Genomic DNA, 139,501 nt, shown 5'->3' on the forward strand with positions numbered 1-139,501 from the left:
TCTCTTTGCAACTAGAAGATATATATATCAGTTCTCTCTTTTATTTGTTTTTTTATTAATTTTGATAAAATTATGGTTTTGAATATGTCATGAATGTATTTCCATTAAATTAATTTACTTAATAACTATGACAATCGACATTATAATTTGTCAAAAAAAAAATATTTAGATTATGTTTTTGTCGCGTAAATTTACTATTAATTGATCAAGTTTGGTGCAAATTAAAAAATAATATTGAACTGCATATAAAAAAGAAAAGAAAAACTAAATTGCTAACTTTGAATTACTTGCTGATGAGAAGTCGGTCCCTAAACGCATATAATTTGGCAGTTAGAATATAGATTAACTCAATTGTGCTGCAGAAGAAGCTAAACTTGAATACTGCATGAAGCCATTATATTATATTGGTACAATTGAAGGCCCAAACGAAACAGGCTGGCCAGGCCATCTGTGTAAGAGACCGCCACTGAATGCATGTATCCATTATATTGTGGAGGCATCATGTATTCAAGTATAATGGATTGACTATACATTAGTACTACATTACAAAAAGATAATCAGAACTGAGACACACTTAAGTTTCTTCCCCTGATGGGCTGATCTTTGCTACCACAAAGAAATCTCAATGTAGCAGTTAGAAAAGAATCCATCTTTGCTACCACCCAGAATAAGAATTCCCACAAAAGGTAACAAAAAAAAAAAGATAACAACAAAAGTTGTGACATTAAAGAAATGAAAATATAATTTATCTTCTCAAATTATTAAAATAAACTAAAAAAAATAACAATCAAACAATTACTAATTGTAAAGAATCAATCCTTGGTCTTGTGACTAAGGCCGTGTGTGATATATAAAGTTAGGAAACTTTTCCGTCACTGGATGTCACAGCATCGAAATCCAGTCTAAAAATTCTTGTCGATATATAAAGTTAGGAAACTTTTCTGTCATTCAGAATTGTATGATATCATTATGCCTGACTTGAGCAATGATATCTACCTGGTGAATGACGAAGTTAAGTAACAATAATTGTATCATACATTTCTTTTTTTCTTTTTTTTAGGTCCAGGAATCAGTTTGAGAAGGAGAGGATTGAGATGCAGTAAAACAGAGGAGTGGCAGAGGTATCTTTACAAATGGATGCTCAAACAGCTGTACTGCCGATGGGCGCTCATCAGGATTCACTCTGACGCATTGTGTGATGAAATCCTGTGCTTCTATTGACAGATGATTAGGTATCGGTGGTTGCTCGCCCCTTCCTATCTTGAAGAAAGCTTGTGTCTACACATAAAAAAAATGACTAGCATGATGTCTGTACAGAAACAGTGTGAATTACTTTTAGAAAAAAAGAACACAAAACAAAAAACAGAGAGTGTATGAGACAGAGTGTGCGAAAAGATTGTTCTTACCCATTTAATATTACGATAAGGTATCTGGCGGGTTAACATTTCTAGTACAGTGCAACCCAAGCTCCAGATGTCTGATTTTAGCCCGTAAGCTTTCGTAGGTTTTACAACCTGAAAATAAAAACAAAGAAGGAGAACTCAATTACACAAAAGATTTCTGCATCAGCTCTGGCATTTGTTTTTATTAATTCAAGAAAACAAAAAGATTTAAAGAACAGACACTTCCAATATTTCCCAACTTTTTGACTCAAAAGGAAAAAATTACCTCTGGAGCCATCCAATATACAATTCCTTTGGTTGACTTCAGGATGTTAATCTCGGTCATCTGAGTTTGAATAATTAAATAAAATAATAACGTACTTGATCAACATCATATATATTTTGCCATCAATAGTTCAATACAGAAAATTTGTAACATGATGTATATAGAGTGTCCACAAACTTTTTTTGCTAACCCAAAATCGGCGAGCGTCACCGATTGATTTTCATGAACCAATATATTAGCACATTTTATATTCCTAAAACCAAACAAGAAAGATTGTTCATAACATTCTATACAGATCAAAGAGAAATAATGTTCTATTGGGACTTGCTGGTCTTATATATAGAGTAATTATTTAGTATGGTGAGTGACCACTACCCAAATTAAAAGCCCCTACCCAAGAGGGGATCAATCTAAAGATATAGAATATAAATCAATTTTTTTAAATTGTAAGAAAAATTTTAATTTTGTTACCCGTGAATTATGTTCCTTTCATGAAGATACACAAACCAGCATAGTATCTGCCTTGTGTACACCGATACGTGCGTATCTTGTACATGGTACTTTTGGTACAATGATGCTAGAGAGCCTTCCGTCACCAGTTCTAGAAAATGTGCAATTTTGTTTCCTCCTGGTATAACAACACCAGTCAATTTAAAAATTTCCTCGAACATTGCACAATTGCAGAACATACAAAATAGAAACAATCTAAAATTTACCTCGTCGGTTCCATCGTATTGAACTATATTTTCATGCTCAAACTGACTCAAAAAAAACGATCTCCTGAAATTAGAAAAGCAGAGCACATCTGAGGGTTGCAAATTGAGAATATATAAAACGTCAATTACATATATCTCCATTTTAAAATTCAAATTTTTATACCGATCTGCTTCAATTGTGTGATACTTTAATGAGTGTCGGTCCCTTGACCAATCAACACCTCTTTAACCACAAGGAAAAGTCCTTCACTATATAGAGTGATAAAATAAAATGTAAAAAAACACAATTAGTGATTGAGTCTGTAGTCCACACTTAAATGTTTATTTGCTACCAAGCCTAATATTGTCAGGAAAGTAATTTTCACATTTTGTTCAGCATTAATTGGTGTGGAGTTGGTAATGACCCGTATCATGTGCTAGGACAAACTTTCCCATACCTAACTAGGATGATATAAATATAGAAATAGATGCAACTTCATTTATATTATCTAAAGAAGAAATGTTAAAATACAGACATACTTGGTAATCACCTCAGAGTAGTGGGCAGCCCCTCATCCAAGACTTCATCCTTCTCTTAAACTTTCATTAGGTGAAACCCTGAACATGGTCTCAGTGGTAGGGCTCAACATGTCATCATCATTTTGAGATGGAGAGGATTGAGAGGGAGGAGGAGAACAGCAGAGTGGCTGAGGTATCTTTACAAATGGATGCTCTAACAGCTGTACTGCCGATGGGCGGTCATCAGGGTTCACTCTGACACATTGCATGATGAAATCTTGTGCTTCTCTTGACAGATAATTCGGTATCAGTGGTTGCTCTCCACTTCCTATCTTGATGATAGCATGTGTCTGCGAACATAAAAATGACTAGCAAATTACATGATGTCTGTCTGGCAGCTCTGTGAATTACTTTTAGAAAAAAAGAACACAAAACATAAAACAGATAGGGAATGAGATTTGGTGTGAGAAAAGATTGTTCTTACCCATTCAATATTAGGATAAGGAATCTGGCAGGTTAACATTTCAAGTACAGTGCAACCCAAGCTCCAGATGTCTGCCGATAGCCCATAAGCTTTTTTAGGGTTTACAACCTTAAAATAAAAACAAAGAAAGAGAACTCAATTACAAAAAAGATTATCTGCATCAGCTCTGGCATTTGTTTTTAATAATTAGAGAAAAGGCTAAGAGCTACAGGGGAATATCTGGTATGAATGAAACAAAAATATTTTCCAATATTTCCAACTTTTCAAACTCAAAAGGCAAAAATCACCTCCGGAGCCATCCAATATACATTTGTTTCGGACAACTTCAGCATGTTCATCTTGATCATCTGAGTTTTAATAATTAAACAAAATAATCACGTTCTTAACGTCATTTATATTTTGCAATCAATAGTTCAATATAGATAATTGATCGGAAACATGATAGTTATAAAGTGTCCACAAACCTTTTCTGCTAACCCAAAATCGGCGAGCTTCACCGATTGATTTTCATGAACCAATATATTAGCACATTTTATATTCCTAAAACCAAACAAGAAAGATTGTTCATAACATTCTATACAGATCAAAGAGAAATAATGTTCTATTGGGACTTGCTGGTCTTATATATAGAGTAATTATTTAGTATATATAGAGAGCGGCCACTAGCCAAGAGGAGATCAAAATAAAGATATAGAATATAAATAATTTTTTAAAATTTTGACACTAATTTTAATTTTGTTACCCGTGAATTATGTTCCTTTCATGAAGATACACCAACCCGCATAGTATCTGCCTTGTGTACACCGATACGTGTGTATCTTGTAGATGGTACTTCTTGTATAATGATGCAACATTACCTTGTGTCATCAGTTCTAGAAAGATGTACAATATTGTTTCCTCCTGGTATAACAACACCAGTTAATTTAAAAATTTCCTCGAACATTGCACCATTGTAGAACATACAAAATAGAAACAATCTGTATTTTACCTTGTCGGATCTGTAGTATTGAACTATATTCTCATGCTCAAACTGACTCAAAAGAGCAAGTTCCTGAAATTAGAAAAAGCACAGCACATCTCAGGCTTGCAAGTTGAGAATATATAAAAGGTCAATTACATATTGTATTTCCATTTGAAATTTAAAATCTTATACCGACCTGTTCCAATTGTGCGATACTTTCCCGATTGGTCCCTTGATCAATCAACATCTCTTTAACCGCAAAGAAAAATCCTCTACTGTATATAGGGATAAAATAAAGTGTAAAAATACAATTAGTGATTAAGTCTCTAGTCGACACTTAGAAGTTCCTTTGCTACCAAGCCTAATATATTCAGCGAAGTAATTTTCACATTTTGTTCCCGTGTTGGTACTGCGCTAGGACAGAGTTTCCCAAGCCTGACCATGTTTATATAAATATAGAAATAGAAGCAACTTCATTTGTATTATCTAAAGAAGAAAAGTTAATATACAGACTTACTGGTCAATCGCCTCATACACTCTGCCCAAGGACCCACATCCGAGTAGCTCCCCCTTCAACCAGGATGAGATCAATCTCTCAAACTCTTCATTAGGTGAAACCCTGAACATGGTCTCAGTGGTAGGGCTCAAGGAGTCGTCATCATTTACCTTTAGGAAACATCAAACAATATAAAAAATAAGACTTTAGGTATGTGGAAAGACATGCATAGCCTATCTGAAGAGATGGAAACATCTCATAGCTAACATTAGACTCCCATAAGTGCCCGTAGGTGACACTGACTTCAAAATCTTTCAAATAGACTGCAAACAATAAATCCAATCCGTTCAAACCAATCTATCGTACGACCGATCCATTTACAAGCAAAATTATAAATAGTCAAAATCATTTATTGTGATGTCAAGCGATCAAAAAATAATGAAAATTGAATGCATTAAAATTAACTTAAAAATCTTCTTTAATTTTTGACCGCTTGACTTCGTAAGAAATATGAAATGAATTAGAAAATTTTATAAACTTTGCATGCAAATTTCACTCATAAGGTAGATCGGTTTGTACGGATTCGTTATTTGAAGCCTATTTGATAGAGTTTGAATATATATTGTCACAACAGCTGAAATAACACTGATGTCATATTAGCCGGATATTTATATATATTTAGCGAGGCGGTGCATACATGAGTAAAATACCACGTCGATTTTTTTTATTTAATTTCTTATTAAATAGAAAATAAATGCATCCAGAGAGAGAGAGAGAGCACTAATAGGTAATCTAATTTTTAATTTTAACAAATATTACAAAGAGGAGGTGTTCGATTTTTTTTTTTTTATTTAATTTCCAAGATGCGGTGAACAGCTACATAGTAAAAGAATTATTAAAGAATTATAATTAATTATTGGTAAACCAATTCACAATTAATAAAAAGAAGATTAAAATTTCTCGTTATTTTTATGCCCCAATATATCATACCTCAATCCCTTTCCATTTTCCAGCATGATTCCGGAGACTATCCCTTTCTCAATTTCACATTCATCACCCCTCTCATCCCCCCGCCCGCCATGACACTGCCCCCTCTTGCCCCTCTGCTGCACCCCCTTCGGCCTCCGGCTCCTGTTGCCATCGCAAGCCCATCCCTCTTTTCTCTCCCACTAGTGGAGAATGCACTTTTAGTAACGGCACATCAGGGTCGGACAACCAAAAACGCGTTACTGATATCTTTCAGGAACGGGCAAAGTTAAAGGGCGATCTTAAAAATAGGTATCAGGAACGGTCGTTTATAAACAAGCGTTCCTGATAGTTCAGGAACGGTCATTTATAAACAACCGTTCCTGATTGTCAACTATCAGGAACGCTTGTTTATAAACGACCGTTCATGATTGTTTGTAATTTGGCTAAAACCCCAAGTCCCGCGTGTAGACAGAAAATAATTTTGAAAACAATTTTAGGGCTAAAACTCCAAGGCCGCTCACCTCCGCGCACCTCTCCATCTCGACGCCTCCTCTGCGCCTCTCCATCTCTCTTCTTTAGTCCTTCGCCTCTCAAACCCTACCCGTTCTCTCTTTCCTTCGTGTATGACTAACTCCTCTTCCAGAAGGCCCCCTCTCCTCTTATGGTTTGATTGATCAGATCTGAAAAGAATAAGTAGCGTGTCTTGATCTGGCAAAGGGACACTAGGCGCATCGCACCTCGACCCCTCCCTCTCGCAACACTAGGCGCATCACACGACCCTTAGCACCAGAGGGAGAAATCACTTTGCCCCTTTATTCAGGTCGTCTCTCACTTCACCCCTTTAACTTAGTCGATGTCGTGATTGATTTTGAAATTAAACCGTAATTAATATGATATGATTTTGAAATTAAACCGTTATTGTAAATTTGGTGAACTTGAGCTTGTTTAATTTGAAGTATGTGTTGATCTTTTTTCTCAGATTGTTTAATATGATTGTTACATATTCTAATTTCTGTTTTATAGGCCTGCAAAAATGGCCAAATAATAAATTTATTTTTTTAAATTAAATTTTAATTTAGGAACGGCTATTTATTAAACGACTGTTCCTGTTTGTACAAATAGGAACGGCTTTTTATTAAACGACCGTTCCTGTTTGTACAAATAGGAACGGTTTTTTATTAAACGACCGTTCCTGTTTGTACAAATAGGAACGGCTATACAACCGATCCTAATTAGAGGTACTATCAGTGTCCCCTGGGTCAGGAACGAACGTAGGTCCGTTCCTGTTAAAGGTTTTTGACCGTTCCTGTTTCATGATTCTCCACTAGTGTCCTCTCCAGCTATGGCTGCTGTGAGAGCACATAGAGGAGAGAGAGCAGCAACGTGCAGCGCTTTCATGGGAGGGGCAGGAGGTGGTGCAGCGGAGGGGCCACGCCACAGAAAGGGGCAAGAGGGGTAGAGAGAGCGAAACAGATAAAGGGATGGGTTTGGGGTTGGACTATCTAACAACAATATTATCGAAATAAAGCTATGAAAGTTGGTGATTGCATTCTCATCAATTATCTAACAACAATATTATAGAAAAGTAGGAAGTATGAATTACCTGGTAGTTTATTCCATGTTGCATGCACCACTGCCTTAACTCAGGGCATTTAGAAACCTCAACTTTGCATGGTTGTACTGGAAGCAACTCATCATCCAATACTTGCAATTTCAAACAGTTAGAGATCTTCAAACTTGTGAGTGAAGTAAGGTTTGCCAACCCCAACCTTGAGCTCCCAGAATGTGCCATAACAATCCAGTCTGGAAATTTAATGTCACTGTAATTCCTTATTTCTAGCTTTTTAAGATTAGGATGAGGCTGGAGACAAACCATTACCGAAACACTACTTTGACGTTCAAGAAATATGTTCTGACCACTTGTGATGATCAACTCTAATACACTGCCATCTATATGCCTTGTGTCCCAACAACTCCGATCCCAGGATAGCCTTAGTTGCTCCAAGTTATGCATACCCACAAGGTTAGCACATTGGACATCCCTTAAATTGGAAATCTCATTCAAATTACTTAGACAAAGAGAACCTCCCAGATCGGGAAAATCCTTCAACCATCCTATTGTCTCACATATGAGATTTACCTTTAGTAATTTAATTCCTACAAATTTGCTCAAGCTAGGTGGTAAACAACTGACCCCGGTATTAATGATTTCCAGGGTTTGCAAATTATAAAGGCTCCCCATGTCAATAGGAAGCTCTTTCAGTAGGGTGCAATCAATAAGACATAGTTTCTTCAAGGCCTTGAGTTGACAAATGGACTCAGGCAACAATGCGAGGTAAAAACAACCATGAACTAACATATATTCCAAGCTAATTAGATTTCCTATTTTTGTTGGCAACTCTTTGAAACGACTATACTTAAGAGTTAGATTTTGCAAGCTGTAAAGGGAGCATATGCATTCAGGCAGCATTTCGAGGAACAGATGACTAAGTGAAAGATAACGAAGATGTTTCAAATTACCAACAGAGGAGAGAGATTCTAATTTCCAATTATGGTCTCCGGTTATTTCAAGAGATCTTAACTTTGGTGCCATTGAAATGTCAAAACTACTTAAAACATTTTTGACAGAAAATCCTATAATGAGTGTCCGCAGAGCAGTGAACTGCTCAGATGGAATAGGATATATTACGTTCACATAATTAGCTATATACAAGTTGTATAGTACATTAGGAAAAATTGGGATCTTACTAGCCTCAATTGAATAGCAAGCATTCTCCGAATTATGTCGTGCTAAATCATGAAATATATCATGCAACTTGAACATTTTGAAATCATCCCCCTCATATATGTCTTCTCTTTCAAACAAGGTCCTTTGGCATAACTGTTGTGCATATTCAAAACCAATCTTTTCTGCAGTCTTGTTTCCTTTACACTCAATAAAACCCTGGTACATCCATAATTTCACCAAATATTCTACATGGTAGCAGTAATTTTTGGGAAAACTGGAACAATAGAGAAAACAGGACTTCAAGTGTGTGGGAAGGTGTGCATAGCTTATTTGAAGAGGTGAAAATATCTCACTCTTAACATCAGACTCCCATATCTCACTTTCTAATATATCTCTCCAATTCTCTTCCTCACCCTCATGCCTCAAAAGGCTAGCAATTGACTTCACAGCCAGGGGCAACATTCCACACTTGTTCATGATTTGCTTTCCAATTTCTACCAACTTTGGGTTCTTATTATGTTCTACTCCACCAAAAGCATAATGTTTGAACAATTGCCAACACTGTTGAACTGGCAAAGAACTAAGGTTGAATGTTGGCTCTGTTTGAATGATTTGTGCGACAGGTTCGTTCCTTGTAGTAACTAGGATTTTTACAAATGTTGCTGACATAAAAGGAGCCCTAAATGAATCCCAAAGACTCTTCTTCTCATTCCATACATCATCAAGAACCAAAAGTACCCTTTTCCTACTTATCTCCTTGTGAATTTTCTCTTGCAAAGCACTCAAATTTGTAAGACTACACCCATTTCCTGTAATAGACTCCAGGGTTTCCTTGGTGAGCCTTTCAACATTAAAATCCTCTGATACACATATCCATCCAAATTTATCAAATCTTTGGCGTATTCTTTGATCATTATAGGCAAGTTGTGCAAGGGTTGTTTTACCAATGCCCCCCATGCCAACAATAGTCACCACCGAAACAACATCACATTCATAGGACAACAAATCAATCAGCTTCTCCTTTTCCTTCTCTCGACCAAAGATATTCGACTCAACTACAAAGTGGCTCATTGGAGCTATTTGCAATTCGTTGTTGCAATGCCTGGGCCCATCTCCCTCTGAAAATTGAAGTGCTATCCGATCATTCGTAATCTCATCAAATCTGCTCCTTATTTGCTGAATTTGATCTAGCATGCCGTACGGTACCTGGAAAGTTATCATTACCTTGAGAGTGTATTACCTAGTATAATGTGCATTTGCACAGATAATACTAGTTATATGTTACACGTTTGCAATTTGGTTTATATGAATTTGCAATATTTCCTATAGCACGCCATATGTCTAGCTAGTACCTCGTACTTAATTAGCAATGAGACTATTATGTAAAAACCATGGAAGGAAAAATCAACGGAATCGGATGACGGCAATCAGATTTTGGACCGATTTCCTCGACGGATTCTCGACGTTTGGAGCCAATTCTTCAAACTCTAGGTGAGATTTGAGGGAAAAACACAAAGAATTTTAAAAAAAAATGAAAAAGAGAATGATCGGCCGACCCCAATCCGATCCTGAGCTGATCCTCATGTAACAAATCATAAAGAAAAAAAAAACCTCTAATCCTGAACCGATACCCCGATCCCGTATCGGTATTGGCCGGGACCGATCCCAATCCCAATACCGATAATTCCTACTATGGTCCCAGCTGTCTCATTTTAGATTTTGTAAATCAGTCCCAATCATAATTAAAATAAGATTTTACCTATTATCAAATATAAATTTTCTACGGTACCTATTTCATACGAAATAAAGACCAAATATATTATCATTTAATCTATGTTTATCTTATTAATTTTAAATTAACTAAATTTTGTTGTTTATCGGTCTAAAAAATATATTATTTGCTCATTAGATGTTACCTATTTTATTGAAACAAATATATTCTAACTTTTCCTACAAATACGATTTGCTAGTGTAATATGGTATTAGTGGATTATTTGAATGTAATTATTTGTCTAAACATAAATTGTTAATAAATTATTTTTTATCATTTTTTTAATTTTTTAGTAAAAATAAGTTTCTGATAAAAAAAACCGAGTTTCCATTTTTTTTATTGTAAAACAAACTTCTGGCAAAAAAAGTTTGATTTTCTAAGCCGAATTAGCCGATTCCAAATCAGAATCGGCTAGGACTGATCCCGATTCCGATTCCATTTTTTCCTTCTATGGTAAAAGCTACATGTCATATTTCTAACAAATCGACTTGACTAGGTTGACAGACACTGACACAGGCTTGGCATTTCACATCAACAAGGGAATTAGAAATTACATTCATTTTGTCTTGAACTTCATTAGCAATTCCATATACTATAACACTAATTAAGACGTTTATACATCTACATATATCTTAGGGAAATTAAATAAGTTACCTGAATTAGCTTCCTTTTACGAGAATCTGATGGAGAAGCATCTCTTGCCTCAACTTGCGCCCGTAAGACTTCATAGTGGTACTAACCCAGTACGTCTTCTGCATCATAAGCAACTCCCTTGAGCTCCTTCAACCAGAGCTTGACTGATAAGTCTGTGATCTCCCTCTGCTCTGCATCGTACAACATGACCTTGATCCGCTCCAGCATCCTCACAAATTTCTTCAATTCAGCTTCAATTTGGTGGTTTTGATCTACTGGAGGAGAGGAGGAAGAAGACGGAGCTTGTGCAGATGCGATGACAGCAGGCAGCAATTTGGCGCCCAAAGAAAGAAGGTTGGAAATCGCTCCACCCAAACCCATCGATCTAAAACTGCAAAAGTCTCCTCTTGTGTTGATTTGAAATTATCCAAAGAGAGAAGGTAGATAAACTAATTGAATTATTGGGGTGAGTCGGAGACAGGGAGAAGAAGACTGGGAGTCGAGTCAAAACTCCAAAAATATATGCATTTTTACATTTCTTTTATAAGACAGGTGTTGGATAAAATCAATTATGAATTTTGTCCTTTCTATTTTTCGACATATAACTGTTATTTTATTAGGTATTTCAATCTGAATTAATTTTACTTCATAAAAAAGTTCAATATAAGTAACAGTATTAGCATATTGTAAAATTGCAAATCATTGTAAAAGACATGGGAAAGAGCCAACTACCCTCATAAAGTGTGTCGGCAAAATTCGATTGATTGTGCGCAATACTCTGAAATTTCTGCTTTTTCGAATTCAGCCGTCGAATTGTTTCAAGATGCATGAATAGAAAAATCAGCTGTTCTGAATCGCACAAGAAAATTTGGACGGTTGGATTCAGAAAAAGCAAGAATTTCAGAGTTATTGTTCCTGAACTTTCTTATCCATGTGTGGTGCCAAGGAAATTTCTTATCCTCATATTGGAGGAGTAGGTTGAAAATAAATATATATATCCAGCGGTAGTTGGCTCCATTTTGCAAAAGACATGGGCAACATATCATAATGTGTCAATTGTGTTTTATGGAAGAAACATTAATCCACCACCTCTTTTATTAATGACTATTTTTTTTTCAGAGTCTATGTATCAATTTTGCACTGCTTTTAGCGGTTTGAGTTTTCATGTGTTGAGATTTTGAAATTAGAGGCTACCCTCCGTGCCGATATGAGTTATGACATTGCAATCTGAGAGGTACAAATTCAATTTCATCTCTGATTGAATCTGTAACAAAAAAAGATCAAGTAAGAAAAACAAATTATTTTAAGTGTATTTGTTGTATGCACGGTAGAAATAAGTATTTTAAAATACGACTGTATATGCATTTATATTTGGTGACTAATTCGTACAAAAAATAATATACAGTGATGTTATGCGGATTTTGTTTCTAGGCTGCATATGGAAACCACATGTATGAGTACACCGATGTATTTAAGCAACGGGCATAGAAGATCCACAATTAGTATTTGTTTTGCAAAATTCCTAAAATTACATGTGTGCTTACAGATACCACTTGGTTTTCATAAATATATACTTTGGTTTCTTAGAAAATATCAAGGACCTTTTCGCACGTAATAGGATCTATAAAGGCTGAGTTGATCACATCCTTTGTTGGAAGTTGGAACAACCTTCTACTTTCTCTGATATCTGCATGATACCGCAAAATTCAAGAATAAAAAAGGGGTAGTGTAATTAATTCCAGATAAAACAAATCGAGATCGATCTGTTGCACCTAACCTCTTTGACTTTGGCCCTCTTTCCAGAAAGCTCAATTTCTTTTAATGCTGACATATATGATATATCAACTGAAATTCAAGCTAATACAGGATTAGCATGCTAGCTAGGTTAAAATTTGTGTTTCTGTCAGGTTCTCATGTGCAGTGCAACAACATGTGGAGGACTGACAACTGTTGATAGCCACAATTTAAATTAAGATTGCAAGTGTTCAGATGAGATATTATACTGGTGCTTCTTATGTTTAATAAAGTTTCATGCCGTGCCGCACAGTACCGGCAACGAGGAGGAACACGGGTATTGGCACGGAACATTTTGGTAAGACATGTTTACAAGTGTTGTGTTGGTGTTTAGGTGTGCCGTGTCGGTATTTTACCTTTTCTGAAATTTTGCTAAAAAATAGTTAAAAATAATTTAATAATGTATAAAAAAGAATGGAAAATTTTCTAGAAGATAAGTAAAAAAAAAAATTACCTTTGTTGTAATTTAAAAAAAAAAATTAATTTTTTATAACCGACCTGATTTTTTTTTTCATTTTTTTTTCAGTACAATTGAGGTGAGAATTGGATGAATTAATAAAAAACTAGGCGAGTGTCAAGGCCTGCCGTATTTATACATGTTGATTTCACAAAATTTGAACACAACATGTCTATGGACATGGCACGTACATGTTAGAACACAGCTCGTCTAACAGACCATGCCGTGTTGTGTCGAGTTCTGAGGCATGTGTGTCGTCACGTGTGCCGAACACGCCGTATGTTTTCAAGACACTAAGCAACAGCACCATCGAACCCATGATTTCGAAACTACTGTAGCACATCATTAAATAAATGGTTCCTAAACTTTTGTTAGAAATTAATAAACTTAATTTTAGTCAAATGTATTAGTTAATGGTTGGAACTCTCTAGAATTGTCATAAACGAATTGAAATTCTAGATGCATGCTGTGGTCTTCTAGGTTGTCTTGAAATATGAAAAATGTGTATAAGAAATAGAGAGGGTTAATGAGTGCTTTAAATGTTATTTAGTGTTAGTGGAGTGTGTAAAAAGTTCCTACTAGTCTTTTGGATGTAAAAGAGTAAAATAAAATATTAATTTTTTTTTTTATGAAAGGCCTCAAGAGTCCGTTTCATATATGAAACATAAGAGTTTAATTACATGAATGCAAACTAAAGTCCCTGTCACTAAGCACAATCACAGTCACAAAATAAGCCTTGATGAAACAAAAACAAAAGGTTCAACGTTTAATTGTCCACCAAAAGATAGTAATCGAAAATAATCCTACTACTAAGCCACCTATATTGGGGCTAAGGTCTAATGATCCTATAACTAGATCGATACAAAAAGATAAGTGGTGTGCTTATATTGATAATAAAAGTTATTTTCTGTTATAGAGTGTTCTCTCTTTCACTACTAAAATATATTACGTTTGCCTCAAATCTTAAATCGATCCTATCAACTTTGTAGCAAATTCCATTTTGTTATTTTTGTTGACAATTATGATGTGTGGAATTTTTTCAATTTTTAACTTCTAATAAACAAATTGATTTGTCGGGATAATTAATGAGCGTTTTCTTTAAGTCATAAAGAGACATATAATGTTCCAAATGTGTTTAATGTTAGAAACGGCACCACCTCTTTGATTAATTGACTATTTCTCATTTCAAAGACCCTGTATTAATTTTGCACTGCGTTTAGCGCTTTGGGTTTTCATGGGTTAATATTCTGGAAATACTTGAGACTATATATTCAATTGAAATCCCATGGGCTTCATAATAATCAATTGCACGCTGGCATGGCAACTTTGTGTTCCTTTTTTCTTTTTTTATTTCTAACTGCTCTTATTCAAGGTACAAGATTGTCACCATCACTAAAATGATCGATCTGCAAAAGAACTCAATTTTACCATTAACTATCATGGGTTTTACCAGCGTGCATCTTTCCAGCATAACCTGTTCACTATTTTCAAGTCAGGTAGGATTGCTTATGTACAATTCTTGGATCTAAGGAGCACTATTTTTAAGAACATCCAGATATTAAATATAGACTGAAAATTGGTTTTGAATCTCCTGAAAGGAACACAAGTGTAGAGGGAAAAAAATATATGTATCTATGAAAAAATCAGTTTATTATTTGAACCAAAGCCTTAACATAGCCGCATTCATCACTGTCATCAGATCCCAATTTCAGTACCATTTTTACATTCTGAGAAGGAGAAAAAAGAATGAGGTACAGAGAATTAGAGAATTAGAGATAGGGATTGACACCAAAAACAAAGGAATTGAGCAACAGAAAATATTTCTAATACACTGGCATAAGAAAAAGGAGAAATCAGGTTCAGGAACAGAAACATGGTATTAGTTTCTCATGACCACTAATTCTGATTTCTGAAAGCTCAATCTCTTTAATTCCAACTGTAAAAATTAAAAGCTTATTCCATTATTTAAATTTACCTCTAACACCAATCAGCATTGTTATAATTTAAACTTTGAGCCTCCATTTTGTGAATTTTTGATTCTATGTTTTAAAGCAATAAATATACCCTAGTATCTAGTTTGAGAACACCTGATGTACTGAACCAACCTGTTGAGGACTGTCAACAAGCTGGCCCTCAAGTATTTGCGGTAAGGTCCTTCTGACAAGCTCTAATTTTCAACTCATAAGAATTGTACCTCCAATGCAATATTTTCTTACCAGTGTGACCAGAGTACCAGAACCCTCCTCAAATCAACCGCATCAAGGACAAGCACTGGTACCGAGCAGTACCAGTGTAAAGTATTAAAAATAAGGATAAATCCAATTACATGCACTCAATTACATAGTAGAAAACTAGAAAGCTCAATCGACTCAAGACTGAACATTTCAAGATGGGACATGCAAAAATTCAATTTTATTTTTCCCTCATATTCAATCAAATCAAGGCAAGCTTAATGAAATAACAAATTATCAAACAATTGAATCCCAACCATGGAGTAAGGGTTGGTTAAGTGTATTTAGTGTAAAACCCAATGAGAAATAGGAGGACACAGTTTTGAGTGGTAGTGAAATGCGAAGGCACAGTCACAAATTGACAATCACAGAAAGGGCTTAACATCACACATTTACAGTACAATTCAAAGAGTTCACAGCCCATATGCCATAAAAAGGCATCACACAGAGAGAACAAAGAAAAAATAGATTTTTGTTTTGAGTATCTGGAAATTGTTCCAATTGCAACAAGAAAGGAGTCTCTGGCAAGTTGTCTTTCTGTAGCAGCTCTACTAGTAGCACATCACTTGCCTACATTTACCAGCATACCACTAATTACTAAAAGGCAGTATGATGAATTCTATTAAGAAAATGAAAATTGCTTACCATTTCCTTCTAGGTAAACATTGAGCCTTCAGTTTTGTATGTTCACACAGTCTAGACCAAACTTCAACTGTGCCTAACAGAGCAACATGAATCTAATCAACCTTTGTAACTGGCACATCCAGCTCAAACAAATAACATGAATTAAAGTATGCAAAGAAACAAACACTCAAGAAGCCAATTCTGGTAACAACGTCGACCAAATTGCTCCTTGCTCCTCATTTTAATTCTCAGTTCCCCATGAAATGTGAGGAATGAACCTCACTTTTACAGTTATCTAAGTGACCCTGACTCTAGACCACAAAACCTCACTTTTACAGTTATCTTAGTTACCTGAATTAGCTTCCTTTTACAAGAATCTGGTGAAGCATTTCCTTCCTCAACTTGTGCCCGAAAGACTTGATAGTGGTACTCATCCAATACATCCTCGGTATTGCACGCAACTGTCTTGAGTCCTTAAACCAGTGCTTATCCTTCAACATAGATAAATAGTCAGTGAAGCACTGGTTCAAGGAGCTCAAGAGAGTTGCGTGAAATGTAATACGGTCAGTGATCTCCCTCTGCTCAAGAGAGTTGCGTGGCCTTATCCCCTCGAGAATTCTCATCAATTTCTTCAATTCAGCCCAACGAGTGAAGATTGGAAATCACTCCGCCTAGACCCATTGATCTAAAATTGTTGGTGGAATATAATAGGAGACTCGCAGAAGACTTTGGATCTCATTTTTATAAATTTTTTTATAAGACAGGTGTCCGTCTTCAGCTTTTTGTTTTTAAAGAAATTAGTAAGTATAGTAGGAGGGTAAATTTGTCATTTGTCTTATTTAACTATCCTTAGTCCTAATTTATTTCAAGATATTTTTTTTTCAGCGGCGACACACACAAATAAAATTTTGATCAGATCAGAATTTTTTTTACTTATACAAATTATTATAAATAAAGAGTCCGGATAGTATGACCTTCGTGTCATCTGACACTAACTTCAAAATTGATTAAATAAACTTCAAACGACTAATTTAGTTCAAAATAATTTACTTTATGAGTGATGTGTTTACATGCAAAAAAAAAATTTTCAAATTATTTTAGTATCAAATAACGTGGTAAAAGATGTTGAAAATTGAATGTATTAAAATTAACTTAAAAATCCACACATTTAACAGTTTGATTTGATACTAAAAAAATTTGAAATATTATAAATTTTGCATGTAAATGCATAACTAATGAAGTAGAACGGTTTGGATTCACCATTTGAAGTCGATTCGATAGGTTTCGAAGTTGGTGTTATATAAGCTGAAATGACAATGATGTTATACTAACCAAAACATTTTTTATTTTTTTCTGCACCAACACACTAAGCAACAATTTGAGGAAAATGTTGGGTATGAAAAATCCAACCTGAAAAATATTTAAATACGGACTATTAATCCCGATCCAAACTTCGAATCGGTTTCACTTCTCCCAGTCCTTATAGTACATCAAAATTTCAATACACTATATCTATTTTTCTATTTGTTAATAAGTAATTTATAAAAGAAAAAAATTCTGACCCGATCCAAATTTTGGTTGGTGTTAAATCGCATGGATTGGTGGAAATTTTACGAATCCTAAGTTTTGGATTAAATCACAAAAAAATTGTAGTAAAATGACCATATAGAGAGAGTCACATGTACTCTTAATATATAATCAGAATTAGAATTATTGAATACTTACTTTTAAAGCATAATCTTCTAAAACTTGTAAAACCTTAGAATATTGGTGTTGAAAGTTAAACGCTTTCGTCTGATTTTCTGTGGCGGTTGTAATACAACAAAATGTAAGTCACAGCACTGACAAAAGAAGCTCCACTAATATGCATGCTTTTTCTAAGAGACATAGACAAACCTGCCGGTCCCAGCAAGCACCAAGTTGTAGCCCTCAGAGTCGGCTCCGATCTCTCAGTTTTCTACCGATGCAGCTTTGTCGATCGGGTACCAAGAAATTCACTCCCTCCGGCAATTTTATCTGGAATGTGATATTTATGGGACAATCGACTTTATCTTTAGCAATGCAGCAGTCGTCTTCCTAACCAACAGTTGTAAAAAATAGAGCTCGTAGCAGGCCCATAGCTATGGGTTTAAATGTCGGAATATACAATTAGCAAAGAAAAATAACACATTAGTTTTTAGATAAATTGCAACAACTGCAGCATGGTTCATTTTCTCTGTCATATATGGGCCCATATGGGTGTATTGGGCCAGAAATAAGTAGATTGTTGTAAGTTGAGGCCCATATGAGCCGCATTAGATCGCATTGTTGGGCCCAATACAGACTCATTGAGCTGGATAAAGGGGTACACTGATTTCCTGAGTAAATGAGATCCGAAGTGAAATGATTAATTTGATCAGAACTACGAATCACATGAGAATACATTTTTTGCCCGATGAATTGCATTATCTGTCTCTCAAGTTCTGAAATAATGAAAATGGAAAATGATTTTAACAGCTTCACATTTGGAATTTAACAATAATTCCACTGCCCAGGGGCTTTAGACAGTGAAAAAGATAAAAAAAAAAAAAATGTACAATTTGAGCAGGGGTAAATCAAGGGTTTTTAATTTTTAATTTTTTTAATATAGAAAGGTGGAGATCTATAACCTATCAATTTTTATTTAATGTTCATAAAAGATCTCTTATCCAGATTACGAGCTCACATCCTCTTACACATAAAATGTTGTCTCTTGCTACTAGATGAAAGATTGTTTTAACTCAAGGGTATTTCTACAATTGTACAGTTGTTATCAGACATGATTTGAACAAGTTATTTAAGACATATATGGCCCAACAGCCTAAGTTCCTAATATGAGCTCATCAACATATTATCAGTGATATCACAACAACTTGTATATATTAAATGAAAAAAATATTCTATCTATTGGTTAAAAATTGTTGGTCCCAGGCTAGTACGCTCAAAGAAATATAGAAGAAAATAAAAAAATATATTGGGGTCTGCTGAATAAAATAAAACTAGTAAAATCCAACAAAAACATACAAAAGCATAAGTAAAACAGTAAAACAAAGAAAAATAACTCATAACCCATAAGCTTTTTTTAGGGTTTACAAACTTAAAATAAAAACAAAGAAAAATAACTCAATTACAAAAAAGATTATCTGCATCAGCTCTGATATTTGTTTTTATTTTTTACTAATTCAAAAAAAGTTGAAGAGCTACAGGAGAATATCTGATATGAATGAAACAAAAATATTTTCCAATATTTCCAACTTTACAAACTCAAAAGGCAAAAATTACCTCCGGAGCCATCCAATATAAACTTCCTTTGGTTGACTTCAGGATGTTAATCTCAGTCATCTGAGTTTGAATAATTAAATAAAATAATCACGTACTTAATCAACATCATTTATATTTAGCAATCAATAGCTTAATACATATAGTCGATCGGCAACATGTAGTTATAAAGTGCCCAAAACCTTTTTTGCTAACCCAAAAGCAGCGAGCTTCACCGATCCATTTGCATGAACTAATATGTTAGCACATTTTATATCCCTAAAAACCAAACAAGAAAGATTGTTCATCATAACATTCTATTCAGATTGGAGAGAAATAATGTTCTATTGGGCCTTGCAGGTCTTTTATAGAATAATGATCATACCAGTCAAAAGCTGGTCCAGACAGACTCCTAGAAAAATGTCGACAGAGGAATGCTGGGTTCCTTGCCGAATCTCCACATTGAATCATGTAGTGGTTGATATGTTGTTTAGGGTTAAGGTCATTGACACCATCACCCGAGAATTTGGTGAAAAGAGGGACAGAATACGTCGGTGGATATCTGGGTATATCAAAAGCAGGGGGATATGGTTTCCCTACTTGGTATTGGGGTGTGTCATTGGCTATCCCCATCATCCGCATTTGTTGGCTTATCATTTCCTGAATTTCTTCCATGGTGATTCTAGGAGGAGACGGTTGTCTCTGATCTTCCCAGTGAACCTTAGGCCCGTTTTGATTTATTATCAGGTCATCAAGCCCTGGCTCAGACGGGCCCCTCCCACGAAGGATAATTGCCATTTTCCTTTCCCTTTCGCGGGATTGATGTAGTTCAGCTCTCATGCTTTGGAGCTCAGCTTGCATTTGGTTAAACATGGTCATTTGCTCTAATGCTTGAGCTGTCATGGTGTCTCGTTGACTTCCATGCGGTGAAGTAACCACAGCGTTATTGAAACCTTGGACAGAGCCATCAAGGCGTCCTTCGGTTGACAGGATAACAGGATCTCTGCCTCTACTTTGAACAGGAGGGTCATTTGAATCTTCCCTCTCAGTACTTGGCCCGTCACCGACTGCATATGTGACAGGGTTAGGGTTTTGATCAAGAGATCCTTCTTCTCCTGCAGGATCTTCTTGTATGGTTATCATATAGACGGATGCTTCATTGTCTGAGTTAGAGGGTGTTGCCATAACCCTACGCTTCTTATGGGCAGCGTTTGGTGCAATAATTGTCAGACTTCTTTGAGTTGGACACGGGTTAATCCGTGCCCCCAGCCGATCATGTACACGGGTTGATTTCATTTTCTGAGGGGTTTGATATGATCCCTCATTATAGGCATGTTGAGAGGTGTCGGCCCGCATTTCTCTGCGGAGCCTTGGTTTTAAAGAGGCACCATCGGGTGCCTCCAGCTTTGAGGTTGATATGGAAGATGACGAGGCGCCTTCAAATGCCCCCAGCCCTTTGGCTGGGAAGGAAAGCCTCGTAAACACAGATGGTTGGGCACTTTTGGGTGCCCCCGGCTCACGGATTGGAGCATTGGGTTTAGGTCTCCCCAGTATTTGTACTGGGTAGGTCAGCTTAGCCTTGGCATCAACTGGTGTAGAAGTTTTGGGAGCAGGAGAAGTATAGTATCGACTTCTGCGCTGCTTCAGAGTGCGGAATTGCTTATGAGCCTTGTGTATGGCTGTTATGGTAGTATCTTCAACCGTTTTAGGGTTGGGGTTTGAGGTCATTCTCCCTAGTCTATGTATGTAGGAGACTGTTTGAGGGATCTCCCCCGCTACACGTATGTGTGCAGTGGAAGAGTTCTTTTTCACAATTCTCAGAGGAGAAGGAATTATGGGTAGGGAGAGTCGGTTCAGCTACCAGTTCATTTTTGTAGGATTGAAGGGATCTCTTCTTGTTGACCGGGGTCGTGGCATGGTTGACCCGGGTCAGTTTCTTTTGAACGCGCCTTCTTGCGCGTCTGGTCTTGGAGGGAAGGGCAAAGGTCTGACCATCCATTCCTTTGGGGGTGAGGTAGTAGCACACCTTGTCTTCCACTTCAGCTTCCTCCTCGGTTATAGACCCGAGAGTTTCTTACTCAGTCTGCTCAATCATGGGAACAGGTGTGGCAAACTTGAGTATTTCAGAGGTGGGGACTGCAAAAGCCCTGAAAAACATCATCTCTCCATTGTCAGGAAAGGCAGTCAGCTGGTTGGTTGTTGCCGCGAGGTAGTTCATTGTCATCGACATCCTGCAAGCAAACAAACTTGAAACTTCATTAGTCAATTTTGTATTCCATGAGAACCAGTTTGGTATACATGAGTTTAGCCCGATTATTCAATTCATAGGCAGCGATAACAAATATAAAAGGATGAGACTTCACCCAAGCGATCCAACGACTTGTTGCTTTGGGAATTTGAAAGTCATTGGTTGCTTGGGTATAGTTCCTTTTATATTTGTATCGGATCCCGAACATGTGAGGAGAAGTATGTCCCACCGGGCGTGCCAAAACCTGTAGTGCGCAGAAAGTTGCACGGCGTCAGGTTAGCTAACGGTGCGGTTTTTACTTGTGTGGGTGAGTGGAAATGCTCCCAGCTGGGTTCAGTGCTTTGGTCCATGAGCAGGTCACCGAACTCAGGGGAGACATCCACTGGGTATTTCTTTCTGCATTCCTTCTGGTTCACCCCTTGTGACAACCTACGTTCATGATCAGTTGTCGGAGGTTTTATTATTTTCGATTGTGAGGACGTTTAACTCCCGACGGGCGCAAGCCCCCGCCGTTAATTACATCAGAAAGACCTTTCGAGTCAGACTGAACACCTCATGCATTCCGGGATTTGTGCCTATGGGCTGTGAACTGAATAATGGGGCTAAAAGGGGCTCATGTATTGTTTATTTTGGTCACGGGTTGGTTCTCATTTGACTTTGGATTTATTTATGGGTCAGTTACCATGATGTGTGCACGAAAACACGAATTTTATATTTAAGACATGAGAATATGCATGAGAAATATCATTTATGTGTTTTTAATTTGAAAGGAGAATTTAAATATCATTTTTTATATTTTTATTCATAAAATATGTCAAGAGAGGGGCATTTTGGTCATTTAAAATTATGGCTAAGACATGTATATGTTCAAATATTGTTTGGAATTATAGAGGATTGAATTTGGGTTCATTCGGGACTGATTTGAGTTGATTTGGACTTAGTATGAAAAAGTTATGGTCAAAAAGGACTTGAAATGACTTATTTGTAAAGATTTTATGTTTCTAGGGACTTATTTGTAATTTCTGGAGGACCTGAGACTGTAATTTGGGCTTTTAATAGGGTCTGGATTGTAAAATGGGGCTTTAAGGGCTTGTTTGAGAAGGTTTTATAATGACAAGGGCCTCTTTGTAAATTTATAGGGGGTTCTCTGCATATTTTAAATAAACAGAGGGGTTTATATGCAAAAGGGGATCTTCTGGTCACATGTGGACTTTAAGATTTGTGCTGAGCATCAAGATTTGGGTTTCTGGGCTTTGAGATGTGTGCAAGCCATTGGATTTGGATCATTGGGCTTTGAGATATGTGCAGAGATTATTTAATTAAATAGGCTTTGAGATTTGGGTTTTTGGGCCTTTGAGATGTGTATTGGATCATTAATGATTGCGCAGGATTATTGATGCCATTTATCTGAGCTTTAAGATTGGTGCCATGTTATTTAAATTCATTTGAATCACTGACAGGAAGGTCCCATGTTATCAGGAGCCGTTGGATGTTTGAATTTGGTTCATTGATCACAGGGATTGCTTTAAGATCTGTGCTCTAGCTTTAATATTTGTGCAAAAGGGTTTTCTCGATAGGTTTCTTCTCTGACAAACTCAGTCCGGCCGATCTAGGCCACGGCAGCGTCGGCCAAGGGCATGGTTGTGATCGTGAGGCTGTCAGGAGTTGATTGGTACCATTGTCGGCCGTCAGCGGCCATCAGAGGCGGCGGAATAGACATCTACAGTACTTATCAGTACCGATTGAGTCTCAGATCAGGTTTTGGTTGATTCTTTCATGATTTCTTTCAATTAATTGGTCATTCGAGATTGTGTGAGGTTACAAAAGACATTATAAGCATCAATTTCACATTTAAAGAAGTTTTGAGCATGATTTGAGTTTTGTGGTTTCAGTTTCAGTACCAAATTGGTACCAGAGGTTGGTGCAGAGGGTTCAAAGCTCAATTGGTCATTTAGAGAGATCATTTAGACCATTTCAAAGTTATTTGAGTATAGCAAGGCATTGGTTTGGACTGAAATAGATTATGTCTATAAAGAGCACATTTGAGCTTATTATTTCAGTTCCTTTTGATTTATTTTCTCAAAATTTATGTGTATGATGTGCATATTTTATTTCACAAACTCAAAGATGTATATGTTAAAGATTTTTGTTCCAAATTTCAGAATTTTCTGAGTCCATTTGCTCAGTCAAAAGGATTGAACTAGAGCCAGGGGCATCCATGGTAATTTTGTTAATTTAATTACAAAATTTCCATTTTTAAAGGTTGAACTTTGAAACCTCATAACTTTTTATGGAAATGTCCAAATGAGATGAAGTTTATATCAATTTTGTGTGTTTTAATGTGCTTTATTTAACTGTGAAGTCCATTTTTCAATTTGGTCCTTCTACTGATCTCAATTGGCTGATCTGTCAACAGAGGTCAAACAGTGCTTTTCAATGAATTCCTTTATACCAGTGACACTTCTAAACCAATTGAGTGCTGAGGACATGCTTAGTATGGTACCAGGGACTGGTACAAGTCACTTTAGGGTCTGGTTTGACTTTACCACAGATTTCAAGGGCTCTCAAGCCACTGCTTTGGTACAAGTATCAGATAAAAGGAAGATCAAAGCTCAAAAGTTCATCAAATCATCATTTTAGGATATTTGAAACATGTCAGGACTTTTAGATTATGCAGGGAGGCTCCTGAATGTTTGAAAATCATGTTTTGGCACCTTTACACTTGATTTCAAGGCATTATCATCAAAACTTCATGGATTCAAAGATGTAAATGACATGTAGCAAGGATGCCATCTGGCTCACTACACTCATCTTAGCCTATAATAAATTTATAGAAATGATCAAGGGAGGCAGAGAAGAAGAAAAGATCAGAAAATAAGGAAAATAGGTTAAAAATGTGATTTTTATAAAAAATTTTGTATTAAAACAGTGAAGCTTTGGATTTTAAATGTTTATATACACTTTTAAAGGTATTTACATGATTTCAAAGTAAAGGATTAGACCAGAACCAAAGAGAAACAAGAAAATGCAAAAAGATCAAAAGAACAAGATTCAAGGAGAAACAAGCTTTATTTATCAAATCAAGGTACATGAACTGGCCTCTGAGGCCTTACATTGTATCTATACCCTTCTGATTACCTAATTTCAGTAGAGAGGAAGAAGGATTTTAGCTTTCAAGCTTGCTGGTATGTATGCGTACCAGTATGTGTGTATGTGTATACAAGTGTGTATATGGTGGCTATAGCTTGTATTTGGCTCCTCAGGTGTATCAATTCTACTCTCCTCAGGCTATAGCTTGTATTTGGCTATAGCTTGCATTTGATCATGTATATATAGCCTTGAAGGCATGAGAGGTCTAGGGTTAGCTGAGCCTATGCTGGCATGCATCAACACCCTTAATTTGCCTCAATTTAATTTCAATGCTTGGGATTGGAGCTCCAGCCTTTATGATGTCATTTGCAGAGCTATAATCCAATCAATTCATGCCATGCTGGCTATCCATGGGATGCAGCAATCAGTACCCTTGATTTCGTATTTTTAAAGGGCTGAGATTGGGTGATTTGGAGTCATGCCTCTCCTCAGGTGTGGGAAGGAAGATTCCTCTATCTTGTCTTGTTATACAGGTGTATTAACAGCTACATATGAAGTTAATTCGGGTGTCAGACCCTCCTAACGTTCAATTTCCGTTTTCGGATACACTATACACTGCTTTCATGTATACAAGTGTGCTAGTGGCCAATCCGGACATATATCTTTTAAATTGAGCATTGAAAGGTTTCATTTAACCCCCAACGATCATCTCTAAACAATCAGAGAGCTCTGATTGACTTCCATTGCTCCCCATTTCATGAGTCCTTTAACTCGGGTGCCTTGAGTTCAGGCCATTTGAGACTGCTCCTTGTCAAGTTGATCGTTTAGAAAGTGTCGCATAGAGGTAAGGAACTCTATTATGCTCCCAATTTTGCATTCCGAGCTTTGCTCCACTTGAATCGGAGTTCTCCATTGCTGGAGGAAGGAAGAAAGGGGAAGAGAGAAGGAAGAGAGACTGGCTGGTGGAGCCCGCACGCCAGTTCCTTCTCTTCAATCTTTTCTTTCTTTTGTTTGGGCTCGGCATAGTGTGAGCCATGTATGAGGGTATGCATGGTGCATGCAGCACCGAGTGTATGTGCCCAAAGGGGTCAGGAAGCGCCGATGCGCTGAGGTTTTAATGAGCTCAAGCCTAGCTGGGCATGGTGCATGGTGAACCGAACCACTGACAGCTTGGTTTACATGTTATCTTTTGGTAAACCGAGTATGCTCATCTCTGGATCTCAGCGAAAATAATCATGAGAGGCTAACTGGTGGGTCCGAGGTGTCAGGTTTAGGTTTGGTACCCCAATTTGCACCCAGCATTGTTAGGGTTAAAGCTATGGGTACCCAGAGACACGTGGCACCAATCAGGGGCTGCCATGTCAGCATTTCCTTTGAAAATTCACAACTCTTCAACCATTTGGAGTTAGAATTTGCATAAAATATCAAAGTTCATGGTTTTGCATATAGAATTTTGTCATGAATTCTAATATGTCATTTCTTTTCATCTTGGGAAGATTTCATGCACATTTAGCATCTTTCAAGTGTTTAAAATAGTTGCCAATTCTCCATTTATTTAATTGGCAACTTTTTAAGGTACAACAAAATAGAAAGCTATTCTTCACCTCTCGGTACTTAGTACAATTTTCTAACCTATTGGGTAAAGCCCGTATAAGACAAGCGTCGCCTCTCGGTACTTAGCCTATCAAATACCCTATTCTTTATGGTTGGGACTTAATATTCAATCTCTCAATTGCAAATACCAAATCCTAGGGTTTCATGCGATTTCGATTAAGTCTTCACAATCAATTAAAATAAAGAATAGATCATAACAAAGAACAAGAACATATAAAATAAAACCAACTAAATCATAACAAAAAGTTTCAAGTACAGCCCTAATCAACCCTAGAAAGGCCTTTAGCCAGTCATGACTAATGCACAAATGAAATCAAAAGAAAAAGAGTTCCAAAGGAAAGAAAATAATAAAACCGGTTGATCGATGATGTTCTTTTCTCCCTTCTTCTCTCTTCCTTGTTTTTCCTTGTTCAAAACCAGAAATTCTCTCAAAAAACACCTCCTTAATCTGTTCTACAGGTCCCCTTTTATACCCCTCTCTAAAACCTAGAAATAACTAACTAAAAACAGCAAATTCGGGCTCTGAACCGACTTATTGCGGGCCGCAATAGATGGAGGCAGTTAACTGGTTGCGCAGAAGAAACTGGAGAGGTCATTGCAAACACTTTCGCCACTTAACACTTTTGCCACTTGCGCCAGTGAACCTGAATATTTTGACTTTTCAATTGCTGCAACTACATGATCAAACTTGGGTGTTAGGCTCCTTAACACTTTCGCCACCACCGTCTTCTGTTTCATGGTGCCTCGAAATGCTCGAATTTGGTTGACCACCTCTTGTACTCTTGAGATATAAATCTGCACGGATTCCTCATTGTTCATCTGCAATGTTTCGAAGTCCCTGCGTAGGCCTTGAAGCTTGATTGCCATGACTTGAGTACTCCCTTGAAATGTTGTTTTCAGGGTTGTCCATGCCTCCTTTGCGTTGGTGGCTGCTGCAATTTTCGAGGAGATGGTGTCATCCACTGCTTGTTGGATGAAGAATAGCGCCTTCGCATCTCGCTTCGCTGTTTCTGTTGGTGTGGGATCTGTGTCCGGTGCTCCCTTCTCCACCAATTCCCATAGACCTTGCGACTTGAGCAAAGTTTGTATCTTGATACTCCATAACTTGTAGTTGTCTCCCTTCAACAGCGGAATCGACGGATTCGAAACGCTCATGTTCTCTGCCATTGTTGGATCTGCCCTGATCTCTAACCTGGCTCTGGTACCAATTTGTTGGAAATTTTGGAAGGATGCAGCTACAGAGAGAAAAAAAATTTGCTGCTGAAATTAACTTTTATTGCTTCCTTAATTCGGATACAAAGTACATCTGAATTTATAGCATAACAAAAAGACTAAATTTGGAACATCTAAATTTAGTACCCCACTACCTATCCTCCTATTACAAACATTCTCAAAATAGAATTATTCCCCATGTATCCTGCTATTACAAACTTGACCTACATGACTAATTATAGAACCCACTACTGCTATATTTAGAAATCCACTAATCCCACTACACACGTTCATGTTTATAAAAACAACTACAACAGAATTCTAAATAGAGAAAGCTAATTTTGGATCAACTTTCAACGTGTAGCATAGAGGGTCTCTGTGCAACGGCTCAATATTTCAGTTATCAAAATTCTAACAGTCGATCCGAACCGTTCAACATTATCTCCATATGAATATGTACTTGCAAACCAAATTTTACATTTTTTAGAATTTTTTTACTATTTTTTTAGATAGGTAGAAAATCACTTGATTTGAATGGTACCAAATTTTCAGATCAAGCGATTTTCCACCTATCTAAAAAAATAGTAAAAAAATTCTAAAAAAATGTAAAATTTGGTTTGCAAGTGCATATTTATATGGAGATCAAGTTGAACGGTTCGGATCAACTGTTAGGATTTTGAAAACTCAAATATTGAGCCATTGTACAGAGGCCCTCTATGCTATGTGTAGCATATCAGCATTTTCATATATATATATATATATATATATATATACTAGTAATTGTGCCCGTGCACAGCAACGGGAGCAAATTATGTAGTAGAAATCATTAAGCTCCTTAATAAGGAGGAGAGATAATTTACCGAAGGTACGGATGGTGGGAGAGACAATGTACAAGTATACCACTGTCAAGGAACTAAAGATAAACCACTCATGAATAGTAAAGGAAATAAAGATAAACCACTCTCATGTTGATAAACTTAAGACAGATTAAAATTATCCGTGGTAGAAATTAAAAGTTCAAGTACCTCTATTATGGTTACTGGTAAAAAAAAGTAAGAAGTGAGAATGAGAATATGAAACCTACCTGACAAAATAAAGGTCAATTTGCAACAGGAGAGCCTGCCTGATTTCTCAAATCCAACTGGGTCAAATTGTATTTTCTAGTAAAGACAGATCCACCGATGCCATAGTCAACATTCTTGTCAACCACCACAAAATGATCGTTGCAACTATAATATGTTGTTGAATCCCTTGCTCTAACCTTCATTTCAAATTGAAACAAGCCATTAATAAATCCTATAACATGGTTCTGATACTGCCTACTGCTAAATTTTTAAAATAAAACAAGCCATAAATAAGAAAATGTACGACTTGATGTAGGATTTCTTGCTCTTTACCTTAACTATAAGATAAAACAATTTATAAATAATTAATCAATTTACATGGAAGCCCTTTTGGAAGGAATATTTACATGTAAGCCCTTTGCAGTTGTATCATGGACCCTTTGTACCAGAAAACCTGATACACTCACTCCCAAATTTACAATTTACATAGAAGCCCTTAGGAAGGAATAATTAATCTGGACTGATTTCTGATTTTAACGTGGTGTATAAATCATAGAAAATTATAAAAATGGGAATTTTTGTTCTGAGATGCTCATGGGAGTGTTGTCTATATATCTGTGAAATGAATGGCTTGGCTTAATTCACTATAAACCAGTATTTCTATCTGCTTTGGTCTTGAAGGCTGTTGTAGGCATATGTTGTACCAGTATATGTTTCTTTTTGTTTTGTTTGTGTGGAACATTGGTATAGGTATTCTGATATGTTGGTATGGTGGCCTATGAGTTAATCTCCAATATCATGTGCATACCAGATTCTTACAGGACAGGTCCAATTCTTTCAGAACATTAGTTTAATTTTTAGTTTGGAACTAAGATTAATGTTAAATTGCTTTAGCAAGGCTTGATATCATTATACATGTTCCAACCAGCAAGGAATTACATGTATTAGGTAATAAGTGTTCCTTTGTCATATAACATACATACTGGTAGCACTCTTGGATCATAGTCATCACATAGATAGTGAAAGAAAACATACCTTTCTACCAGCAGCCACCGCATCCTGAGGTTCTGGTGCTATGGCAACAAGTGCACCTACAAGAGAAAGCCCTTATTCCAGTAACCAAAAACTAAACAGAAATGAATTCTAATTGGAAAATAAGCTAAATCAGGAACGGAGACCTGTACTCCATATTTTATAGTTCCCTTAGCTAACAACTAAACATTAAAATTAAGCATTAACCTCCATTGATCATTAACCTCCAAACCGATACTGCCCAGCAAGGCCACCTGCCCCATGACATACTGGCATTGCACCGAACCAGTCAATTAGGTTCATTAACCCAACACTAACCGATACTGATGTGGTGGAGAGTTCAGTGCTTTCCGGAAATAAATCTGATGAGAGTTTACAAACTGCTAAAACTGAATTCAGTACTGAAAGAGGGATTTGCAGTACAGCACCTTGTAAGAAACCGATCTTCCAATCGTCCCAGGAAATAGACGTTATTGTAACTTTTGACGGTCCAAATTTGAGATTTTATAGAATTGAAAGGTCCCGAATGAAACAAATCCCCATACCAAGTAAAAAAACTATCAATACAGAAGGGATCTGAGAAACGGGTTTACACGAACGGGTCCTGGTGCGATCCAAATCCCCATTTTCATTCCTCTCTTGATCATCACCCGACCCGGTACTGATTACGAGAAATAACAAAGCAACAAGCGCAAGAATTATGCCGTCCAAACCGATCCACGATCGAGGAGATGAGGTTGAGGAAGAAGTAGAAGAAGTGAAATCTTGGTTGTACATTACGTATTTAATGGCCGATAAAGCAAAAGCGAGGCCTTGGGAGAGTTGATTGTCACGCACAACTGGTAAGGGGAGGAGGCGATAGAGAGTTGACATGAGATCGGTGATTTCGAGGATAAAGAGAACAGCAGCAGTGGAGAGACCAGCAGCCATGATTTGTGGAATAGTGAAGTGAGGGGAAGCAGAGAGAGCAACTGCTGCTATGGATTTCATGGGTTGTACTGGCATGGGGATGCCAAAGAGGATGCCGGTTATGGCATTGTAGACTGCAGTGAAGATCAGAGTTGTGCCTGTAAAATTGGTGCTAGTTTAATTGTTAGCAAAAAATCAACATAAAAATAATTCAGCTGGATTCATATAATTGGATTACAATACTCGACCCCAGAAAATTGTATATCAGGATTTCAATTGTTAGGATGTAGGAAATTGAAACCTCTTTTTCCAAAGTGTGCTAAAAATGTAATTCAGTACATTGAAAAAATTTAAATTACAAGTGGCCTAGATTCAATATAAATTACTTTTGTTGACTACTCAAATTCTACTTTCATCATTCTTTTTCTTTCTTTTCATGTAGCATGCAACAAATCTGTTATCAAATTCATCTATATGACTATGAGGTGGTCAAAATCATCAATTCAACTAAAACCTCAACTTGAACCAACTGAGAAATTCTATCATGTTCTTTTCTCACTTAATTTGTACAGTTCAACATAGCAAATAATATTGCGTTTTGAAGTAAATAATAGTTCGGATCAATACCTCAGGGACACGCATGGGCTGGTTGAGTTCGCCGGGGTGGATCTCCTCGGCCAGCGCGTCCTGATCCTTGACCTAGGGTTTGCTTGAGGAACAGAGGCGGGACGACCTCTAAGACTGGCCCATCGCTACCAGATTTGAACTCGCTCGACCGAGTGCGGCAGGGAGAGGAAGGTGCAGGATGTTGGCGTAGGGACTTATTCCGACCACGATTTAGGGTAGAGGCGAGACATGGGCTGATCGCAGGTTTTTTTTTTCTCATTGGGAAGAAGGGTCGGGGAAGGGATGGGCAGCAATTTCGCTGGGAGAAAAAAATTACGGATCAGCGAAATTTTTTGCAGATCTATGTGACAATACGTGTGGCGGGTCAAGTTTTAACTAAATTTGAACTTCTACACAGAAAAATGATGTATTTAATCAAAATAAGGCAGATTAATTATTTAGATGGTTCAGATTCACTCCACACAAAAAAACAGTAAATCAGAACCCTTGCAGGATCTAGACATTAAGCTCCTTAATAAGGTAGGAAAGATATATATATATATATATATATATATATAGAGTTAGGCTGGGGTGCTATGGATAGCATAGTGGCCTCCCGTGCTACGGCTCAATATTCAAGTTTTCAAAATCCAAACGGTCGATCCGAACCGTTCATTGTTTAATCCATATTGAAATGTGCTTGGAGACCAAATTTTACATTTTTTTGAATTTTTTTACTATTTATTAAGCATTTTTGAAACCGCTGTTTTTCAGTGGTGCAGAATTTTAATAAAAACAGCGATTTTGAAACCATCTTAATAAATAGCAAAAAAATTCCAAAAAATGTAAAATTTGGTCTCCAAGCACATTTCAATATGGATTAAACAATGAACGGTTCGGATCGACCGTTTGGATTTTGAAAACTTGAATATTGAGCCGTAGCACGGGAGGCCACTATGCTATCCATAGCACCCCAGCCTAACTCTATATATATATATATATATATATATACCTTGCATGCTTTTTTCCAAATTCAAACATATGAAAACGTAAAAAATATGGTCGTATCAACTAATTTTAATTTGTTTTGGGTGCAATTGAGTTGCTGACATGAGGATCCCGGGAAATTATTTATTCAAGAGCGATTTGTGTGATGCATTATCTGTTAGCAGACTCAACGACATATATACTGTGTCAAATGTGTTTAAAGGAAGAAACGATATATACTGTGCACCCACTCTTTAATCAATGACTATTTCTTCTTTCAGAGTCCATGCATAAAGTTGTACTGCTTTTAGCGCTTTATGCCTTTCATGTGTTAAGAGATTCTAAAATCAAAGGCTACTCTCATGTTAATAACCCGAGTTGATTTTCAAGTACTTGAAACAATATTTTCAAATCAAAGCCCATGGGCTTCATAATTTTCATTTTTATAGGCTGAGATTGTCACCCCTACCCCGATGAGAATGTTTTTTTTTAAATAAAAAAATATTTTGTAATAACAGAAATTAATATTTTTTTTTCTTTAAAAAATATTTAAGTACCGGGTCAAATTTTTAGTGAACTTATTTTGATACAATACACAACTGCTGCCACAACACTACATGACAGGCCACACCAAATGGAGTGTACTGAATCAAATTTTCGATACACCCTACACCGAAAGTTATTGACATTACTAACACAAAAACAGAAACAGAAACAGAGCGATTAAACAGAGCGAGTAAAATTGAACTATATATTTAAATATGCATTTTGAAAAACTGATAACGAGAGATGCAATCAGTATTTTTAGTTGTTTCTAAAAGTGTTAAAAATTTAAATAAAGAAATCTTAGTGAATGAAAATCCTTACAATATATACGCTGCTTGAAAACTCCTGAGTGCCATAAAGGTTCAATCAACCCCTGTCAAGAATTTAAAAAAAGAAAAAAAAAACTTTACTGAGATTGAAGAATCTTGGCCATTTTAAATTCTTAATTGAAATGTTTTATTTTCACTATTTTAACAGATTTGGATAATTGTTATAGAATAATAGGAATTAGGAGTCTAGGACATACCTCGCATTCGATTCCATGTAGCAAGCACCACAGCTCTAACTCGGGACAATTAGAAACCTCAACTTTGCAAGGTTCTACAGGATGCCACTCATCCGCAAGTTTTGTCAACCAAAACAATGAGCTCCCATCTGAACCCTCCTGTGCACTCATTGACATTTCAAAAGGAGGTCCCAAAATTGAGCACAGCTTCTGACAATTACCAATGCAAAATTCGACCAAGGATTTCAGCTTTTCCATTCCCGATATAGATAATAGCTGATTGCATCCATAAATTGCCAAGTTTTCAAGTGCTAATGGCAGCGACTCTGCTTTCAAGAATTGCAAACTATTACAACTAATATTCAAATACTTTAGTTTGCATAGGCTGCCAATCCATTCTGGAAATGTATTGCCATGGTAACCCTCTATTTTTAGCTTCCTCAGATTAGGGTGAGGCTGGAGACTAGCCATCACCGGAAAACAACTTTGATCTTCAACAACTAATTTCTCGTGACCTTTAATAAGCAATTCTAATGCACTACCTTCTTGGTCATAATAATTAACCCATGGTCGTCGCCAACTCCAGCTTAGTATCAAGTCTTCCAAGTTACGCATACTCACAAGGTTAGCACATTGGATATCCATTAAATTCGAAATACAATTCAAATTATATAGACGAAGAGGACCTCCCAAATCAGGAAGATCCTTTAACCATCCTATTGTCTCACATATGAGCTCTACCTTTAGTAATTGAATTCCTACAAATTTGCTCCCGCTAGGTGGTAAGTAACTCAAACGAGTATTAATAATTTTCAGAGTTTGAAGATTTGTAAGGCTCCAAATGTCACTAGGAAGCACTTCAAGTTTTCCATTAAGAATATCGAGTTTCCTCAAGGCTTTGAGTTGACAAAGGGACTCAGGCAACACAGCGAAATCCCGACAACCATGAATTATTAGCTCTTCTAGGCTCATTAGATTTCCTATTTTTGTTGGCAACTCTTTGAGATTACAATTACTAAGAGTTAAATTTTGCAAGCTGTAAAGGGAGCATATGCACTCAGGAAGTGTTTTGAAGGACAGAGAATCAAGTGAAAGATAACGAAGATGTTTCAAATTACCAACGGAAGAAAGAGATACTAATTCACTATCAACAGCACTGGAATATCCAAATATATTTAGAGCTCTTAATTTTGGTGCCATTGAAAGATCAACAGTACTGTTTATGATTTTCAAATTAAGTTCTGTAATAAGAATGAGTGTTCGCAGATCATTGAACTTGCCAGGGGGAATATGATTTATTAGATTCACAAAATCATCTATATACAAATGGTATACATTAGGAAAAATTGGGACCTTACCAAATTCAATCGAATAGCAACTATTTTCCGAATTAACTCGTGCTAAATCATGAACTATATCATGCAACTTAAATGTTACCATTTTCCCCTCATCACTGTCTGCTCTTTCAAAAAGGGACCTCTGACACAGCTGTAGTGCATATTCAAAGCCAATCTTTTCTGCTGTCTTGTTTCCTTTTGATTCAATGAAACCCTGATACATCCATAATTTCACCAACTCTTCTACAAAGTATTCGTAATCTTTAGGAAACATGGAACAATAGAGAAAACAGGACTTCAAGTGTGTGGGAAGGCGAGCATAGCTTATTTGAAGAGGTGAAATTATCTCTCTCTTAACATCTGACTCCCATAGTTCACTTTCTAATATATCTCTCCAATTCTCTTCTTCATCCTCATGTCTCAAAAGGCTAGCAATTGACTTCACAGCTAGAGGTAGCAATCCACACTTGTTCATGATTTGCTTTCCAATTTCTACCAACTTTGGGCTCTTTTTCTGCTCTACTCCACCGAAAGCATAATGTTCAAACAATCGCCAACATTGATTAGCTGACAAACAGCCAAGTTTGAATGTTGGCTCTGTTTGCATGATTTGTGCAACAGGATTGTTCCTTGTAGTTGCTAGGATTTTTGCAACTGCTGCTGACATAAAAGGAGCCTGAAATGATTCCCAAAGACTCTTCTTCTCATTCCATACATCATCAAGGACCAAAAGTACCCTTTTCCCACTTATCTCCCTTTGAATTTCCCCTTGCATACAACTCAAATTTGTAAGGTCGCACTTATTTCCTATAATAGACTCGAATGATTCCTTGGTGAGCCTTTGAACATTAAAATCCTCTGATACGCATATCCACCCAAATTTATCAAACCTTTGTTGAATTCTTTGATCATTATAAGCAAGTTGTGCAAGGGTTGTTTTTCCAATGCCTCCCATGCCAACAATTGTCACCACCGAAACACCATCACATTCAGAGGACAACAAATCAATCAATTTCTCCTTTTCACTCTCTCGACCAAAGATATCCGACTGAACTACAAGGTGGCTAGTTTCAGCTATTTGCAATTCGTTGTTGCAACGCCTGGGCCCATCTCCCTCTAACAATTGAAGTGCTATTCGATCCTTCGAAATATCATCAAAGCTGCTTGTTATTTGCTGAATTTGATCGAGCATGCCAGATGGAACCTGAAAAGTCATAATTACCTTTAGAGTGTATGATTGCCCATTTACACAGATAAAAATAGTTTCTACATATTTACAGTTTCTAATGTGGTTTTTATGGACAAATGACATATCCTATAGCACGCCACATTTCCAGCTGGTACCTTGTTCTATATGGGTCTACCTAAACCTGATAGTAAGACTATTGGGTAAAATGCATTTATATAAGTTACCTGAATTAGCTTCCTTTTACGAGAACATGGTGCACAGGCATCTCTTGCCTCAACTTGAGCTCGTAAGACTTCATAGTGGTACTCACCCAGGACATCCTCTGCATCATACGCAACTCTCTTGAGCTCCTTCAACCAAAGCTTGACTGACAAGTCTCTGATCTCCCTCTGCTCTGCATCGTACAGCATAGCATTGATCCGCTTGAGCATCCTCATCAATTTCTTCATTTCAGCCTGAATTTGGTGGTTTTGATCTACTGAGAGAGAGGAGGAAGAAGACGGAGCTTGCGCTGATGCGACGGCATCAGGGAGTAATTTGGCGCCCAAAGAAAGAAGGTTGGAAATCACTCCGCCTAGTCCCATCAATCTAAAATTGCAAAAATCTCTTCTCTTCTCTTCTCTTGTGTTGATATGAAACGATACAAATCCTAGCTAGAAAAACTAATTATTTGGGTGCCAGAGAAAATTGGGAATCAAGTCCTGAAATTAATTATTGCGAAGTCTCTCGTTTGGTGTGCATGTAATTAATGGTTTGGTGGGGTGTCGGTGCATGGAGATTGGAGTATATTGACCATAGTAGGAATTATCGGTATCGGGATTGGGATCGGTCCTGGCCGATACCGATACGGGATCGGGGTATCGGATCGGTATCAACTCAGGATCGGTTTTTTTTTTTTCTTTTTCTTTATGATTTGCTACATGAGAATCGGCTCAGGATCAGATCGGAGTAGGCCGATACCGATACGTATCGGCCGATCCGTATCGGTATCGGCCGATATTTCCTACTATGATATTGACCCTTTGTGTTGGTTTCAATGTTATGGAGCTGTTATCTTTTGTCTCTAGCTAGTATATATTATTATCCAATGCATCAAGTTGCTTATCATATAATATTATGTCTTTTGAGAAGTCAGAGGTATGCATGTGACTTTGCAAGGAAACACAGATCCGCTTTTTACTGTACCTCTCCATATTGAAATTATATTTATTTTACTGACAAAAGTAATTCATAGTGATAAAATAAAATTGCCAGATTTTTAAAAATTAACCAAAGTTTTTACTTTCAATTTAAAAATATTACTAATTATCATATAATTACAGTATAGAAAAGGGAATTCGCATTCTGAGATATCTCATATTTGCGTGCCTTTTTGTAAAATCTCAACCGTTCAAAGACGTTATGCACGAATCTCAAAGCTCAAATAATACTGGTCCCTGTGCTATTCCCGAATAGGCACTGGACACGTAGGTCATCCAAAATATCTCAGAGGATACACACTCAGGAAAGGGTCAATTGTGTTTTGAATGGAAGAAACAATCCTCCTACCTTTTTAATGACAATTTTTTATTTTTTTATTTCAAAGCCTATGTATCAATTTAGGACTGCTTTTAGTGGTTTGGATTTCCATGTGTTAAGATCCTGAAATTGGAGGTTACCCTTTGGATCTTCCGTATTTTAAAATACTAATAGCGATAGATACAATCGTATTTTAATAGTTTTGACATGTGTTTGAAAAATTTATTGAAGAAACCTTAGCCAATTTAAATCTTTAATTTAATCGAAGACGAACTTCGCTGGTTTTATACTGGTACAAGAAAATTTTCTTTAATTTAAGATTATTTTTGGCCACTATATATTCTTAAATCTAACTTTTCATTCACTTTTTTTAAAATTTTCTTGTGGGATAAATAAAATCAAAATTGTAGATAATTTTCTTGTTGGATATATAAAGTATTGATCATGTTTCAAAAGTCATGTGCCTTATTTGGAAAATAAGTTACTGCATATCAGTACAATCTTGGTCTCAGATGTTTCAGTTTATCTGCTTGCTAGCCTAGGTGATATCATGGTACATAATCAATTATCTTGAAAGTATAAATTATTTCAAAGCATTTATATTGGTACGCTTGAAGGCCCAAAATAACCAGATTTGGAGCCCAGTAGCCAGGTTCAAACTCTTTAACTGGGCCTTAGCTATATTTATGGGCCAGCAAAAGTTAATTAGACCGAATTTGGTCCAATGCCCAGTCTAAACCGATCCACGTCGAGAACGGCACATCTATTTAGATTTAGATTTTTTTTAATTTTGATATTGTAATTTATTAAATACAAATACATTATAATGCTCTTCATTAAATTAAAATTATATTATTATTTAGACTGCTCTAATTTTATTTTATTTCGTGATTTCTTTGTTGAAATAGCAAATCGAATGAAAAAGAACTCACTTTTCTATGCAATACAATTAAGTATCGTTCCAACATATGTTGTTCACTCATACAGTCAGGTGATTGTTCATGTGCAAAATCAAATAATAAAGTCTGTTTCTATACAATTCGGTTAAGATAAATTCAAACTATTCTTCGATCTATGATGCATTATTTAAAAGAACATCCATATATTAAATGAGGAGGGATCAAATTACACTATTTTATGGTGACACATCTTGATATCATATTTTTATTAGTTATTTTTACGATTTTAAAATTCTAACAACTGATCCGAACTGTTCAACATATCATCTCCTTATTAAAATATGCTTGAAGACCAAATTTACATTTCTTGGATTTTTTTTAGTATTTATTAAGTTATGTACAAAATTGTTGTTTTCAAACAATTTTGGAGCATTGAAAAACAACAATTTTAAAAAATTCTAAATAGTAGTGAAAACTTCCAAAAATATAAAATTTGGTCTCCAAGCACATTTATTATAGAGATTATATTGAACGGTTCAGGTTGACTGTTTGGATTTCAAAATTGTAATAAGATGTGTCACAATAAAATAATATAATTGGATCCCTGTATTAAATATAATTTTGAAATTGGTTGTGAATCAGCCGAAAGCAACACAAGAGTAGTAAGAATAAAAATATATGTATCCGGTCACCAGGACCCTGTTGGATTCTTCCTTGTCATCAGGACCACTTGATGTACAGGTTGTCAATAGTTGCTAACCTGAAATTGATTGAGATTTGCCAAAAATCAGATAAGATGTACAAAATGCACTTTGATGTACAAAAAAAAATAAAAAAAATAAAAAATCTGAATTATCACAATCAACCAGTGGAATTGAAGGAATTCTTCATTACACAATCAATGACCTATTTCAGCATCATTTTTTATTCCAAATTAAAAGGAAAAATTTAGAGGAAGATAGAGAAAAAGAGAAGGGAGAAATGCAGAAAACTAATTTATGTGTGCAGGAGGACTTCAATTCAATTTACACAGAACTAGCCAGGAGAGACGCAGGCAAAGAGTTCTCATAAAAAAAAGATCAAGAAAGAGAGACCTAGGGATTGACACCAAAAACAAATGAATTAAGCATCAGGAATGATTTCAATATACTGGTACAAGAAAATGGAGATATCTGTTTCAGTAACAGAAACATTGTATTAATTTCTCATTACCCCTAATTCTTATTCCAAAAAGCTCAATCCCTTTATTTCCAACTGCAAGTCATCATTCTATAGTAGCACATAACTTGCCTACATTTACTAGCATACAACCAACCATGTATTAAAGACAATATGACAAAGTTTATTATATCAAGGAAAAATGGAATTCTCAATTATTACTTGCATTTTATTACGGTATAACCCTTGCTTCCAAGAGAAAATGGTGAATCAGTTCTCTTGTAGGTAAACATTGAGTGGGCCTTCAGTTTTGTAAGTTCACACTAGCCTAGAAAAACCTTCAACTGTGCCTTACAGAACAACATGAATCTAATCAATCTTTTACAGTTATTGTACATCAAGCTCAAACGAGTACCATGAACGTCACTTTTACAGTTATCTTAGTTACCCTGACTGATTAACACAAAACCAATCACATATACTCTTTGCACAGGGAGATAAAACTAGTTACCTGCATTAGCTTCCTTTTATGAGAATCTGGAGGAGAAGCATTTCCATGGTTCTGAAAATCGAAATCGGAATTGGAATTGGAATCGGGTAGTTGATTATTGACTCGGAATCGTAAGAATCAGTTGGAATCGGCCGAGTTAACTCGGCAACTCGGATTTAGTTCAAAAATTAAGTAAAAGAATGTAATAAAATAATTAGTTCAAAAATGATGTTAAGATCACTTTTTACATTAATATAATCCACTAATAAAATGAAATCTGAACATTCAAAGCTAATCAGATAATATATAAATAGTCGCACATAGTATACAAATATAAGAAAAATAAAAATAAAAATAAAAATTTATTCAAATATGCTAAAATAATTCCCCTTATATAATCCACTAGTATAATAAATTAAAATAGAAGCATACATAAATAGTCAAAATAGTCATGCAGAATTAATTACACATTACATAGATAATAAAATACTAGTATCATACCCGTGCGTTGCAACGGGACATATTATAAGAAACAAATATATCAATGAAAATAATAATTATTTAAAAATTAAAACACATGTTAATAAAATTTTTTATGATTCTGTATTTTTAATTAACTTTAATCATGATCTCTGATAACAATTTGATGATATGATGATTCTTTATTGGTAAGTACCAATGATATCAAATAATAGCTCGGTTCGAATCTAATATCAAATATCACAACAATTCAGTATCAACATATAATATGATATCAAAAAACATAAACAAAAAGTGTTATTGTATGTATGTATATGATATATATACACACACACACATTGATATATTCTATATTGAAAATATATATATTCTAAATTGGCCACACCAATATGTATAGAAACAAAGAAAGAAAAATAAGGAAATAAAAAAAAAATTGATTTCCATTGTGATCCGTATAAAAACAAAGAAGAAGTAAGGAAACAAAAAAATAAAAAAATGGAATGTGGAGTCTTCTCAAGAGGTGAAATATGAAAACAGATAAATAAGGAAACAGATAAATATATCGCTAAATTTTAGAATTTTTTCAATTTTAATTGTAACGTATCGTGTGGCAGCACATATGGTGGGTATGTTTTTAACTAAATTTAGATTTCTATAAATAAAACATAAAGAAGACAAATTACGTAATTGAAGGGCCGAGATCAAATTCGAAGTTTCATCTTTCAATCGTAGCCGTTGGCGGATCGGACACCCAACGTGCTTAATAATAGAATAGAGATTACAATAATTAACAACATACATAATATATATATACATGCATTTAAATTAGGAAATCTGAATTTTAGAAGAAAAAAGACGAAACAGAATGGACAGATGTATAAGAATTCACTAGTTTATATTATTTTGTAGGTGCTTTTTTTTTCTGTGACCAGTAATGTGGCAATTAGAAAAAGTATATAAAGTTGACCCGCTACATTGAGAGCATTTTAAAACAGCAGTTTTAAATGGACATACGTAAAAGATTAAAATTAAATGTGTTCAGTTTCAAATGGACATTTAAAATTGTTAGGCAATAACATAGTGAAACGAGTTTACGCAGATGAACCATCTGCTTTCACAAGCAATATTTCTTTCTTCTCCAAAATTCCTGCGACTTTTTGTCTAGATAATCGAAAATCTAGATAATCTTCTAACAAAATTCCTTCTTCAATCTTCCGATTACTAAACAGACTTGGCCTGACTGGGCTTGACTCGAACCAAAAATCGGATAACCTGGCCAATTTCCAATCCAGTAGCATTTCCTTCCTCAACTTATGCCCAAAAGTCTTGATAGTGGTACTCATCCAATACATCCTGTGTATTGCACGCAACTGTCTTGACTCCTTAAACCAGTGCTTCTCCTTCAACATAGATAAATAGTCAGTGAAGCACTGGTTCAAGGAGCTCAAGAGAGTTGCGTGAATGTAATCGCCCTCTAGCATTCTCCTTAATTTCTTCAATTCAGCCCAAAGATAGAAGATTGGAAATCACTCCGCCTTTCTCTTGTGTTGCTGTTGGGTTGATATGAAATTATGCAAAGAAAGAAGGTAGAAAAACTAATTATTGGGGGAATGGGAGACTCGCAGAAGACTTTGGGCCTCATTTTTATATATATATTTTTTTATCAGACAAGTACTGTCCGTCTTCAGCTTTTTGTTTTTAAAATTAATGGTGTCTTCAAACCGATTATTTGGAGCTAAATTATTAGTAAGAAACTAAGAATACTTGGATGGTAGTTTGTCATTTATCTTATTAAATTATCATTAGTCCTAATTTATTTAAAGATTTTTTTTCACGGCCACCCTTAAACACCAATGAAGTTTTGACCGGATCAGAAATTTTTTATTTTTACAAATTATTATTACTAAATATAGAAAAATATATGGAGTATCTTGAAATTCCAATGTACTAGAAGGACAGGGACCACTAACCTTTATTCAAAGTTTGAACCAAGATCAATTATCCGGATTCAAACATTTTTCATTTTTTTCAGCACCAAAAATCCGACGTGAAATATGTTTGGATGTAGGCCATTAATCCCGATCCAATCTTCAAATCTGTTTCACTGGTCCTGGTCCTTCTAGTACATCAAAATTTCAATAAACTACATCTATTTTTCTATATTTATTAATAATAATTTCTCAAAATAAAAAAAATTCTGACTCGATCCAATTTTAGGTTGGTGTTAAAGCGTGGCCGCCGAAAAAAAAAATGGATCGATGGAAATTTTACGAATTCAAACTTTTGAATTGGATCACAAAATTTTTGATGTAGTAGAATGACCATATATAGAGAGAGTCACATGCGGGATTATATATAGTCAGAATTATTGAATACTTACTTTTAAGAATTGAGCATAATCTTCTAAAACTTGTAAAACCTTAGAATATTGGTGTTGAAAGTTAAAGCGCTTTCGTCTGATTTTCTGTGGCGGTTGTAATACAACAAAATGTAAGTCATAGCACTGGCAAAAGAAACTCCACTAATATGCACGCTTTTTCTTATTTTTTGCATTATAACAGTTGTAGTTGGCAATGGGTTTATCCTAAGAGACTAAACGATCGACAATTCTGCCAGTCTGAGCAAGCACCAAGCTGTGGCCCACAGATTTAGCTTCAATCTCTCAATTTCTACCAATGCAGTTTTGTCGGGTACCAAGACATTCACTCCCTCCAGCAATTTTACCGGGAATGTTATATTTATGGGACAAACGACTTTGAATGTTATATTTACCGGGAATGTTATATTTACCGGGAATGTTATATTTGCATGTCGGGTACCAAGACATTCACTCTCTCAATTAGCACTGCAGCAGTTTTCCAAAACTGTAATATGTATGCACGAAAACCTAACCAACAGTTATAAAAAAAATAGTGCTCGTAGCAGGCCCACAGCTATGGGTTTAAATGTCAGAATATACAATTAGAAAAGAAAAATAACACATTAATTTTTAGATAAATTGCAACAACTGCAGCATGGTTCATTTTCTCTGTCATGTATGGGCCCATATAGGTGTGGATCTTATTGGGCCAGAAATAAGTAGATTGTTGTGAGTCGAGGACCATATGAGCCGCATTAGATCGCATTGTTGGGCCCAATACAGATCCATTTATACATGGATAATTGAGCCTTATAAATGGGTACAAGTTGGGCCTCTTCTTGACAATAGTTTCGCAAATAAATGAGATCCGAAGTGAAATGATTAATTTGATCAGAAGTGTAAACCATATGAGAATACATTTAGCGCCCTATGAATTGCAATATCTGTCTCTAGTTCTGAAATTAAAATGGCAAATGACTCTAACAGCTTCACATTTGGAATTTAAGAAAAAGCCAGAGAAAAATGGTAGAGCAGGGGAAAATAAAAGTTTTTTTTTTTCCTTTTTTTTCTAATAGAAGTATGGCCTATCAAGTTGCATTTAATGTTCAGAAAAGACCTCTCATCCAGATGTCGAACCTCTTACATGGAAGATATTGCCCTTTGCCACTAAACAAAAGATTGATTCTTAACTCAAGGGTAATTGTAAAATACTAGTGTCAGTTGTTATCTGATATGATCTGAACCAAGTTATTTAAGACATGGTCCAAGAGCCTATCTAAGTTCCTAATATGAGCTCATCAATATATCACAACAATTCATATATATTACATGAAAAGAAATACTCTTTCTATTGGTAAAAAAAGTGTTGGTCCCAGGCTAGTTCGCTCATAGAAATATAGAAGAAAATAAAAAAAAATATATTGGGGTCTGCTGAATAAAAAAAAAAAAAAAACATATAAAGGCATAAGTAAAACAAAACATAAAATCTAGAGAGGATTCTTTTCCCGTAATTAGGCACGGACTAGTAAGTTATCGTAAATGGGTGCTCTAACAGCTCTACTGCCGATGGGCGGTCATCAGGGTTCAACTCTGACACATTTTGTGATAAAATCCTGTGCTTCTCTTGACAGATAATTAGGTACCGGTGGTTGCTCTCTGTTTCATATATTCCAGTAAGCTTGTTTCTACACAAATAAAAAAAATAAAAAATTGACTAGTAAGTTACATGATGTCTGTACCGCAGTAGTACTGTGAATTAATTTCTGAAACAAAAAGGAACAAAACAAAAAACAGAGAGTGAATGAGAGAGTGTGTTAAAGGATTGTGCTTACCCATTCAATATTAGGATATATAAAGAATCTCGCGGGTTAACATTTCAAGTACAGTGCAACCCAAGCTCCAGATGTCTGCTTCTAGCCCGTAAGTTTTTTTAGGGTTTACAACCTGAAAATAAAAAAGAAGAACAAAGAGAACTCAATTACACAAACGAACATCTACATCAACTCTGGCATTTGATTATAATAATTCAAGAGAAGTTAAAAGATCTACAGGAGAATATCTGATATGCATATGAAACAAAAAGATTTTGCAAAAAAGATCCCTCCAATATTTCTCAACTTTTTCAACTCACAACTCACAAGGTAAAACATACCTCCAGAGCCATCCAATATACACTTCCTTTTGGTTGAGTTCAGGATGTTAATCTTGGTCATCTGAGTCTAAATAATTAAACAAAATAATTAATCACGTACTTAACATCATTTATATTTTGTAATCAATAGTTCAATACAGATAACCAATCGGCAATATGATGTAGTTATAAAGTGTCCACAAACCTTTTTTGCTAACCCAAAATTGGCGAGCTTAACCGATCCATTTGCATGAACCAATATATTAGCACATTTTATATCCCTAAAAACCAAACAAGAAAGATTGTCCATAACATTCAATACAGATCGGAGAGATATATCGTTCTATTGGGACTTGCATGTCTTATAGAGTAATATGACTTGGTATGGTGAGCGACCACTACCCAAGAGGAGATGAAAATTAAGATATAGAATATAAATCATTTTTTTTAATATTCTAACAATAATTTTAATGTTGTTACCAATGAATTATGTTCCTTCCATGAAGATACACCAACCCGTATAGTATGATGCAAGAGAGCCTTGTTCACTAGTTCTAGAAAAATTGTACAATTTTGTTTCCTCCTGGTATAATGTTATACCAGTTAATTTAAAAAGTTCCTGGAACTTTGCACCATTGTCTAGCATACAAAATAGTAACAATCTAAAATTTACCTGGTTGGTTCCATAGTATTGAACTATGTTCTTATGCTCAAACAGACTCAAAAGAGCAATCTCCTGAAATTTTAAAAGCACAGCACATCCCACGCATGCAAATTGAGAATATATTAAAGCCTTAAAGGTCAATTACATATTGTATTTCCATTTGAAATTCAAAATTTCACACCGACCTGTTTCAATTGGGAGATGCTTTCCTGATCATTGATCCCTTGATCAATCAATACCTCTTTAACCGCAAAAAAAAATCCATCACTGTAGAGAGTGATAAAATATAGTGTAAAAAACACAATTAGTTGTCTCTAGTCCACAAATAAAAATTCCTTTGTTACCAAGCCTAATATTGTCAGCAAAGTAATTTTAACATTTTGTTCAGCATTAATTGGTGTGGAGTTGGTAATGACCCGTATCAGTACTTAATAGAGTTACAATGGCGTCTCCATTCCAAGTCCAAGTGATTCAAGACTGAATACTGTTATTACACAAGACATGTAACTGAGTTGGTTAGATAGTTTGTTAGTAACTGATTACCGTTAGATAGTTGTGGTTAGCTAGATGTAATCAGAGGATTAGAATGTCTGTATAAGACAGTGTACATGTAAACAGAAAGTGCAATACAATGAAATCATTCTCTCTCTCTTGTTATATGGTATCAGAGCGTCGGTAAAGCTGGAATTAGGCTCGCGCCTATTCCAGAAATTATGCCTCAAATCTAATCCCTTATTCCAGCTTATACATTTTTTTTTTCCAGAAATAAACCCTTTCTATTCCTCTCTATTCCTCTATTCCTCTATTCCCTCTATTCTCCACTTCTCTTCTCTTCCCAGAATCAATCAGAACAAGAAAAACGAGAAAAAAAAGAAACAGATCGGTGTATACCAGATCAGTTCTCAACTGAGCATCAGTCGAGATCGAGAGAATCCGACCAGATCGCCGCCTATCCTCCGTCTTCACCTCGTTTTGGCTCAGAGCATCAGACCAGTTCAAGAATCAGACAAGATCAAGAACACCAGAAGAGATCGCCAAGCACTGATCCAGATCGAGGCAAAGAGGATTGACGCCAAAACCGTGCACTCTCCGTCGTTGCCTTCTCTGACGCGCCGCACTGCTGACTTTGAGATCGAGCCAGATCCAGGCTAGTAGAGGTACGCACCTCGTCGCCTGACACGGAGCTCTGTGAGCTGACACGACACTGATCTCCGACCTCTCCTTACCTCACCAGACCGTCGCCGTCTCCTCGTCAGATCATCAGCCATCTGACCTTCGCCACGGTCACATCCTCTCTCTGATTGCCGATCGACTCAGCTCGCCGGATTCACAGTTGAGCACACCTCTCATTACTTCCTCGAGGAGATCCCCGCCTCCGCTCGCACTGGAATTCATGGTGAGTTGATTTCACCTCTCGAATGGGGTTCATAATTCAGACGAGTCGGTTCTGAGAGAACGGATTCAAGGACGCCTCACGAAACCTCATTTCTTCATCTCCAAGTGGGTTAATGGAAAGCCCAAGAAGCCCACTACTCTTGTTCATTCTGCTGGGCTGTTGAAACAGAGATTATAATTTTCTAGCACTTGACTTTTTAATTCCAGTAACGCTGAATTTTGTTCTAGCCCCTTCAATAAAACAAACAGCTACTGTTTCATCTCTACCTCCTGCATCTATTACAGATCACACACAAAAAAATATCCTCCAAATTCCTCAACTCAAATCCTCAAGCCGAACAAGCCGAACCAATGCCGGGCTCCTTCTTCTCTTCTCTTCTTCTCTCTCTACAAAATGCTTCTCGAAAATGAGACAAGAGAGCTAAAAAGCCTCTTAAAACCATGTACTTGTCACAAATTAAGCCATGAGCTATTCAATTTTTTTTTTTGTTTTATTTTTCAAAGAGGACTCAAACGAGCCTCTCGAGTACATGGAAGCATTCTTGAGCCGAAAGAGCTCCTTCTTCTACCTTCAAGGAGACCCAAACTTGACGATTCACATCGCAAGAACAATGGCATTGAGATATTGGCATCGACCTTCTTTCTGTGACATTCCAAGCACACCGTGTGTATCACCCGATGTGCTTGAGGGGGGCTAATAGAGTTACAATGGCGTCTCCATTCCAAGTCCAAGTGATTCAAGACTGAATACTGTTATTACACAAGACATGTAACTGAGTTGGTTAGATAGTTTGTTAGTAACTGATTACCGTTAGATAGTTGTGGTTAGCTAGATGTAATCAGAGGATTAGAATGATATAAGACAGTGTACATGTAAACAGAAAGTGCAATACAATGAAATCATTCTCTCTCTTGTTATAGTACTGCACTAGGGCATACATTCCCAAGCCTGACCAGGATGATGTAAATATAGAAATAGAAACAACATCATTTATATTATCTAATCGCCTCATAAACTGTGCCAAAGTACCCACCTCCGAACTGTGGGCCCCTAACCCAAGACTTGATCCTTCTCTTAAACTTTTCATTAGGTGCGGAGGAAGAAGACCGAGCATCTTGCGCAGATGCAACAACATCAGGCTACAATTTGGCACCCGAAGAGTGTAGATTGGAAATCACTTTGAAACAATCTAAAATTGCAAAGTCTCTTCTCTTCTGCTGGGTTAATTTGAAACGATGTAAACTGCAAAGATTTAGAAGGTAGAAAAACTAATTATTGAGGGAGTGGAGACTCGGAGCAGGCTGGTAGTCAACTCCATTAAATAAATGCATTGTTTTATATTTTTAAAAGACAGGTGTCTGTGTTCATCTTCAGCTTTTTGTTTTTAAAAAATAACCTTGCCTTCACATAGATTATATGGAGGAGCTGTACAGATCCTAAAGAAATTAGTAAATATACTTGGAGGCAAAAATTTTCATTTATCATATTTAACTACATGACATATATTGAGTTAATTATAGTAAAGATTGATTTATAAAAATGCATTAATAGAAAAGAGGGATAAAACTCTAATTTTACCCCCAATTGAACTACATGATATCAGAGTTAGAGGCGGCTCTGGTGATTATGGCGACTCCTTAAGGGAGCTAGCAATTCCGATGAGTCCTCGCTAGCATAGTTCGTAAAATCGACCGATTCCGATTCAAATCGGCCGATTCAACTCGGAATCGGACTGGACCGACCCGATTTTTGCCCGATTCTCAAGTTGGTGCGATTCTTTTCAAAAAAAGCGGATGAACAGTGAAAAAAACGGCCGATTTTCCGATTTTTTGTCCGATTTACACCTATTTGAACCGATTCAAACGATTTAAAGCAAAAAAATTTCAATTTGACTAACCTCTGTGCCGATTCAGAGAAAATCGCGCCATTTGAATCCACCTCTGTGTCGATTCAGAGAAGAAGAAGGCAGCCCGAAAGGGGGAGAAGGCGCGCAGGAGGAGAAGGTAGCCCGAAAGGGGGAGAAGGCACTGAAGACGCGCCATTTGAGCTTGATTTTTCGAACCATGGAGAACTGAGAAGGCGCTGATTTTTGCCACCGTGGTGAGAAGGGGGAGAACCGGAGAAGAACACCGAAGTCGTGCAGGAGGAGAAGAACACCGTGCACCGAAGACTTGATTTTTCGAAAGGCGTTGAAAATTAGCCACCGTGGTGAGAAGAGGGAGAAGAAGTGAAGAACACCAAGTCAGGAGAAGATGAACACCGTGCTAATATTTGGCACTTTTTTAAATAGGCCCTTGATGTTTTTCTTATTCAGAACTTAATATGTATATATTTTTTTTTAGTGAAAGGCCCTCATTCTTTTTTTTTTTAATGAAAGGCCCTCAGTAGTAGCATGACTAGTGTTCAATTTTTTCCTATTTTTTGGCTAGTGAAAGGCCCTCAGCAGTAGCATGACTAGTGAAAGGCCCTCATTCAATTTTTTTTTTATAAATTTTTTTTATCAATTTTTTCCTATTTTTTGGCTACAAAACAAGGCTTCTGCCAAAAAAACCCGATTTACCGATCTGATTTTCCGATTCCGGCCGATTTATCCGATTTTAACTAGGCGGTCAAAAATCCGATTCCGATTCCGATTCCGATTTTCTGAACCATGTTCGCTAGTGATTCTTCCTCCGCTGAAGACTTCTTTCTCTTCTGGCGAGCTAGTGATCTGAGTCACTATCTTCAGTGATCTGGTCCCTTCTCTCTGGCGATATACTCCAGCAACTAGCGACCAGGTCTCTTTTTTTCTCTCTTATGCACATGAACTAGCAATACTCATCTGCTGCTGACTTTAATTTTTAGAAACTTTTTGTTTCTGTTTTTTTTGTACTGTGTAGAGAGTCATGCTACAACTCTGACATTCCGTTATGCACATGAACTTGGAGATGTAAGTAATAGATGGAGAAAACCGTAGTTGAGTTGTGTTTGATCTCGTTTCTGTGTTGTGTTTGAGATAAGAGCAGTCAAAGAATTGAAGGAGATCCTGGAGGGGTGGCCAGGGTGTTTCAGACCAAACTAGAGGAGACTTCTAGTAAGACAGTTGTGGCCATACCAGAGTCGGCGCAGGTAATCCAGAGGACAGAGTTACTGCCTAATGACATCAAGCTTGAGGGGACTAGAAACTATCTGAGTTGGTCTAGGAGGGCATTGCTGAAGATAGCGATTCATTTGAGATATCAATTGAGATTGATTTTGACTACCAGTGGAATTAAAATTAATGGCCTATTTCAGTACCATTTTTCAATCTCAGATGGAGAAAATTAGAGGAGGAAGAGAAAGAAAAAGAGAAGGGAAAAGCAGAAAATTAATTTATGTGTGCAGGACTTCAATTCAATGCACATAGATAAAGAGTTTTTTAAAAAATATATAGAGAGAGAGTTTTCGAGGGTATTGACACAAAAAACAAAGGAATTAAGCAACAGGAAAGATTTTGATATATTGGTCCAAGAAAAATTAGAAATCTGGTTCATGAACAGCAACAGAGTATTATTTTCTCATGACCTGACTCTGATTTCGGAAAGCTCAATTCATTCAATTTCAACTGAAAAAATTACTTATTCCTTTATTTGAATTTACCTCTAACACCAATCAGTGTTGTTATAATTTAAACTTTGTGCCTCAATTTTTGTGAATTCCAGTTTTGTATGTTTTGATTTATGAAGCAATCAATATTCCTTAGTATATAGTATGAACTACACATGATGTATTGAACCAACCTGTAAGGACTATCAACACAATGAAAGCTACTTTTGGAAATAAAATAAAAGAAAAAGAAATTTATTAGTCTTACAGTGCACCAGAGCAGGGCCTGCGAAGCTCTTCAGATACGGCGAGTCGTCTTTCTGTAGAAGCTCTACCAGCAGCACATCAGTTACCTACATTTACCAGCATACAACTTATCATTAAGAACAATATGACAAATTTTATTACAAGAAGCAAATGGAAATCACAATTATTACATACATTTTATTACCCTTCCTTCCTAGAGGAAATGGTGAATCAGATCTCCTGAATGTAAATGTTGAGCCTAAAATCTGTGATCCGCATTAATTTTCAGATTCAAGTCAAAAATCCAAGAGAGAAACACAAGCCCCTCTTTGCAAATAATAGTTAAGGTAATTGTATCAAATATCTAATGGCAATATAGCAAATTAAATAATAGAAAGTACCTTGTAGGTGATGCAGTAATGCTTTATTGCAAGAGCACCATTCCCTTAAACTATATACCATTGCCGATGGGACCGTCTTCACAGGACTGCAACCAATGAGACAGTAATCACTATATTCTTTGTTAAAGTTACAAACATACAAAATAAAAACAGTAAAATTGAACTATATATTTAAATATGCATTTTGAAACACTGATAGCGAGAGATACAATCAGTACTTTTAGGAGTTTCTAAAAGTGTTGAAAATTTAAATAAAGAAATCTTATTACAATATATACATGAAAAGTCAATAGTGTATAAAGGTTCAATCAGCCCCTGTGAAGAATTCATAAAAAATAAAAAATAAAAAAACTTTACTGAGATTGAGGAATCTTTGCCATTTTAAATTCTTAATTGATTTTTTTTTATTTTCAATATTTTAACAGATTTGGGTAATTGTTATAGAATAATAGGAACTAGGACATACCTTGCATTCTATTCCATGTTGCAAGCACCACTGCTCTAACCCTCCACATTTGTAAACCTCAACTTTGCAAGGTTCTACAGGATGCCACTCATCCGCAAGGTTTCTCAACCCCAACAATGAGCTCCCATGTGAACCATCCTGTGCACTCATTGACATTTCAAGAGGAGGTCCAAAAATTGAGCACAGCTTCTTACAAGAATCAATGCAAAATTTGACCAAGGATTTCAGCTTTTCCATTCCCGATATAGATACTAGCTGATGGCATCCAAAAATTGCCAAGTTTTCAAGTGCTAATGGAAGCGACTCTGCTTTCAAGAATTGCAAACTATTACAACAACTAATATTCAAATACTTTAGTTTGCATAGGCTGCCAATCCATTCTGGAAATGTATTGCCACTGTAATGATCTATTTTTAGCTTTCTTAGATTAGGGTGAGGCTGGAGACTAGCCATCACCGGAAAACAACTTTGATCTTCAACAACTAATTTCTCATCGTGTTTAATGGTCAACCCTAATACACTACCTTCTTCGCCATAATAACCACCCCATCTCCAGCATAGTATCAAATCCTTCAAGTTACGCATACTCACAAGGTTAGCACATTGGACATCCATTAAATTGGAATTATAGTCCAAATTATATAGACAAAGAGCACCTCCCAAACTGGGAAAATCCTTTAACCATCCTATTGTATCACATATGAGCTCTACCTTTAGTGATTGAATTCCTACAAATTTGCTCCTGCCATGTGGTAAATAACTCAAACGAGTATTACAGATTTTCAGAGTTTGAAGATTTGTAAGGCTCCAAATGCCACTAGGAAGCACTTCAAGTTTTCCATTAAGAAGAACGAGATTCCTCAAGGCCTTGAGTTGACAAAGGGACTCAGGCAACACAGCGAAATCAGCACAACCATGAATTATTAGCTCTTCTAGGCTCATTAGATTTCCTATTTTTGTTGGCAACTCTTTGAGATTAGGATTACCCCTAAGAGTTAAATTTTGCAAGCTGTAAAGGGAGCATATGCACTCAGGAAGCGTTTCAAAGGACAGAGAATCAAGTGCAAGATAACGAAGATGTTTCAAATTACCAATGGAAGAAAGAGATTCTAATTCAACAATACTGGAAGAGATTTTGAAGCCATGGAAAGATCCAAATATATTTAGAGCTCTTAATTTTGGTGCCATTGAAAGATCAACAGTTTTGTTTAAGATTTTAAAATAAGAGCCTGTAATGAGTGTGTGCAGATCAGTGAACTTGTCAGGGGGTATAGAATCTATTAGATTCACAGAATCAGCTCTAAACAACTGGTATGGTACATCAGGAAAAATCGGGACCTTAACATATTCAGTCGGATAGCAACTATTTTCCAAATTAACTCGTGCTAAATCATGAACAATATCATGCAACTTAAACGTTACCATTTCCCCCTGATATATGTCTGCTCTTTCAAAAAGGGACCTCTGACACAGCTGTAGTGCATATTCAAAGCCAATCCTTTCTGCTGTCTTGTTACCTTTAGGCACAATAAAACCTTGGGATATCCATAATTCCACCACCTCTTCTACATAGTATTCGTAGTCTTTAGGAAACATGGAACAATAGAGAAAACAGGACTTTAAATATGTGGGAAGGCGTGCATAGCTTATTTGAAGAGATGGAAATATCTCATTGCTAACTTCTGTAGACTCTCATAGCTCACTTTCTAATATATCTCTCCAATTCTCTTCTTCACCCTCATGCCTCAAAAGGCTAGCAATTGACTTCACAGCCAGGGGCAACATTCCACACTTGTTCATGATTTGCTTCCCAATTTCTACCAACTTTGAACTCTTTTCCTGCTCTACTCCACCGAAAGCATAATGTTCGAACAATTGCCAACATTGTTCAGCTGACAAAGACCCAAGGTTGAATGTTGGCTCTGTTTGTATCAATTGCGCGACGTGATCGTTCCTTGTAGTAACTAGGATTTTTGCAACTTCTGCTGACATAAAAGGAGCATGAAATAAATCCCAAAGAATTTTCTTCTCAATCCAGACATCATCAAGGACCAAAAGCACCCTTTTTCCACTTATCTCCCTCTGAATTTTCTCTTGCATATAACTGAAATTTGTAAGGTCACACTTATTTCCTACAATAGAGTCGAATGATTCCTTGGTGAGCCTTTCAATATTAAAATTCTCTGATACGCATATCCACCCAAATTTATCAAACCTTTGTCGGATTCTTTGATCATTATAGGCAAGTTGTGCAAGGGTTGTTTTTCCAATGCCCCCCATGCCAACAATTGTCACCACCGAAACACCACCACATTGAGAGGACAACAAATCAATCAATTTCTCTTTTTCACTCTCTCGACCAAAGATATCCGACTGAACTACAAGGTGGCTAGTTTGAGCTATTTGCAATTCGTTGTTGCAACGCATGGGCCCATCTCCCTCTGATAGTTGAAGTGCTATTCGATCCTTCGAAATCTCATCAAAGCTGCTTCTTATTTGCTGAAGTTGATCAAGCATGCCAGATGGAACCTGGAAGGTCCATAATTAGCATGAGAGTGTATGACTGCCCATTTACACAGATAAAAATAGTTATATTGTACAGGTCTGTGCTACATATTTGTTGTTTCGAATGTGGTTTTTATGGACTAATGACATATCCTATGGCACGCCACATTTCCAGCTGGTACATTGTTCTATATGGGTCTACCTGAACCTGATATTAAGACAAATGTTTAAAAAGTATTTAAATAAGTTACCTGAATTAGCTTCCTTTTTTGAGAATCTGGTGGACAAGCATCTCTTGCTTCAAGTTGTGCCCGTAAGACTTCATAGTGGTACTCACCCAGTACGTCCTCTGCACGATACGCAACACCCTTGAGTTCATTCAACCAGAGCTTGACTGACGAGTCTCTGATCTCCCTCTGCTCTGCATCATAAAGCGTGGCCATGATACGCTCCAACATCCTCATCAATTTCTTCAATTCAGCTTCAATTTGGTGGTTTTGATCTACTGGAGGAGAGGAGGAAGAAGGCGGAGCTTGGGCAGTTGCGGCTACAGCTGGCAGCAATTTTTTGGCCAAAGAGAGAAGGTTGGAAATCACACCACCGAGATCCATGGATCTAAAATTGATAAGTCTGTTCTCTTTTCTTTTGTTGGGTTCATATGAAACGATGCAAAGAGAGAAGGTAGAAAAGCTAATTATTGGGTAAGTGAGTGGGAGTCAAGTCATTAAATAAATGCATTTTTCTAACACAGGTCTCTGTCTTCAGTTTTTTTTCTTTTTGGTTACCTTTTTCAACATATAATAATATTTTTCTGGAGATTTAATCCTCAATTTAATTTTAATTGAGTAAAAATTTTTTATACAAATAATAATATTTTGTAAATCATTCCAAAAGACATGTGACATGGGCAACGGAAATATCTTCTGACGCTCCACAGAAATTTCGTACCATCCTAAGAGTTTCTGTGGGCCTAATAATATTAATAAAAACTCCTTTCCTGCTTATTACTTGGGAAGGAAGGAATATATAATCCTGTACTTAAGTTTTCTGAAGTTGAACAGATTTGATCATGCTTCTGTAAAACTTTGTAATTTCTGTGGGTGTTGGTAATGGAAGTGGTAATCATAGAGATCACATTAATTATTTACAAAAAAAAAAAAATTATATTATGCTTCGTTCACAGGTCAATTATCATTTTTATATTATCAAAACAAAACGAGAAATTGGAAAATTATGTCAGACATCTCAGATTGGCTGAATTATTTAGAATTGATGAATAATAAAAAGAGTAGAACTAGGGTGCTCTTAAGCTCACCAAAGTTTTGGTGAACTTAACTATAAAACTCATCAAATTGATTTCAAATGATGAATCCGAACTGTTGAAACCCGCCTACCTTATGTGTGATGCATCTACATGTGAAATTTTTAAATATTCGAATTAATTTAGTATAAAGTCAAGCGGTCAAAATTAGAAGGTTAATAAATTAATTTTAGTGCATTCATTTTTGAACATTTTTTGACCGCTTGACTTTATACTAAATTAATTCGAATGTTTAAAAAATTCACATGTAGATGCATCACACGTAAGGTAGGCGGGTTTCAACGGTTCGGATTCGTCATTTGAAATCGATTTGATGAGTTTTATAGTTAAGTTCACCAAAACTTTGGTGAGCTTAAGAGTACCCTAGTTCTACTCTAATAAAAATATAATATTTTTGAAATACAATATTAAAAAAAATCTTAATAGACACATATAAATATCTTTATAATCAAAAGAGTTCATAATTTTAACTTTATTATATATGTTTTAGGCACAATAAACACATTTTTTTTAAATAAGAAGAGAAGCAAATTAGCACACAGATGACGCTTGGTGAGATATATCATTGAGCGGAGTTCAAAACATTTAATGCATGGGGATTCCTTTATAATGGATATATTGACAACATATTTTTAGATTAAGTTAGAAAAAAATATAAAAAGCTTCATAAAATAATACACATTACGTTAAAAGCGATATATATATATATAGAGAGAGAGAGAGTAAGGCTACGCTACTTCGCGAATTAAACTGACTGTTTTAATTCGCGCTCATATCTCTAGTTTTGAAGTCCAAATAGCCGATCCAAACCGTTAGATGTTTAATCTATATTAAAATGTGCTTGGAGACCAAATTTTACATTTTTTAAATTTTTTTTACTATTTATTAAGATGGTTTGAAAATTGCTGTTTTTATTAAAATTCTGCACCATTAAAAAACAGCGATTTTCAAACCATCTTAATAAATAGTAAAAAAAATTCCAAAAAATGTAAAATTTGGTCTCCAAGCACATTTTAATATAAATTAAACATCTAACGGTTTGGATTGGCTATTTGGACTTCAAAACTAAAGATATGAGAGCGAATTAAAACAACTAGTTTAATTCGTGAAGTAGCGTAGCCTTACTCTATATATCTATATATATATAGAGTATGGCTTGGGTGCTATGGATGGCATAGGGGACTACGGTGCTACGGCTCAATATTCGAGTTTTTAAAATCCTAACGGACGATCCGAACCGTTCATCTTGTTCTCTATATTAATATGTCTTTGGAGACCAAATTTTACATTTTTTGAAATTTTTTTACTATTTTTTTAGATAGGTAGAAAATCAAATATCTTAATGGTGCATAATTTTTTAGATCAAGTGATTTTCTACCTAGCTAAAAAAATAGTAAAATTTAAAAAAAAAATGTAAAATTTGGTCTCCAAACACATATTAATATGGAAAACAAGATGAACGGTTCGGATCGACCGTTAGGATTTTGAAAAGTCGAATATTGAGCCGTAGCACGATAGCCCTCTATGCTATCCATAGCACCCAAGCCTTACTCTATATATATATATATATATATATATATATATAGAGATAGGCTAATATGCTTTCGGTAGCATATGGGCCGAAATACACACAGTCCAAATTTGAAATTTCAAAATCAAAACGGTCAATCCGAACCGTTCATCTTCTTCTCCATATTAATATCTGCTTGGAGACCAAATTTTACATTTTTCTGAATTTTTTTACTATTTATTAAGTATTTTACAAAATTGTTGATCCAACGGTGGCTGCACAAAACAGTAAAACCGTTGGATTAGTGATTTTCAAAGTGGCTTAATAAATAGTAAAAAAATTCAGAAAATTGTAAAATTTGGTCTCCAATCAGATATTAATATGGGCAAGAAGATGAACGGTTCGGATTGACCGTTTGGATTTTGAAATTTCAAATTTGGACCGTGTGTATTTCGGCCCATATGCTACCGAAAGCACATTAGCCTATCTCATATATATATATATATATATATATATATATATATATATATATATATATAGAGATAGGCTAATGTGCTTCCATAAGCACTTGGCCCGAAGTGCTGCCACCCCATTTTCGATTTTTCAAAATCCAAAATGTCGATCCGAACCGTTCATCTTGTTCTCCATATTAATATCTGATTGGAGACCAAATTTTACATTTTTTGGAATTTTTTTTCTATTTATTAAGCCACTTTGAAAATCGCTGATCCAACGGTGGCTTGCCAAACAGTAAAATCAGGGGTTCACCGTTGGATCAGCGATTTTCAAAGTGGCTTAATAAATAGCAAAAAAATTCCAAAAAGTGTAAAATTTGGTCTCCAAGCAGATATTAATATGGAGAACAAGATGAACGGTTCGGATCGACTGTTTGGATTTTGAAAAATCGAAAATGGGTGGCAGCACTTCGGGCCAAGTGCTTATGGAAGCACATTAGCCTATCTCTATATATATATATATCTATAGAGTCTGGCTAATTTGCTACTGGCAACATTTTAGCAAACTGCTGCCAGATCTGTGAACCGTCTGATTTGGTTTTAGATTTACGGTTGATTATTACTTCAGTTTGCGGAAATAAGAACTTAACGGAGTCCGTCAATACAACTCTGTAATCAAAGTTCTGTTTAGCTTTTTATTAATTTTTTTGGTTCAGCATGAAAGAAATTGAAGGAAAATTTAAAACAGAACTTTGATTACAGAGTTGCATTGACGGACTCCGTTAAGTTCTTATTTCCGCAAACTGAAGTAATCATCAAGCATAAATCTAAAACCAAATCAGACGGTTCACAGTTCTGGCAGCAGTTTAGCAAACTGCTGCTAGCAGCAAATTTGTTACATTCCGAAATTTTAAAACTTGATTAAAATTGATAAATCGATCATTTGACTTAAATAAAAAGTTTAATTAATTTAACGATCGTTCAGAAATTTTCTGAACCCTTAGATTTATTTCAACACGGATCTTAAATGTTGTAAATTAAATGTTAGAATTTTATTAACCACCCATCCCACCCAGCACGAATCTTAAAGCAGTCATTTAATACCCCACCCTCTTCCTTCTCTCTTTCTCTCCTCTCCCCCTACCCGTGACAGAAACAGAACCCCCCCCCAAGCCCGTCCCCTTCCCCTGTCTACGCCAAACCAGGGAGGGCTCCGCCCCTCCCCTCTCCCGTCGCCGGCGAACCCACCGAAACCGCTCCCCTTGCTCTCCTCTCTTCTCTGGCAGTGAGAGCTGCAGCCCCCGCCCCCTCTCCTCCCTTCTCTGCCAAAAACAGGGCTCCGCCCCTCCCTTTCCGCCGCTGCCACGGCCAACCGCCGCCGCCGCCCCACTCTCTCTTCTCTTTCCTTCTCGGTCCGACCCACCAGACCCGGCCGAAACCCCTGCCCCTCCTCTTTTCCCGCCTCCCCTCCCCTCTCGTGAAACCCTAGAAACTAGGGTTTAGGCTTGGTGCTGCCTTGGTGCTGCCTTGGTGCTTGCTTGGTGCTGTTCTGATGCTTGATAGTGCTCGAGTGAGATGGCCGCAAGGCGAGGCGAAACCCTCGGAACCGATCACTTTCTTTCGGCATTTTCTCTTTCGGTTAATTTCTAAAATTCTTGATTTGTGTCTTGATGAATTGATTAATGTCGTAGGATGTGAATTAGTTAGTTTCGAGTACGGGTTGTTGATTTTCCCGACTCGATCGAATTGCTCGAATAAATTAAGTATAAGGGGTTATATTGCAAAATGATTTTATTAATGGTCGGAATTGTAAAATATAGAACCATGGTGATTTGTATTAATTAAAGGGAATTGTAGTTAATTTCACCTTTGCTCGGGTTGTTGATTTTCCCGACAAATGGTGCTGACTTGAGGCTTGAGCCGTGTTGTTGATTTCTGGTGTGTCTATTCTGATCTGACCTGTGACTTGTTCTGGTTTGCTGGTTCTGTGTTGATGTTGTACTGGTAAATTTCGACTAGTACATCCATGTTGTTGTTGTGTATGTGCTGCTGGTACCAGTCGGTACTGGCCCAGTGATACCACTGGTATTGTGCTGAATTTTTTGTGTGTATACCAGCCTTTGAACTGGCAGGGACCATATTGCAAACTAATTATATTTAGGGGTCTGAATTGTAAAATATAAGGCCTTATGTAGAGTAATATAAATTAATAGCCTAAATGTGAAAATGTGAGGTTCTGAATAAATGGCCGGCCTATGCATTAGAAATGTTATAAATGGACTTGGAATAAATTGTGAATTGTTAATTAGAGGCGTAAACCTTTGCTAAATTATGGGCCTTTAATTAAATTGAATTGGAATAAAATAATTGATACGTAAATGGGCCAAAGTGAAATAATTGAGTAAATTGGGCCTTTGAATGTTTAATTGGATAAATAAGGTGAATTGGACTTGTAATTTCATAAGCCTTGTAATATTGAAATGAATATGACATGATGTGTATATGTAAATTTGGAATTGGACTTGAATTAAATGATTATAAATGAGCCGAAAGGTATAAAAGAATTGACGAATTAAAAGACGGCTTTTGGAATTTAAGTTTTGATAATGTAACCGAACTAAACCAAGTAAACGTATAATATAGGTGTAGGCTCAGTCGAGCAAGATTTCGCGAGGCAATTCGAGACGCCTGATCTTTAAATTAAGCGGTACGCTCGTCATACTAAGGTGCGGGATTCTTGGACTTGTTTGATACTTTATTTTCAGGAATTAAACTGTTTATTCGTTTGTCATGTTGAATGATTAATTGTTGCATATTTTGGAATTCATGCTGCATATTGATTCTTGCATAAATGAGAATGATTGAATTGTTCGATTAAGGTTAATTGGCATGTTGGTATGGTTATTATTTGATTAGTTCTATTAATTGTTCTTGATGTGAATGAATCTGCCAGGCCGACCTGTTTAGGTGGCTGGATAAGGTAACGGTGACCTATCCGTTGACCTGTGTTTATGAATTTGCCAGGCTGACCTGTTTAGGTGGCTGGATAAGGTGACGCTGCTGACTTATGCGTTGATGTCACACCCCAAATCGGGTATAACAGCCTCCCACGTATATTTATTAAAACATATACGTAAGGCAGTGGATCTTTTATATGCATTACCAATAACACCATTACATATTAACCACATCCCAATATTTATGAAATTATCTGACATAATACGGCAAACTATATATTTTAGAAATGTCTCCCGCATCCTGTCAGTTATAACAACCCAAAACCTCAGTATTATGTGGTTATGCTGTCAGATGCAATCCAAAACCGTCTCTCCGTATCCGTGTAATAAACCTGAAAATAACCCAAAGGGTGGGGGTGAGAAATAATATAAATATTATATCCCAGTGCGAATTTGCCACAATCAGGCCACTGCACTTGCAATCAATCCATGTCTAGAATTAAATCCTTGCAACTTAACATTAACAGTTCAGTTTATATATAAGTGAATGCAAATGCTCAATCACAGTATTCAATCGAATCTCAACTCACAGAATCTCAAATGAAGCTCAACAGAGATATATTTGGCTTAATCATAGATTATTATGTCTGGTAACACAAACAGATGATCCACCAGCTTGTCACGCAGGTGGCCACGCTAAACCCACACCTGCTGGTACTCAGTACCATCCACTGACCCTCATCTGATGTGCTTAGGCTTATACCGTTATTTAAAGTCTGGTTCATAGTCAGATAATATTTCGTATGCAATAAACTCGGAATCGGTAATTCTCAACACATTAAACAAACCTGTCATTCCGGTCCCAAACTGGATATGACATCAATCAGACGTCTCTTTATAGTCACCCATATTCACCATCAGAATCAAAATCAGAATCAGAATCAGATTCCCCCTCCCAACCGGTACTGGGATTAGCGAGGGCCGTTCACCATATGCACATAAGGATTCCGTAACCAAAGTCTAGTCTATAGCTCCTAGACTTTGCAGAGCTCAACATATTTCCATAAACATAAACTTGTGGTGACTCAATCATATTTCAGAATAGGAGATTCATACAAACGGTAAACCGTACAAAATGATAGGTCAACAATATCACACAAAATTCAGTTATAATTTGATTGGGCTATGCACATGATTCACACATCTCAAATAATGCAGCAAACAATCATTCGACATGACAAAGGAATAACAATTTAATTCTTAAAAATGTAATATCAAACAAGTCCAGTAACCCCGCACCTGATATCGTAGGGCAATAGGTAAAATCTATAGCAATCTGTTCTTCCTGAATATTCATCTCGTCAATTTCTTCTGTAAGTATGCCTATATCATAATTATATACATTCTATTAATTTTGCTCTCTGAAATCAATTAAATTTACCAATATATATATAATAAAGCACATGTATACTTATCCCCTCATCTTGTATAATTTATAACAGTACCTATGTTAATTCATTTATTATTTATTCTATTATTTCCTTGATCTCTTTAACTTATCTTCATTTCAGTCCAATAATTTAACTATGCATAATAAATTTAAGTTCAAGTTAAGCTGTCTGAATATCAAAGTTCAAATCCACATATACCTAGTCTAAATCTATTTTATTTTCTTTTAGAGCAAACTCAAGACAAAATCACAATTCATTTTTCTTATAAGTAAGAGCCGAATGCTCCTTAATTTCATGCATTTCATTCTATAGCTGATCATATACTTCATATTTTTCATTATTCACTTTAGTCCCTCTGACATGAGTAAATTTGCACAAAACAAAGTTTGCAACTTTAACCTTGGCACCCATATTCAAGTAACAGCTCATGTATATGTTGGTACATGTATAAACAACAACTTAATCCCCTTTCAATTATTTTAGATGCATCAAATAACAAGGACAATATGGTATTCATTGACACAAAATCATTTGAGGTTGGTACCGTAAGGTACAAATTATGGTCTGAGCACTAAGAATTCAATCAAATTAACAATCTTTATACTTCTCAGAGATTGCAAATCAAGTCAACAAGAACAAACTCAAAGTTCAATAACTAACCATGCTAACGGGTGATAACCCGATAAAGGAAATAAAGTAAATAACTTTCAATCAATCAACAAGAGCTCAACTCAGTTTATAGCACCAAATAGATTGCCTACTCAAGTCTCAAGGTTATCAAATAGACAAACCCTAGGTCGGGTACAGAGGAAGTAAAACTGAGAGAGATATATACCCAGTGCAATCGCTGAATATAGCGAGCAAAGAGGGACATGAACATCAATTTAAATCACAGGAGATTAGCTCACTAGAGGGAGAGAGAAAATCTCTCTGTTTCCTTCTCTTTTGCGCAAGGTAAGAAGAGCCAAAGAGAGTTATGGAAGAGGATTGAAATGAATAAAATATAATAAACCTTCTAGAGAGAAAGAGAGGTATACGGTGGAATTAGAAGAGAAAAGAAAGAGATAAAGATGGAAACAAAAACGTCGGTCCCATATATCATTAAAAATTCATCTTGTAAATTCATCCTCTAAATTTCTAAATCTTACAAATTAGTCCAAAATTACTTATAAAACAAAAGATTGTACATTCGAAATGTTACTTCTTTACATATATCTATCTCATATCACTTATAACTTTCAAATATTTGCCTCTTTATATTTTTCAGCATTTTTCAATAAATAACATTGACTTTATTTATTTTCTTGAAAAATATCTTCATACATTTTGTATTTTATTTATTTATTTATTTTTTTTTTTTTAATGTTACAGTTGACCTGTTAGAATTTGCCAGACCGACCTGTTTAGGTGGCTGGATAAGGTGACGCTGCTGACTTATGCGTTGACCTGTTAGAATTTGCCAGACCGACCTGTTTAGGTGGCTGGATAAGGTGACGCTGCTGACTTATGCGTTGACCTGTTATGATTTTGCGAGACTGACCTGTATGTGTGGCTTTGATATATATTTGCGTGAGATTTAGCAAAGTTGACCTGTATAGGTAACTTTGATTCCATGTGATTGCATTTGTCAAGTTGACCTGTATTGGTGACTTGTAACCGGACCTTAGGAAATGGTTAAGCCAAACAGCAATTGCAGATGGGTGTCTGATAAAGGGTCCAGCTTGGTTGGCCATCTGTAGGCGTCTGTAACCCTACAGATGTGGGTTTGATAACGGTTCAGCTCAAAAGAACATATGTGGTTGCTACCAGTCCTAATGAAATGAGTTAAGCCAAAATATATGTTGTGTTTTGAAATTCATCTTGGAAATTCCGTGAACTGTGTTTCAGGTTGATTAATTGTTGTCGAGCATTGGCATTCTGTTATTTATGATTATATATATCTGTTTGCATTGTTATTGTTTGGGTTTTATTTTTGAATATAGAGTTTGATTGCAAGTCCAATAATCTAAACTGTGACAAATTTCGCACTGAGGATTTATTCTCACCCCCTCTCCCCGATTATTTTCAGGTTCATTACACGGACGCAGCAAATGAGGATATTGGTAATGCATATAAAAGATCCACTGCCTTGCGTGTATATGTGACGCTTGATTTATACACGCGGCAGGCTGTCAGACCCGGTGGATTTGGGGTGTGACAAAATTAGCCAGACTCTATATATATATATGAGTAGGGTTCAAATGCCTCCATGTTTTTGTGCCTCCATCATGCCTCCATCTCTCTCCATCATTTTCAAAGTTCAAACAGTCGATCCGAACTGCTCAACCTAACCTCCATACTAAAATATGTTTGGAGACCAAATTTTATATTTTTAGGAATTTTTTTACTATTTTTTTAGATAGGTACAAAATCAGTAAATATGAACCATCTAAAAGCAGTATTTTTGTACCTATCTAAAAAAATAGTAAAAAAAAAATCATAAAAATATAAAATTTGGTCTCCAAACATATTTTAGTATGGAGGTTAGGTTGAGCGGTTCGGATCGACTGTTTGAACTTTGAAAATAATGGAGAAAGATGGAGGCATGATGAAGGCACAAAAACATGGAGGCATTTGAACCCTCCTCATATATATATATATATATATATATATATATATATATGAGGAGGGATCAAGTTACAACAATTTTTGAGTTACAACAAGTATTTTCTACATTTTCAAAGTCTAAATCGTCGATCCAAACTGTTAGATGTGATCTCTACAATAAAATATGCTTGGAGGCCAAATTTTACATTTTTTGGAATTTTTTTACTATTTATTAAGATGGGTACAAAATTCAATAGTATGAATTTGACTAGTTTTTGTACCCATCTTAATAAATAGTAAAAAATTCCAAAAAATGTAAAATTTGGTCTCCAAGCACATTTTATTGTAGAGATCACATCTAACGGTTTGGATCGACGATTTGGACTTTGAAAATGTAAAAAATGCCTATTCTAACTTGTTGTAACTCAAAAATTGTTATATATATATATATGGGCATTGAGTGGAGTTATTGATTTTTCAAATAAAAAAGACATTAATTTAGTGTGCATTTAAATTAAAAAGCGATTAATTTTTCATATAAGAGTTGCATTTAATTCCGGTAAAAGATGAAGGAAAAAAAAAAGGTTGGAAGACCTTATTTTTACTATTTTCCTCCAAGATTCATAAAACATTGGTAAATATTTTGGAAAGACAATAAAAGATTTTTCTAAAATAATTATTTTCCACTCTATTCAGAAAAAGGAATAAGAATTTTTAGGGTTAATAGTTTGTGCAGCTTTGCTAAAGAGTTTCAAATTTTGAATCCAAATATTCTCAAAGAATTTTCTAATGGAAATCAAAATTTGCGCAAATAAAAATTGAAGTGAAAATTAAATGTTTAGGATTGTAAAATTGTCTCCAAAATTGCTTATTTTCTCCCTTTTTTTTTATCTGTTGGGTTTGTGTGGGGTATTTTTGTAGCGAACCTCTAGGAATTCTGACGGATTATTTAATAAATCCAGAACCGTCAAAATTCCTGATGGTTTTATAAGAATTATTAGGACCGCTCAGAATTCTGACAGTTTAAGCACTTTAAAAAAAATTGAGAGTATGTTTGAAACTTTTTAATTTACGGAGGATTTAGAAAAAGAGGCAAATTTAAACAACTAAATTATTTTATTTATGGAGTATGTAATAACCAACTGGCACAAACGCATTGCCAAATTTTTATTACATATATATAATTTTATATTTATGAATTACCCTCTAGTAACAAAAATAGTTTTAACCCGTATTCTTTTCTGATAAGATAATGAAATTATTTTTCTTACTCATGACCGTACCAGCAGATTTAATGAAAATAAATTCTTACACATATCCACTCTATTTATAATGCTTCTTTTTTAAACTGTTTTTCTGACTCATGAACACCCGGCTTGAATTGATTGATGGTATAATTGTAATTTTAATTATAATGCTTCTTTTTTGAGAAAAATATTTAATGCTAATGATCGTGTTAACATTGGGATTTTTGAAATAAGATAAGATGCTTTTCAGGCGATGTTTGCCACTGATTATTTGCATGCATGGGACTAGAAGATATTTTCTGTAATAAAAATGATTAGGATTAATTACCTTTTAATTCTTTTCTTTAAAATTACCTTTAAAATTGAAATTTTTGTTGAATTGGTGACAATTCTAGATGGGACAAACTCAGAATAGTGCACACAACTACACTTATTAAATTTGAGAAAGTAAGAGATAATCCTGAGAATCCCAAATATATAAATCACACTATCTAAGGGATATGTCATTCACACGTAATAATTGAAAGAGTACAGGAAGTTTGTAAACATATAAGCTTTAAAAGAAATCAACATTAGTATGAAATATACTTTGTAAACTAATATATAATTAGACTTCAATACTTTTATTAAAAACTATATGATAAATAAATTAATTTGGGGTGCAGATTATTGGAACGCAGAATAACATTACAGTACGAATTAGGTCATGTCAGTATGGAAAAAATGAAAAAAAAAGTTATGAAATGCAAAAGATGATAAAATAACTAAAAATTTGTAATGTCCATTCTTAATTGCAAGGTATTTTATTTTTGTAATATCAAATACAATACAACTTATAAGCGCTAATTAATTATATAGCGAAAATCACTACTTTTAAGTACGGAAAATGTCAAAGAAGCGTATGCAAAGTAGCCATTTTTCTGAATTATTCATCGCAAACGTGTTTTTAGGCTATTTTGTCAGGTTTTGGAGAAAGTTGCGTATTTAGGCCGAAAATAGAGTAAAAAATGTCATATTTAGACTAATTCTGAAGAAGCGTCAAAATAAGACATCGCATGGAGTATGCAACACCTCACACGAAGTGCACAACATACAACATGGTGAAAACACAGAAAAATCAACTAAGTCAGGTGCCGTGCCGATTGAAGTAGGCCGTATACGGGCTTAGTGCCTAGGCCGCACACGGATTGTATCCGTGGACTGTCTTGGTTAGATTAAATCTCAACCGTTGAGCAGTAACCTTCTAGAAGGGCGAACCTACAGCCGTGACAGACTTGCTATGATTGGAAGTTTATTTATGACGATGTTATTTGTAGTATTAGAGGCTAAAAATAACCTCAAAATGCTAAAGATAGCCTCCATTACCGCCTTGGCTATACCATTAGGATTACTATATAAGCCCCTTATGTAATAGAATTTAGTATGCATGTTTTAGTTGTGTAAGTTCAGAAATTAGAGTAGAATAGTGTGCAAATTCTGGAGTTGAACAAGAGAAAGCTCTTAAAGTCTAAAGCAGAAAAAGAAAGTATTATCTAAGGAAGAAGTGTCTTCAAGTCTTCAATCTTGAATAGTTGCCAATTCTTTCTCGGTTCTTCTATTGTGTTGATTTGAAACGATCGAAAGAGAGAGAAGGTAGAAAAACTAAAGATGTGCTCTTTTATTGGTGGAGTGCAGACTGGGAGAAGACTGCAAGTCAACTCCATAAAGATGTGCATTTTTATATTCTTTTTATCAGACAGGTGGAGGATAAAATTAATAAGAGTCATGATAAATAATTTTGTTCTTTCTATTTTTCAACAAGCCAGGTGTCTGTCTTCGTATTTTTTTTTTTTAACATTTTTATTACTCAGGTGGAGGATAAATTAAGAAGAGTATTGATAAAGAATTTCGTTCTTTCTATTTTTCGACATATAGCTGTTATTTATTTATAAATTTAATTCTCAATTTAATTTGATTTAATTAAAAAAATTAAGTAATAGTTTATTGTAAAGTTGCGTATCATTCTAAAAGATATGGGTAAGGAATATATCATGTGAGGTGCTGACAAAATATCATGCGTGGGCCAAAGATGACTAGCCTTAGTGAACTCTTTATCATTTTTATAAAATAAAGTGACAAGAATATAACTTTATTTTAATAAAGTATATTTATTCGAGAGTGACACATAAAGTGACGAGAAGATAATTGTTATACATTGCTTTTACAAACCTGAAAAAGTAAAAATTATGGTCGTATCAAATCCTATTTCTTCTATATATATGCTGGGTTCTTCAATTGATTATGTTCTTTATGTTGGACATCAAGAAATATTAATAAAACTATTCTATTTTGTGATGGCATCAAGAAATTTTGCATAGGATAGCATAACACTGCAATGATAAATTGATAATAATTTCTCATTATGTACTTGATATTGTATTTGGAACCTAGTGCATTGGAAAAGTCATGCTCAAATTTGGAAATAACATTTCTGCAAATGCAATATTTTAGTATCAATTCAGCTGCACACTTGCCTACATTTACCAGCATACAACCAATCATTAAGGACATTATATAAAAAAAAAAATTTATCAAGCAAATGGAATTCTCAATTATTGCATGCATTTTATTACCCTTGCTTCCTAGGGGAAATGGCAAATCAGTTATATATCCTGAAGGTAAATATTTAGCCAAAAAAGTCGATAAAAATCTATATAATATCACCGTGTTCACTGCTTCTTCCTTTATTGGAAAAAATCTGTGTTCCGCATCAATTTTCAGATGCAAGTCAAAAATGCAAGAGACAACTTAACACCAGCCCCTCTTTGCAAATAGTTGTGGTTTTCCATCAAATATCTAATAATGGCAAGATAGCAAATCACATAATGGAAATTACCTTGTAGTTCATGTTAATTTTCTTGGTATTTAAATCTGAATTAAATTTTACTTAATAAAAAATGTTGAATATAGGTAGTACGTAATAGTGTTAGTATATTGTAAAATTGCAAATCATTATAAAAGACAAGGAAAATATCATAGAAGGATAGAATGAAAAATTGACCCTTCCGGACCGAAATCGGGCTGTACGGATCAATTTCAGGCCAAGTTAGATGGTATGTGAATTTTTTGTCCAATTTGATCTGAAACGGTCCCATTTCAGTCAAATTTCGACCGAAACATTTTTATTCCGGTCATACCATTGGCCGAACCGCACAAATGTTTTTATTCCGGTCATTATTGTCAACCAAACAACCTACCACTGCACTAAGTTTTCTTTTGCGATAAGAATGCATAACTTTATTTAAATATAAATTTTGAAAAGTGTGTATTATATTGTATTAATGGATTATTTGATTGTAATCATTTGTCTCAACAGAAGTTGTTGACAAATTATTTTTTTATTATTTTTTTTCTTATTTTTAGTATAAAACAAGCTTTTGGCAAAACTGTCCAAGTTTCTGATTCAGTTCGGCCAATTCCGACGCAATTCATGTGAAGGACAGAGAAAATTTCATACCCTCACAAAGTGTGTGCGCCATGTAAAATGTCATGTGAGGCGTCTAATTGTCCAGTCTTTTGTCCACCATTTGTCCACAGCTTTGACTTGCGCGAATACTGTAAAATTACTTCTACATGCTGTATAATTATATAATATATCACATAAAATATATCACTTAATCATAAAACATCCAGCAACTATTTGAAGTGGTCCCATGATAGTTAGAAAAAGATTGCAACTTGCACAACATGACAAAATAAATGTACTTTCAAACTGTACTTTCGGAAATTACAGTTATAGGAAGTTATAGGCAGTTAGAGTTAGTTATTAGCGGTTATTAACACTGGGTTGAATCTTGTATACTGTAAAATTGAATATTGTATACTGTAAAATTGAATATTGTATACTGTAAATTGAATCTTGTATACTGTAAAATTGAATCTTGTATACTGTAAAATTTTCAATTGAATCTTGTATACTGTAAAATTGAATCTTCTACACAGTAAAATTTACAATTGAATCTTGTATACTGTAAAATTGAATCTTGTATACAGTAGAATTTTCAATTGAATATTGTTCGGATGAGTAAGAAGCATTTCTATCATCTTTTTCCTCCCAGATTTTCACAATATGAATACTGTAAAATTACAAGATGAATACTGTAAAATTACAAGATAAATACTGTAAAATTAACAAATCAATACTCCATATCGCCTTTCTATCATCTCTTTCCTCCATATTTCCACAAGATGAATACTATAAAATGACAAGATGAATACTGTAAAATTAACGGGGCAATACTATAAAATTAACAGATCAATACTCCATATCGCCTCTTTATCATCTCTTTCTTCCAGATTTCCACAAGATGAATACTGTAAAATGACAAGATGAATACTGTAAAATTAACAAGGAAATACTGTAAAATTAACAGATTAATACTCCATATCGCCTCTCTATCATCTATTTCCTCCAGATTTCCACAAGATGAATACTGTAAAATGACAGATGAATACTGTAAAATTAACGGGGCAATACAGTAAAATTAACAGATCAATACTCCATATCTCATCTCTATCATCTCTTTCCTCCATATTTCATTTGAAATGCTAGATCTGTTACTGCATATAACGAAAACAACAAATTCAACAGAAATAACTTACTAGATTTGAATTTTTCCGTGCTCTTCAACAAAAACAACTTCTATTCGATCGCGCTCCACGATCAATCGGTCCAATCCTTTTTCAGATATAACTTACTAACTTTCAGAAAGATTTAAGATATCGATCGATTTAAGATATCGGAAGAATAAGGAAATCGGAGAAACAACGAAAACAAGGAAATCGCCTCAGAAATTTTTAGCCGCTTTACGGAGAAGAAATCGCCTCAGAAATTTAAGATATCGGAGAAGAAATCCTTTTTCAGATATCGATCGATTTTTAGATTAAGAAATTTTTATCTCCGTAGGAAAGAAATCGCTTCAGAAATCAGAAAGGAAACAAGTTGATCGGAGAAGAAATATTTTGAAAATGAGAATAGAGGCACGGAAGGAAGGTTAAATAGGCGGAGTAAGTGGTTAGAAGTGGGGACCGGTGTCCGTTAAATTTAGTTAAACACGGGATGGATAGCGCTGTGGACAAATGGTGGACAGAAGGCTGTGGACAAAAACCTTTTCTCAATTTCTTATCCTCATATTGGGGACGGGGGAATATTTTGAAAGTAAATAACCATCTAGCGCTAGTTGGCTCCATTTTGGAAGCTTTCTTTTAATTTTGCAACGAATATATTCTGAAGCAACAAAGAGATTTCTTACCCTCATAAAGTGTGTGGGCTCAGGAAATCCGTGTCCCCCCAGGAAATTCCTTACCCTCATATTCTTTGTGTCAATCAATCAATATTCCCACTCAATTAGTGCGTGCGAACAAAAACAGAGCATATTATTTATATTTTATAGTTCATGAATTATTTTACACACCATTTGCTGCTCTCCACCTCAATTAGCCCCTTATTTTTCCACACGAGCACATACCAACCAAATCTATCTCCAATGGTGGCATTTCATCGAACACCTCTTCTCCTTTCCCTTCTGCTCTCCCTTCTCTCTACTGCTACTGCTACTTCTTTCACACCAAACACCTTTTACTACATAGACTGCGGTGCCACAAGGTTCATTAATCTCTCCAATGACTCCCCTCCTCGCATTTTCAAATCCGATGATGGTTCAAACCTCATATCTAGTGGAAACACTATCTCTCTTTCAAATCCAAACAATAACTTTACAGGATCTCTCTATTCCACTGCTCGCGCATCTTACTCTAATTTCACCTACAAATTTAATATGGACCCCAATGCTTTTAATGTGCTCCGCCTCCACTTTCTCCCCTTTTCAGCTCCATCTTATGAATTGTCAACTGCCAAGTTCAGTGTGCATGCTCTGAACTACATATTGCTCGACAATTTCACCGTCTCTGATACAACTTCACCCACAATCAAGGAGTTCTTTCTTTGGACAGATTCTAGCAACATGGAAGTCCAGTTCATTCCTCAGAGTAAATCAATTGCTTTTGTTAGTGCTATAGAAGCCTTCACTGCCCCACAAGAGATGCTTAACCGGTCGTCACCAACACCCATCGGCGACACCACAATAAGTGGGGACATAGTCAAGCAGGCACTGGAAACCATGTATCGGGTAAACATGCCAGGCCCCTTGATCACTCCAGAGAGTGATACAATGTGGCGAACTTGGGTTACTGATGACCTATACATCTATAGTGCTGATGGCTCTAATAAAACATCAGTGTCTACGAGCCCACACTATGTTCCTTCACAAGGGAGGTCAGAGGAGATAGCCCCACCGACTGTTTATAAAACGGCACGAACAATGAACGTCTCTGATGTTGAGTTCGTCTCCAATCCTGGTTTTAACATGAACATCACATGGAGTTTCAGAGTAGACTCGGGGTATCAATATCTTATTCGATTACATTTTTGTGATATTATATCAGAGACCAATAGTCTAGATGAAGGGCTTGTTTTTATAGTCTATATCATGAATTATTCAGCTCTTATTAAGAACCTGAAAATATCTGACTATACCACCAATCCACAGGAGCCATTCTATATTGATTTTATTGCACATGTTACAAGAAACATAACAGTGAGCATTAGTATGGATAGGATACGTAGTAAAATAAATAATGCTCTTCTTAACGGATTGGAGATTTTCAAAGTAAATAATCTCGGTGGCACAACTAATCTTTTTGCCGGTAAAAATATTTCTCGAGCTGTTATTCTTGGAGCCACTATTGGTGGTGTCATTGTCATAGCCCTGATATTGTCATGTATTGTTGTTGTCTCAATTAAGAAACGACACCAAAAACGTACACCAGATGTGAAGGAGACGCACCCATTGTGGTCTCCTATGACCGGAGGTGTCAATCCAATTGATAATTCCAGCAAATCAGGTGGCGCAACAACTATTGGTGCATCACCTAGAGTTGATCTGGAATTGCTCATCCCCTTTGCTGAAATTAAAATGGCGACAGACAACTTTGATGAAAAAAACTTAATTGGAGTAGGTGGGTTTGGAAAGGTCTACAGGGGTGTACTAAGCAACGGAGTTGAAGTTGCGGTGAAGCGGGCCTCATCCCGATCCCAACAAGGTTTTACTGAATTCAAGACCGAGATTGAAGTTCTATCGCGAATTCGTCACCGCCACCTTGTATCGCTCATAGGATACTGCGATGAGGGCTCAGAGATGATTCTCGTGTATGAATACATGGAGAAGGGTCCATTGAGAAATTATTTATATGGCAATGAATCGTCATCTCTATCATGGAAGCAAAGGCTAGAGATTTGCATTGATGCAGCCAAAGGCTTGCACTACCTCCATACCGGCTACTTCCAAACCATCATACATCGCGATGTAAAATCAACCAACATCCTTTTAGGGAAGGGTTATTTGGCAATGGTATCAGATTTTGGTATTTCAAAGTTGGGTGCCTCTATAGGCGAGACTCATTTCAGCACTGCTGTCAAAGGTACAGTTGGATACATTGACCCAGAATACGTCAAGACCCAAAAGCTAACTGACAGGTCGGATGTGTATTCCTTTGGTGTGATGCTATTGGAGGTGCTGTGTGCAAGACCTGTAATAGATCCATCCCTGCCAAGGGATGAGGAAATATATTTGGCTCAATGGGCGTTGATGTGGCTAAGTCGAGGCCAATTAGAAGAAATAATTGATCCAAGGCTTGTTGGAGAGATAAAAGAGAATTCGCTTAGAAAGTTTGGGGAGATAACTGAGAAGTGTTTGAAAGAATATGGGATGGATCGACCTCCAATTGGAGACGTTTTATGGAATTTGGAGTATTGCTTACAGCTTCAAGAGGATAGCGGCACTTCTCAGGCACACTTTCCATTGGTCCCATTTGTCAGAAGGATGCCTTCAAGTGTAGTCAGCCATGGAACTGCAACTTCAGGTGAGAGCTGCTCAGATATAACAAATAGTAATACCTTCACTCAATTAATCTCAGGTGATGGCAGATGATTTTTTTTTTCCTCTCTCTCCTTGAATTTTAAGATTAAAGAAGCGAAGTAGCTCTCAAGTTTTTTTTTTATCTAAATCAAAAGAAATTGTCTGTTTAGATTAAGTCAATCAAGCGTATTATGTATGATAATGTTTCCATATTGTGGTTGTTTATATTATGTAATGTTATATGACTTGAAATGTCGCTTGAAATTAGTTTCTCCAAAATTATTTGGATCTATTAATGTAGAGAATTCGGGTAGGTTTTATTTGCAACAATTTGATTCAGATCTTGATTTGTTCACTACCCGAAATTCAGATTCCATGTATAAAATTAATTCCGAGATAAGTAGAGTTTACCACTATATACGAAGCAAATATTTTTGTCTAGTCGTAGGAGCAGTCAATCTCTTCTCTTCTTTCTCCATGTTGGATATACATACTAGCAACAATAATTGGGTCTCTATTAGTATCCACACGAATAGGTTGACAAACAACTATTGATCGATATGCTAGTACCGAGTAGACAGCCCATTATGTTTCTCTTTCTCTCTCACAGTTTTTGAATGTATATGAATTCTGATTAGTGAGATTAACCCAAAAAATGAACTGCCAAAGAATACTTATAAACAACATACACCAATTTGGTTGTTTCTGTTCATTTGCACCATTTAGTTGAGAACCAAATCAAATCAGACTATGAGCAGATATTTTGGGTCCATATTGATGCAGCTCAATAAGAATTGATCCATATTTAATTCCTTAAATTAATTATTATTTAGGTCCATAATATTATGGCATGTTAGTGTATTTATAAAATTCTCCCATTTGTGCTAAAGTCAAATATTTTATATATCTAATACATTTGTCAGAAATTAATTTATGGATTTAAATTTGATTTTAACATTGTTCTTGTGTGTGACTCAATAGGTTCATGCAATGTTGGCAGTGAGCTGAATTTTTTTTTTTTTGGCACTATTGTACCCTAAAAAGTTGAGATTTAATTAACTTGGCCAAAGATGTCATTTAATTGACAAATTGGCCAATTAAAATAGCAATCATATTTTAATTTGGACCACAAAATAGGAGCGCAAATTCCATAAAGTAAAATTCATGGTTAGGTTCTACATATATACGATGAATTTTGATATAAAATACATCTCCTAACTCAAAATGAATGAAAAATTATAAATTTTACAAAATACAAGTCTGATGAATTGTGCTGACAAAATATCATTTATGGGCCATAGATGACCAATGTTAGAGATCACTTTATTATTTAAAATAAAATAAATGGCATAGTGACCACTTTATTACTTGGTAGTGGAAGGGATGATCATAGAGATCACTTCATTCAAAAAAGTATATATATTGGAGAGTGACATATGAAGTAACCAGAAGATAATTCTTGTGAATAATGTTAGATTTAAATTATTACATCATTATTTCCCCTAGTATATTAAAGAGAAATGTTCTCTCCTGTGATGGCATTAGTAAGAGTCATGATAAAGAATTTCTTTTTTTTTAATATTTTTTGACATATAACTGTTATTTTGTCAATAGATTTAATTCACATTTTAGTTTTAATTAATTAAAAAATTAATTTAAGTAATAGTTTATTGTAAATTAAGTTGCGTATCATGTGGCCGAGAAAGTATCATGCGTGGGCCAAAGATGACTAATGTTAGTGATTTATTTATTCTTTAAAAAAAATGAAGTCACATAGTAGTCACTTTATTACTTGGTAGTGGAACAGGGGATCAAAGAGATCACTTTATTTCAAAAATGTATATATATAGGAGAGTGACATATGAAGCGACCATATTTTTTACTTTTTCATATGATTTGATCCGACCATATTTTTTTACTTTTTCACTGTAAGAGGAATGCACGACAAGAATAGGAGAGTACCTGTGAGAATAAAATTGACTATCTGCGAGGGTATATCAACATAAACGTACTTAACTACGGGCTTCTGAAGATAAAAAAAAAAATTATGTTTCGTAAACGAGCATCAAGTAAATGAGGATGTTGGTAAGTAATTAACAAGGCTTTCAACTACGGGCTTTTGAAGATAAAAAAAAAAAAATTATGTTTTGTAACCATACATGTTATTTGATATAGAATTAAAATTTCCAAAAGCCCAAGGCTCAAGGCTCAAACTAAAGAAAGATATATATAGTTTGGTTATGTTCATCTCATATTTTGAACAGGGCATTTGTTATGCTGAAAATCGCTGGAAAAGCTCAAGGCCCAAACTTAAGCTAAGACCGCCTTGCTTTTTGCAATCACTTATGAAAGTAAACATATTAGGTAACAATACATGTTTTCTGATTTAGAATTTGATTTTCAAAATCATAATTATTTGTATTTCCCTTTAGTATAGTATTAAATTAATTAAGAGCACCTAAAGCCTTTAGTGCTGTTGGAAATTTTGGAAGGATACAACGAAACAAAGAGAAGAAATTTGATGCTAAAATTAACTTATATTGCTTAATTAAATTTGATTACAACATGCTGAATTTATAGCACAACAAAAAGTCTAAATCTGAAACATCTAAATTTAGTACCCCACTACCAATCCTCCTATTACAAACTGAACCTAGCTACTTGACTAATTATAGAACCCACTAACTCCTACACGCTCCATGACTAATTAACTCCAAATATAAAGAGCAGAATTAAGACCAACTCTCAACAGAATTCTAAATGTGGAAAGCTAATTTTGTATCAACTTTCAACACTCCCCCTTGATTCAAAATTGGTTTACTCCAAGCTTCAACATCATCTTCTTCCTCAGCAGTCTTGATATTTGCATCCTTATTGGTTTGCAGATTTGAATCAAACGAACTGGGCATCATTTTTGGCCCTACATAGGTGACTATGCTAATAGGCAGGATTGTCACTTTCTCCTGTTGTGAAGGATAGCATCCTTCACTCCTGTCAATAACAGCTTGCTCTTAGTTTCTTTCACCATCCTTGACAGTTACCTTCTCTTGATTGATAACAATATCTTCTGTGATCACCTTTTTCAAAATATCTCCTGTAATACTTTTCGTCTCCAAAAAACCTCTTCCATTTCCAAAGGAACCAGACACTTGACTTGGTATATCACCTCCTCTTTCCATGATTACCTTTGCTTGGGTTAACAAGTCTGGAAAATTATATTTTACAAAATAATAATTAATCGGAAAATTATGTTATATTTAATTTATTTATTTAATTGAACTATTTATAATTTATTAAAAAAGAAAATTATATAATACCAAATATTTTAGAAAGAAAAATATGATTTTTCACAATTAATCCCACAGTATAACCGAACACTTATTTCAGCATATTTCCATAATTATTTATGTGCATACCCATACTCATGGGTTCCCGCTTTTTAAAAAGTGAATTCTCATTCCCATTACATCACATCCCGTTTAATCTCATGATATCCAAACACGCTCTAAAAGTGTCTGATATTAGGTAATGGACATCTACGTAAAGAAACTTTCGGTTGAACCATGGTTTGACAATTGTAGCCAAAATTCGGAATATCACAACTCGAATTATGACAATTATGTATCTGATCCAGACCCAGATCCATACCCAGAATTTTACTTTGAAATAATATAAATAAAAACTCCTTTGTTGATTATTACTCGGGAAGGAATATATAATCATGTACATAAGTTTTCTGATGTGAAGAGATTGATCACATTATGTTGGAACATGCATCCTGACACATTTATTTGTGTCACAGAAAATCAAAATAACAGTAGCAAACAAGACATAAGATTGCAGAAAATTCGCTTACTTTCAATTTAATATTTAGACAATCTTAGAATAAGGAAATGGTAAGGAAAATATATCGATTAGAAAAAATATGAGGGTATATTGCTCAGAAAAATAGATATGGAAAATACTCTGTAATTCTATTCTGAAGTGATTGTTTTTCTTTTATAGTATTAAAATAATTTTTCAGTTATTTAAAAAGAAATTGATATTCTGCTGCGCTCGCAGCTCAATAATAGAAAAACGAGAAAGTCGAAAATTATGTCAGACATCTTAGATTGGCGGAATTATTTATAATGGTTGAATAATACAAAATATAATATTTTTGAAATACAATATTTAAAAAAAAAATGTTAACAGACACATAAATATATTTTTAATGAAAAAGAGTTCATAATTTAAACTTTATTATGTTTTAGGCCCAACAAAAGTAGATTCGATAGATGACGCTAGCTTGGTGAGATATATCATTGAGGGGAGTTCCAAAAATTTAATACGTGGGGATTCCTTTATAATGGATATAGTGACAATATATTTTTAAATTAATTTAGAAAATTTTCAAAAAAATATAAAAAGCTTCATAAAATAATACATATTAAGTTAAAAGCGAGATCTGTGGGCATTCAGTGGAGCCATTGATTTTTCAAATAAAAAGACACTAAATGAAGAGATTATTTTTTTATAAAAGAGTTGCATTTAATTCCGGTAAAATTTGAAGGAAAAACAAAATAGGCGGGAAGACCTTATTTTTACTATTTCCTTCAAGATTCATCAAATATTGGTAAATATTTTGGAAAAGACTAGAAAGACGATTTTTCTAAAATAATTATTTTTCAATCCATTAAAAAAATAAGAATTTTTAGGGTTTAAAGTTTTTGTACAGTTCTGCTAAAGAGTTCCAAACTTTAATCAAAATATGCGCAAATCAAAATTGAAGTCAAAATTAAAGAGTTTAGGATGGTAAAATTGCCTCCAAAATTCCTCTTTTCTTCTCTTTTTTTATCGGGTTTGAGTGTGTTGTGATAGGAGGAGAGAAAAAATGTGTGTATATAGTGTGTGGGCTATTTTTATAGCAAACCGATAAGAATTCTGATGGTTCTGAATTCCTGAATGTTAGATAAATCTATAACTATCAGAATTTCTGGTTGTTTTATAAGAATTAGAACCGTTAAAAAATATCACTTTTAAAAATAAAAAAATTGAGAGTATGTTTGAAACTTTTTAATTTACAGAGGATTTAAAAATAGAAGAGGCAAATTTAAAGAACTCATTGTGTGTCCGACTTTTCCAACTCATCAAATCCACAATCCACCAAATCTTTAACAGCTTCATATGACCTCCTATGACAATTACTTGAGCAATCAGTGATGTTGCTTCATTAGACAGCACCACCAATCCAGAAATCAGCTTGCATCACAAAAGACCACAGGAAGAATAATCACACCAATCGAATCAAGAGAGACTGATGTCTCTAGGGGTGATCGGAGATACAGAACAAATCGACTCCTATCCGCATAAGATCATTCAAATACAAGCGCCGACCCTCTGTAACTCATTGTTCTACCAGTAAGAAATCAACGCTAGTCTCCACAAGTTTCTTTTCCAAAATCAACACGAGTCTTATAGAGAATTCGATTTCTTCATCAACGCGAGCCTCACAGCTGAAAAATAATTTTTCAGAATTTTCAGAGTTCGATCGAATTTTAGATACATAAATTTTTGTCTTCGTAAAGCAAGAAAAAAATATCGGAAACAAATAGCCTCAGAAAGAAAACAAGTTGATTGGAGAAGGAAAGTTTTGAAAATGAAATTCAAGAAAGGAAATAGAGGCACAGAAGGAATGTTAAATAGGCAGAGTAAGTGGTCAGTTAGAAGGTGGGACCGGTGTCCATTAAAACTAGTTAAACAAGGAATGGATAGTGCTGTGGACAAAATGTGGACAAGGTGTTGTGGATAGAAACATTTTCTCTTTAATATTAAAGCAAACAGTAATTGCACATCATTGAAAATTCTTTGAATGACATTTTAGAAAAATAGAAAGAAATTATGATCAATTAAAAAATTAAATATTTGACAATTAAATAAGAAAGTTTAGGAAATTTTCTTGAAAAAAATAAGAAAAGAGGATGAAGTGTAGATTCTGTTAGATAGAGAGAACTCGAGAGACATATGTGTCTAAATAAATTTAGACTTCTACACGTAAAACAACATCAAAATGATGTATAAAATAAAAAAAATTAATAGATTATTTGATCAGATATTTGATAATCAATCTGAAATTTCATCTTTTAATCATAGTCATTGACATATCATAACATCTACATGCTTAATATAAGAAAATAGAGATGTATCAAAAATGATTATTTATGCACAAAACTTTAATATGTCAAAAACAGTGAATTTTATGCAATTTTATATTTATAGATAATTTTCCCTTTTTAGTGCATTAGAATTCGTACTAGCATATTATACATAATATATCAATATTCGCGTAAGTGTCGAAGCCACATCCATTTTTTTATGTTTAAGGAGCACAAAGGTTGTTTTTTCTCTTTGAGTTTTTATTTCTATTAATTGTTGTGGTTATTCGTCTTATATAAATTTGTCGTTGGTAAATGGCTAAACATTATTAAAATTGTGACAAATCTGACATAAGACCTGTTAAATATAAGAAATACATGTACAATTTATATTTTGTTTAGTGTTAGTAATATTGTCAAAATGTCAAAAAAATGAATCATAAAAATTAGATGCATGCGAGATTGCGAGAAACTATCATAATTTATATCGCTTGAACTTTATCTTTATCATTTATTGGGCTATAGGCCGTTCAGGCCGACTTTGGCGCTGTCGGATTTGGGCCTAGCAATGGAGATATTGGGCCGGGTGCCGCCGTGGGCTTTTAGTTATGAGAATATAATTTTGTTATTTATACCACATTTGGACTACAATCAGCATGAATTTTAATATGTCAGCATAGATTTTGATGTTGCGATTTTTATATTTGATTCATGTTTAATAAGATTAAGAACAAATTTTACTGTATTAACGTATTCACATTTAACATATGACAACCGTATCTAAATAAATATGTTTGACAATAATTTATCCTCCACAAATTCAAACTTATTCAGAACTTAAAAGAAAATACAGATTTCACACTGAATCAAAATTTGTGCTAGCAGCAGATAGATTATGAATATCTGGCTATAATAACTTGATAGTCACTATCAAGCATTTCAAAAAAAAAAGAAAAAAAGAATATCTGACTATAAAATTATTATATTCTAATTGCTAAACACTTCTAAAAAAAGTATTGAGTGAGGCTATGGTACATTGCAATGGGTGGATCGATTCGTGTATTGGATTCATATCTCCGACTCTCCGTTTTCAAAGACCAAATAATCAATCCGAACAATTCAACATTATTATCATATGAAAATATACTTGAAAACCAAATTATATATTTTTTTCAGAATTTATTTTACTATTTTTCTAGACAATTAGAATATCACACTTGATAAACAAATTCTGGGCCCTCCGAGAGTAGTGATTTCTACCTACTATTTTTTTTTTCAAAAAATATAAATTTTTATCTCCAAGTATATTTTCATATGATAATAATATTGAAAGGTTCAGATTGATTATTTTGACTTTGAAAACAAAAATATAAATTCTATATACAGACGAATCCGCATGTTGCAATGTATCATAGGCTCAGTAAGTATTTGACTTAAAATTTGTTGTAGTTGGTTATATAGAGGATGTCATTCGTAATTGTAAATAATTCAACAAAAAATATAAATTTATAATCCAATATAACACGGATATAATTTAAAAATAATTTATTTGTTTATAATATAAACATATACCAAAATCTTTTGTAAAATAAATGGAAAAAGTCGTAAATTTTATTAATAGTGTCAAATAAATAACATATTGTCCACGTAATTTCAAAAATATAGGAATATAATTCGGACTTTCGGAGAGGCACTTAAAAATAAATAAAGACTAAATATCATTGAGAAACCTTGTGATTATGGATAGAGTGAGAAAAATGACACAGTGAAGCCGGCTCCGTCACATAACGATATATGATTACGACATGGAACGACACAGTACGCGTGTTAGTTATATGACATGATTTGCGTGTCCCGTGCTTTGATTATCTTTTAAAAATTTGACACGGCACAACACGACATGCGAAATATTTAATCACGGCACGTGATCACGCGAGTCACGAGTAATAATAACTGTTAGATCTTGAATAAATGGTTAACCTTAAATAAAGTAATATAAATTATAATCAAATAGTCACACGAGTCACATTTGGTCATTATATGTTTTGGCACAATGTGATTCACATGGCGTGACTAATTCTTGATATTTTAATCACAGTACAACATAACACATAAAAGTATAAAATATTAATTTTATCACGACACAACACAATATAAAGCTAAAGTCAAGAAATGTGCCGTATAAAATGGCACATTTTTTTTCCGCTCTAATTATGGAGGATGGCTAATTCAAATAATAATGTCGCTTCGTGTCCAGTGACCAGATTACTGTGGATACTGGCCTACTGGGGTTCGAGTGGACGCTTGGAGATTGGTGCCAAACGATCGTGCCACGTGTTGCATTCGCCTCGGGGTCCCTGGATAACTAAAATTTTGGGAAATTTTTTACTAGTAGTAATTAATAGAAAAGAAGATAGGGAAACAGAAATAGTACAGCTGTTTTTTTATAGGTAGTAAAATCGATAGTGTTTATACCGAATCTAATTTTTTTTTTTAAAGTTAAGATTGGGATTGTTGATACCGATCTAAATTTTTTTCTTTCTTTCAAAGTTACAATCGGTACTATTTATATCGATCTAATTTTTTTTTTCTTTTTTTTTTGCAAAGTTTGGATCACTACTTTAAAACATATCAAAGTTTGGATCGGTACTGTTCATACTGATTTAATTTTTTTTTTTTTGCAACTTTAAAAAAAAAATTAGAATCGATATGAACAATACCGATCTTACTACCCATATAAAAATAACTGTATTCTTTCTGATTCTCTCTTTTCTTTTTTATCAATTATTACCAATAAAAAATCCCCAAAATTTTGTGCCAGCCAAATGATCGTGCCACGTGTCGCATTCGCTTCGGGGTCCCTGGACAACTAAAATTTTGTGCTAGCCAAATGATTGTGCCACTCCCACCTGTGGTAACTAAAATTTTGTGCTTTCAGGCGGACCGTTAAATCGGCTTTTGCACAAATATTAAAGGGTCCAGGGCATTACACCTCTGGCCAGATTTGGCCCCGATTCTTATCGGATGGTTCGGATCAAATTTTGAAATTCGAGTTACCTCAGAGTATCAGGCTCACTCCCACATCCCTGCAGTTGCTTTTGTTTTAAATGCGGGTACGGAGGCCAGCCATTCTTTCAAAAATTAAAATAAAGGAGAAAGGAGGCCAGTGAGCCTCTCTTCTCAGGCGAGCAACAATCAACGCGCCTCCGTTCCTCATTTCTTTTCCATTATCCCCTGTTGTTACCACCACCTTTAGACCTATCCTCTTTCGTAGCACATTCAAAGGCATCATTCTCGCTTTTAATATTCCTATGTAAATTCACCTTTCGATTGTTTTTAATCGTTGAACAGTTTAATGTCATTGTGAAAAATGGAGAAGAGACCATTCAAAAGCATTTATTCATTCCAGTACATTATTGAGACTGAGATGGAGAATTGTGCGTTTTAGTCGCAATCTCCATCTTTTATTATCTCATTTGTTATCGTTTTGAGTCTCAAATTTGGAAAGGCAATGTAGATTTGATATTTGTATTTGTTATTGGTTCATGAATTTAAGTTTCTTTTTACTTATTATGATTCATCTTTTTTGTTAGCTAGCCTAAAATTACACAAAAGTACGGTATATTTTCATTTAACGTAGAAGCACCGGCCTCACACATGGTAGCACAAATCAAAAGAAACAACTATCCGAAGACAATCAAAACCCCCAAGGCAATTAACTAAAACATGCTCATCATCTTATTGGTTTGAAGTTTTTGAAGTTTAAATGTAAATCCCCCTTCTGTTTGCTAGCTAATTCTGCGAATTTCTAGAGATATACAAGTTACAAATATTTGTTTTGCTTCTATTGTAGAATAATTTCCTACATCATGTGTCAACTTGTAGAGTATGAAGTTCACTGCCTATTTCGTAATTGCTTTCATTTAAAATAAACATCCATTGTCTGGTGTTTTTCTTTTCTTACTTTTCATGCATACTTTTTAACAGTAGGTCCATACACCAAGTTCAACATTAGAGAATTTGGAAAAAGAAAAAAAGTTTGCCTTCTTTTTCACATATTTCTCCTCGATTATGATATGGAATTTGAAAAAAATATTTATTCTGGGAATGGATCATAGAAGAGACAAACCCGGAAGCGGGATTGCAAATGATTTCAATGGAAGATTGAGCTGCTATTGGCAAGACTGGTGGGGTGGCTGCCCTTCTGGCTTCAGGTTTTTGTTTATCTATTTTATTTTCAAAACCTTTATAGTAAAAAAGTAATGATATTTTCACACTGTTTCTTTGAAAAATATTTTGTTATAAAATGAAGGATATTGGCACCAACTATGTACATCTTCTTTTCCTCGGCCCTTCCTGTCATTGCCTTTGGAGAGCAACTAAGTAAAGGAACTGGTATGTACATGGCCTTTTGTTCTGTTTTTAAGCTGACTGAGACCAAATATACTCTGAAGTAAGTACGGGCATATATATTCAAAAAGCAAAACCACACTTTTTGAAAATAAATTATAGTTAAGTGGGAGGTTGTATATAATCTGTTTGTATTAGGAGCAGAGTTCAAGTGACTCGTGTTTTTCATTTCTCAATCATACCTCACATTCTTATCTCCATATTAAAATGTGCAAACAGCCCATTTGAAGCGGTCAACATGATCTCCATATTAAAATGTGTTTGGAGACCAATTTTTATACATTTTGAAAAATGTTTTACTATTTTTTTTAGGAGGAGGGTTCAAATGCACTCAAAATTTTGTGCACCCAAATGCACCATATTTTTCAAATCTTTTTTCTCCATTATCAAAGTCCGAATAATCAATCCAAACCGTTAGATACGATCTATATATTAAGATGTGCTTGGAGACCAAATTTTATATTTTTTTTGAATTTTTTTTACTATTTATTAAGCCACTTTGAAAATCGCTGATCCAATGGTCCATAAAATGAAAAATCAGCGATTTTCAAAGTGCCTTAATAAATAATAAAAAAATTTCAAAATATATAAAATTTGATCTCCAAGCACATCTTAATATATAGATCGCATCTAACAGTTCGGATTGACTATTCAGACTTTGAAAACGGAAAAAAATGATTTCAAAGATATGGTGCATTTAGGTACACAAAAATTTGAGTGCATTTGAACCCTCCTTTTTTTTGATAGGTACAAAATCAATGTTTTCAAAATATTCTGGACCATCCAAAAATAGTGATTTTGTACCTATCTAAAAAAATAGTAATTTTTTCTTTCAAAAAATAAAAAATTTAGTCTCCAAACACATTATAATATGGAGATCATGTTGCGTGGTTTGGATTGACTGTTTGGACTTTGAAAACGGAAATAAGGATGTGAGGAACAATTGAGACTGGAGAAGTCATAAATGATAATGTTAAAATTAGCACTCTGACACGTTATAGAATCAGAATAAATATAACCAAAGAAGGAATGATAAAGCAAAGGCAACTCATGGAGGTGAATTTGGCCAGCTCATGACCCATGAAGAATTCGGTCATGACTTATGAAGGATTCTGTCATGACTCATGAAGGAGGCGATACTTCTTGATTTAGATAGCTGAATTATTTCTTATTTTGTATAAATAGAGATATATGTTAAATATAAAAAAGATAAAAAATAAAAAGGAAGAAGATCTATTTGTAATTCTATAAGAGAAAGAAAAATCATTGTAATGCTTAATTCAATTGATAAATAAATCAGGGTGGGAAGGGAGTTTTTGGGGGTGTGCTGTTCTCTGTGTGCATGATTTTTTGTCAGATAAACATTGTAATTTCAAGCAGTGACTTCATATTTTACATGACCATTTTGACTGTACAAACGTGCATTGTCATGATTGTAATATAATTAAATATACATACTTGTTGCTATAATACCTGTCATATGAAGGTTGTGGGGCACTGGGGCTGTATTTCTTTGACCACAGCGTGGCTTCTCAGATGGCACAGCGAAAGGAATTTAACCTCGATCAAAAATCCCTCAGCTTACCACTATGACATCTTGGTCCTTGGTTTCATGGTACTTTTCTCTTCTTGTTTCCCCCCTTCTACACGGTGATATGATAGTTGCGCGTTTTACTTTCCATAATTCAACTAATCTGTGTATAGGTATTTATGTGGATTTCTTGGCCTACCACCTTCGAATGGAGTACTACCGCAATCTTCTATGCATACAAAGAGTCTTGCAGTGCTCAATCGACAGGTTGGGTTAAGAACTTTATAATTTATATTATCTGATCTCTTGGTTGAAAATAAACACAAATTGGTATACAATTACTTTGATATTTCTGGAGTACGGCTAACGCGCTTCCTCTAGTATATTGACAATAGCTTTCGGTCTCTAAAATTTATCGAATCGGCTTTAAATGACAAATCTAAACTGTTCAAACCAATTTCCTTAACGAGAGCTTCGTTTCCATATAAAAAAATTTAAGTTTCGAATTTATTTACTATCAATTCAAGCGGTCAAAAAAATGACCAAAATAGTGCATTAAAATGTGCATAAAATCATTTATCTTTCGACCGCTTGACTTGATAGTAAATATATTCGAAACTTAAATTTTTTTATATGGAAACGAAGCTCTCGTTAAGGACATTAGTTTGAACAGTTTAGATTTGTCATTTGAAGCCGAGTCAATAGATTTTAGAGACCGGAAGCATATTGTTGATATACTAAAGAAAGCGTGTTAGCCGTACTCGATATTTTTGAATTTTTATAAGCCTTATAATTTGAAGGGTTTGAATAAATTGTAACAGCCAACTCTTTGCTTGATTAGATGCTTGTTGTTCAAGGCCATATTTAGTTATCTGGTGCATTTTGCAAAGGCATGTCCAGCTATTTTTTGCTTTTATTCAGACCCATACTGTTTCATTGTCTTGCACTAAACACAAATATAAATGGAATTGTAATATGATTAATATTTGTGTTAGGGTTTCGACCGAGAGGAGGCCACAAAGAAGAGATATAATTTTATAAGGAAACTTGATTGTATATATATATTCTTAACTTCATTATTACATAAAGTACAAATGACATAATTTATAGCAACATAAATCTCTAAAAAGAGAACCCTATAAATGGCACGTCCTAAAATACCCTATGCTAAACTACTATATTCTTATTTCTTAATATAGCTTGTCAAACACAACCTACTATTCTGACATCTTGCTAATTAAGTCAAACCTCATGAAAATATATGAAAATATATGATGAGAGGCATACATAACAATTTGAACTGATGGATAAGAAAGTTGTGCATCGGTTCCAACTTTCACGGAAACAAGCTGCTGGGCTGTTCGCATTTTCATCTCTACACAAGGTTATCAAATCAAACTTATCCCGGGGTTGTCAATTACATGTGCTCAGGTACTGCCTAAGAAGATGATACAAAGTGCGAAAGATTGCATAAGGAATAGTGCTAGCAATGACGAAATTTATCGGAGGATGCAACAAGTTTAATTACCTTGAGTTGGAGAAGGGACTAACTATAAGTAGCTTTTCTCTGCAGAACTGAATGCTTTAATCTTCATTGGGAGCTCTCCTTTTTTTCTCATTAAATGAGGGTACAGCTTTCTCGAACCTATTACATTTTTGAGTTTTTGAGGATTAAAATGCCTCATGTCTTTCATACCTCATCATGTTTCACATTTTTTCTCTATTTACAAAGTCCAACAGTCGATCCGAACCGTTCAACATGATCACCATATTAAAATGTTCTTGGATACCAAATTTTATATTCTTTGAAGTTTTTTTTACTATTTCTTTAGATAGGTACAAAATCACTGTTTCTAGACCATCCAAAAAAAGTGATTTTGTACCTAGTTTCTAAAATATATAAAATTTGGCTACCAAGCATATTTTAATATAGAATTCATGTTGAGCGGTTAGGATTGACTGTTTGGACTTCGACAACAAAGATAAAGAATGTAAAGCATGATGAGGCATGAAAGATACGAGGCAGTTGAACCCTCCTTTTTTACATTTTTCACCCCAAAATAAAACTTTTCTATAGCTCCCCCTTAAAGCATTTATGAAGTTATGAAATAATTCTTATTCAGTTTGCACACAATATAAAGTTACCACATAATGAATAATCTAAAAGCATAAATTAACAAAATCTTCTACTCATCCGGGGAAACTTAGTAGGAAAAGACAGTGTTTAGTATCTTGTATTCCTATAATTTAGCATCTGAAATCATTCAATCCCTACATTGTGCAGCCTGGATCAGCCTCAAAAGATCTAAAATCCCTAAGGCCTAAGGGATGCTGTCATGAGAGGCGACAAGCAAGGAGACGAAACAAACAGAGGAGCATTCAATCCAGAAAAGCACATAGAGGCCAATCTGCCGGTGCTTGTCAATGAGCAAAGAGTAAGCCCTAAACCCTAAACCCTAAATTCTAATCCTATCCTATCCAATTTGTTTACTATTGATTATTTCTCATTTAAATATTTTAAACAAATTGGATAGGATTCTAAAAGAAGACCATGCATCCTATATCGAGTCAGTGCCATTCAAGGTTATAGCGACATTTACAATCTTCCAAGTTGTACTTCATGATATGTTTTGGTGTAACCCAGATACCAATATTCGGTATTTTATTCCCACTTCCTCGCTTCATTTTGGTGGCAATAAGACAGTATGTGCTACCGAAATTTTTCAGCCCATGTTACCTCCACGAATTGGATGCGGCTGAGTATGAAGAGATAACTGGCATGTCTGGACAGTACCGTCGTCTAAGATCATCTATACTGGTAATCTTGTACAGTATCTCATGGTCATCGATTGCATTAAAAAGTACAAATATAACAAGAGTAGGGTTCAAATGCCTCATGTCTTTCATGCCTTAATTGTGTCTCACATCCTTATTTCCAATTTTCGGAGCCCTAACAGTTAATCTAAACTGCTCAACATCATCTTCATATTAAAATGTGCTTGGGGACCAAATTTTATATTTTTTGAAATTTTTACTATTGTTTTAAATAGGGATAAAATCACTGTTTTTTGATGATCTAGAATCTTTTGAAGACAGTAACTTTCTACTTGTCCAAACAAATAGTAAAAAAATTTCAAAAAATGTAAAATTTGCATAATGTATAGTTATATAATGGACCAAAGATGTGTACTAAGACATTGTACTGGTAAACAGTACATGTTTCATATGTTAGAATCATTTCCCTTTTTTTTTTCTTTTTCCCTTCCTGGACTGATAATTCATGCTGAGGATACATCTCTTCTGTGCACAGGACAAGGCATCAGAGATGGGAAGTGAGGATAGCAGAGACGAGGATAATGGGATTCAGAGATCCTAGAGCTCACTATCGAGATTTTGGACTATCCGGGCACATATTTCGACAAATGGTTCATGCATGTTTATACCGGGTGCAACAAAATCAAGTTGGTAAGGATAACAATCTCGTTTCTATTTTTACCTAAAATATTTTGTACCTAAAAAAGAACTAATTATAGTAAAGAAAAGATTTGTAGCTAAGCATTTATCATAAACATTTGAAAAAATCCAAGTCTTTGTGTATACTAGATTCAAATAACTGGCATAATTCTGATTTTTCCTGATTGAAAAAATCATCCATGAAGAAGAAAGACTAGATGAGCTCACGACCAGTCGAGGTGAACTAAAAGTTAGAACTGTTAGTTTCCATGGTGACCACCTCCAGCTTTAGGTAGGAACCCCCAATTTTAAAGGAGAAAGAAGCATGAGTGAGGCTATGGGAATATGCGTATTACGAGTTTCTAGAACTAGCTAGGGTGTTTTTAAGTTCATTAAATCTTTGGTGAGCTGAACTCAAGAACTATCTAATTGACATCAAACGACAAATATAAACTGTTGAAAGTGATCTACTTCATGAGTGATGCGTTTACATCCAAATTTATAAGTTTGAAAATTAATTTAGCATAAAGTCAAGTTGTAAAAAAAAAGCTTATAATTTAATTTAATACGTTCATTTTTCATTATTTTTTAACTGCTTGATTTTAAACTAAATTAATTAAAAAAATTATAAATTTTGCACGTAAACGCATCATTCTTATAGTATTTCAATTTCACTAGTTTGAATTCATCATTTGAAATCAATTCGATAGGTTTTGGAGTTAACCTCACCAAGATGCTTGGTGAGCTTAAGAACACCCTAGTTCTACTCTGCATATTACACAACGGTCCTCGGTTATGGACTTATATCTTGATTTCTAAAGTTCAGCCAGTCCATCTGAATCATTCAATATGGTCTTCATACGAAAATGTACTTGCAGATCAAATTTTACATTCTTAAGATTTTATTTTTTTACTAATTTTTTTAGATAGGTAAAAAAATCACTTGAAAACTCTGGACCATCCAAAAAAAGTGATTTTCTATCTATCTAAAAAATAGTAAACAAAATTTTAAAAACGTAAAATTTTGTATGTAAATACATTTTCATATGAAGATCGTGTTTAATTGTTCGAATCAGTTGATTGAACTTTAAAAATAGAGATATGGATGCAAAGCATGGGTCGATCCGTAATATGTGTATCACCATAGCAAAACTCAATAAGTATTACATTTAAAAGCTATGGTGATGATGAACCCAAAAACACCAACAAAACTTTACAATTACACACTTATGAACACTAGCAGATTCATACAACTCGATATTTTCTGTTGATAACACAAAAATTAACAGACAAATAGCATATTCTACATATTGATTGGTACAACTGGTATGCAGGTTTATCCAGAAGAGAAGTACCAAAGAGAGGCAATTTAGTTGCCTTTCAGATGAGATAGGTGAGTCTTGGATACACAAAACCCAGCCTTCTCTATGCATCTAAATACATAAGAAAAATAAAAGAATTTTGTAACTGTGTAGAAAAAGGAAGGGAAGACATAAAATAGGAAAGAGGACCTAAAACTAACAAAAGGCCCATTGGAAGTGCAACGATAGTAAAACGTAGCTTAAAAAAAAGGAAGAAGCATGAGTGAGTTAAAATGGGTCAATGACATATTAGATAGAGAAGTGAAGCTAGGCTGAGATTAGATTTGTATATAATTATTGTACTCAACAAAATTACATACAATTAATATAATAATATACAATATTTGTTGTAAATATTAATATTTTTGAGACGATGGTATGTAGGCTTCTGTAAATAACCTTTTTTTCATTATTTATATCATTTGTTGACCGTCAACCATAAAAAAAAATATGAATAATTCTGGCCAGCATGCAAATTTTATAGAATATTGATTCAATATCTTTGAAATTATTGTTTAAACTAAAATACTATAATTCATCATTAAAACTGGGTGTGTATTTAATTTGAATAAATTTGAAAGTCATTTAGTCTTTGGTGAAACATTTTTAAATTTTTAGAGGTCAAAAGACTTTTTGAGAGATGATCAATTAAATTCTATGTACATTTAAATTTAATTCAGCGCTCCATCTAAATGATGAAAATCATATTCATACTTGTAATTTTTTTGGTTGAACAATATTTTTGTAAATATTATGAGATGAATGTATAGTGTATGTTAAAATTCTTGTCAGTAGTTTTAAATAATCTGAAATCCAAGCAGTGGTGTGGCCAATATGAAGGTTCGATCCATATCCATATCATTTATCATATAACGGACCCCAAGCTGACATATTTATAAGCATTGACAGCTGATGGAGTAAATAAAATAGGCAATAGATGCCCACATGCCATGCATTCACAACCATTAATTAAATGATAAGATAAGCCTCTCAAAGTAAACACACTAGCTAGCTAGGTTATTAGCTTATCACAAACTGGAAATGAAAACATAAATAATAACACATGATAATATGATATTTTATTATGTGTGTAACACATGATAATATGATATTCTATTATGTGTGTGTGTGTGTAACACATGATAATATGATATTTTATTTTAATTTATCATGGGACTATTTGCAAATTTTGAAACTTTAAGGGTTAACATATAAACGAACAAAATAAAAAAAAACAACAACAAAAAAATGAACCACCTCTGTGGCACTATGGCCACGTGTTTATTACTGGGTGCTTCATCTCATAATTCCCCCAATTAGTCTTCTCTTCCTTGCGTGAAGAAGAAATAAATCATAGAAAAAAAATAAGGAAAGGAAAAAAAAAAAAACGAAATCAGAGTGAAAAAAAAAAATAGTGAGGCTTCTCTCTCTATTTGTGTGCGCATGAGTACTAAAGAAAACTTACCATAAGAAAGATTCTAAGTCGAAAATTCAGTTCTTATGGTATTTTGCTTTCCTTTTTCTCTCTTTACGGTTTTTACTCAAATCTGTCATTAAGGCTAAAATAATTATTTAGAACGATGAAAGTAGAACAGTAGTGATGTAGAAATGTTAAATATATTTTCCTTTGATTTATACCGATTGGTATCACCCCTCAGTAAGGATGCGGGTACGAGGTTGAACTCGAACCTGGTATCGACCTCAAATAGCACACTTTACCATGTTTGTATTATTTTGGATGATGTTGTTCTGACCTTATACGGATCAGTACCAATGGGTCTTTATCCAATAACAGTTAATACAATTTATCAATAGAGGTTACTAAATAGAAATTTTTAATTAATATGATACTAACAACTCAGTCATTATTTACTAGTTAATATAGTTATTGTATTATAGTAATGATTATGATACATCAATTGTAAAAATATTATTGTAATAAGTGTCGTTGATTATTATTAGTACATGTACTTTTATCATGTAAAGTTGACACTTAAACTTATCACACCTCTGTTTCCAATTATATCCATTAATTGAATTGTTGGTATATATACCATAATTTGTATATTATGCAAAATGAATTTTTCTTAGAATTAGAAATTAAGTTATGTACATATCCAATCAGAAATGATAGAGAGGAAAACCCCTGTTTTGGGTTTCTAGGGTCTGGTTCGTATGAACAGAAAATAAAATAAAGGTTAAATTTGCTAAATACTAATGCTTTAGTAAAACCCTCTTGTCAGAGGAGTTAAGTTGCAAAATGAAGAAGTTAAACTTTCGGATGGTACTTGTCAGAGGGGCTTTAATATAGATTTGTACTTGTAAGTCGGATGGAAATAAATTAACTAAGATAGGCTTTGAATCAAACTGAACCTTGATATAAAAGAGAATTGAACTGGATATATTTGTAGTTTGTGAAATTATATACTTGTATTAGACTTTGAACATTGATATGGAAATTGTTTGACCTTGAATAAGACATAAATTAAAAATATAAAGTAAATATATTAAAGGTTAAGAACTAAGCAATAATTAATAAATGAAGTCATTAATTAGCAATGAATAAGAAAAACAAGTGATCAACTAGTTGCTTAGTGTGTACATATATATTTATATTGTTTTGTAACGATAATTTATAAGTATTAATCGAGAATATGTTATTATGCTATAGGCATATATACTGTGGAATAAGACTTGACAGGATTGCTCGGACAACTGATATGCAATGATTGCTCGTTCTATTTTCCCTACGATATAAGATGCGAGGTTATTGGATTAGTCTGAGATTCATAACTAGGAATTAAATCGTAACTCGCTGTGCATTTTGAATATTTGATTGACTGCATTGATTGAACTGTTGCATCATATGCATAGCTCAATACAACTGAAACTGAATTACAGGTAAGTCTATTGACTGTCGTGTTGATATTGTTTATCGATTGCTTGATTCTTATTATAAATGATTGATTGAGACCATAATGACTAAATTGAATGAATATGAAATACTGTAATCCTTGAACCTCCATATAGTGGAGAAAAAGGATTAATGTATCGTAAAGTCTAGCAAGCTACTAGACTTTACTCCAGAACCCTTATGCGCATATGGTGAATGCCCCCAACTAAATCCAGTACCGGTTGGATAGGGGATATTGAATAAATGTGAATTGTGATTATGAAACTAATGAACTTTGATAACTATCTTATCATTGATTTTCTTTCCGATAATGACAGTATTGTAATATTGTTTCCGTATTGGTTCTGTTAACAATATGTCAGAATAGTTAGAATAGTATAAGCCCTAATACGATAGATACATGTTATAGTATCTTTCCGTATTACCAGCCTATAAATTGTAAAGTTAAGAAACCAAATATTATCAGACTTAGTGGTTCTAAAGATATGTCCCAAACGTTACCTGACTTTATGGTTTAAAAGATTTTGACCCAAACCATTTATGCTGATAAGATTCTTAGAGTTCTGATTTACTTATGAAATATTTGTTATTCAATTGGATACTGTTATTGAGCATTTGCATTCGTCATTATGAAATAAACTGGTTGTTTCTCGTGCGGTGATTTCATTCTGAATATGAATTTCCTTCGAATCCAATAATCTGAGTGGCAATCAGCACTGAGAGAAATAATTTATTATTTCTCACTCGTTTCCCCTTGTGGGTTACAGGTTTATTATACGAAGATAAAGAGCGCTTCCGGGTAATTGACAACAGGGCCACCTAAAGGTATGGAATTTGAGTTTATTATATCTGACAAGGTGCAGAGAATATATCTCTAACATCATTCACTATAAAATGTCAGATAATTATTGTAAATAAATTAAGATGTGACAAAAATAATAGATACTATTGGCAATGCATTAAATGATCAATGCCTTATGTTATGTTAATTAAATAGTAAATAGATGCAGCAGGATCGTCGCACCTCCAGATCGAAGGTGTGACAATGTGTGTGTGTCAGACTGTAAGTGGAGTAGCTTGGGGTTAACATCCTACTTGGTACTATATATGACTCATTGGTGCGGATTCATTTTGTAGGGTTTAATATTAATAAAATCAAAGGCCTCATTACCTCACTTGTACTCTCTACAGTTGTTCTCAGGGGGTTGTACGGTTAATTAATTTATTTCATTATCTCACTTGTACCCTTTACAGTTGTTCTCAGGGGGTTGTACGGTTAATTAATTTATTTAATTACCTCACTTGTACTCTCTACAGTTGTTCTCAGGGGGTTGTACGGTTAATTAATTAATTTATTTAATAAGGGTGAAGCGGTAAAGGCGTTAGAAATTTAGGCTCTATTCGGATTTTACTGTTTACAGGAGTGAATTTTTTTTGTTTCACATAAACAGTACAAAATTAATTCAAAAAATTTTCAATCTTATTCCCAATACGGAGCCGAATAGGGAGAATGCTTCGGGGGTGAGGTATTAGAATTAATTTGTAAACATTTTTTTAACAACTTCATTTATTACTAAATTAATCTCAAATGTATTATTTGTGAAGTAATCAGTTTCAAAATTTTGAATTTGCCATTTAAAGTTAATCTAATAAATTTTAGTGTTAATCTTACAAAGTTCTTGGTAAATTTAAAAACGTTTTACTTCTACTGTATTTTTTATAGTATAAGTATATATGGTGTATATCAAATATAGTACGATTGGAAATTGTTTAGTCATCAGTCAAGTTACAATAAAATAAAACTGTTATGATTTCAAATTTCTAGATAGATGACTTGTAAGTTTTCAAACTTGTATCGAATTTGATTTTTGTAGCTTTTTTTTTTCTATAATCCCAATCCCATTTGCATAAAAAAAAACAAGAGCCGTTGTGAATTTTGATGTGCACATACGATTTGGTGCATTAAAAGTGTAAACCTCGTATGATATGCACATAAATTTTAATATATAAAAAATGTGAACCATATATTATATTTTGTTCAGATTTATTGAACAATATGTATAAATTGACAAACTAAATTAAGAATTCAAAAAAAGAAAGGGGTATAGATCCAGAGTTCAAGTTCCGCCGGATCAACAGCCTAGATTTCGTTCATTTCCTGTCATTGACACGTGGCACATCACCATTCGTCCAATCACGTGAGTACGGAGATTTTTCTATGCTGATTTTAGTTGTAGCGGATTCACTTCATAGAATATACCGACATACTAAAAAACCGTTACATAAAATGTTACAAAATTTGTGCCGCTTAAAATTTAAAGGGAAAAAAAAATCAGATGAGAGCAGTTGGATGAGGAAGTAATCACAGATCTTGATGCAATCGGATGGCTATAGAAATTGGGTCTAAAGGTAGAATAAGACTAGTATGAACGCAAGCTTGTGAAATTGACTATAGAAATTGGGTCTAAAGATGGCTATAGAAAATTTATCAGCATAATTCTGAAGCCTGTGAAATGAATTTAAAATGATAAAGTCTGACCATCCAAATTAATTCAAATTGATTAATTTTACGAATGATGCAGTTATATATCAAATTTAAGTTCTCAAGTTCATTTAATATCAAATCTAGCAAATAAAAATGATGAAAAGTGAACGTGTTAAAATATATTTTTCACTTTATGTTACAAAATGCATCATTGTTGTGAATTCATTATTTAAATATTATCCAACAAGTTTTGGATGAAGCATGATAACTCTTTATGAATTATGTAATATTACTCTAAATTTATCGTATATTTCAAGAAAAAAAAAGTAAAAGCAAATACTTTAATTTTGTTTTATTCTGTTGCAAACATAAATTTATAAAGTACGGCAGTTTGCATTCATTAAAATTCACCTATTTTTTTTATCATAAGACGAGACTTAAAGCCGAAATTTTTATTTATACCATATTTAAAAATAAAACCCAAAAAACTATGTTTTGGAGATATTTCGAAAAATATCAGGGTCTCCAAGCCAATTTGTGGCCTCATTCTTGAGGGAGGCGCAGATTGGCTTAGCGGCCCTCTAAAAACCCAAATATGCACTGTAATATTAAATATATTTAGGTTTTTGAGGGGCCTCAAAACCAATCTGCACCCTCTAAGAATGGAGCCGCATATTGGCTTGAAGACCCTAGTATTTTTCGAAATCCTCATAATTTGAGGTGTTTTTTTAAAAAAAAATATGATATAAATAAAAATTTCGGGATTAAAGCCCTTATTTTTTTCAAAACAAACGGTAAATTTTATACCTACAAAGATACAAAAGTAATATTTTATTTAAATATATTGCACGTGGTTCTCCAATTGAACTAGCTTTTTATATATGAGATGGGATCAAGTTACAACAATTTTTGAGTTACAACAAGTTACTGTAATCATTTTCTATATTTTCAAATTCCAAATCGTCGATCCAAACCATTAGATGTGATCTCTACAATAAAATAATATATTTTGAGTTACAACAAGTTACCACAACCATATATATATATATATTATATATATATATATATATATATATATATATATATATATATATATATAGGATTTGGCTAATATGCTATGGGTAGCTAAGAGGCTTCCCGTGCTACGGCTCAATATTCGACTTTTCAAAATCCTAACGGTCGATCCGAACCGTTCATCTTGTTCTCCATATTAATATGTGTTTGGAGACCAAATTTTATATTTTTTGGAAATTGTTTACTATTTTTTTAGATTTATTGAATATCGCTGTTTTTTATGGTCCAGATTTGTCTGAAAAACATCAATTTTCAATAAATCTAAAAAAATAGTAAAAAATTTCCAAAAAATGTAAAATTTGGTCTCCAAGCACATATTAATATGGAGAACAAGATGAACGGTTCAGATCGACCGTTAGAATTTTAAAAAGTCAAATATTGAGCCGTAGCACGGGAGGCCTCTAAGCTACCCATAGCACCGTAGCCAAGTCCTATATATATATATATATATATATATATATATATGAATATGCTAGCATGCTACGCGTAGCATAGCTCCGAACCGTTATATGCTAGCATACTATGTGTAGCATAGCTCCCCTCCGTACAACGGCTCAATATTTGACTTTTCAAAGTTCTAACAGTTGATCCGAACCGTTCATCTTGTTCTCCATATTAATATATGTTTGGAGACCAAATTTTACATTTTTTGAAATTTTTTTACTATTTCTTTATATTTATTGAAAATCGCTGTTTTTTTATGGTCCAGATTTGCTAAAAACAACGATTTTCAATAAATCTAAAAAAATAGTAAAACAATTCCAAAAAATGTAAAATTTGGTCTCCAAACATATATTAATATGGAGAACAAGATGAACGGTTTAGATCGACCGTTTGGATTTTGAAAACAAAAATTTGGACCGGTAGCACTTCGGTCCATATGCTACCGAAAGCATATTAGCCACTCTATATATATATATATAGGACTTGGCTACGGTGCTATGGGTAGCTAAGAGGCCTCCCGTACTACGGCTCAATATTTGACTTTTCAAAATCCTAACGGTCGATCCGAACCGTTCATCTTGTTCTCCATATTAATATATGTTTGGAGACCAAATTTTACATTTTTTGGAATTGTTTTACTATTTTTTTAGATTTATTGAAAATCGTTGTTTTTAGCAAATCTGGACCATAAAAAAACAGCGATTTTCAATAAATATAAAGAAATAGTAAAAACATTTCAAAAAATATAAAATTTGGTCTCCAAACATATATTAATATGGAGAACAAGATGAACGGTTCGGATCAACTGTTAGAACTTTGAAAAGTCAAATATTGAGCCGTTGTACAGAGGGTAGCTATGCTACACATAGTATGCTAGCATATTCCTATATATATATATATATATATAGAGAGAGAGAGAGAGAGGTGGGCTACGGTGAGTTGCGAAGTAAAACGCGTTTCTACTTCACGCCGTATTTTTATTTTGAAAGTCCAAACTACCGATCCGAACCGTTAGATGTTTAATCCATATTGAAATGTGCTTGGAGACCAAATTTTACATTTTTTGGAATTTTTTTTACTATTTATTAAGAATTTTTGAAAATTGTTGTTTTGCTGTGAACAGTAAAAAACAGTTAAATTTTCTGGACCATCAGATCAGCGACTTTCAAAATTGCTTAATAAATAGTAAAAAAATTCCAAAAAATGTAAAATTTGGTCTCCAAGCACATTTCAATATGGAGAACAAGATGAATGGTTTGGATCAACGTTTTGAACTTAAAAATCACAAAATATGAGCGTGAAGTAAAATAGTCGCTTTACTTCGCAACTCACCGTAGCCCATCTCTCTATATATATATAGGATTTGGCTAATATGCTATGGGTAGCTAAGAGGCCTCCCGTGCTACGGCTCAATATTTGACTTTTCGAAATCCTAACGGTCGATCCGAACCGTTCATCTTGTTCTCCATATTAATATGTGTTTGGAAACTAAATTTTACATTTTTTGGAAAACTTTTACTATTTTTTTAGATTTATTGAATATCGCTGTTTTTTATGGTCCAGATTTGTCTGAAAAACAGCGATTTTCAATAAATCTAAAAAAATAGTAAACAATTTCCAAAAAATGTAAAATTTGGTCTCCAAGCACATATTGATATGGAGAACAAGATGAACGGTTTGGATCGACCGTTAGGATTTCGAAAAGTCGAATATTGAGCCGTAGTACGGGAGGCCTCTTAGCTACCCATAGCACCGTAGCCAAGTCCTATATATATATATATATATAGAGTGGCTAATATGCTTTCGGTAGCATATGGACCGAAGTGCTACCGGTCCAAATTCTTGTTTTCAAAATCCAAACGGTCGATCTGAACCATTCATCTTGTTCTCCATATTAATATGTGTTTGGAGACCAAATTTTATATTTTTTGGAAAATTTTTATTATTTTTTTTTTGGTAGGGAGGCAACTTGCCATCCTACATTTTGATTAATAATTAGAAATTTTTTTACAGAAGCCCAAGTGGACTTATAGTAATAGAAATATATAGATTACTTACAATCACTGTAACACTCCTATTGTATAGAACTAAAAAAGGAACAATTATTAAAACTACAATATGTAATTCAGCAGTGACTCGTCCACCGTTGAATTTCCATAGTCGTCTCGTTACAAAGGATGTGAATGGACTTTGATTTATCATTGAAGATTCTATTGTTCGTTTCTCTCCAGATTGTCCACAACCCCGCTGCCCATGCTATTTCCCATGTTCGTATACCTCGTATCTCAGTTACTATTTGCCTAAACTTCCACAGTTGGATGTGGTTGTTTATCTGCTGTACCGGCATGGTGCCTTCTAATTTGATTATAAGCGAGATCTAGAATTGTGTCGTAAATGGACATGACCAGAAAAGGTGCACATCCATCTCTGTCGCATTTGTATCACAGAGTGCACAACCATGTGTCACCTGACATCCCCTTCTCCTCAGAACTGCCCTCGTAAGTAACATGTTCTGTAACATTACCCAAATGAAAAATCTCACCTTCGGTGGAGCCTTCAATTTCCACAGTTTCCTGTGGTGTCTCCAATTAACCTCATTTCTGTGAATCATTTTATAGGCTGATGAGGTCGAGAACTGCCCATTTTCCTCCTATCTCCATCTTAGCTGTATCTCATTATGTTGTGTAACCGTGGATGCCTCGTAGAATGGTTTTAAACTTTTAAGGTCCTTTAGGAAAAAGGACTGACCTTGAGAGCTTCCTAAAATTTCTATGTCCTCTATCTCTTAGAGTAATTTCAGTGTCTGTGCCCAGTTGCTTAGTGGTCTGGACTGTAGGATCCAAATCCACTTAGTCAATAGGGCGTCATTTTGGGTATGCAGCTGGATAATCCCTAGCCCTCCTTCCTCCTTCAGTGCGCATGTCATTTCCCAGTTGACTAGACAGTTGATCGGTTTGCATGGTTGGTGGCCTTTCCATAGGAAATTCCGTCTAATCCTGTCTATGTGTCTAAAAACCCATTTACGAATTTTAATAGCCTGCACGTAGTGTATTGAGATTGCGGAGAGTACCGATTTAACCAGGATGAGTCTTCCTCCGAATGACAGCATTGTCGACTTCCAACTTGCCACTCTTCTCTTCACTGCCGCAATAAGCGGTAAGTAGTCGGTCTTTCTAAGTTTCTTTGCTGATAGTGGTAATCCGAGGTAAGTGATTGGTAGGTCTGACCTGGGGCATCCTAGCATTGTTTCAAGTACTCCAACTAGGTCTGGCCTGATTGCCACCGGTACAAAGGAACTCTTGGCCCTGTTAATTTTAAGTCCCGTTAGCTCAGCATATATAGCAAGGATTAGAGATATTACCTTTAGCGTTTGCGGATGAGCCTCCGCTATGATCACCGTATCATCCGCGTACTGGATCGACTGTGGTTGAATGAATATCGATGGGTTCATGGACCCAACGTTTCTTTTAATTAGCCAATTTAGGGAGTCCACCACAATTATAAACAACATCGGTGATAGCAGATCACCTTGTCTTAGTCCTCTTGTAACAATTCTAAAATTTAAGCTTTTATTAATTATATACTTTCTCATGAATAAAGTTATTTTATTTTTATTATTGGCAATATATAAATTAAATTCATTTAATATATTTTCAACGTGACAGATTAAACCATGATTTGAAATTTATATTTGTCATTTAGGAATTTCATTATTTGCTCAAAAAGAACCGATTTTATTTCCTTTCTTAGATCATTTAATTGAGGAGGAAATTGTGTTGAAAAGTTTTGTAAAGAAATATATATAACCGGCATTTTCTATAAGCGGATTCAATGCCATCTATAACTGACCTAATTAATTCTATTGAAAGGTGCGACCCTAACCGACCTATATTTTATTAAAAAGACAAAATCACTCTCCGTAAACAAACAAACAGAATTATATAAAAGAAAAGTTAGAGGAAAGGAGAAAGGAAAACATAAAATAAAAGAGAATTTTGCAATATGTCTGATTGAGTTTCAATCCTACGTCGTGGATGACTTTTGTATAATTGATTTCAATCTGACTTTAGTTTCGAAAACATCTCGCCATCAGGTAACCGGACTTCTCTATAATATGTGTTTCGTTTTGTATGGCTGATTTAGATATTGGTATTGCATATTGGATTATGATGACATATTTAACAGGATAGCGGGTCTGAGATTAGAATTTGATTTGTCCGATACACGGGAGCTGCTATTCGTGGTCGGGACCGATATGCGGGGAATGCTAGTCGCAGTCGGGTTCGATGGTTGAAAATGATATAACTTGTTTTACGGATAACCTAGAGACCAACGTGCTATCGCCGATGAAATATGCGTGCATAATTTGATGTGTATTTGTGTGGATTAATTCGGCCTATTTGAATGGTTGTTAAATTAAGCCAATTATAGAGAAGTGCGTCGTTAAATAACCGGTTACTGAGCTTTGTAGCTGACTTCATTTTATTATTTTGTTTTCCTTTTTGTTGGCGACGTAGGTTGACGGGCCAAGGAAAAGTGCAATAATGATGTTATAATCACGTTCTTGATGTTCAAAATCTGGGGTGTGACACCTCTCTTGTGCCCAAAGTATTCCGTTAGGTTTCCATTGATCCTGATTGTTGATACCGAAGATTTCAGAATATGAAGTAATGAAGCTATCCATTTTGGCGGGAAACCTCCCTCGATCGACAGGTTAGTCATGAAGCACCAATTTACCGTATCAAATGTTTTCTCAAAATCAACCTTGTAGAGTACATATGGTATTTTCCTTTTTCTATTTGTGCATAGGAATTCTCTTGCAACTAGGAAAGACTTCATGATTGATCTACCCTTGATGTTTGATTTTCCAGATATTTGATTTTCCTTTTCCTTTTTTAGCTAGGTAGAAAATCACTTGATCTAAAAAGTTCTGCACCATTCAGATATTTGATTTTCTACCTATCTAAAAAAATAGTAAAATTTTTCCAGAAAATGTAAAATTTGGTCTCCAAACACATATTAATATGGAGAATAAGATGAATGGTTCGGATCGACCGTTAGGATTTTGAAAACTTGAATATTGAGCCGTAGCACCGTAGCTCTCTATGCTATCCATAGCACCCAAGCCTTACTCTATATATATATATAGAGAGAGAGAGATGGGCTACGGTGAGTTGCGAAGTAAAGCGACTATTTTACTTCACGCTCATATTTTGCGAATTTTAAGTTCAAAACGTTGATCCGAACCGTTCATCTTGTTCTCCATATTGAAATGTGCTTGGAGACCAAATTTTACATTTTTCGGATTTTTTTTACTATTTATTAAGCAATTTTGAAAGTCGCTGATCTGATGGTCCAGAAAATTTTACTGTTTTTTACTGTTCACAGCAAAACAACAATTTTAAAAAATGATTAATATATAGTAAAAAAATTCCAAAAAATGTAAAATTTGGTCTCCAAGCACATTTCAATATGGATTAAACATCTAATAGTTCGGATCGGTCATTTGGACTTTCAAAATAAAAATACGGCATGAAGTAGAAACGCGTTTTACTTCGCAACTCACCGTAGCCCACCTATATATATATATATATATATAGAGGAGGAATCGGATGACACCCTTTTTTTGTGACATCGAATAACATCGTGCATTTCCAAAGTTTTCAAAGTCCAAATAGTCGATCCAAACCGTTCAACTTGATGGATATGTTAAAATGTGCTTGCAGATCAAATTTTACATTTTTTTGAATTTTTTTACTATTTATTAAGTATTTAACAAAATCGCTATATTCAGACCGTTGAATTTTTGTACCCATCTTAATAAATAGTAAACAAATTCAGAAAAATGTAAAATTTGATCTGCAAGCACATTTTAACATATCCATCAAGTTGAACGGTTTGGATCGACTGCTTGGACTTTGAAAATGCACGGTGTCATCCGATGTCACCAAAAAAGGGTGTCATCCGATCCCTCCTCATATATATATATATATATGAGGAGGGTTCCAATGCCTCATTTTTTTCATACGTCATATTTTATATTTTCATTTTCAAAGTCCAAATTGTCGATCCAAACCGTTCAACAAAATATTTATACTAAAATATGCATGAAGATGAAATTTTATATTTTTTGAAATTTTTTTGCTATTTTTTTAAGATAGGTACAAAATCACTGTTTTTGAACCATTAAAAAAACAGTGATTTTCTACCCATCTTAAAAAATAGTAAAAAAATTCAAAAATTATAAAATTTCATCTCTAACCATATTTTAGTATGGATATTATGTTGAACGGTTCGGATCGACAATTTAGACTTTAAATATGAAGAAAATGAAGATATAAAATATGAGGTATGATGAGGTATAAAAAAAATGAGGCATTGGAACCCTCCTCTCTCTCTCTCTCTCTCTCTCTCTATATATATATATATATATATATATATATATATATATATGTTGAGTATTTTGGAGATAGGGAATTGTGATTATTTTATACTCTTTATGCCTTTAAATTTATAAACCTAAATACTCAAAGAAAGGTTAGTTGCAAGCGCACAACCTATCATTGTAGTATTTTGGGTATCGATCCACAAGGAAATCGGGAAATACTAATCTTTAACTCTATCAATTCATTTCAGATTTGTGTAAGAAAGTAAAATTAAATGGGGGGTTTTGTTCAAACAATCCTAAGGTTTTGGGTTCAATACCCGAGAAGAGGAGGTTTAAAACAATAAAAGTAAAAAAGAAAGTAAAATCGAATCTTGGTTGCTTTCAAGAATTGGAAGATCTAGGGGCATTTGGTCTACAATCCCTAGCTAATTCTATCTATTCGATATTTGTTTAAATTCATGTATGATTTGATGAGGTTTCTAACCTAAAGTGTTACAAAGGGTCACGTCGTGAATTAATAACGTGCCTAGATAATTTCGGATTTCACGGTCGTTCTTCACCCTAGTTATCTAGACTCATTGAGCTCTTGTTAGCCTATATTGACTAATTATTGACACAAGTATTTTGGTAGGTTGGGTTAATGTTCCTCGAATTTTAGGTGCTGTCACCATTCTAAAGGGATATTTAACAATCACGTTTACACAAAATACGTATCAATACTTAATCAATCTAGGTGTCCTAAGTAGGGGTTTGACTTCACGGTCGTTCTTCACCAAACCCTAACCCTTAATTTCTATAGTTCCGGTTATGGATATCAAAGTACGGTCGCTTCTAACCCAAAACCTAAGATATTTGTGTTCATAATTTGGTACTCTCCTTGTTAGTTTGTAATAATCTAGAAGTCAATAATACGATAAACTAATCATAAAGCTTTGTTCATGAATTGAATGTTTATTTATATATCATTTTGTTGCCTTGAGTATTATTGCATTTATGGATCATTTCGAGTTCATGACTGAAATTGTGAAACTCCATAATATAGATAATATATACTCTTAAAAGGTCACTGACCAAGGTAATTAGCAGGAACACTAATTACCGCTATAAAGTTAGTATGTGGATTAAAAGATGGTTAAGTTTTACAAACCACCTGACACGAGATGTCATTTTAATCACATAGATACATGTTCTAAGAACATGGTATTTGACAGACCCCAAATGAAACATTAAATATAATTGTGTTCGTGTCATTAATGTTTTCATTCAGTGTCAAAGTTCTACAGTATGAGGTATTTATCGTTCCCACTAAGAAATATATATGAGTAAGTGTTATCTAACGCTGTCCGTAAAAAACAGCCATACCGGTAGCATTTCCATATGTATAGCTTAGCTGAGGAAGTGATAGTCTGCCAAGAATACTATTTGTCCCTCGTATCTCTATACGAGCTATAGCATCACTGGGCCCCTTGGTAGAGTTAGATTATCTGCATGCGGTATAATTACAAGAGTAATTATATTTGATAATCTACTCAAGATCAAGAAAAGATACAGTTACCAAGGATGACACACATCTACCTTGAAACTGATCTGATAGCTATGAGACAGAAGAACTGACACAAGTAAATTGTTTACTGGATCGTGATATTGTACAGTACTGCATCATCTGTGTAATTGGATGGTCATGATGTGTTGCCAGATGCCGCTCATGATTACAGAAGTTAAAACAGTTTTAACTCTGTTTACCAATATAACACAGATCCTATTGGGTCACACCATATAGGAGCTACTCGGAGAATCTTATTGATTAATTATAAATTGATTATAATTAATATTAAGATGGTTATAATTAATTATACGTGATATAATTAAATTATAAATGTCATATGAAAATGACAAGCAGAAACAACGGTTAATTTATAAGCGTAACCGGTACGTTGTATAAAAGTTACCGAACAACAACCGAAACCGAACCGTGAGAAAATATAATTGTTTAGAACAATTATATATATTTGATTTGGATTTTGATATTAATTAAGGATTTAATTTTGAGCTAAACAACCATTATAAATTAAAACCTTAATTAAACTCAAATCCGAAAATCAAAATAATATATATATCATGTCGGCCAAAGGCAAAAATCAAAATATATATATATATAAATCAAATATGTTATGCATGTCGGCCAAAGCAAAAATCATCAAAATATATATATGAATAAATCAAGTCGGCCATGAGATGCAAAACTAAATTTGATTTGTTCACTCCTCTAAACCGCCATGCATATGTGTCACCTAGGTGGCATGGGCAAAATAGTAATTTCATGCATTTTTGAAAGCTATAAATAGAGGGGTGAGGTGAAAGAGAGATTTACTAATTCACATATATCGTATCTGATCTGTCTGATCGATTCGAGTTTCTATTTTCTCTCTTTCTCGGTTACGGTTTCAGTGAATAGTGTTTTTGCAGAATTCTGCGGTTTACAGTATTTCTGGCAAAAGAAATAAATCGCTCTCCGGTTAGTCCTGGTGGATAACCATTAGAGGTATCACACGTGTGATACTGCGAGTCGATTCCATCCCTGGTGAGGCTCTACTCGCTCGGTCTGCATTCCAACTGAGATTTGGAATCAAGGTATAAATTGTTATATTAATCTATTTAATTTGTAAATAGATTTAATGCTTTAGAAAATCAATTATGGAGTAGATCTGTAAATGAATTAAATGAGGTTTTGATGCCGAAGGAATACTGAAGGTGGACCGCCTTGGAAGGTTTCCTGACATACCTCGTTTAATTTTTAGCTTAACTTAAACCGTAAAAATTTTGTTTTACACACTTCCGCTGTTAAACCAAACTAATGGGTTTGAACCGTTCCATAAAACCCAACAGTGGTATCAGAGCACAAGGCTCTCCCGCTGATTGATTTTCTAAAGTTATAACTTATGCAAATAAGGTGCATGTACCGTGTATCGGTTTAAATTCTTACATTTGCAGCACAAGTCCAAAACCGATTAGAAATGAGATTTTCTTGGTTCGGTTTTTCGACTAAGAAAGTTAAATTAGATTTACGCTTTCTTTGTGCTTTCTTTATATTTTTGTTTTCAAAAACTTTTGATCCCGTTAAAGTTCATCGAAGAATGTGATGAAGCAATAAAGTACCTTAGTAAGAGCTGTCATTTCCACACCGTAAAAGAGATGGTTCTATCTAGGAAAGATTGAGTCTAAGCGGTCCTTGTGACCCCGATCTTTCCTGGGAGCCCCTTTTACACGTCCTAATGGCTGGCCAAAAAGGAACTTTGTCACGTTACCAAATTGCTTTAACGCTTTTGAAATGGCAAAATTTAGTGTAAATCTTTCGCCTTTTCGAAAACCTTCGGAAAATAAAGTTCATCGAAGAATGTGATGAAGCAATAAAGTATTTAGTAAGAACTGTCATTTCCACACCGTAAAAGAGATGGTTCTGTCTAGGAAAGATTGAGTCTAAGCGGTCCTCGTGACCCCAATCTTTCCTGGGAGCCCCTTTTACATGTCCTAATGGCTGGCCGAAAAGGAACTTTGTCACGTTACCAAATTGCTTTATGGACCGAAAAGAATATCTGTTTTAAAACATGTAAACTGTTTATATGCTTTAAACGGTATAGAATAAAGAACTGAGCATAGCTGCAAAATAAAGAATTAGGAACTGATAAAAACATATACCTGACTTGGTCCCGTATATAAGTAAATTAGATTTACTGCTTTGATATGAATTGAATAAATTAGATTTATTGTTTTCAAAGGAACCGTGAAAGAACGTGATGTCAAAGAAAGATTTGTGAAGGAACTCACCGTTGTCTTTCTGGCATACGACTTTCACGTGTCCGTAAGAATGTCCAAAGTCAGTTGCAAGAACTGACTGCTTAACAAAAGCTAAGCGTATCAAAGAGGTACTGATAAGAACAAAAACTAATGGAGATCACATTTCGTATTCAAGACTTCCTTTCCACGACTGCTTAATGAAGCATATGAAAGAGGTCGTTATAAAGATACGAATAAAATCACATTTAGTCATTCTTACATATGCTGAGAAAAGAAAGTAATGGGGATCGCATTCGATATTTTAGACTTCCTTTCCACGACTGCTTAATGAAGCATATGAAAGAGGTCACTATAAAAATATGAATAGAATCACATTAGTCGTTCTTTCTGACATAAGCTAAGAAAAGAAATGGAGATCACATTCGGTATTCAAGACTTCCTTTCTATAATTGCTTAATAAAGCATATGAAAGAAGTCGCTATAAAGATACGAATAAAATCACATTAGTCGTTCTTTCTGACATACCCCTTTGGAAATTGCTGGCACTGTTAAGCATAAACACCAACCCATTAAATATTAAGTAGTATGCCCTTCCTACTCTATCCTCCTCAAACCATTGTTCATTGGTTGATGATTAAACTACTCAGTAGACATCGCCTTTTACCTTTGGTGGTCGAGGGTTATGTCCGACATATCAAACCAAATAGAGTGAGGTTACTTACCAATGATTTCCAAAACAGTTTTGGACTTGGGGCAAAGTTTTCGTTAAATACACGTGATGTTTTAACGAAACCAATAATCGCAAAGAGATGTGATTAGCAAGTTTACTTACCTAAGATAACTGATAGCCAAGATATGCATACACTGCCTTGGTTGTTAGTGAAAATAGGGATCTTGGTCCTACTGCAAAACGGAAATAGAACAAATTTGCAGTGGGAGTTTTATTATTAGAATAAAACATTACATGAACAAAGCTAAAATCTTTACTTTTAAAAATGTTGTAGAAATATGGCTAAAGAAACGTCCTTCTCTCTACGCTCCCTGCTCGAAAAACAAACACGTGAGAAAAGGGAATATATCCGAAATACACCGATCCCTGCTGAAATAGTAGAGAGCAGCTCTGTCAGTACTCACACGCTTCGTATGACAAGCGATGATGAGAAACTGGAGAAGCTTAACTGTCCGTGGAGCCACAAGTTGGCCACGGAAGTTATCCTGAACTCATTTCCTCCCAGCTATTCGGAGTTCATTGTGAACTCCCATAAGCAAGAGTTGGATAAGAGCTTGCAGGAGCCCCAAGGGATGCTGAGGATCACTGATAAAGACATTGAGAATAGCTCTCATGTCCTCATGATCCAAGAAGGTGGGAGGAAGATAAAGAAAGCCCCAAAGAAGGTGGCTCCGAAGTACAAAGGCAAAGGGAAGTTGGTTCTAGGAACGAACTCTCCCAAGATAAAAGTTTCTGCTAACTTTGACTGCTATTTCAGCAATAGCAAAAGTCATTGGAATAGAGACTGCCTGAAGGATCTGGAAGTTCTGAAATCTGGGCGAGTCTTAGAAATTTCAGTTTCTGGTATCAATGTTATTGAAGTTAACGTTGCAACCTCTATTAATGATTGGGTACTGGATACTGGATCATGTGCTCATATTTGTTCAAATGTGCAAGCACTGAAAAATAGGAGGAAGCTACATAACAAGGAGATACAACTCCAAGTTGGAAACAGAGCACGAGTTGCAGCCGTAACAGCTGGTAATATAGAGTTGTGTCTACCCAGCGGGCTTGTAATGGAACTAGAAAATGTATATTTTGTTCCTAGCATTTCCAGAAACATCATTTCAATCTCATGTTTAGAGATGAATGGTTTCTCTTTTGTAATAAAGGACAATAGATGTTCTATATACAAAGATGAATTATATTATGGATCTTCATATATGATGAATGGTCTTTATATACTGGAAATGGACAACCCGTGTTTAACATCAATAACAAACGACTCAAAACATCACATGAAAGCACGACTTACATGTGGCATTGTCGCATTGGTCATATAAATGAGAAACGCATCAAGAAGTTACATAAAAATGGACTTCTTGGTAAATTTGATCTGGAATCAATTAACACGTGCGAATCTTGTTTACAAGGTAAAATGACCAAAGCGCCTTTCTCCAAAAAGGGCGAGAGGGCAAGTGACTTATTAAGTCTAATACACACAGATGTATGTGGACCTATGAGTACTTGTACAAGAAATGGTTTTTCTTACTTTATCACGTTTACTGATGATTACAATAGATGTGGTTATGTTTACTTGATGGGACATAAGTCTGAATCCTTTGACAAGTTCAAAGAATTCAAGACTGAAGTAGAAAATCAATTAAACAAAAGTATTAAGGCTCTACGATCTGATCGTGGAGGCGAATACTTGAGTTTTGAGTTTAAAGAGTACTTAAAGGAATGTGGGATAGTCTCACAGCTCACACCTCCAGGGACACCACAATGGAATAGTGTTTCTGAGAGACGGAATCGAACTCTACTGGATATGGTTCGATCCATGATGAGTGAAGCCACTCTGCCGAAATCCTTCTGGGGGCACGCACTAGAAACTGCTGCACGAACAATAAACATGGTTCCATCCAAGTCAGTAGAAAAGACTCCATATGAGTTATGGTTTGAGAAACTCCCAAATATGTCTTATCTTAAAATTTGGGGTTGCGAAGTGTTTGTCAAACGTCCGACGTCTGGAAAAGTTGATCCCAAAGCTGACAAATGCTTTTTCGTAGGATATCCTAAGGAAACGAAAGGATATTACTTCTATTACCAATCCGAGAACAAAATAGTTGTTGCTCGTCATGGTATATTTTTGGAGAACGAGTTTCTCGCAAAAAGAAGTAGTGGGAGTAATGTAATACTTGAAGAAATTCAAGATACATCACACAATACAACATCTGAACCAGATCAGATTAACCCACCTCTTGATACTTCAGCTGATGAGCATCTGGAAGTACCAAATCCACAAGTAGCTGTGGATGAGGTTCTAGTCCCGAGCTCAAGTACTTCAACGCAAGTTGAAGAAGAACTAGATCCGCAGACTGCTGTGGATCAAGTTCAACAGCCTGAAGAACAAGTGCTACTTAGGTCAACAAGAGTAGTCCATGCACCTGAAAGGTACTTGGGACTGCACGAGATCTCAGCCTATGACACTGAAGATCCTTTGACCTATGCGGAAGCGATGGATAGGCCCGACTCTGATAAATGGCTGGAGGCCATGAGATCCGAAATACAGTCCATGTATGACAACACGGTCTGGAACCTAGTTGTACCACCTGATGGGATAAAACTCATAGCTAACAAGTGGGTTTTCAAAATGAAAACAGACATGGATGGTAAGATGACTGTATACAAAGCACGGCTAGTAGCGAAAGGTTTCAAACTGATTCTCAGTGTAGATTATGATGAAACTTTTTCGCCCGTGGCTATGTTTAAGTCAATTCGGATACTCCTAGCAATTGCCGCATTTCATGATTATGAAATATGGCAAATGGATGTCAAAACCGCCTTCTTAAATGGAAATTTAGAAGAGGATGTGTACATGACACAGCCTGAGGGTTTTGAGGATTCAAAGAATGCTGGGAAGGTGTGCAAGCTTCTTAAATCCATTTATGGACTGAAGCAATCATCACGGAGTTAGAATCTTCGATTTGACGAAGAAGTCAAAAAGCTTGACTTTGTCAGATGCGAAGAAGAACCATGTGTATACAGAAAGACTAGTGGGAGTGCCATCGCTTTTCTTATCCTATATGTAGATGACATACTACTAATGGGAAATGATATTCCTCTTTTGCAACAAGCCAAGTCTTCGTTGAAGAAAGTCTTTTCAATGAAGGACTTGGGCGAGGCTGTCTATATACTGGGCATAAAGATCTACCGAGATAGATCAAATAGACTTATAGGTTTAAGTCAAAGCACATACATTGACAAAGTGCTGAATCGGTTCAGCATGCAGGATTCTAAGAGAGGATTCCTGCCAATGTCACATGGTGCTCAGCTAAGCAAGACTCAGTGTCCTTCGACAACTGATGAGCGAAGTAAAATGAGTAGAGTACCATACGCTTCGGCTATTGGCTCTATCATGTACGCCATGTTGTGCACTCGCCCTGATGTCTCGTACGCTTTGAGTGTGACGAGTAGATATCAGGCTAATCCAGGCCAAGAGCACTGGATTGCTGCAAAGAATATCCTTAAGTACTTAAGAAGAACTAAGGATATGTTTCTCGTCTACGGTGGTGATTCCGAGCTTGTAATAAATGGATACACTGATGCCAGTTTCCAAACTGACCATGATGACTCGAGATCACAGTCTGGGTATGTGTTCATACTCAACGGTGGTGCTGTGAGCTGGAAGAGTTCAAAACAAGAGACTACAGCAGACTCAACCACCGAAGCAGAGTACATAGCTGCATCCGAGGCAGCTAAAGAAGATTTCTGGATCAAGAAGTTCCTTAGCGAACTTGGAGTGGTTCCCAGTGTTCAAGGCCCTGTGGACCTCTACTGTGACAACAATGGAGCTATAGCTTAGGCCAAAGAACCGAGATCACACTCGAAATCCAAGCATGTTCTACGGCGTTTTCACCTGATACGAGAGATCGTAAATAGAGGTGATGTAAAGATATGTAGAGTTGACACAGTCAGCAACACAGCTGATCCACTCACGAAACCTCTTTCTCAAGCCAAGCACCTGATGCATATTGCCTCTATGGGTCTGAGACACATAGGAGACTGGCTATGAGTTTTTTCTTTAGATCTACGAGATTTTTAGAATACTAGAGATTTGTATAAGTAGAGCCTACGATGATTGGCTCCTAGCTTAAGTGGGAGATTATTAGTTTGTAATAATCTAGAAGTCAATAATACGATAAACTAATCATAAAGCTTTGTTCATGAATTGAATGTTTATTTATATATCATTTTGTTGCCTTGAGTATTATTGCATTTATGGATCATTTCGAGTTCATGACTGAAATTGTGAAACTCCATAATATAGATAATATATACTCTTAAAAGGTCACTGACCAAGGTAATTAGCAGGAACACTAATTACCGCTATAAAGTTAATATGTGGATTAAAAGATGGTTAAGTTTTACAAACCACCTGACACGAGATGTCATTTTAATCACATAGATACATGTTATAAGAACATGGTATTTGACAGACCCCGAATGAAACATTAAATAGAATTGTGTTCGTGTCATTAATGTTTTCATTCAGTGTCAAAGTTCTACAGTATGAGATATTTATCGTTCCCACTAAGAAATATATATGAGTAAGTGTTATCTAACGCTGTCCGTAAAAAGCAGCCATACCGGTAGCATTTCCATATGTATAGCTTAGCTGAGGAAGTGATAGTCTGCCAAGAATACTATTTGTCCCTCGTATCTCTATACGAGCTATAGCATCACTGGGCCCCTTGGTAGAGTTAGATTATCTGCATGCGGTATAATTACAAGAGTAATTATATTTGATAATCTACTCAAGATCAAGAAAAGATACAGTTACCAAGGATGGCACACATCTACCTTGAAACTGATCTGATAGCTGTGAGACAGAAGAACTGACACAAGTAAATTGTTTACTGGATCGTGATATTGTACAGTACAGCATCATCTGTGTAATTGGATGGTCATGATGTGTTGCCAGATGCCGCTCATGATTACAGAAGTTAAAACAGTTTTAACTCTGTTTACCAACATAACACAGATCCTATTGGGTCACACCATATAGGAGCTACTCGGAGAATCTTATTGATTAATTATAAATTGATTATAATTAATATTAAGATGGTTATAATTAATTATACGTGATATAATTAAATTATAAATGTCATATGAAAATGACAAGCAGAAACAACGGTTAATTTATAAGCGTACCCGGTACGTTGTATAAAAGTTACCGAACAACAACCAAAACCGAACCGTGAGAAAATATAATTGTTTAGAACAATTATATATATTTGATTTGGATTTTGATATTAATTAAGGATTTAATTTTGAGCTAAACAACCATTATAAATTAAAACCTTAATTAAACTCAAATCCGAAAATCAAAATAATATATATATCATGTCCGCCAAAGGCAAAAATCAAAATATATATATTTATAAATCAAATATGTTATGCATGTCGGCCAAAGCAAAAATCATCAAAATATATATATGAATAAATCAAGTCGGCCATGAGATGCAAAACTAAATTTGATTTGTTCACTCCTCTAAACCGCCATGCATATGTGTCACCTAGGTGGCATGGGCAAAATAGTAATTTCATGCATTTTTGAAAGCTATAAATAGAGGGGTGAGGTGAAAGAGAGATTTACTAATTCACATATATCGTATCTGATCTGTCTGATCGATTCGAGTTTCTATTTTCTCTCTTTCTCGGTTACGGTTTCGGTAAATAGTGTTTTTGCAGAATTCCGCGATTTACAGTATTTCTGGCAAAAGAAATAAATTGCTCTCCGGTTAGTCTTGGTGGATAACCAATAGAGGTATCACACGTGTGATACTGCGTGTTACGTTACGAAATTTTTACAATTAAATTCAAATGATTTAATAGAAGGAATCGATAAATCATGTTAACAAAATAGAAGTTTAAACCTTAATTAAGGTTCCCCTAAATAATTAAGTTAAGTGTGAATCGGAACCGCGTCGAAATTTCGAGATTTCGGAACTTTATAGGCTCAGTGCGGATGAGATTGACCCGCAGTGCGGGTGGGTGCATCCGCACTCATGCCATTCTATGTTGGTCTGCATTTTTCTAAGTACTGAGTGCGGATGGATGGACCCGCAGTGCGGGTGGAAGTCATCCGCAGTTGGCTCAGACTTTCTCTGGACTTGTGTCTAAAATTGACTAAGTAGTGAGTGCGGGTGAGGGATCCGCAGTGCGGATGGGTCCAGCCGCACTCATGAATTTCTGTATTGCACTGAATTTTTCTGAAATCGGCTAAGTAGTGAGTGCGGATGAGGTTGACCCGCAGTGCGGGTGGGATTCATCCGCACTAGGCTCGGAGTTTTCCTGGATTCTGTTGACAACCGACTAAGTCTCGAGTGCGGATCAAGCCACCCGCAGTGCGGATGGGTACATCCGCATTCAGGGTAAAATTAACCCTAAAATCCAAATCAAAGCTTCTCTCTCTCTCTCCTCCATCATTTCCCCATTTTTAAGTTATTTTCGTCCAAGAGAGAAGGAAAAGAGCCCGTGAGTTTCCGTTTCTTTCAGACTCCCGATTGTTGCGAGAAATCGAGTCTAGAACCGAGAAAGCAGCCGAGGATCTCTCCGAACCCTTCTATTTGGTATTTCTTTCTCTCCTTTTTTGCTTTCGAAACCTCGAATTTTCTCGATTTCTCAGATTCTCATTTTAAACTCGAGATTTGTGTTCAAATTGCTCGAGGACTAGTTCCTCTACACTCCTTACTAGTTTGTTTGTCAATCTTTTTCCTTATTTCTTCCGATTTGTGAAATCTGATTTCTAGGGTTTCGTGCCAAAATTGGAAGTTGCCATAATCGTGATTTGATTTGTTTAACCCGACCAATTAGACTTGTAATCGGTAGGGTTGCTTCCCGATCTTGAATTTTTAGAACGTTTAACGGCTGATTTGAGGTTTTGACCAAATTAGGGTTTAACCAATCGGTAAATTGAATTGATCCGAGAACCAAAGTAGTGAAACGGTGATTGATGGTTACCAAAGTGAAAGGGTATATGGCTAGAGGGCCTAGATGCAATTGTGCACCGTTATATGAGATTTTTAATAAGAAAGAAGGAACCGAAAAGAATCGATACCAAAACATAAGAATTGATTTAGGACTGTACAAACCCTAAGTAAACGTATAGACCACTGAACCCGAATTAAACCAAGTATACGTATAATATAGGGGTAGGCTCGGTCGAGCAAGACTTAACGAGGCAATTCGAGACGCCCGATCCGTAGCTAAGCGGTTCGCTCGTCTTATTCAGGTGCGGGATTCTTGGACTTGTTTGATACTTTATTTTCAGGAATTAAACTGTTTATTCGTTTGTCATGTTGAATGATTAATTATTGCATATTTTGGAATTCATGTTGTAGATTGATTCTTGCATAACTGAGAATGATTTGAATTGTTTGGTTAAGATTACTTGGCATGTTGGTATGGTTATTATTTGATTAGTTCTATTAATTGTTCTTGATGTGAATGAATCCGCCAGGCCGACCTGTTTAGGTGGCTGGATAAGGTAACGGTGACCTATCCGTTGACCTGTGTTTATGAATTTACCAGGCCGACCTGTTTAGGTGGCTGGATAGGGTGACGCTGCTGACTTATGCGTTTGACCTGTTAGAATTTGCCAGACCGACCTGTTTAGGTGGCTGGATAGGGTGACGCTGCTGACTTATGCGTTTGACCTGTTAGAATTTGCCAGACCGACCTGTTTAGGTGGCTGGATAGGGTGACGCTGCTGACTTATGCGTTTGACCTGTTAGAATTTGCCAGGCCGACCTGTTTAGGTGGCTGGACAGGGTGACGCTGCTGACTTATGCGTTTGACCTGTTATGATTTTGCGAGACTGACCTGTATGTGTGGCTTTGATATATATATTTGCTTGAGATTTAACAAAGTTGACATGTATAGGTAACTTTGATTCCGTGTGATTGCATTTGTCAAGTTGACCTGTATTGGTGACTTGTAACCGGACCTTAGGTAATGGTTAAGCCAAACAGCAATTGCAGATGGGTGTCTGATAAAGGGTCCAGCTTGGTTGGCCATCTGTAGGTGTCTGTAACCCTACAGATGTGGGTTTGATAACGGTTCAGCTCGAGAGAACATCTGTAATTGCTACAAGCCCTAATGAATTGAGTTATGAATCGAGTTAAGCCAAAATATATGTTGTGTTTTGAAATCCATCTTGTAAATTCCGTAAACTGTTTTCAGGTTGATAAATTGTTGTCGAGTATTGGCATTCTGCTATTTATGATTATACATATATCTGTTTGCATTGTTATTGTTTGGGTTTCATTGTTGAATATAGAGTTTGATTGCAAGTCCAATAATCTAAACTGTGGCAAATTTCGCACTGAGAATTTATTCTCACCCCCACCCTCCCGGTTATTTTACAGGTACTGGTGCGACTGATTCCGGAGAGGCACGAGAGGAGTAGGCCTTAGTAGCTTACCAGTATATGACCCTAGATATGTTTTGGTGGTATAGATTTAGGGTAGGCCTCGTGGTTGGTATCCGGATGAGATACTTTTGTTGTATTATTTACTGTCCAGACTGTGTACTCTGATTTTATATTAGAAACTTGTTTTTGTTGCTTGTTGTTGGGTTTGAATTGTTAATTGCCTTGTAAGCATACACGGCATTGTATGCTTACAGCAGGGGACTGTTACGACCCGTGGCCGCGGGGTGTGACAGCTCTCATGGGTGGTATCAGAGCTCAAGGTTAAACCTAACCAGACTGATAAGATACGTGAGTGGGGTACGTTATACTTGGGGTCGTCACGGCTAACGACCTGTTCGTTCTATGAGATACGTATATGCAAACTTAATAAATTATTCTCTTCTTATTTAAGTTATGGAAGGACGTCGCAGTAGGGGACGACCGAGAATCAGGAATCGTGATCCTATCCTTGATCCACAGAACGAGCCAATCGTTCAAGCGAGTGAGGCTGGATCTGCTGGGCGTGAGGTCCAGAGAGTTGATCTGGGACCTGGAGGTGTGCAGAACCGGGACCGAGATCTAGATGATAGATTGATTGCGGCTTACGAGAGAGGCCGCCAAGCAGAGAGACGTGAGGTGGCACCGGAGGCTCCCCGAGGAGGTTCGGAAGATTTTAGGAGGTTGTACGACTCCTTCATGCGCCTTAAACCACCTCAGTTTAATGGCACCGGCGAGTATGCCGCTGCTGAAGAATGGCTCGCGAGCATGAGTGCAAAGCTAGTTCTGTGTCGAGCACCAGAACAAGATATGGTGGAGCTGGCAGAGCAGCAGTTGGAGGATGGTGCAAGATTCTAGTGGGACGGAGCCCGACGTAGTTATGTCGGGGAGGAGGCCAAGATTCCGTGGGAGTGGTTCGAATTACAGTTCACCCGACGGTTTCTGAGTAACATCCAGCGAGAGGCGCTGCGAAGGAAATTCCTAGACTTGAAGCAGAGTGGGCGAGCAGTGGCGGATTATAACAATGAGTTCCTTGCCTTGTCCAGGTACGCGACTGATGTGCAGACTGATGTGGTGAGATTCCATAGGCAGTACCTGGATGGACTGGATGGAGGGATATCGATGATCGTGGATACCCCTATGGCTACTGAGCTGCAGGCCATGATGGATCACGCTGAGCAAGTGGAGTTGCACAACAAGAGAAGGAGGTCGGAGATGACAGAGAGGAATGTGAAGCATAGGGAGGACCAAAACTGACAATTTAGGTCAAGGGGAGGACCGTCGACAGCTAGACCACCCCTGAGACAGTTCATGGCACCTAGACCCCCTCCGAGACAGATAGCGACACCGGTATTCCGGCCGGGTTTTGTTTCAGTATGGTGCAATTCGTGCAACCAGGCACACTCTGAGATAGACTGCAGACGCCGTAACCAAGCGTGTTACACCTGCGGCAGCATGGAGCATTGGGCGAGAGAGTGCCCGAATGCGGCACTAAGGTTCCAGAGAGACAGCGGGGGCAAAGGGCCCATGGGACGTGGATCTGGTAGACCACCATTTCGTGGTCGAGGTGCTTCTCAGACCAGCGGAGGCAGGATTGGAGGTCAAGTGGCTGCCCACGCGCTTGGTATAGCAGAGGTGGCATATGACACAATGAGGGCTCTAGAGGAAGGTGAGGGCTCGAAACCGGCTGATTCTCGAGCTGAGGTGATGACAGGTATACTTTCTATCTCCGATGAGAGTGCATATTGTTTGATAGATACTGGGTGTAGCCATTCCATTGTATCGAAGGCTTGGGTAGAAAAGTATAACTGGTCAACTGAAACCAATAACTAAGTCCTGAGTGTTCAAACCCCTTTCGGTTAGACTGACCGAAAAATAACCATATGCCGAAACCGAAAAGTCAGAGTTGATGGAAGGGATCTCGAGATAGACCTGTTGGTTATGGAGATCACGGGTTATGACGTTCTATTGGGGATGGATTGGTTAACAAGACATGCCGCGACGATCGATTGTCCGCACCGCAGGATTTGTTTTGTGACCGCAAAAGGTAGTATGTCATGCATGATGAACTGTAGAAAGGTTGGAGGGGTAATACCATGCATTTTGGCTGTGGAAGTTAGGTATCTGATCGATTCAGGATGCACTGCATATTTGGCGGCAATAGTGTACACTACTGCAGAAGTTCCTGAGATGAGTACGATCCCAGTGGTGTCGGAATTCGCGGACGTGTTTCCGGAGGAAATAGTAGGGGTACCACCGGAACGAGAAGTGGAGTTTGGCATTGAAATGGTACCAGGTACGACACCAATTTCAAAGAGTCCGTATCGGATGGCTCCTGCTGAATTGAAGGAACTCAAGGCCCAACTAGAAGAGATGCTGGAAAGCGGGTTTATTAGACCGAGCACATCTCCATGGGGTGCTCCGGTGTTGTTTGTGAAGAAGAAGGATGGTACCTTACGGTTATGTATCGACTACCGCGAATTGAACAAGGTGACCGTCAAGAATAGATACCCGTTACCCCGAATCGACGACTTGTTTGATCAGCTGCAAGGATCTTCGATCTACTCCAAGATAGACTTGAGAACGGGGTACCACCAGCTGAGAATACGACCGACTGATGTGGAAAAGACAGCCTTCCGAACGCGCTATGGGCACTATGAATATCTGGTTATGCCATTCTGGCTAACGAACGCTCCGGCTGCATTTATGGATATGATGCAGCGAGTGTTTCATGACTTGTTGGATTCAAATGTGGTGGTGTTCATCGATGACATCCTGGTATATTCAAGGTCACGTGAGGAGCATGAGGTACATCTGCGGATAGTGCTGCAGAGATTGAGAGATCATCAACTATTCGCAAAGTTTTCGAAGTGTGAGTTCTGGCTTGAGAAAGTGGCCTTTCTTGGTCACGTGATATCAGGTGAAGGGTTGGCAGTGGATTCAGAAAAGATTCGGGCGGTGACCGATTGGAAGAGGCCAGAAACAGTTACGGAGATTCGTAGTTTTCTGGGGCTAGCAGGTTATTATAGAAGGTTCGTACTTGGATTCTCACAGTTAGCTGCTCCCCTTACGAAGCTTTTGCATAAAGGTGTGAAGTTCGAGTGGGGTGCCACTCAAGATCGAAGCTTTGAGGAGTTGAAGAATCGGTTGGTAACTGCACCGGTTCTTGCCATGCCCATCACCGACGAGGAGTATACCGTCTACACCGACGCATCCGGATCTGGTTTGGGATGTGTACTGATGCAGAAGGACCATGTTATAGCATATGCTTCTCGGCAGTTACGATCACACGAACAGAATTATCCGACCCATGATCTGGAGCTAGCTGCAGTGATCTTCGCTTTAAAGATTTGGCGGCATTACCTGTATGGAGTGAGGTGCCGTATCTTTACGGATCACCAAAGTTTGAAGTATATCTTCACTCAACGGGAGTTGAATTTGAGGCAGAGGAGGTGGTTGGAGCTGATGAAGGACTACGATCTGGATATCCAGTATCATGCAGGAAAGGCAAACGTGGTAGCTGATGCGTTGAGCAGGAAGAGTCAGATCAATCTGGCATCGATTATCACCAGCGAGACACATCTTCTCGAAGAAATGACAAGAATGAATCTGCACGTAGGTGCGTCCCGTGAGTTTGCATTGGAAACCTCATCTCGATTGATTGGAGATAGCAATAGTGCAGGTACATCTACAGTTGAGTCGATTATCTTGGCCGCGGTCGAGGTTCGACCAGAGTTACACGAGCAGATTCGAGCAGCACAACAAGAGGACCCAAAGTGCCAGAAATTCCGACAACATTTCGAGTCAAATGCAGACTCGCCATTCCGACTCCACGAAGATGGCATTCTGCGGTTCCATGACCGCATATGCGTTCCGAATGACTCAGAACTGAAGAATCTGATTCTGTCAGAAGCACACGACTCGGGGTATACCATTCACCCGGGTGAAGTCAAGATGTACCAAGATTTAAAGCGATATTTCTGGTGGCCAAAGATGAAAAGGAACGTGCAAAACTATGTGGAGAAATGTCAAGTCTGTCAGCAGGTCAAAGCAGATAGACGGAAGAAGGCGGGATTACTAAGACCTCTGGAGATACCCATGAGAAAATTTGAGTCGATCACTATGGACTTCGTGACGGGATTTCCGAGAACCGTTGGGTGATACGATGCCATATGGGTGATAGTGGATAGGCTGACGAAGATTGCACACTTCATTCCACTTCGGATCGAGACATCCGGAAGAGAGTTGGCTGATCTGTTCTTGCAATACCAATTTAAATACCATGGATGTTCGCGGCACATTGTCTCCGACCGAGACCCTCGATTTACATCTCACTTTTGGGAAAGTTTTCAAGAAGCCATGGGCACGAAATTGAGATTCAGTACAGCCCATCATCCGCAAACCGATGGTCAATCCGAACGAACAATACAAACATTGGAGGACATGCTTCGATCCTGTGCTTTAAGTTTCCGAGAATCCTGGATCAACCATTTGTACTTGGTGGAGTTTGCGTACAACAATAGCTACCATTCGAGTATCGAAATGTCACCACAAGAGGCACTTACGGGACAGCAGTGTCGCACACCGCTGTGGTGGGGACCCGCAGGTACGTATTTACCTACCGGGCCTCAAATGTTAGAAGAGATTGCTGAAAAGACGAAAGTCATTTTGAGTCGGCTTAAGTCGGCCCAAGAGCGACAAAAGAAATATGCAGATGTGCATAGAAGACCGTTGGAGTTTCAAGAAGGGGATCACGTGTGGCTTCGAGTTTCACCCGTCAGGGGTGTGCACCGATTTGGCGTATCAGGCAAGTTGAGTCCTAGATATATCGGACCATTTCAAATTTTGAGACGAATGGGACCGGTGGCATATGAGCTTGCATTGCCACCAGCATTGGACCGGGTTCATCCGGTGTTTCATGTGTCACAATTACGCCGGTACGTACGAGATCCATCCCATTGCATTGATCACTCCGACTTGCATGTCCAAGGTGACTTGTCCTATCAAGAAGAGCCAATGCAGATATTGGACCGAAAAGAACAACAACTTCGGAGCAAGACGATTAAGCTTGTCCTGGTCAAATGGGGACGCCATTCGACGAAAGAAGCAACGTGGGAACATGAGGAGACCATTCGTGAGAAGTACCCTGAACTATTCAACGACTAAGGTACGCAATTTAGTTCAGAGGACTGAACTCTATTTTAAGGGGGGGAGAAATGTTACGTTACGAAATTTTTACAATTAAATTCAAATGATTTAATAGAAGGAATCGATAAATCATGTTAACAAAATAGAAGTTTAAACCTTAATTAAGGTTCCCCTAAATAATTAAGTTAAGTGTGAATCGGAACCGCGTCGAAATTTTGAGATTTCGGAACTTTATAGGCTCAGTGCGGATGAGATTGACCCGCAGTGCGGGTGGGTGCATCCGCACTCATGCCATTCTATGTTGGTCTGCATTTTTCTAAGTACTGAGTGCGGATGGATGGACCTGCAGTGCGGGTGGAAGTCATCCGCAGTTGGCTCAGACTTTCTCTGGACTTGTGTCTAAAATTGACTAAGTAGTGAGTGCGGGTGAGGGATCCGCAGTGCGGATGGGTCCAGCCGCACTCATGAATTTCTGTATTGCACTGAATTTTCCTGAAATCGGCTAAGTAGTGAGTGCGGATGAGGTTGACCCGCAGTGCGGGTGGGATTCATCCGCACTAGGCTCGGAGTTTTCCTGGATTCTGTTGACAACCGACTAAGTCTCGAGTGCGGATCAAGCCACCCGCAGTGCGGATGGGTACATCCGCATTCAGGGTAAAATTAACCCTAAAATCCAAATCAAAGCTTCTCTCTCTCTCTCCTCCATCATTTCCCCATTTTTAAGTTATTTTCGTCCAAGAGAGAAGGAAAAGAGCCCGTGAGTTTCCGTTTCTTTCAGACTCCCGATTGTTGCGAGAAATCGAGTCTAGAACCGAGAAAGCAGCCGAGGATCTCTCCGAACCCTTCTATTTGGTATTTCTTTCTCTCCTTTTTTGCTTTCGAAACCTCGAATTTTCTCGATTTCTCAGATTCTCGTTTTAAACTCGAGATTTGTGTTCAAATTGCTCGAGGACTAGTTCCTCTACACTCCTTACTAGTTTGTTTGTCAATCTTTTTCCTTATTTCTTCCGATTTGTGAAATCTGATTTCTAGGGTTTCGTGCCAAAATTGGAAGTTGCCATAATCGTGATTTGATTTGTTTAACCCGACCAATTAGACTTGTAATCGGTAGGGTTGCTTCCCGATCTTGAATTTTTAGAACGTTTAACGGCTGATTTGAGGTTTTGACCAAATTAGGGTTTAACCAATCGGTAAATTGAATTGATCCGAGAACCAAAGTAGTGAAACGGTGATTGATGGTTACCAAAGTGAAAGGGTATATGGCTAGAGGGCCTAGATGCAATTGTGCACCGTTATATGAGATTTTTAATAAGAAAGAAGGAACCGAAAAGAATCGATACCAAAACATAAGAATTGATTTAGGACTGTACAAACCCTAAGTAAACGTATAGACCACTGAACCCGAATTAAACCAAGTATACGTATAATATAGGGGTAGGCTCGGTCGAGCAAGACTTAACGAGGCAATTCGAGACGCCCGATCCGTAGCTAAGCGGTACGCTCGTCTTATTCAGGTGCGGGATTCTTAGACTTGTTTGATACTTTATTTTCAGGAATTAAACTGTTTATTCGTTTGTCATGTTGAATGATTAATTATTGCATATTTTGGAATTCATGTTGTAGATTGATTCTTGCATAACTGAGAATGATTTGAATTGTTTGGTTAAGATTACTTGGCATGTTGGTATGGTTATTATTTGATTAGTTCTATTAATTGTTCTTGATGTGAATGAATCCGCCAGGCCGACCTGTTTAGGTGGCTGGATAAGGTAACGGTGACCTATCCGTTGACCTGTGTTTATGAATTTGCCAGGCCGACCTGTTTAGGTGGCTGGATAGGGTGACGCTGCTGACTTATGCGTTTGACCTGTTAGAATTTGCCAGACCGACCTGTTTAGGTGGCTGGATAGGGTGACGCTGCTGACTTATGCGTTTGACCTGTTAGAATTTGCCAGACCGACCTGTTTAGGTGGCTGGATAGGGTGACGCTGCTGACTTATGCGTTTGACCTGTTAGAATTTGCCAGGCCGACCTGTTTAGGTGGCTGGATAGGGTGACGCTGCTGACTTATGCGTTTGACCTGTTATGATTTTGCGAGACTGACCTGTATGTGTGGCTTTGATATATATATTTGCTTGAGATTTAACAAAGTTGACCTGTATAGGTAACTTTGATTCCGTGTGATTGCATTTGTCAAGTTGACCTGTATTGGTGACTTGTAACCGGACCTTAGGTAATGGTTAAGCCAAACAGCAATTGCAGATGGGTGTCTGATAAAGGGTCCAGCTTGGTTGGCCATCTGTAGGTGTCTGTAACCCTACAGATGTGGGTTTGATAACGGTTCAGCTCGAGAGAACATCTGTAATTGCTACAAGCCCTAATGAACTGAGTTATGAATCGAGTTAAGCCAAAATATATGTTGTGTTTTGAAATCCATCTTGTAAATTCCGTAAACTGTTTTCAGGTTGATAAATTGTTGTCGAGTATTGGCATTCTGCTATTTATGATTATACATATATCTGTTTGCATTGTTATTGTTTGGGTTTCATTGTTGAATATAGAGTTTGATTGCAAGTCCAATAATCTAAACTGTGGCAAATTTCGCACTGAGAATTTATTCTCACCCCCACCCTCCCGGTTATTTTACAGGTACTGGTGCGACTGATTCCGGAGAGGCACGAGAGGAGTAGGCCTTAGTAGCTTACCAGTATATGACCCTAGATATGTTTTGGTGGTATAGATTTAGGGTAGGCCTCGTGGTTGGTATCCGGATGAGATACTTTTGTTGTATTATTTACTGTCCAGACTGTGTACTCTGATTTTATATTAGAAACTTGTTTTTGTTGCTTGTTGTTGGGTTTGAATTGTTAATTGCCTTGTAAGCATACACAGCATTGTATGCTTACGGCGGGGGACTGTTACGACCTGTGGCCGCGGGGTGTGACACTGCGAGTCGATTCCATCCCTGGTGAGGCTCTACTCGCTCGGTCTGCATTCCAACTGAGATTTGGAATCAAGGTATAAATTGTTATATTAATCTATTTAATTTGTAAATATATTTAATGCTTTAGAAAATCAATTATGGAGTAGATCTGTAAATGAATTAAATGAGGTTTTGATGCCGAAGGAATACTGAAGGTGGACCGCCTTGAAAGATTTCCTGACATACCTCGTTTAATTTTTAGCTTAACTTAAACCGTAAAAATTTTGTTTTACACACTTCCGCTGTTAAGCCAAACTAATGGGTTTTACACACTTCCGCTGTTAAGCCTAACTTCTTTGGATCCTTTGCATAACAAAGCAATTCCAAAGCGGGACTACTACGATTTCAAGTATTAAACTATGTAATCAACACAAATGATAAATCACAGAAATCAACAATCAAATCCCATAAAACAATCATAATAAAAACAAATAATTGAATAAAATTAAATTAAACAAGTTCATGCATTGACCTAAACCTCTAGAAAGGAAAACTAGTCTCTCATGGAGATGCAATAATTCAACAAAAGATTCATTACAAAGATTGGCTAAAATAAAATAAAAAATTAAATAGAGAAATAGATTACACCCTTCTCTAGATGAATAACCCTTATTTTTTTGTCTTCTTCTTGAAATCTTGTTCTTCCTCCTCCTTGAATTGCTTTCCTTGATTGCAGAATTTTACACTATGTATTGGTGAAGAAGAGATTTTGAGAGATGAAATTGATCTTTGCGAAAAGATGTCTTGAATGGAGAATGAACCCCCTCTTTTATAGCCAAGGGCTATGTCCAATTAAGAGGCCAGGAAGTGGACTTAGTGGGTGCTATATTTGGATTATTTTTCATAATTGCCTTGTCCACATTTGGCTGTCAAAAAACGTCCTTGGTGCGCTAAAAATAAAACCGTATTGAAAACATGTAATTTTGACTGTCTGCGAGTTTAGTGCGTCCGACTGACTCCAAATTTCTTTTTTTTAGTTTCTCATGTTGTATATCTTCTTCCTAGCTTTCCAAAAAGTGGTCGTATGCCCAAAACGGAGTTACGAGTCAAAAGTTATGGTTATTTTAAGTTCAGGCTCCAGTTATGCGTTCTGCTACAGTGCGGCCAGGCCACCCGCACTGGTGCTACAGTGCGTCCGTACTGGGCTCGGATTTTTTCTGGGCGTCCAGATTTCGGCTGCATCGAGATCTGTGCGTTCGCACGGATTTTGATGAATAACTTATTATATCTTTTTAAAATTGGCATGCGTCCATAAATCCTTCTAAGTATTTAGTGCAGCCGTATCGCAAACCTTACGTCTGCACTGGACATTTTTCTTCGGTTTTCTTCATTTATCTTCATTTTCTGCAAATTAAAATCAAACAAACGCAGTAACTTGATCCTAGGTGTATTTTATTCACTTTATATTCAAAATACAAGATATTTGGTATTATTTCGTGATAAAAATCAGATCAAATATGTATATAATTTAGGTCTATCAATATATTTGTTTTTTTTTTTGTTTTTTTAAACTTGATAGTGGCTATGAGGTTAGAATCTGTATCCTCCCATATACCTAACTCAACACAATGTAAACGGACGACCCATATTTATTCTCAGCCGGTGCCTATTCGGGATGGCACAAGGGCAGTATTTATTTGTGCTTCGAGATTTGTGTCAATTTAAAAAGAAGAATTTTGAGCCTTCCAATTCAATTGGACTCAGTCAGGTAACCTGTGGGGATGTGAATTCATCCGGCCAAGAGTGCATCATTTCTGTAAAAGAAATATACAATAAGGGGCGGATCCACTATAGCACAGGGGGGGTCAGCTGCCCTCTGCTGGATTTTCAAAAATAGTGCTAAAAATCTGCTTTTCGAACCTCTGCTCTTCTCTAGAATTCAAATTGCCCCCCTGTAGCCCATTCTGGAATTCTAATAGATGGAACGGAGCCCATATAAACTCTGAGCGAAACAAATTAGCGGAGCCCAAATAAGCGTTGATCCCAAATAGCAAAAATTAGTTGAACTAAAATATTTTTATTTATTTTTTATTTTTAATTCAAAGGCAGATGCTGCCAAGTTGAACCAAAATGTTGATTTCAAATTCCCTATAAATGTTGAATTGTTGATTTTTTTCAAGTAATTTAGGATTTTTATTATATTGATTGGTATTTTTTTTGTTATGTTGAATTGTACCCGATAAGCTATTGGGTTTGAATCCGATAAGCTATTTGCATTCGATTATTGCCCCGTCCTGACAAAAATCCTACGTTCGCCCCTGTATACAACACTTCAAATCAAATACAGCGATGACATCTATCAAATGCTGTAACCAGAGCTTAATTTGCTTCTTCCACTGCTCTTTCTACAACCACCGTATGATGACATCTATTTGAATTTGTCATCGATTTGCCAATGATCTTTCTGGTCCTTCCACTGCTCTCCCTTCCATGTGCCCATGGTCCTGAGTTTGTCATAGATTTTTTTTTGCGTTTATTTGAATTTGCACGGATTCAAAACTTAGTAACTTCATTTTGGATAAATAGGCCTGGAAGGATGGAACTAAGATTTGAATATGAGAAAAACTAAACAATATCTCTGAAAGTTATTGTCAATACTATATTGTTTCTTTTTTATATTCTCTTTTATTTTTCAAACTAAAATTTAAAAAAAATTTAGGCCATAATTATATTGATTTTTCTAAACTATATCAATTTGATTTTCATTTAAAATATAGATGGTTCGCTTTAAAATTTGTGTCTTTTTTAAAATGGAGACTCACTCTACATGGATTCAACGTTTTAGGTTCAGAGATCCTCTCAGCTGGTTGCCAATTCAAGGGTCTACAAACCGTTGGCAGATTACCTCTCAAATACTGTAGAGGATGGACCTCGCTTTACTGTTTTAGATTAAATATTATCGCTTTGGGATTCAAGCTTGTGCAAATACTGTAGAGGATGGGCCTCACTGTACTATTTCTTCAGGTTAAATCATTGCACTGGAATTCGAGCTAGCGCAGAGGCAACATTATTGGGCTTTGAAATTCGTGCCAAGTTAAAAAAAAACGGTCCAGATTGATTAATCGTAAAAGATTCCCTCTTGCAGTAGGGAAGAGGATGTGAATTCACTCAGCATAGTCTACACTGTCAGGTATTGAACTCACCTCTTATTAAATCTGTAGCCCTTGCATTCATTCTTCAGTACCTACTTCCTAGTGCTTAGCTATCTAGAAACTTAATACAACAAACACAGAGAGACAAAAACAAGAATTCCACGTGTTCAAATTCAATCGGATGATTTCAATTACATTTAATTTGTTTTTAATATATTATATTGATATAAAAAAAAAATAACTAAAGCTGTGTGATCGAATTTAAACGGTTTGAATTGATGAATAGAAAGATGCTCATTTTTTTAAGAAAAAAAAACAGATTTGAATCCATGATACTTGTAATATCCATATCACCACAACAGTTTTTTTTTTTCCTATTCAAGGAAAGAAAGGAGTAGATTTTAGCGAGTGTTAAATTTTGAATACATAACACATGGGATGCTGCTTTAATAACTAAACTAGATTGGGACACGTAATTGTAGTAGGTCAGAATTAAAATATGCTTCATTTATTTTTATGCACGAGTAAGAATTTTATCGGTATTAATTTTATTTTATGCATCATACGAGTTATGTATATTTCTTTTTATTTTGATTTTATTATATGTGAAACTTTACGTGCATACTAATATTAAAATATGCTTGGAGATCAAATTTTACATTTTTTTTGAACTTTTTTATTAGTTATTGAGTATTTTACAAAACTGTTATTTTTCAGTAGTCCAAAATTATCTAAAAACAACAGTTTTGTAAAATACTTAATAAATAGTAAAAAATGTCATTATTTGGATTAATCAATCTGGACCGTTTTTTTACGATTAATAAAAAAACTATTTCAAATGTACCCTAAACCCTACACCCCCAAATTATGTAATCGTCAACAACTTATTTTTTAAAAATACATCAGCTTAATTTGATATTGATACTGGATGTATTGGATATGATAAATGTTAGTAATGTCATTATGCTTTAATTAGTAATCGATATATATAGCTACGTACCTTAGTACAATCAATTTACTCCAATAGTTATTCCAATTAATGTATTACACCATTTCCATTCTGAAATTTGTTTCACAATATTTATAGTATTCTTAATTTATTCAAATAGTCTCTATTAGTGTTGCTGTCAGCCATTTATTTTCTTTCTTTAATATAATTGTCAGATTAGTACCTATTAAAATTCTTATTTCTCCGGGACCAACTTTGAGATATTTAAAATATTTGATTACTCAACATGTAGTATACGTTAGCATGGTTGCGGTTTGATTTTTACCTGACACTTAGGGTATGCTTAGATGGGAGTTAGAATAACTATAATAGTGAAATTTGAGAATAACAAATGAGAATAGAGAAAAAATAATGAATTTCAAATTAGTGTGAGGATGGTGCTATTCAAATTAGTAAATATGTTGTTTGGATTGTACATTTGAAATAGTGTATAGTTCTAATTGATAAAAAATAATGTTAAGAAGGTGCTAACTAAGAGAAAATATAGGCGAGTAGTGTCTCAAATAAACTGTCACGATGTGGAGATAATATAAGTGGTGTTAATTTTGTCATTTCGAGAGTGTGTTGACGAAAATTAAAAAAATAAGCATTTTTCTCTCTTCACACTTCCGAATAGTAACAGGAATAGAGATCGAATAACAACTATTCTAGCTATTCCAAATAGCAAAAAATATTATTTAGATAAATATTACTATTCCAAATGGAAGCTGATAATTGTAACCCAAATAAAATACCCGCGCGCGTCCCCCAGCCTTCTCGAATGTCGGTGACAAACCGAGCAGGTTTTATTTCATACAGCGCAATAACAGTACAAATCTTTCCATATATAAAAGAACTTTAAGTTGTCCCACAATAAGAATAATGTTAAATGTACGTACCTCTGTAAATTGGAAGCACTAAAAGTAACTTCCAGTTAATTATTTATTCATCAAAGCAAACTTCAAAGCATAAGCAACGTTTGCATTAATTAGAGCTAACAAACATTTACAATATAGTAATTGGGTTTTGTTTATAGAGCACGTCAGACAAAATTTATCCAAAATTTGACTTAAATTGTTACTACAGGACAGATCTAAGGCTTAGTCAAAGATGTCTAAGCCACCCCTATAATTTGAAAATTTTAATTATATATATAGGAATTTAATTGAATTATATCTTTTTTAAACATTTTATATAGTCTAGCGACTCTCAATAAATGACAAATTTTAAGTTGTAGTCTAGTGGTTAAAGTTCTATTTTGTGATTGAGAGGTCTTGAATTCAAATCTCACTCATTACAATTGTATATTTTAATTTTCAACCACTTCTATCAAAATATTATAGTTCTGCCCTTAGTTCTACATTTGAGATTCATGCAAATATATTTAAAACTTAATAAATTTAACCAGCTTCGTAAATCTATACATAATACAGACTGATGCGAAATCGCAAATTGAGCTTTTAGTTAGTAAAACCGAAGACTAGATAATAAATTAATCTATGTAAATTAATTACATAATGTTGAAATATAGAATAATGATATTAGATTAATCATCATAAATAATCAATGACTAGAATTAGAAGGGCAAAAGTATTTGCTTTTTTATTTTTAAAAATAGAAAGAAAAAAAAGAAGAAAATATAATGCCCATTCAAATTTGATGAATTTTCTTTTTTCCACAAAGGAGAAAAATATAATCAGTGAGTATTGTAAAAAATAGAATATAAATATAATATATCAATAATTGAAAAGAGTAGAGTTAAAATGCATTATTATTTTTGTGCTCAAATCATGCTTTACATCTTTATCTCTGTTTTCAAATGAAGTCCAAATAGTCGATTCAAACATGATCTTCATATTATATTAAATATACTCGAAGACCAAATTTCATATGTTTTGAAGTTTTTTTTTTTTTTACTTTTTTTCGATAAATACAAAATCAATGTTTTAAAAATATTGTGAACCATATAATAGTGATTTTGTACCTCTAAAAAAATTTAGAAAAATTCCAAAAAAAAAATACAAAATTTTGGTCTCCAATCACATTTTAATACGAAGATTATGTTGAACGGTTCGGATCGACTATTCATACTTTAAAAATGAAGAAAAGAATATAGAGCATAATTGGAGCACAAAAGTAATAATGCATTTTAACCCTACTAAATTCAACCTTAGTTTTACATGTCAGAGACTACAAAAGAACTTTCAAATAGTGTGCTTGCTAAACAAATTAAAAAACACAAATAAACATAGTATATATGGCGACTTGGAACAACACAAGATGCATGGATGCGACTACAATTGCTACCGTAAATCTATGAACGTTAACAAACTTGTTTTTGGAGTAATTAAGCTAAGCTATAATTGAATGAGTAATGATCATTCCAATTCCCTTTGGTTTACCAGTAATACGAAATACTCATAAGATTCCAGAAATCGGGATTTATTTGGTCAATATGGTACAGTAAATGTGTCCATATTTCACGGATCAGGAGCGGAATTAGACTTCCGAACTATGGAAGTTAAACACACAATGAGAGTCAATTATATCAAATTTTATTACGAAAAATAGTGGTCAATTTTACAATACAATAATATTTTACTATAAATTATATAAAAAATTATATATAAATATAATTTAAGAAAAAAATAAAGATCAGTTGATCCTATTTCTTTTAAAACAATACCATAAGTACGTGGGAAAATTAATTGAAAAACTAAATATTGCCAATTAATGATTGTATATATATTTTTATGGTTCAATTGACCTAATTTAGGTTTTTGATGATATTTTGGTTTATCTCATGTAGTCTCAAATTTGAACAGAAGACCACGAGTAGCTCCGAAATAAGGGATTCAAAAAATTATGAGCCCTCGAAAATCAGATGGGTCATAATATGGTAGTACGAAAAAAAAAATTCGAATACTTAACGGGCCCACATAGTTATTTAATTTGTCAAGAAATTTAAAGACTGAATATTTCATTTGATTTTTTTTTAAATAAGCTACTTTGTAGCATTTCCCACTAATTTCAGTTCATGCATTATTTCTAACTTAAATTTTAATTTACATTATTAAATAATTATAGATAGTGGTGGTACTAACCGAATTCTTTTTAGTTACCACTCAATTAAATTCAAATTAATTGAATACTACTCTAATCCTTTCATTTGAATTTCTATTATCTACGCATCCTCAGTCTACACCAAATTGAGTTGGTACGTACACTGAGGACGTGTTGGGCGGAACAAAGGGAATGAGAATAGGAATAGAAATGCAAAAATTTTGAACTGAAAATTACTGTTTACGTGAAAAAGAAAAAAATTCAATCTAAAAGAAATTTTTTTTTCTACATAAACAGTAACTTACATTGATGGCGAACAGAGCATGAAGGAGCACACCGATTTAATATATATGCGTATTGAAAAAAAACACCAAGTGATGGGCATATACTGGAATTGCGCAACATTTTTTTCACCATTTTGTTTTATATACATTGCAACACTGACTACTTTTGTCAGAATACCTATCAATTATTTTGGCTTTTTCAGCTATGGGATTGCTGCAATTGCACCTTTTGCGCCACCAAAAAGGTGTGATCCCCTCCTCAGTTATGGATGTGGAATAACCTGTGATTCTCCAAGAATCACAGCAGATTTGTTTCCCTCTGATTGGTCACCTTTTATTGCCATGCAATTGTACGGCTGAGATGCATAGTTAATTTTCAAGCTTTGATATTGTTCCTCTCATAAACTCGTTACACCTTGTTTGGATGGAGAGTAGAGGAAGGGAGGGAATGGAAAGGAACAAATTTTTTCCGTTAAATCGTGTTTGGTTGATAAAATTATGTTGGAGGTGAAGGATATACGAGGTGAAATGTTTAACTTTGTATAATTATAATTAATAGAATTGGTTTCCTTTTTAAATTGGAGTGTAACGGATTGAAATTTTTTTTGTTACAAATATTTTTAGACAAAATGACACAAATGTCCAATCTTATATCTTACATATATAATTCTCATATAATATTTTTTTCCACAAACATACAACAATCACCGAATTTCACATTAACCTCTTAAATTTTAATCAACCAAACAAGAAATATGACATAAAAGAAAGTTAAATTTATTTTCACTCATTAATAATCTAAATACGAAGAAGTTAAATATGTTAATCTTCCTTTCTATTCTGTTCCATTCCCTTCTATTCTTTACTTTCCATTCCTTCCTCTACTCTACATCCAAACATGGTGCGGTGAAAAAACAAACTGGTGCGCATCCCCAGTACGCACATCACTTGGTGTGCCTCCTTAGTATGCACACTATATTAGTGCGCCTCCTCAGTGCTCGCACCAGTTCAATTTGGTGCGCGAACTGATTACGTACTCATAGATGATATGTTTAAAAATGTGGTAATTAGAATGGTAATTGTTTAATTACGATTTTTTGAGGTGCTAACTAAACAAATTTCGGTGCTACTAACAACATTTTTTTAAATGACCAAATATCCAACAAATTAGATTTGTTCAAAAATACACGTGTTGGTAGCAAATGGCATGAAAACGAATAAATGGTATCAGAAAAATTGACTTTTTAAACAACAAAGTTGGCAATGTATGCTTGTATTTAAAATCATTTTAATTTTTATTAATTAAATTGTGATGCAATTTTTTCTTCTAAAATGTTAAATTTCCCACTAAGAACTCTCAATTTAGAAACAATAAATAGAATTTTAGTGTTTTTAAATAGAACTCCAGTAAAGAAATTTGGATGAAAATTAACAATTTTAATGCTATATGTGACTCTTTCAATACAAATTGAGCTTCAATAAAAAAAACCCACCAATTTTTGCATATTGATAGGTAAAAATTTAATTACATGAAAGAGGAGGAAATAAAACATTGTAGCACGATCTAGTGCGGAAGCAAAATATTTAACCATATCATCAACAGCGAGCAAGTAAATTTGAATAAAGCATGCAACTACTAGCTGATCTACATATCACAAATCATAATAAAGAAGTTTTATTATGTATTTTATGAGAAAACAAAACATATATAAGTAAATTATTACTCACTAGAAAAAGAAATACTAAGTCAAAAAAAATTGGAACTCGATCCATTCGTACAAAATGAAGATTGACTAGTCGATATCTTTACTAATAAGGACTTAGAACTAAAGACCGGTTGAAAAAAATATTATCAAATTATGATTGATGGATATTAATTTACAATCTGAGATTAATCATCGTTGTAGATTAAGGGCTAGAATTTTAAAAAAAAAGAAAAGAAAAGAGAATATGTCCTTGTATGTATTTTTAGAAATAGAAAGAAAACGAGATGTACCTCGGTACCTGTGCGTACCAAATTCAGAAACAAAACCAACGTTACAATAACGGCTCCTTGCAGCCTTAATAATTAGTTTGTACAAATATACATAATCAATTTAAAAAATAACATTCAATAAAATCCATTTTCCTCATAATTATATTTTTTAATTTCTCAACACGTACTAGAATTGGCAGATAGGTAATTAAGTGCAACTAGTATCAACCAATTAACAGTCGTCAACAACTATTGACACTAATAGCAACACTGACATGTATTAGTGTATGATTGGCCATATCAACTACTATAATAACTACCATGACATGCAACAATTCTAAATAAATTCAAGGTTACATTTTGCTCTCTGTTGCACTTGCACCCTGCCTTGCCACAAATGGATCCCACACGCCGCAAGAGCTTTCACACATTCCTAGAGGAAAACAAAGTTCCTCTGTATAATTTCCCCTCCAGTCTTGCCGGAGCAGCCATGCCACAGCCGGCTCGGATGAGCTTGTCGGGTCTTTCATTGGCGAACTCAGTTCCATCCACACCTGGGTGCACCTCTCCCTGGATCCTCTCACCTCTGCACCCTGCAGCCACCGAAAAGTTGTCTTTCAACGATGGCAAACACTCACCACCTTGCTCGTCTAACCCTTCCATATATTACCACTGTCTTGCAACCCTACACCGGCTCGATGGTAATGTCCATTCCATATCCATTTCAAATGGATTGGTTTTCACGGCCAGTGATAGTGGCCGGGTACGTGCTTGGAGTCTGCGCGACTGTCTTGACAGGGGCTACATCCATATTGGTAGAAGCAAAGACAAAGTCACTGCCGTGCTGGGCTATGGTGGAACTGTGGTTACAGCCCATATAGACCGCCGGGTTCGAATCTGGTCCGTGACCACCGACCCGGACCTGGAACCCGACCCTGACTTGGCCAGGGTCAGGTCCAAGAAGATAGCAACATTACCACCAAAAAGCCATGTCGCATCGTTCTTGCCGGCTTTTTTTGGGAAGAGCAACAAGAAATCACAGCACCATAAAGATTTGATATTGTGTATGGCATTCTATAATGCCGAGGGTTTGTTGTACACCGGGTCAAGAGACAGCACGGTTAAGGCATGGAAGATCTCCGAGCAGCGGTCAACCGACTCCTTTGTTGCACACGAGGGACAGGTCAGTGCTGTCACACTTGATCACTAAACTTTTACTTAAATTTTTTAATTAAATGTTACATTGTTACTTATGAATGTATTATCTTCACTGCAAGTGCATCTTAATTAGCTACTATGGGCATCTCAGTATAGGTAATCTGCGGATCATAGATTCTGTCCCCCACACGACCCCATTTTCTGGATTAATTTCAACAGCATGGTACATGTTAATACAATGCATATGAGAGAATAAAAAGACAATTATGCAGTGTTCTCCTTGGCAAATGACAGTGGAATCTGAGTCATATGCTTCTGTTCTATTAATATATAAAAGGACTTTCTGGTAAAGGACAGTGGGGCTGCTAGAATTTACTGTACCACTTAATATATTGACAGCTCATTACGTCATTTCAACTTTAAGACTTCAAGTTACGGGACCATTGTTTTTTTTATGAAACGAATTAAGGACTGCTATTTTTTGTGTTTAGATCAAATTATTTGGCTGGTTTTGAACCTGAATCTCTCTTAGTAGAGAATTAGAGATGAGATACATCACCAAATGTTGTGGCTTACAGTTCTCAGCTCATGGGATTATTAATTGTTAACAAACAATTTGCACAGATATCAAACTAATTAAATTGTTCAGATAATTTAATCTCCATACATTGCTATCATTGATAGGTTTACATTATTAACGATTATTAATGCAGATCAATGCCATGCTGGTAAACCAAGATGACGGTTGCCTCTTCACGGCATCGTCAGACGGATGCGTGAAGATATGGCGACGGGTGTATGGCGATGGCCTACACACCTTGATTATGTCTCTAAGATTCCAACCTTCACCCGTGAACTGTCTAGCATTGTGCTGGTCGAGCAACTCCTGCTTCCTGTACTCAGGTAGTTCAGATGGCTATGTTAACATATGGGAAAAAGAGGCTGTCTCAGGCCGATTCAACCATGCTGGTTTCCTTCAAGGGCACCGTTTTGCCGTGTTATGCTTAGCAGCGGCTGTAGACAGAGTCGTGCTGAGTGGCTCAGAGGATACAACAATTAGGGTTTGGAAAAGAGAGATAGGCAGTGCTTTTCACACCTTTTTAGCGGTGATGGAGGGGCACCGGGGCCCAGTACGATGCATGGCAGCTAGCGTGGAGGTTGAAGTCGAAGGCATCGGGTTGTTGGTTTATAGTGCAAGTTTGGACCGCATGGTGAAGGTGTGGCGCGTCAAAGTTTCAGATAAAGAAGAGGAGGAAGAAAACAAAGATGAGGAGGATGGTGATGGGGAGAAAGAGGCTGAGTTCGAGATGAATCCCATCTTGTCACCGTCATGGGTGAGGCGACAAAAGAGCCGAGGGTACTAATTAAAATTTAAAAATTTAAAATTCTAAAAACTCAAAACCATGATGCAATCTCACTGTTGCATTATCAAAATCAAGCAAAGATGTAGCAAAATTTAAGCTAGTGTGATTAAATGTACATCTTACTAATTTTTTTTTTTTTTTCACATGCTTCATTTCAGGATATAATTGCATGGATGTTCAAGGCAAGACATTTCCTGTGTAGAGGTTATAATTGCATGGATGTTAGAAGGACCAGGAAGTGTTGCTAATTAAGAATAATAATTAATGCTACAATCTAGTTATATTTTTTGTTGTAGTTTTAAGTTTTGAGTAGTTCTACCAGGATAATCTAGCTATTGACAAGGGTAAGCGTGTGGTCCCCGAGGAGTTGGACGCGGTCGACCGGAAAATTTTAAGTAGTTCAACTGGAATTAAGCCGACAGAAATTATTATTTTTGTGGGTGTTACTATATATTATTGACGAAAGTATTCGCGAAGATACTGTCACTATTAAGCATATCCTGGTAGATAAAACATATTTTTGTAGTATAGTTTGACATAATGCATATGCATGCATGGTTGTTTTAGTATGGTAATTAAGGCCTCTGTAATTTCTGGTACTAATCAATAAATAATGTTAAGAATTTTTTTCTTCATTGAAAGACCATATTGGCTATTATAGAAAGATTTATTTGTGTTCATTTATTTTGTGTTTTATGCTTTATAAGAACTTATGCTAACTATAGAAAATCTAATCTACGGATGGTAGAATAAAATAACTAACTGATGTTATCTATATTTTTCTATATGTATGTATGTAAAAGGGATTTGTACAATTTTTCTTACATTTTAATATATACGACTATGAGGCTTTAAAATTTTGTTTTTCTTATGATGAAGATAATATTCTTGTTGTTTGTTTTGGATGCTGTCGATCGATATTTATGAGAAAATATATCCAAAATATAGATTGGGAGAAGAACATTCATTATGTAGTTGGTTTTACATCTTCAATTCTCGACTTTAAAAACCAAATTTATAGCCTTAAATAACACTGGTAAGATACAAGTAGCTATAGAACCATTGATTGCCATGTGCCAAAGGCAGAAAGGCTTCATATTTATATCAAACATATGTACTATATATATATGTATGTATATGTAGAGTTAGGCTGGGGTGCTATGGATAGCATAGTGGCCTCTATGCTACGGCTCAATATTCGAGTTTTCAAAATCCAAACTGTCGATCCGAACCGTTCATCTTATTCTCCATATTAATATCTGCTTGGAGACCAAATTTTACATTTTTCTGAATTTTTTTACTATTTATTAAGTATTTTACAAAATTGTTGATCCAACGGTGGCTGCACAAAACAGTAAAACCGTTGGATTAGCGATTTTCAAAGTGGCTTAATAAATAGTAAAAAAATTCAGAAAATTATAAAATTTGGTCTCCAAGCAGATATTAATATGGAGAATAAGATGAACGGTTCGGATCGACCGTTTGGATTTTGAAAACTCAAATATTGAGCCGTAGCATAGAGGCCACTATGCTATCCATAGCACCCCAACCTAACTCTGTATATGTATGTATATATATGTATATATATGTATGTATATATATGTATATATATGTATGTATATATATGTATATATATGTATGTATATATACATACATATATATACATATATATACATACATATATAGAGATGGGCTATGGTGCATTGCAATGCATAGGCCATGGTGTGCATTGGACCATAAATCACCGATTCAAAGTCCAAATGACCGATCCAAACCGTTCATCTTGTTCTCCATATTAATATGTGGTTGGAGACCAAATTTTATATTTTTTAGAATTTCTTTACTATTTATGAAGCCACTTTGAAAATCGCTGATCCAACGATGGCTTCTGATTTTACTGTTCCAAACAGTCACCGTTGGATCAGCGATTTTCAAAGTGGCTTAATAAATAGTAAAAAAATTCCAAAAAATATAAAATTTGGTCTCCAAGCACATATTAATATGGAGAACAAGATGAACGGTTTGGATCGGTCATTTGGACTTTGAATCGGTGATTTATGGTCCAATGCACACCATGGCCTATGCATTGCAATGCACCATAGCCCATCTCCATATGTATATATATATATACATATGTATATATATATATATTGATATGTATATATAGAGATAGGCTAATGTGCTTTCGGTAGCATATGGGCCGAAGTGCTACCGGTCCAAATTTGAAATTTCAAAATCCAAAAAGTCGATCTGAACCGTTGATCTTGTTCTCCATATTAATATGTGCTTGGAGACCAAATTTTACATTTTTCTGAAATTTTTTACTATTTATTAAGTCACTTTGAAAATCGCTGATCCAACGGTTTTACTGTTTTGTAAGCCACCGTTGGATCAGCGATTTTCAAAGTGGCTTAATAAATAGTAAAAAATTTCAGAAAAATGTAAAATTTGGTCTCCAAGCACATATTAATATGGAGAACAAGATCAACGGTTCAGATCGACTTTTTGGATTTTGAAATTTCAAATTTGGACCGGTAGCACTTCGGCCCATATGCTACCGGAAGCACATTAGCCTATCTCGTATATATATATATACACACATATCAATATATATATACATATCAATATATATATATACATATGTGTGTGTGTGTGTGTATATATATATATCTATATATATATAGAGTTAGGCTGGGGTGCTATGGATAGCATAGTGGCCTCTATGCTACGGCTCAATATTTGAGTTTTCAAAATCCAAACGGTCGATCCGAACCATTCATCTTATTCTCCATATTAATATCTGCTTGGAGACCAAATTTTATAATTTTCTGAATTTTTTTACTATTTATTAAGCCACTTTGAAAATCGCTA

The 139,501-nt window shown here is 35.4% G+C and overlaps 5 protein-coding genes, 1 long non-coding RNA gene and 2 pseudogenes across 9 annotated transcripts; 2 read left to right on the top strand and 6 right to left on the bottom strand.

Annotated features, from left to right (window-relative positions):
* Positions 1–1,038: 1,038 nt before the first annotated feature.
* LOC144554691 (mitogen-activated protein kinase kinase kinase 1-like) lies at positions 1,039–19,604 on the bottom strand. Its single transcript, XM_078303014.1, has 4 exons — positions 19,510–19,604; positions 19,331–19,390; positions 1,407–1,514; positions 1,039–1,278 (listed from the first exon to the last, which is right to left on the bottom strand). The coding sequence occupies exons 2-4, from the start codon at positions 19,388–19,390 to the stop codon at positions 1,057–1,059; spliced, it is 390 nt and encodes a 129-aa protein (XP_078159140.1). The 5' UTR covers positions 19,510–19,604; the 3' UTR covers positions 1,039–1,056.
* LOC144554378 (disease resistance protein RGA2-like) lies at positions 2,948–11,313 on the bottom strand. The gene is made up of 11 exons (XM_078302700.1): positions 10,946–11,313; positions 7,396–9,726; positions 5,910–6,059; positions 4,845–4,993; positions 4,524–4,602; positions 4,355–4,417; positions 4,109–4,266; positions 3,831–3,906; positions 3,654–3,713; positions 3,367–3,474; positions 2,948–3,232 (listed from the first exon to the last, which is right to left on the bottom strand). Exons 2-11 carry the CDS (start codon positions 9,712–9,714, stop codon positions 2,948–2,950), a joined length of 3,447 nt encoding a protein of 1,148 aa, XP_078158826.1. The 5' UTR covers positions 9,715–9,726; positions 10,946–11,313.
* Positions 4,759–53,112, bottom strand: LOC144554688 (putative disease resistance protein At3g14460). Of its 3 annotated transcripts, none has more exons than XM_078303009.1 (6): positions 51,418–53,112; positions 50,952–51,037; positions 50,746–50,816; positions 50,573–50,657; positions 47,757–47,982; positions 4,759–4,865 (listed from the first exon to the last, which is right to left on the bottom strand). In XM_078303009.1, exons 1-2 carry the CDS (start codon positions 53,011–53,013, stop codon positions 51,002–51,004), a joined length of 1,632 nt encoding a protein of 543 aa, XP_078159135.1. In that variant the 5' UTR covers positions 53,014–53,112; the 3' UTR covers positions 4,759–4,865; positions 47,757–47,982; positions 50,573–50,657; positions 50,746–50,816; positions 50,952–51,001. The 3 variants fall into 3 exon arrangements, with proteins under 3 accessions (XP_078159135.1, XP_078159136.1, XP_078159134.1); XM_078303008.1 differs by lacking the exon at positions 4,759–4,865 and adding an exon at positions 45,967–47,489 and having other exon boundaries at positions 47,774–47,982; XM_078303010.1 differs by lacking the exons at positions 4,759–4,865; positions 47,757–47,982; positions 50,573–50,657 and adding an exon at positions 15,931–15,976 and having other exon boundaries at positions 50,756–50,816.
* Positions 26,820–27,425, bottom strand: LOC144553727 (uncharacterized). Its single transcript, XM_078301932.1, has one exon. It carries the CDS (start codon positions 27,423–27,425, stop codon positions 26,820–26,822), a length of 606 nt encoding a protein of 201 aa, XP_078158058.1.
* LOC144553729 (putative disease resistance protein RGA3) lies at positions 28,570–54,632 on the bottom strand (annotated as a pseudogene). Its single transcript, XR_013511450.1, has 6 exons — positions 54,174–54,632; positions 33,141–35,660; positions 32,968–32,987; positions 29,791–30,647; positions 29,570–29,625; positions 28,570–28,731 (listed from the first exon to the last, which is right to left on the bottom strand). The product of XR_013511450.1 is annotated as a putative disease resistance protein RGA3 (transcript).
* Positions 54,633–60,348: 5,716 nt separating this feature from the next.
* On the bottom strand, positions 60,349–62,875 carry LOC144554645 (uncharacterized). The gene is made up of 3 exons (XR_013511686.1): positions 62,452–62,875; positions 61,465–61,548; positions 60,349–60,557 (listed from the first exon to the last, which is right to left on the bottom strand). It is a non-coding gene; the product is annotated as an uncharacterized LOC144554645 (long non-coding RNA).
* Positions 62,876–70,889: 8,014 nt separating this feature from the next.
* Positions 70,890–73,614, top strand: LOC144554798 (putative receptor-like protein kinase At5g59700 pseudogene; annotated as a pseudogene).
* Positions 73,615–134,490: 60,876 nt separating this feature from the next.
* LOC144553730 (protein JINGUBANG-like) lies at positions 134,491–136,630 on the top strand. The gene is made up of 2 exons (XM_078301933.1): positions 134,491–135,291; positions 135,980–136,630. The coding sequence occupies exons 1-2, from the start codon at positions 134,506–134,508 to the stop codon at positions 136,628–136,630; spliced, it is 1,437 nt and encodes a 478-aa protein (XP_078158059.1). The 5' UTR covers positions 134,491–134,505.
* The last annotated feature ends 2,871 nt before the right edge of the window (positions 136,631–139,501 follow it).

Source organism: Carex rostrata, chromosome 5 (genome assembly GCF_964058835.1).
Source record: "Carex rostrata chromosome 5, lpCarRost1.2, whole genome shotgun sequence".
Classification (NCBI taxonomy): Eukaryota; Viridiplantae; Streptophyta; class Magnoliopsida; order Poales; family Cyperaceae; genus Carex; species Carex rostrata.

Bases quoted from the DNA above. Each gene is read 5' to 3' on its own strand.
- LOC144553730 (XM_078301933.1), top strand. From the start codon at position 134,506: ATGGATCCCACACGCCGCAAGAGCTTTCACACATTCCTAGAGGAAAAC. The intron at 135,292-135,979 runs GTCAGTGCTGTC...TTATTAATGCAG, and splicing joins TTGTTGCACACGAGGGACAG to ATCAATGCCATGCTGGTAAA.
- LOC144554691 (XM_078303014.1), bottom strand. From the start codon at position 19,390: ATGACTGAGATTAACATCCTGAAGTCAACCAAAGGAAGTTTATATTGG. The intron at 1,515-19,330 runs GTAATTTTTGCC...TTTTATTTTCAG, and splicing joins TATATTGGATGGCTCCGGAG to GTTGTAAAACCTACGAAAGC. The intron at 1,279-1,406 runs GTAAGAACAATC...TTTTATGTGTAG, and splicing joins CTTATCGTAATATTAAATGG to ACACAAGCTTTCTTCAAGAT.
- LOC144554378 (XM_078302700.1), bottom strand. From the start codon at position 9,714: ATGCTAGATCAAATTCAGCAAATAAGGAGCAGATTTGATGAGATTACG. The intron at 4,994-5,909 runs GTGTCATGGCGG...TGTTTCCTAAAG, and splicing joins CAGAGGGGCAAGAGGGGGCA to GTAAATGATGACGACTCCTT. The intron at 3,714-3,830 runs GTTTGTGGACAC...ATTAAAACTCAG, and splicing joins ATTTTGGGTTAGCAGAAAAG to ATGATCAAGATGAACATGCT.
- LOC144554688 (XM_078303009.1), bottom strand. From the start codon at position 53,013: ATGTTTCCTAAAGACTACGAATACTATGTAGAAGAGGTGGTGGAATTA. The intron at 51,038-51,417 runs GTATGTCCTAGT...CATTGGTTGCAG, and splicing joins AACATGGAATAGAATGCAAG to TCCTGTGAAGACGGTCCCAT.
- LOC144553727 (XM_078301932.1), bottom strand. From the start codon at position 27,425: ATGGCAGAGAACATGAGCGTTTCGAATCCGTCGATTCCGCTGTTGAAG.